The sequence below is a fragment of the Zootoca vivipara genome, chromosome 11 (genome assembly GCF_965207765.1).
Source record: "Zootoca vivipara chromosome 11, rZooViv2.hap1.1, whole genome shotgun sequence".
Classification (NCBI taxonomy): Eukaryota; Metazoa; Chordata; class Lepidosauria; order Squamata; family Lacertidae; genus Zootoca; species Zootoca vivipara.
This window is the reverse complement of record NC_142594.1, coordinates 57,400,016-57,509,155: the sequence shown is the minus strand read 5'-3', so window position 1 is coordinate 57,509,155 and position 109,140 is coordinate 57,400,016. Positions and strand designations below refer to the sequence as shown.

The 109,140-nt window shown below is 49.5% G+C and overlaps 7 protein-coding genes and 1 long non-coding RNA gene across 12 annotated transcripts in view; 3 read left to right on the top strand and 5 right to left on the bottom strand.

Moving 5' to 3' along the window:
• Positions 1–18,018, top strand: part of LOC118078786 (uncharacterized) — a 22,721-nt gene extending 4,703 nt beyond the window's left edge. The window contains exons 2-3 of the mRNA XM_088654249.1: positions 3,767–6,760; positions 17,663–18,018. Coding sequence (XP_088510375.1) covers positions 3,767–6,760; positions 17,663–17,670 — 3,002 coding nt within the window. The 3' untranslated portion in view covers positions 17,671–18,018. The remainder of the gene's footprint in view (positions 1–3,766; positions 6,761–17,662) is intronic.
• Positions 18,019–25,044: 7,026 nt separating this feature from the next.
• On the bottom strand, positions 25,045–30,289 carry LOC118092309 (GTPase IMAP family member 2-like). Its single transcript, XM_035130236.3, has 3 exons — positions 30,184–30,289; positions 27,916–27,940; positions 25,045–26,095 (listed from the first exon to the last, which is right to left on the bottom strand). The coding sequence occupies exons 2-3, from the start codon at positions 27,932–27,934 to the stop codon at positions 25,317–25,319; spliced, it is 798 nt and encodes a 265-aa protein (XP_034986127.1). The 5' UTR covers positions 27,935–27,940; positions 30,184–30,289; the 3' UTR covers positions 25,045–25,316.
• Positions 30,290–43,315: 13,026 nt separating this feature from the next.
• Positions 43,316–50,459, bottom strand: LOC118092319 (GTPase IMAP family member 9-like). The gene is made up of 3 exons (XM_035130253.3): positions 50,303–50,459; positions 47,238–47,303; positions 43,316–45,361 (listed from the first exon to the last, which is right to left on the bottom strand). Exons 2-3 carry the CDS (start codon positions 47,245–47,247, stop codon positions 44,700–44,702), a joined length of 672 nt encoding a protein of 223 aa, XP_034986144.3. The 5' UTR covers positions 47,248–47,303; positions 50,303–50,459; the 3' UTR covers positions 43,316–44,699.
• On the top strand, positions 48,029–58,594 carry LOC148684330 (uncharacterized). The gene is made up of 3 exons (XR_015946453.1): positions 48,029–48,123; positions 56,977–57,448; positions 58,289–58,594. It is a non-coding gene; the product is annotated as an uncharacterized LOC148684330 (long non-coding RNA).
• Positions 58,595–60,092: 1,498 nt separating this feature from the next.
• On the top strand, positions 60,093–67,048 carry LOC132592837 (GTPase IMAP family member 8-like). The gene is made up of 3 exons (XM_088654248.1): positions 60,093–60,105; positions 61,854–62,573; positions 63,943–67,048. Exons 1-3 carry the CDS (start codon positions 60,093–60,095, stop codon positions 64,596–64,598), a joined length of 1,389 nt encoding a protein of 462 aa, XP_088510374.1. The 3' UTR covers positions 64,599–67,048.
• Positions 67,049–69,775: 2,727 nt separating this feature from the next.
• Positions 69,776–76,898, bottom strand: LOC118092047 (uncharacterized). Of its 3 annotated transcripts, none has more exons than XM_060280519.2 (2): positions 76,751–76,898; positions 69,776–74,046 (listed from the first exon to the last, which is right to left on the bottom strand). In XM_060280519.2, the coding sequence occupies exons 1-2, from the start codon at positions 76,833–76,835 to the stop codon at positions 73,142–73,144; spliced, it is 990 nt and encodes a 329-aa protein (XP_060136502.1). In that variant the 5' UTR covers positions 76,836–76,898; the 3' UTR covers positions 69,776–73,141. The 3 variants fall into 3 exon arrangements, with proteins under 3 accessions (XP_060136502.1, XP_088510469.1, XP_088510470.1); XM_088654343.1 differs by lacking the exon at positions 76,751–76,898 and adding an exon at positions 76,613–76,740; XM_088654344.1 differs by lacking the exon at positions 76,751–76,898 and adding an exon at positions 75,801–75,979.
• Positions 76,899–86,582: 9,684 nt separating this feature from the next.
• ZNF775 (zinc finger protein 775) lies at positions 86,583–96,318 on the bottom strand. 2 transcript variants are annotated; one of them, XM_088653959.1, is made up of 4 exons: positions 96,156–96,318; positions 92,193–92,294; positions 91,664–91,841; positions 86,583–90,303 (listed from the first exon to the last, which is right to left on the bottom strand). In XM_088653959.1, exon 4 carries the CDS (start codon positions 90,128–90,130, stop codon positions 88,676–88,678), a length of 1,455 nt encoding a protein of 484 aa, XP_088510085.1. In that variant the 5' UTR covers positions 90,131–90,303; positions 91,664–91,841; positions 92,193–92,294; positions 96,156–96,318; the 3' UTR covers positions 86,583–88,675. The 2 variants fall into 2 exon arrangements, with proteins under 2 accessions (XP_088510085.1, XP_034986100.1); XM_035130209.3 differs by lacking the exon at positions 91,664–91,841.
• Positions 96,319–99,920: 3,602 nt separating this feature from the next.
• Positions 99,921–108,243, bottom strand: REPIN1 (replication initiator 1). Of its 2 annotated transcripts, XM_060280507.2 has the most exons (5): positions 108,022–108,151; positions 106,864–106,983; positions 106,358–106,484; positions 105,483–105,587; positions 99,921–103,469 (listed from the first exon to the last, which is right to left on the bottom strand). In XM_060280507.2, exons 3-5 carry the CDS (start codon positions 106,389–106,391, stop codon positions 101,986–101,988), a joined length of 1,623 nt encoding a protein of 540 aa, XP_060136490.1. In that variant the 5' UTR covers positions 106,392–106,484; positions 106,864–106,983; positions 108,022–108,151; the 3' UTR covers positions 99,921–101,985. The 2 variants fall into 2 exon arrangements, with proteins under 2 accessions (XP_060136490.1, XP_034985671.1); XM_035129780.3 differs by lacking the exon at positions 106,864–106,983 and having other exon boundaries at positions 108,022–108,243.
• Between the last annotated feature and the right edge of the window lie 897 nt (positions 108,244–109,140).

The window sequence follows — 109,140 nt, the reverse complement described above, 5'->3', positions numbered from 1 at the left end:
TGAGGGTGGGGGGTGGCAACCCGAAAGGCCTCAATTCTCTTCAGTCATTGGAGGGTAGAAATTGTGAGCCTCTGCACTATTTCTGCAGCACCAGCCAACCTTCTTTCTCTCTGCCCACCCCTCTCCACCCATGGCAGGATTTCCAAGGCTTTTCCTGTAAACCAGGTGCTGTTATAGTCACTGGCAGAATGACTTGGTCCAGCTATTTCTGTGCTGGCAGAAAGCTACTTTCGTTTTCAAGGCAGCTCAAATGTTGGCCTCCTAATCCCAATGGCTGCAGGAAAGGAGACGAGAAGGGGAGCACGGAAAGCAATCCAGAAATAGGCAAATACCTGAGGAGGAGAAGTCGCTGTCAGGTGGTGCTCAGGAAGCTGTTCCAAGTTGTTTCAAGCAGCCCTCCGTTCAGATACAGGCCAGGCTCAACTCCCATATTATTTGTGGGTTCTGGTATATTTTAAAAAGAGGAGCCAGACATTGCTGGCGCGTAATGTTGAAGTTCTATACTTTTTAATTTATTGCAATTTTTTATTTGGTTTGTTATTAAACTTTTCACACCACTTCTGGTCTGGATTGCGTGGCTCCCACAGAGCAGTCAGACCCGCTGCATTCTGGATCCTATTGTTCTAGGATTCAGCTCCGTACATAACATGGAGGCAGCCCGGAAGCTGCACCGGAGAGCCCCTGCACCACCTGAAGGTAGCCAGGCACTCCTCAGCTGAGCGGCCCAATCCTGCTCCTGCTCCTGCTCCTACTTGCATGCAAGCAGGAGTGGAGGCAGGGATCTCTCAGAAGTGGAGCAGGCTGGGGGGTGGGGTGACGACAGGGAACCAGGCAGAGGGCCTTCTCGGTGGTGGCACCCACCCTGTGGAATGCCCTTCCATCAGATGTCAAGGAAATAAACAACTACCTGACATTTAGAAGACAACTGAAGGCAGCCCTGTTTAGGGATGTTTAATGCATTTTTAATCTTTGTTGGAAGCCGCCCAGAGTGACTGGGAAAACCCAGCCAGATGGGTGGGGTACAAATATTATTATTATCATTATTATCATTATTGCTTGCTCGCTTGCCGCCCCGGCCCAGACTTCCCTCACTCAGTGCCAGGGCCGCCAGACCAGAGCTGGAGGAGAGGGTGGTTGCTGTTGTGGCAGCGGCAGAGGGACCCAAGTGCTGGCGGGCGGCAGGTACTTGCTCTCTTGGCGCCCGGCTCACCTTCCCTCACTGGGAAAACGGAAGTGTGGCACTCAAAACGGAAGTTATACTCAGAACAGAGCATGTTCGACTTCCGGAAAAAGTTCCCAAACTGGAACACTCATTTCCGGATTTGAAGTGTTCAGGTTCCAAGTAGTTCAATAGCTAAGCTGTTCGAAAAATGAAGTACCTTTGTATTTATTTTTCCCAATTTGAACCTTATTCATCCCCTCCCCAATGATGATTTTCTTGAGTCAAAATGAGAGTACCCCTAAGCATTTTTAAAAGAAAAAAGCACTGAGTTATACCATAAAATTATATCAATGGAAAGATAATTTAATGAAGAACGTAATGCAATAACTTTTATGAAGGATTATTTATTACAACAGCAGTCATAAAGAAGAAACGTGAAACACATAGGGAAAATAATGAGATATACAGGTTAAATTGCCGTGTTGGCACTTTGCGATAAATAAGTGGTTTTGGGTAGCAGTTGGAGCACTTGGTTTCTAAAAGGTTCTAAAAAGATAGTCAGATATTGCCTTCATTTTATGGATCAGTGGTCTGGTTAGACAGTAAAATTTGTGTTAAATTGCTGTTTTAGGGGTTGTTTTTCATCGTCTGGAACGGATTAATCCACTTTCCATTACTTTCAATGGGAAAGTTCGCTTCAGGTTAAGTACGGACTTCTAGAACCAATTAAGTACTTAACCTGAGGAACCACTGTACTTTTCATCTCTTCTGTTGAAAATAGGGATGTCCTAAGCCTAAGGGGAAGCGGAACATTCCGGGATCAAATCAGAAACCAGGATGGCTTCTCTAAATCTGAGTCTGTCCCTGAAAAATAGGGACACCGGGAGGGACTGGAATCCATTGTTAAGTGTTCCTGTACCAATAATTTTATTGGAGGCGAATTTTCCCTGGCGACAGACGATAGAACCACAAGACTGCGGTAAAATACTCAAAGAAGAGTTTTCTTACGGCTATATGAACAACAAGCCCAAAGCATGTGGATGTTCTCTTTCTGCAGGCAGTTGCAAACTGCAACTTCTTCGCTCTTTATACACATCACCAGCTGTGCCTAATTATCCTGGAAAACCACACCCAGAACTCATAGAAAACGTCCTTAAATTTATCTGCACCCTTTTCCTGTTTCATGACGAATGATACTTAACAAATTTAACAACTTTCTTTTTCTTTCTTTAAAATAATTTTTATTGCATTTTAAAAAATTACAGATAAACAGCAACAAAATACAAATCAACACAAAAACCAATACAAATAATACTCAATACAGAAAACACACACACATGAATACTTCTTCATTTCTTCTTTCTTTATATTCAGATGCTCTATGTTCATCTAAACATTGTTTGTATCCCTAATAAGCTACTTGACTTCCTCTGCCTTTTTACGGCTTCAACATTTCTCTTTAATTTTCCCTATACTCTATATTCCTTTATGCAATTCCTTTTTTCTTTGTATTTGTGAAATGTAATCTAGGGACAACCAAGTATTGCATTTGGAACCGTGTTTGATCAGGTATTTTCTAAAACAATCCCCTTCTTTTTTCATCCTTGTTCCTGAGTAATTTCTTATAGCTTCTGTCATTTTGACTAGCTCAAGATATTCATAGAATTGGAAGAATTCTTACAAGCCCACATTTTACCAGCTTCTTTACAAGAATATCATGGGGCACCTTGTCAAAGGCCTTGCTGAAATCAAGATAGGCTACATCCACAGCGTTCCCTTCATCTACCAGGCTTGTAATTCTGTCAAAAAATGAGATCAGATTAGTCTGACATGACTTATTTTTCAGAAATCCATGCTGACCTTTAGTGATCACAGAATTTCTTTCCATCCACTTCTCCAGCCGCTGTTCCCTTCCCCGGTATGTAGTTCGCAGGGAATTTAACAACTTTCACCACTGTAACTAAGCCAAGTTTTACTAACTGTGTTTTCTGTCTGCTGTATGGGAAAGCACATGAATCTGACCTTTGGAGAGTTTCTAAGTAAACTATTATGAACTTACCAAACATGTGGTCTATTTCAATGATGGAGGAAGAGGGGACTATTTTGGAATGAACTCGCAAGTGCGTATTTTAAAGGTCTGACAGCCTAAATCTCCACACTTTGCTTTGCTGCATATTTTGTGATTTTAAATCTGCTGGGGTTCTCTCACCCAAGTGTTTTGCCCCTGCCTTGGATCTTGGCCTCCAGGGAATTCTCCTTCTGTATACCCATTTTTATCCATGCCAGTCAACAACTAGCACCAGCTCTTCATGGCCTCAATCAGGAGATGTTCACAGCCCTAAATGGTGGTGACTGAATCTGGAAACTTATCCCTGTTGCTGAGCTAGTGCCCCATCCCCTTTCTGAGGCCTGTACAACAGACACTCAGGAAATGTTCACATTTGTTCCACTGTCATTTCTGGTCAAAGGTTTCCCCTGCCTTTTGCAAAGTTTTACAAAACTGCACAAACCTCTTTGGTTGGGGATGACAGTGGGACAAAATTCATGAGTGCAGACATTCTGGGCAATGATAGCTCTATTTTAACTCTTTGCTTCTCTGTTCAGCCTTAGGCATTAGGCTACTTGTGTTCTATATTTGTATGAGCATACTCAAGCCTTGCATATTTCTCGGCTTCATCCCAGGAATCACCCTTTGGGACCATGACTTGCTTCAGAAGGACTTGTGTATCAAACCACAACCCAAGGCTGAATATGAAATCATTGCATCTGACTCCATCGATGATAAGGCCTCCGCCCTCAATGTCTCAGCATCACTCAAGGCCAGTTTTTTGGGGGGGTTGGTTGAAGTGGGTGGATCAGGCAAATTCTTTCAAGACACCAAGCAGTCCAAGCAACAGGCCAGAGTCACTCTGCAGTACAAAGCTACCACCAAGTATTCACATCTGACCATGAGCCATTTGGGAATCCAAAATGTCTCTTACCCAGAAGTTTTTGAGCATGGCACAGCCACCCATGTTGTCACTGCCATCTTGTATGGAGCCCAGGCTTTCTTTGTGTTTGACCGAAATGTCTCTTCTTCCGAGTCCGTGCAAGACATACAAGGAAGCCTCAAAGTTATGATTAAGAAGACGGTCACTATTGAAGGCGAGGGAGCTATCCAAATGAACAACCAGGAACAAAACCGTGCCAATCAGTTCAACTGCAAGTTCTATGGAGATTTTTCTCTGGAGAGCAATCCGGTGACTTTTGAAGATGCCATGAAGGTCTACACTGCTCTGCCCAAAATGCTGGGTACCAATGGGGAGAAGGCTGTGCCTGTGAAAGTTTGGCTGTACCCACTGACCAAGCTGGACTCCAGAGCAGCTAAGATGGTGCGTGAGATCAGCTTAGGACTTGTCTATGATGCCCAAACTGTCTTGGAGAAACTGAATGAAATCAATATGCGATGCAATGATCTGACTATGAATCCTGCTGTTGAAAACTTCCCAGAATTAAAGAAGAAAATCAACAGATTCAGTGAACTGTGCAAGCAGCACAGGCAGACTTTCCAGAAACACCTGGCAGGAATCCTGCCTTTGATCCGGGGAGGGGGGAAAGAGGAAAGAGTTCTGGTGGACATCTTAACATCCATAAATCAATCACCCTTCAATAGCCAAAGACTCCATGAATTTTTGGACACCAAGGAACAAGAGATAAACATGGTCAAGTCTTACCTTGATATCCTGAGTGGGATAGAAACCATCTCCTCCCAGAATAAACTGGAAGAGGTAGTGCTTAACCACCAGAATGAATTTGTGGTCTCATTTACATTCACCTCTTTACACAATGAGGAACCATTTTTAACCAGTTTACAACACTTTCTTCAGGAAGGACCGACAGATCCTACAGGAGTCCAGAATGCACCGGAGGAGTGGAATGTTTGGTTTCAGGAGAAAGACAGACAGAGAAATGCTCGGAAAGCTGCCAAGTCCATTGCTGATTTTGCCCAAGTCAATAAATCAAATGGGAAGACCCGGTTCCTTGTGGCTTCTGTCTCAAATCAGGACAACCCAGGAGTTTCCATTTACCTCTATGAAGATGGGGAGCTGATCAGCAGCAACTTTGAGCTGCCCTCCAAACCTCTCCCTCCCCTGGTTGGCCGAATTGGACATGAGAGTGTGCAGCTGACATTTCAACCAGCTGAGTATGGGAGGGCTTCAATCTCCAGCTATCAGGTAGAATACAAGATTGCAGGAGAAGGAAACTGGGAGATGGTGAATACAGACAGCAGTCAGGAGACATTCCAAGTGAAAGGGTTGAGGCCAGACTCAGAATACCAGTTTCGATACACCGCTAGGAGCAAACCAGGACTTAGTGAGACTAGTGATGCGAGTGGATCTGTACAGACACTTCCTACCAGCCCTCCTGGGAAACTGAGAGTGATAGTCGCAGAGTCTTCCAAAATCAGTATTGTCTGGGAGAGCCCAAAGGTCATTGGAGCTGATATCAAGGAGTACAAAGTGGAGTACAGTGAAAAGGCTGGAGAGGCAAAAAGCAAGGACAAAAATGAATGGGCTGAAAAAAGAACAGGGAAGAAAACAGAGTTCTGTGAGATTGATGGTCTGAAGCCCCAGACACCCTACAGGGTCAGAGTCTCAGCCATGTGTGCCGGTGGGGCTGAGAGTGAGCCCAGCGAAGAGATTGAGGTTTCCACATCATTGGAAGGAGATGAGAAGAGAGTAGCTTGTAAATACCTCCAAGACAGCATCCGGGTGGAGGATGGGCCACCAGCAGTGTATGCTCTGCCCCTGGAGCGCATATCGGATGTCTCTGGATCCTGTCCAACATACCAGCTAGGGAAAGAGAACATGCAGACCCCCAACAAAGTGATTATGGTGATGGGGGCCACAGGGTCAGGGAAAACCACTCTCATCAATGGGATGATCAATTATGTCCTAGGTGTGCAATGGAGAGATGATTTCCGATTCAAACTTATTCATGAAAATACCAACAGAAGCCAAGCTCAAAGCCAAACATCAGAAGTGACAGCCTACGTCGTCCACTACCAAGAGGGTTTCCAAGTCCCCTTTTCCCTCACCATTATTGACACTCCAGGATTTGGAGACACAAGAGGAATAGAGCATGACAAGTTGATAACAAAGCAGATCCGGGAGTTTTTCTCCTCCCCAGGGGGCACTGATCATATAGATGCCATCTGTATTGTCGTCCAGGCCTCTTTTGCTCGTTTAACTCATGCCCAGAAATACGTCTTTGACTCTGTGCTCTCCATCTTTGGCAAAGATATAAAGGACAACATCCAAGTCCTGATCACATTTGCAGACGGACAGACCCCTCCTGTTCTCAAGGACATTAAGGAAGCCAATGTACCATGTGCTAAGGATGCCAAGGGCACCCCTGTGCACTTCAAATTCAACAATTCAGGACTGTTTGCCAACAATCCCGTGGAACCTGGAGGCAACTTCAATTTTGATGAAATGTTTTGGAAAATGGGCACCATGAGCATGAAGACCTTCTTTGATTCATCCCACACGCTAGAAACAAAGAGCTTAACATGGATGAAGGAACTGCCCAGGGAGGGAAAAGACCTTGAAGCTACAGGTAGGTAGCCGTGTTGGTTCCCCCCCCCCCGACCTTGAAGCTGTTATTGTAGAGATACAGAGCCCAGGAAGGTGAGGGGCCATGCGGACGCCCTCAGCAGGCTGCCACTACCAGTGACCGGACCCCGCCCAGCGTCCGTTATGAAAAGAACAGTTAAGTTCCTTTTACCTTTATCAGAGTGTTTTCAAGAAAGACAAAGTGACACAAATCTCATGAGAATACAACCCTTTATTGTTTAACAAATAATAAGAGCTCATCCATTCACTCATTCACTCCACTCATTCATACTAACCAGATAGTTGAACCTACTAAAAGAGATGGCCAGTCTCTTTTAAGAGTCAATGGTGTGGGTAAATGCCAGGATCTGTCCAGGTCTTCTTAGGCCCCTATGCCTGGGCAGGACGTCTGGAACACCTTCAGCATACACCCGGGAATCATGGACTCATAACTGGGCTTTATGAGCACCAAATCAGCAGTGAACAGCAGAAGCATTTGTAGAGGTTTCAAAACATTCCTCATTTATTTCTATTAACTACTGCATATTTACAGATCTGGCTTTGTGAGTGTTACAGCCTCTCACTTAGCCATCTTGTCTACAGAAGATATTAAACTGCACACAGCACACAGCAGAGAGCAGAGTCAGGAATGAAAAACAACAAAGTAACAATTCCTAACTGTTCCCTCCCAACAGCAGATATCACCAGATTTTCAGAATGGGAGGGGTGAAAATGCTCACAACCTCCCCCTTTTCATTCTGACCATTATGAAAATCTAGCACAAAAGCAATTTCTTTACATATATACCAAGTTGTTCCTTATTAACAGCTTTAGTCAAAGCATCAGCAGGTATTTCTTTCCCTGGCATATATGAGACTTTTACAACTCCTTTCTGAATGCATTCTCTGGCACGGTGCAATTTGATTAGCAAATGTTTTGTTCTTTGCTTGCACCCTTCTGAATGGATTAGTTCTATGCAGGCTTTGTTGTCCTGATAAACTTGAACTGGACAACAAATTTTTACTCTCATATCCTCACATAGTTGCAACAACCACTCTACATTCATGAGGGAAAAATTTAAAGCGTTGAGTTCTGCTTCACATGAACTCATGCTTATTGTTGCCTGTTTCTTACAAGACCAATCAAATAGGCACTGATTGTACAAATAACACACACCTGAGGTGCTCTTGCCATCAGTTGTATCACTACCAAAACTGGCATCGGCATAGATCTCAAGACCTCCAGATTTTTGGCTAGTAAGCTTCAACCTGTAATGCATAGTGCCTTTTAAATACCTAACTATGCGTTTCAGTGCCTTCCAGTCTTGCACTGTAGGTTGATTTACATATCTGCTGAGCAAATTTACGCTAACAGCAATGTCTGGTCTTGTGCACCTTGCTATAAAACTAAGTTTACCCAACACACTTCTGAACAATGTAGTGTCAGGAAAAACATTAGCATTAGTATCATGTTGGTACCCTGTGACCATGGGGGTGTCTACAGAATTGGCATCTGTCAGATTTAATTTTTCAATCACATCATTTATCTTACGTGATTGATGCAGCAAAACATCACCTTGCTTATTTCTCTCTACTTCCAGTGAGAGATAATTGCTGACTTCCCCTAGGTCTTTCATATCAAAATGCTTTTGCAGTTTTGCAAGAGTGGTTTTGTAAATATTTGCATCCTTCCAGAAAAACAAAATATCATCCACAAAACAAATGCAGTACAATTTGTGCTGGTTAGATTCTTTAACAAAAACACAAGAATCAGCCTTTCCTTGCTTGAAACCTAAGGAAAACAGCACTTCTGTCAGCTTAGTGTGCCAGCATCGAGCGCTTTGTTTTAGACCATACAGGGATTTTTTTAATTTACACACCATTCCCTTTTTTATCTGCACTCCGTCTGGCGGTGACATGTAAATACTCTCATTGAGAATTCCGTACAAAAACGCAGTATTTACGTCGTGATGAGATATGGTCATGCCCTCTTCTGCAGCAATTTTCATCAACAGCCTAACTGTCTCAAATTTGACTGTCGGTGAATATGTCTCATGATAGTCCTGATCAGGAACTTGAGAAAAACCACGTGCAACTAATCTGGCTTTATATCTGACCACTTTACCAGTCTGATCAGTCTTGGTTTTGTAAATCCACCTGCTGTCTACAAGTTTCATGCCTGGTTCTACTGGAACCAATTCCCACGTGTCATTTTGCTTTAGGGAATTCAATTCAGCTTTCATGGCGTTAAGCCAAGGTTCAGCATCTTTTTCAGGTAAATTTTGAACCTCTTTGTAGTTAGTTGGTTCAAAAACTGAGTTTGGGTTGCTAGTGGCAGCCATATCTGAAATAGCAGCTTTAGCAAATTCTTTAGAAAATCGTTTAGGTGCTTGTCCCTTGGTAGTTCTCTCAGATCTACGCAATACTCTGGGATCCTCTGGGTCTGGTTCCTCCTCCTTGGGAGAATGGTGACCTGTATCTGGCAAAGATTCTACCTCTAGATCAGTGTCAGACCCATCTGATTTCTTAAAAGAGGTCTTTTCATTCTGATCATCTGTATCAGTGTCAGAATCTGTGCTACCATCAGCATCAATTACAGGTTTTGCCTCTTTGTTAATTGGTTTCACCACCTCATCATCTGAAATGGGATGACATTGAAAAATGCCAACTTTGTCCCATTTTGGATTACAATCCATGCTTCTGGTCAGCCTAATTGTGTTTGTGTCTGTCATCAGCACACGATAAGAACCTTTTTCATAACCTAGAAAAATGCCATGTTGACCAGATTTGCTCAGTTTGTCACCTTGCAGAGTGTGCACCCAAACTTCAGAACCGAAAATTTTTAAATGTTTTACAAACGGTTTCCTTTTGAACAGCATTTCGTATGGGGTGCAATCAATGGCTGATTGATATCTGCGGTTGTAAATATAGGTGAAACACGATAGAGCTTCAGCCCAAAAAGGGGTTGGGTAGGCCTGAATCATGCAACAGAGTTTTAATTCCTTGTTGCAAGGTCTGGTTTACTCTTTCACATAAACCATTCTGCCATGGAGATCTGGGCGTGGCAGTCATGTGCTCTATGCCCTGTTCTGCAGTAAAGTTTTCAAACTGTTCTGAACAAAATTCTCCACCCCTGTCAGTGAAAAGACAACGTACATGCTCATCGTGAACATTCCTGAGCCATGCACAAAATTTTTGAAACTTAGAGAAGGCTTCAGACTTCTTTTGTAACATATAGACCCAAACATATCTAGAATAGGCATCTATCAGAACCAAAAAATAACATGAGTTTCCTCTAGAGAGCGCTAGAGGTCCAACCAAGTCTGCATGCACAATCTCATAAGGTTTCTTAACCTCCCTCCCAGATTTTGTACCTTTGGGAGCTTGCTTAATTTTGTTCTCTGCACATGAGACACATTTCATATGATAAGGACACTTTTGAACTTTCATGCCCTCAACCATATTTTGCATTTTACCTACTGCCTGGAAATGCAAATGACCAAACAAACGATGATAATCATGAATACAATGGTTATGCAATTTCTCATTCTTATCTACTGATATATTACAGCACGCCTTTTCAGTTTCTTTAGTTGCTCCAGCAGCTGTACCTGTAACAAAAGGCAATACATATAAACCATCAACACACTTAGCATAAAGAATGAGTTTGTTGTCTCGAAGAATTTCACACCGAGAGTTTGCAAACACCACTTTAAATCCTTGAGCGTCTAGCTGAGAAACACTCAAGAGATTATCCTGCAAATGAGGAGCATACATAACATTTTTAACTGTTGCATTAAGGCTCTGCAAAGAAACCGTTCCCTGAGCCAAACTTTTAATAGTCGTTCCATCCGCTTGATGAATTGCTCCTCCCTGTTTCTCAAGATGAAGAAAGAGATTTTTATCATTGGCCACGTGCCTTGTGGCTCCTGAGTCGACAACAAAAACAGAACGTGTGAGTTGATTAGAACTGCGTGAAATCAAAGCCTTTGATGCAGCTGGCCCTTGGGGTTTTCGGCCTCCTCCCCCTTTGCCTTTGAAGTTGCCCTTCTTCTTTGAAGAGTTTTTACACTGATTTTTAAAATGGCCGACCTCTCCGCAAGAAAAACAGCGGCGCATTTTAAGAGCTTTTGCAACACTTTCACTTTCCCCTGTTGAAGGCTTGTAGGCATTTCCAACAGCCTTGTCCCTGCTTTCTCTAGCAGTCTGTCTGCGATCCCACTCATTCAAGAGCACGCTAGACACATAATCTTCTGTTAGACGGTCATTGGGCAAAGACGACAATTGAGCAGCTACAGCATCATAAGATTCATCCAAACTGTTTATGATAAGCATTGCAAAAACAGCTTCTGAAATATTTAAGTCTCGCTGGACAAGATCCTGTCTGAGACGTTTTAATTGGGCTAGATGGCTGGGCAAATCACCATCTTTCTGCAATTCCAGCCTACACAGCTTTTTAAAGAAAAGCACACTGGATCCTGCATTTTGTCTTAGATGCATATCTCGAAGTTTATTCCAAACAGCCCGTGCAGTCTGCTGGTTCTCCAAGTTGACCAACAACTGGTCCTGGACACTCAGAATAATTGTCCCCCTGGCTCTCATGTCTGCCTCATGCCACGCTGGCCATCCATCATCATCCTCATTAGGGGGGTCATCTTCTATAATATGGTAAAGCTTTTCCCTTTGTAAAAGTGCTTTCATTTTGACCTGCCACGTAGGATAGGTCTCTGGTGTAAGGAGAGGAAAAGATAGAGACATCTGGCCAGAATGTGCAGAAGCCATGCCTATGTTTAGTTAACAGCAAGACACTTCCCTTCATGCACCCCAAATACTCTTGACTCTCTCAGCAACTTCTCTCCCCACTCAGCACAATTAACAGGCAAACTGGAAAAGCGTCTCTGCTGTCTTCCTGGCAGCCAGCAACATACCTTTCTGTAAATCAAACAGCAGCTTGAAAAACAGCTTCAGCTCACAGCTCAACTCCGATGTGCAGCATCAGATGGAAATGGATCAGAAACATCCAATTATCCAACCATCAATAGCCATCTGCAACCACCAGTCTGCTACCAGCAACCATCCGCCTGCTACCATATGTGGGTAAATGCCAGGATCTGTCCAGGTCTTCTTAGGCCCCTATGCCTGGGCAGGACGTCTGGAACACCTTCAGCATACACCCGGGAATCATGGACTCATAACTGGGCTTTATGAGCACCAAATCAGCAGTGAACAGCAGAAGCATTTGTAGAGGTTTCAAAACATTCCTCATTTATTTCTATTAACTACTGCATATTTACAGATCTGGCTTTGTGAGTGTTACAGCCTCTCACTTAGCCATCTTGTCTACAGAAGATATTAAACTGCACACAGCACACAGCAGAGAGCAGAGTCAGGAATGAAAAACAACAAAGTAACAATTCCTAACTGTTCCCTCCCAACAGCAGATATCACCAGATTTTCAGAATGGGAGGGGTGAAAATGCTCACAAATGGATGGCATCCTCCTGCAGGTAGGACAGGACGCAAAGTTCCCAAGGCCTTCCAGGTCCTTATATAGTCTCAGGTCCCCATATAGTTATATTGTCTTGTATTGAAGGGGGTTGGACTAAATGATAGCTGTCGCCATGCTGGTTCCTCAAATAGATATGAATAGTGATAGTTGAAAACAGTTTGGTTTCCATCATATTTTCATACTGTCTTTATGACCAGCATATTTCTTTCGACATGTCTTTTTAAAGAACAGTCATTTATCTCAATCATGTTCTCAATGTATCCCTTGGTTCACCCAGACATGTTGTCATATTGCTCATCCTGTCTTACACAGTCCAGTAACTGGTTCACTGTTCATCTATTCAATATTCAATAGTTTGATAATGGTTCGTTATCTCAGTCTATTTTCAGCCTTTGAAAGCTGTCTGTCCACAGTCAGGAGATAGCAGGCTTCCCAGGGCAAGCATAAGATTGGGCGGTGGGGAGAGAGACTGAAGCAGCAATGACTGGACGCTCTCTAACTTTGTGTTCTGACTTGCCCTCCCCATGGCAGCCCCATTGTGCTCTGCCCCACACCCCTGCCAGCAATTTTATGACTACCGCCTCCCACCACGCTCTATCCTAATTCAAAATGTACCCCCTGATCCAAAATGGTCAGTGGCCATTTGACCCAGCTTCCCATGAAAGAATGCTTTCCCATGTCAAGAATGCTTTGATGGTGTTTCCTGCTCGGCAGGGGGTTGGACTGGATGACCCTTGTGCTCTCTTCCAACTCTACGATTCTATGATTCTATGAAAGGTGGAAATAATAAATTTCTGCTTTCCAAAGCAAAATGAAACACAGCCAATCTCTGAAATCCTCGCTTTGTGGAATTTGTGACGCAGTTCTCCAGCCGGAGTTCACAAGAACACATATAATTGTGAAAAGGACATACAAAGATGCATTTTATTAGGAACAGTGTATTTGTTTATTTCAAGTGTCTTGCAAAAGTATGTATGTAATTTACAAAGGTTAGGAGAAATTGACACAAAAATACAGCTGAACTTTCATAATGGTTCAAAAATAAGAATAATGCATTTACACAGAGTTTAAGATGGGGAAAATGAAACACTGAGAGTACTGGATTGATGTATCCACTTCTATGAGGGCTTTAGGAAACTGCGGACAGTTATGTTATTATTTTCATAAAATTCCTTGAGGTCTCAATCGCAGAAAACCTCAAAGCACTTTACCAAAAGAATAAAACAACAGGATTGTGATTAATAACAATGAAAACAGCCACAAATTAAAACCAGCATTGTAAGTACAGTGGAACCTCGGTTTATGAACACCTCGGTTTATGAATTTTCGGTTTACGAACGCCGTGGACCCATCTGGAACGGATTAATTCACTTTCCATTACTTTCAATGGGAAAGTTTGCTTCAGTTTATGAACGCTTCAGTTTACGAATAGACTTCCGGAACCAATTACTTTTTTAAAAAAATGAATTTATTGAAGATTTTCCAACACACACATACAGAAATACAAAACATACAGATACACACACTTGCACAATACAAAAATACAAAAAAAAATACAAAAAAGCAAGAAAAAATGCAAAAAACACAAAAACAAAAACAAAACAAAAACATATCAAAAAACAATATCTAAATCTTAATCAACACCTTTTGGACTCCCTCAACCTCCCCCCCTTGGGTCCCTATTTGAATATTGTTTAGACAGTATTCATTGTAATTATGCCAATTTTACACATTTTCTCAAATCTCTATTCTTATTTCTAACCCCAAATCCTATACTTCTAATTCCCTTTCTTCATTATATAACTTTTTCCCTTCTGCCTATAATTTTTATTAACAACCAATCATCATTCTAATATTAATTCTTAAATCATAAATTGCTACAAACCATTATAACATTACTCCCCCTCCCCCCCAGGTCCAGATTTTCCAGAAGATTGTAGCGAAAGTCCATATAACATACCAGTGTCAGGCCATTTCAATCATCCATCTCTAACCACATTCAAAATGTATTAACCCACTCCCACCCTTTCCCACAGTTTCCACAAAAACCTTTCCTCCCACTTCTGCAGTTTCCCACCTATACCTTTCTGTCTACCTTCCCAGGGGACGCCCTGCCCTCCCTCTCTCACTAGGAGGACAGGAGCCCTCTCTGGTTCATCTTTGAGGAGATTTTGAGTCCAATCCTTTTTCTGTTCCACATCTCTCACTTGTGGAACATACTGCCATTCTTCTTCTTCTTCCTCTTCCTGTTGTGTCAATTCTTCCTGTATCATTAAATTGTTCAGTGTTGGTGCTTTCTTTATATCCTCCACATCCAATCTTTCAACTTCTGTATTAATTCTTCTTTCCATGCTGCTTTCTCTGTTCACCTCTGTTGATTGTTCATTGTAGTCCAGCGACGAAGCGCATTCCCGCAGTAAGTTGGTGTAAACATTCAGTCCTTTTTTTTATGTCACGCAGCTCTGCGAATATTCTTTGCCAAAATTGTTCTTTTCCAGCTGCTGGGTCTGAAGCCATCTTGTCTGTTCTATTCCCGTGGGAAACCCACCAGCCCCACTGCAGGAAATGGCGGAGGGTTTATTCCGAAACATTGTAATCCATTTTTGCCCGATCTGGTTACTTTGTCCTCAATCCAATCACTTGTATAAATTTGTAATTTCAAAACCTCAAAGTCAATCGCCGAGGCCTCCGGAGCCCTGGACCTGGCTTCAAAGGGCTCAAAGTCCAATTGTTAATAAATTAGTTGCTTCCTTCTCTTCCCGACAGGGGATCTGTTTACTGTATCACAGTCTCACAATTAGGAGAGGTCGACTTCCTTTTTTAACCTCATCCGTGGCCAAATCTTTCAAATTTTTAAACTCTTCTTATAATCTTTAACTCACGGTTTCCAAATTGATGTCATTTGTAACGAAAGAATCCACTGCGTTCCGCCGCCAGCACGAAGCTTCGCTGCTGCGAGGGTAACGATGGAGCTTAAGATGGCCCCCGCGACTACCACCCCGATCTTCCCGGGGCTCTCCTCGAGCTTTCCGGTGAGTAGGGGAGTCGGGATCTGGGCACTGCAAATCACTTCGTCCCCATAAAGTTCAATATGGGGCTCTTTTGGGCAGCCGCGGCGCTTTCGCGGCTTCCCCCCCCCTCGCAGAGCCGGGCTGTCTCAGAGCTTGAAACAGACCCCGCCGATCGGCGCTAGCAGTAGACCGGAAGTCTACTGGACCCATCTGGAACGGATTAATTCACTTTCCATTACTTTCAATGGGAAAGTTTGCTTCAGTTTATGAACGCTTCAGTTTATGAATAGACTTCCAGAACCAATTACACCCATGCTTCGGGTTAAGTACGCTTCAGGTTGAGTACTCCGCGGACCCATAAACTCCCTCGGTTTATGAACACCTCGGTTTACGAATTTTCGGTTTACGAACGCCGTGGACCCATCTGGAATGGATTAATCCACTTTCCATTACTTTCAATGGGAAAGTTCGCTTCAGTTTATGAACGCTTCAGTTTAAGTACTCCGTGGACCGTCTGGAACAGAGTAATCCACTTTCCATTACTTTTGATGGGAAAGTGCGCTTCAGTTTATGAACGCTTCAGTTTATGAACAGACTTCCGGAACCAATTGTGTTCATAAACCGAGGTAGCACTGTATGTGAGTAGCCTTGTTTAAACAAAAATGTTTTTCGCAGGTGGCAAAAAAAACTTAGCGAAGTTGCAGTGCCTGAGGTCAATAGGCAGGGAGTCTTCGTGCCGCCACACCGAAAGAACGATTTCTTATCAATGCAGAAGAGATATTAGGTGGCACCCGTAACTGGGCCCATTCTGCCAATCGAAGCCGTCCAGAGACCACATGTGGGGTCAGGCGATCTCAGGGCTAAACTGCTCCCAAACTGTCAAGGACTTAATATCTTGAGAGCAACTCCTTGAACTTGGCCTGGCAGCAAATCGGCAGCCAGGGTAGGTCTCTGAGCTCAGGCGTCATAATAATAATAATAATAATAATAATAATAATAATAATAATAATAATAATTTATTATTTATACCCCGCCCATCTGGCTGGGTTTCCCCAGCCACTCTGAGCGGCTTCCAACAGAAATATTAAAATACACTAATTTCTTAAAGATTAAAAGCTTCCCTAAACAGGGCTGCCTTCAGATGTCCTCTTAAAGTCTGGTAGTTATTTTTCTTTTTGACATCTGGTGGGAGGGCGTTCCACAGGGCGGGTGCCACTACCGAGAAGGCCCTCTGCCTGGTTCCCTGCAACTTGGCTTCTCGCAGAATGATGGGGGTGGAGATGCTCCTTCAGGTATACTGGACTGAGGCCATTTAGGGCTTTAAAGGTCAGCACCAACACTTTGAATTGTGCTCGGAAACGTACTGGGAGCCAATGCAGGTCTTTCAAGACCGGTGTTATGTGGTCTCGGCGGCTGCTCCCAGCCACCAGTCTAGCTGCTGCATTCTGGATTAATTGTAGTTTCCGGGTCACCTTCAAAGGTAGCCCCACGTAGAGCGCATTGCAGTAGTCCAAGCGGGATATAACTAGAGCATGCACCACTCTGGCTAGACAGTCCGCGGGCAGGTAGGGTCTCAGCCTGCGTACCAGATGGAGCTGATAAACAGTTGCCCTGGATACAGAATTAACCTGCGCCTCCATGGACAGCTGTGAGTCCAAAATTACTCCCAGGCTGCGCACCTGGTCCTTCAGGGGCACAGTTACCCCATTCAGGACCAGGGAGTCCCCCACACCCGCCCGCCTCCTGTCCCCCACAAACAGCACTTCTGTCTTGTCAGGATTCAACCTCAATCTGTTAGCCGCCATCCAACCTCCAACCGCCTCCAGGCACTCACACAGGACCTTCACCGCCTTCACTGGTTCTGATTTGAAAGAGAGGTAGAGCTGGGTATCATCCGCATACTGTTGGACACCCATCCCAAACCCCCTGAGGATCTCTCCAAGCTGCATATAGATGTTAAAAAGCATGGGGGAGAGGACAGAACCCTGAGGCACCCCACAAGTGAGAGCCCAGGGGTCTAAGCACTCATCCCCCACCACCACCACTTTATGAACACGGCCCAGGAGGAAAGAGCTACTTGCTGCTGTCAACAATGGTAGTATCCTGCACTCATTGCAACTTCCAGATTAGGCACAAGGGAAGCCCCACATATTTTAGAAAGAAGCGAAACACTATAAACTAGATTAGGCATCCCCAAACTTCGGCCCTCCAGATGTTTTGGACTACAATTCCCATCTTCCCCGACCTCTGGTCCTCTTAGCTAGGGATCATGGGGAGTTGTAGGCCAAAACATCTGGAGGGCCACAGTTTGGGGGTGCCTGAACTAGATGATATAAGAGCAGCCTTCAATTCTTTCCCCTTTCTCCCTCTTTCCCTTTTTCTCTGCAGGGCCCTGATCCATCCTCGGGAAGCATCTGCTGGAGATTTTCCATCAGCCTGGAAACCTCCTCCTTCTCTTCTCCAGCTGCCTTGTTATTCAAAGCAAAGTAGTAATTCCTACAATCCTTAACCAGTTTCAGGAGCGCCTCATTTTCGGACTTCTCCACATAGCCCTCCAAGGATTCACCTGTCAAATCCTCTTTGTGGGTGAACAAGACAACCATGCGCTTCCTGAAATTCTTCCCAAACACCTTCTTGACCTTTTTAGCAGTTTTCTTGTCTTCCAGAGTGAAACAGCCCACGGTGATCACAAAGACCAGAACATAAGGACTGGACTTGCAGGGTTTTTTGATCTCTCGCTTGTGTTTTGCGCGAGATTCTTTTTTGAGTTTTTTAATCTCTCGCTTGTGTTTTGCTTGTGTTTTGCGAGAGATTCTGAACTAGAGACAGTGGGCGGGTCAATCACAGAAAACTTCTGGCCCTCAAATTCCCCACTCTCCTTCTCAACCTTCTGAGTCGTTGGCTTTGCTGAAAAAGCTGAGTGAAATCTCTCCCGTCCGAGGAGGGTGTTCCCTGTGGCACTTTTTCCCACGCCAGCCTTGCCAAGAAGGACGATACACAGTTCCGATTCTTCCTTGTCCCCTGTGAATTAGAAAGATCACGTCAGAGAAGCGCTTTTCAACCTGTTCGAGCCCACAGCTCCCTTGACCAACCACCTTCTTTCATTGGATCCCCCGGGGTGGGGGAGTCCCCCATTCCTCCCTGTCCCTTTTCTTTCTTTTTAAATAATTTATAAAATAATTGTACATTTATGATTTGACATTCAAACATAGAATAGCACCCTGCGTCCCTGCCCCCATATTCTGCAGTGAGTGGCAGTTATTGGACAACCTGCGGGTGGTGGCCAATCCCCCCCAACCCTGGGGGGTTCGGCAGGAATAATTACCCCCATATTACCCCTGAATACCTGCACTACTGGGGTCCGGGGTCCTGGAAAAGGAGCCCAAACCCATGGCAGGAAACTGGAAGTGAAGCTTATTGGCTCTTGAGCAGGTGGGGGAGGTTTCCTGGGGGGAGAGGGAGAGAAAAAAAGGGGGAGGGGTGTTGGGGGTAGAAGGAAAGAGAAGCACAGAAGATACGCCTCACTTTCAGGGTTATTTTAAAATCCCTCCTTTTAGGGCGCACACACATCTAAGCACACACACCATCAACCTTCTTTCCTATTTCCTTGCATTCCTCACGCCCTCTGTGCAAAACTAAGGAAAGGTTAGTTACTGAAGCTGGAGAGGATTTTTGTTTTTTTGGTTTTTTTTAAGAAGATAAACATGCAGGAAGATAATGGACTGCAAGTTAATAAAAAGACAGCCCCCTGGCCCCCCCTGAACGTTCCTCAAATCACCCCAGGGTGCCACACAGGTTAATAACCACTGCATTAGATAGATAGATATAAAAGGTAAAAGGTAAAAAGGTATTAGCAGGCCCAAGAATTGCCACCAGGATCAAGTCCATTTCCAAATTGGCCCACGGTCAGTTACCCAATTAAGATTAAGAAAAACATTAAAGGAACTTTCCCCAAGAGGCCCAAATCTTTCCCGTTTGGGATACTGGATGGCAAAATCCCGAAGTGTAGGAGGCCTATAAGCCTGACTCCATTTGGCCAAAGCAGCGAAGTCACGTACAAAGAAATATCTTGCTGAAATGACAAAACCCATTGCTAAAACCGATTGCTAAACCACAGTGAATCGATTCCCAGCATGAGCTGACCACAACGCCGCGTAGGTAGAACATGAGCCAAGTCATGCAACGTGTCTGTGAGGAGGTTTTGCAAAAGAGGATATGGATAAGGGTATAAAAAGAGGCAGCAAACTCTGTGGAGGTGTGCCTGCTGTGAATACACGCAGCACCTTTTTGCACTGCCTGGCATTGCGAAAATAAAGCTTTTTCTCTAGAAAGCCCTGGTGTCTCTTGACTCCTTCTTCCTCCCGGGGCACGCTGCATGCAGACTGAATCTAAGGCTACAGAAGGAAGTCTCAGTGGTATTTATGTAGTGGCTACAGAGGCAAGGATTCATGGGTGTACCCAGCATGGGGCAGGGGGGTGCAGCTGCCCCCCCCCAGAAGACCAAACCGCGGGCCCGACTAGGGAAGCAAATACCCTGCACAGGCGCCCCACTTGTTGACACGGGAGGGGAGGGGGGAGGAAACGCTGCTGGTGCCGTGGCTCCTCGGCGGCGGCTCCTCCTCTCAGCCCGCCCTGCCTACATTTACACCAATTCCCGCCCACTAAAGCCTTCGCGCCTCCCAATGGAAAGCCCTGCCGGGCGGCAACCTATCCTGCCTAAGAGTTCTGCTGGGCTGGCAAGCGAAGGAGACGCGGCTCCCTGCATTGGTTGCAGCTGCTGCTGCGCTCTGCCTCCCGGTAGGCTGCACTGCGATCGTCGGCGCCGCGGGCTGGGAATCGCCCCCTTCCCCCCTCCGCACACCCCTACCCCCCCCCTGAGTTAGGAGTTGCTACTGAGACTCCTCCTGGGCCAGGAGAGGAAGTGCACCAACAGGAGCCAGTTCAGCTTCGGCGGGCAGAAGCCCGCAAAGGAGGAGTGGGGGGCGGCGCCCGAAGGCGGTAGTCGTGGCTGCTGCAAGGAAGCTGTGTGTGGGCGTTTGCGCCGGATTGCCGGCGGCAGGAGTAGCCCAGCGGCAGTGACCCTTCATCGCTGCCCCCCCACCCCCAGCAATAGGAAAGGAGCTGCCTTGGGGGGCGGCACAGCTCTCCGCTCCCCCTGCGTGCATTGCGTGCATTGCCCTCTCCGGGCATTGGCTGCTGTTTTCCTTCTTTGCAATGCGCCCCCCAGCCGCTCTCCCTTGCTGCCCCTGCCGAGAGAGGGGCGTTGAGGGCGGGGGAGCCACTGTCGCCGCCGTAGGGTCGCAGCTGGGGGGGGGGCTCGCTCGCCTGTGCTGCACCCCCCCTTCCCCATCTTTTGCTCCCTTGCGATAGGGAGGCGGCGGTGGCAGCTTCTTCCTCTTCTTTGAGGCTCTCAGCTTGGGGGGGGGGTCCCCAGTATCCTCCCAGGCCACGGGGGGATGGCCCCCCAGGACTAGCAGACCTCTGAGCTCCTTCCCCATCCCAGATATATAGGGTGGGAACTGGCAAGGCTTCAAGGGGACCTGGAGGAGGGAAAGAGGGGCCCAAAGGGGTTTTTCAGGGGGGTGGCTAGCCGTAAATGGATGGGAGTGGTGTTTTCAGAGCCCTGACACCGTGGTGTGACAGATCCCTCTGGTGCCCCCACCCCGCCCCGTTTCCCAGCATGGCGGGCGCAGCTCACTGCGCAGCTGCCGCCTGGAGGGCCGGAGCCCTGTGCAACCCAGCCTGGCCGTAGGGCCAGCCCTGGGCCAGGGGGTGCTGCGCGCCCCCTGTTGCGACGCCCCTGTGCGCGGCGGAGGCGGCCCCAGGCCCGCGCGCCTCCGGAAAGCAGCCTGAAGCCACTGAACAGAAATTCCTACATTGCAGGAGGTTGGACTGGATGACCCTCGGGGTCCCTTCCGACTCTCAGATTCTAGGATTCCTTTCATTTGGACTTGGCTTCCTGCCTTGGAGCCTTGTGTGTGTGTGTGTGTGTGTGTGTGTTGGGACTAGATGTGGGTTGTGTGTGCTTGCTTCCCTTCCCACTTTCTTAATCCTCCCTGCAAATGCTTGTGTGGTGTAGTGGTTAGAATGTTGGCCTAAGACCAGGGTTCAAATCCCTGAAGCTCACTGGGTGTGGCCTTGGGGGCCAGTCGCTGCCTCTCTGCCTAACCTACCTGACAGGGTTGTTGTGGGGATCAAATGAGGAAGGGGAGGACCAGGTGCGCTGCACTGAGCTCAATGGGGCAAAGGGGGGAGGGAACTGGGATCTAAATAAATAATAAAAAATTATGTGTCATATTTTCGGTAGCCTACCCAAAGGTCTCAGAGCAGGTCCATCCCTACACAACCCAGAATATGCCATAATTAATACTGTACTGAAGACACAATAAAATACCCAACTTGATCGAACAGAAGAGCATAGGAAGAGCCTGCTGGATGAGACCAATGGTCCATTTGGTCTAACATCATCTTCTCACAGTGGCTAAACAGATGCTCCAACGGGAAACCACAAGAAGAATCTGAGCACGGGAGCCCTCTCGCCTCCTGAGGTTTCAAAGAGCTTTGCTGATATAAAATATATTTCACCACTCTGAGAATAAAATAGCAGCGATTCCCTCCTACCAAAACCCGATGTAAGATATCTGGTTCCTGTCGGACCAGGGATAAGCATATGCGGCGCCGGGGTGCAAAGATCCCCCCCCCCGCGGTTGCCCAGTCCTAGGCATGCAGGAGGGCAGAGCCGACCGGCCACCTCAGCGTCTTGCTGGCCTGGTCGCCCCCGAACTTGCAGCACAGAGCCCCCCGCAGCAGAAGAGCCCGTTGCAGCGCTCCGACCGACGGGTGGGCTCTTCCCCGGACTCAACTCTTGGCACGCTATGTACACATTCTTGCAAACAATTTCCCCCAACACATTGCATGCATTTTTAAAAATTTTCTTTTTAGTAATATATGTATTTTATTTCACATACTGCCCTGCTTTTGCATTTTCATAAACGTTTGGCTGAAGACCTGCACCACAAAATTCAGAGAAGTGCAAATTATGAAGGCAGTCCTGTTTAGGGAAGTTTTTAATATTTGATGAATTATTGTATTTTAATCTTTTATTGTATTTTAATATTATGAAGGCAGCCCTGCTTAGGGAAGTTTTGTCATCTGTGGATTTTTCCTATTTCTGCTCTTCTCTGCCTGCTGCTCCTTCCTCCGCTCTCCCTGAAATCGTCCGGCTTGTGAGACGAACTTTTGCTCGGAGCTGAAAATGAAAGTTCACGGGGCAGAATCAATTCGGTTTCCTGAAGCAGAGCAGGGGACGTCCCCTGGCTGCCTGCGATAGCAGCAGGTTGGGTGGGAAAAGGCTTTGCAAGCAAATCCGGGGGGAGAGGGAGACTGCAAGTGCCGGCAGCCGAATCCTGTACATGCATTCTCCAAAACCACAGAGTCCACTGGGCTCGATTCAGGACACGTGGGCAGAGGAAAGAGAGCAGAGAGAGAGAGAAACGTTTCCCTTCCCTCTCTCATAAGAACTTGTGGACATTCCCATTTGCAAACTGCTCCCTAACCTGCAGGTTGGAGCAGAGCTGAGCTACTTCACAGAGAGTAACTGCTTTGCTGCTTCAGAACTGATAAGCCATTTCTTATCTCAAGTCTTGAAAAGAGACCTGCAGGAGAGGCTTGTCTCAGAAGAAAGCGGCCTTTTCTTCTCTTAAAAAGAGAGAGGAATATTTCTGTACTATATTTTATGTCTTAGAGCAGGCATCCCCAAACTGCAGCCCTCCAAATGTTTTGGCCTACAACTCCCATGATCCTTAGCTAACAGGACCAGTGGTCGGGGAAGATGGGAATTGTAGTCCAAAACATCTGGAGGGCTGAAGTTTGGGGGTGCCTGCCTTAGAGTTAGAATCTTAGAATTGTATAATAGTTCCCAGGATGATGCCAAGGATCATCTAGTCCAACCCACTGCAATGCAGGAATGCGGTTGTAGGATGGATGGCAGCTAACAGATTGAAGTTGAATCCTGACAATACAAAAGTACTGTTTTGGGGGGGACAGGGGGCTGGTGGGTGTGAGGGACTCCCTAATCCTGAATGAGGTAACTCTGCCCCTGAAGGACCAGGTGTGCAGCCTAGGAGTCATTTTGTACTCACAGCTGTCCATGGAGGCGCAGGTCAATTCTGTGTCCAGGACAGCTGTTTACCAGCTCTATCTGGCACACAGGATGAAACCCTACCTGTCTCACCAGAGTGGTGCATGCTCTACTTATCTCTTGCTTGGACTACTGCAATGCGCTCTATGTGGGGCTACCTTTGAAGGTGACCAGGAAACTACAACTAATCCATAATGCGGCAACTAGACACCGGTCTTGAAAGACCTACATTGTCTCCCAGTACGTTTCCGAGCACAATTCAGTGTTGGTGCTGACCTTGGAAGCCCTAAATGGTCTTGGCTCAGTAGACCTGAAGGAGCATCTCCACCCCCATCTTTCCGCCTGGACACTGAGGTCCAGCTCCGAGGGCCTTCTGGCGGTTTCCTCCCTGCAAGAAGCAATGCTACAGGGAACCAGGCAGAGGGCCTTCTTGGTAGTAGCACCCACCTTGTGGAACACCAGATGTCAAGGCAATAAGCAACTATCCTACTTTTAGAAGACAGCTGAAGGCAGCCCTGTTTAGGGAAGTTTTTAATGTTTAATGCTGTATTTTGTTTTTAATATTCATTTAGGAGCTGCCCAGAGTGGCTGGGGAAACCCAGCCAGGTTGGTGGGGTATAAATAAATTATTATTATTACTACTACTACTACTACTACTACTACTACCGGTTGCTGTATATTCCTATCAGTACCATGATTGTTTGTCATCAGGAGAATTTAGGGAGGGTAAATTGTGTGCAGGCAAAAGGGTTAAACACCAGCTTCTCTGTGTTCAGAACACACACCCTCCCCAAACCATTTTTCTTCCTCTTTTCAAAATTTCTTTATGGACACATCACACATTGTGTGGTAGACATCACACATTGAAAAAACGGTAAAAGCACATGACTTCCTTTGAGGAATCCTGGGAACTGTAGTTCACCTCTCACAGAGCAGCAATTCCCAGACACCCTTCACAAACTCCATTTCCCATAATTCTCTGTGGGAAATCATGCAGTTTAAATGGACCGTGTGCAGTCAGCCCCAATCACCTATTTGTCAAGTGGGAATAATTATGGTTGGCCACCCAGATCAAGATCCTTCCCATTAATTAACAAGTGGGGATTTTGATGTGCATTGGCTAGGGCTGGGCGATATCTAGTTTTCATCATTGCAATGTATCACCAGCTAAACATTGCAATACATTTATATATCACAAAGTCTGAAATAAGGATGGAGCTATATAGATGTGGACAGATATCTGGTTTTCAACATTGCCATATATCACCAGCTAAACACCATGATATACCGATATATCACAATGTCTGAAATATGGATGTGAAAAGGCCTTGGCCGGCTTCATGGTTTCCCCCAGATTGTGATTTCTGCATAGCACACACACGCACCATGATTTGCAATATATTGCCTGGTCAAATATTATGAAACTGATTATCACGATAAGGACTTCAAACCAGTTTTGGGCAATATATCGCCTAGCCCTAGTACTGGCTTTGATAAGGTTCGTATATGTGAGCTCATTTTCCTTGTTTGCATACGTGAAACAGTTTGATATGTGCTTTTATTGTTATGTTTGTCCTGTTCAATTGATTTGACGTGTGATTCAGAAATGGAATGAACTGATGCAATCCATCATTAATCAATCAAATCTTTATTATAGACCAGCATAAGTAAGGGTGGGCATAGCTGCCAAGTTTTCCCTTTTCTCGCGAGGAAGCCTATTCAGCATAAGGGAAAATCCCTTAAAAAAAGGGATAACTTGGCAGCTATGAGGGTGGGGTACAATCGTTTAGAATTTGTAAAACTTTTTGGAAAGCTAAAAAGTATTAAAACAGAAGGTATATCTAAAAGACTTTGTTTATTTGGTGATTCATTTGTTTTTGTCCTGACACCTGATAAGAAGCTTTAAAAATCCCCAGCTCTGCTAATGGGGAGAAATCGAGAGAGAAAGTAAAGCCCTGTACCAAACACACACAGGACGAGAAATATTGTTCTGTAGCTGAAACCCTTGCGAGCTTTCCCTTTCCCCTCTCCCTTGGCCCTTTTCCTGCCTCCTGCCATGTAATATCCAAGCGCTGCCTCCATGATGGGCGTCTCCAGGTATGGCCTTGCATTCCCCTGGACCATCTTCATGACCATCTCCATCAGCTCGGAGACCTGGTCATCTCGTTCTCCTATTGCCGCCCTGTTATCAAAAGCACAGAAGCGCCCCCCACATTCTTGGACCAGCTTCCGGAGAGCCTCATTCTCTGACTGCATCACGTAATCCTGCAAAGAGTTGCCTTCTAAGGCTTCTTTGCGGGTGAACAAGAGGATGGTGTGCTTCATGGCCTCCGTCCCAAACATGTCCCGGACTCGCTGGGCTGCCTCCTTGTCCTCCGCGGTGAAGCGGCCCACTTGGGTCACAAACACGAGCGCGTGAGGGCCAGGCTGAGAGAGGTCGAGGCAACGCTTGGTCTCCTGGTCCAGCCTTTCATCGCAAGCTCCTGTGCCCAAAATATCCGCTGTGTCAATCACGGACACGGCATAGCCTCTCCAAATGCAAGACGCCTTTTGGCAGGCCAAGGTGGTTGTCCTGGCCTGAAGTTTCGAATCAAAGAGCTTCTGGCCAAGAATGGTGTTTCCTGTGGCGCTTTTGCCGCCTCCAGTCTTGCCCACAAGGGCGATCCTCAGTTCTTGATTTCCTGCGGGTTTTGAAAGACAGCGAAGATCTGGTCAGCAAACATATCAGAGCAACCACTTCTAGTGGGATCCCTCTTAATGTGTGAGTGTTGAGAATTACCTGGTTTTCTGATCCTCACAGAGACTGAATGCATATGTAAAGCGTAAAGGTAAAGATAAAGGGACTCCTGACCATTAGGTCCAGTTGTGACTGACTCTGGGGTTGCAGCGCTCATCTCGCGTTATTGGCCAGCATGACAAAGCCACATCTGGGAAACGAGGGCAGCACACGGAAATGCCATTTACCTTCCCACCGGAGCGGTACCTATTTATCTACTTGCACTTTGACTTGCTTTCAAACTGCTAGGTGGGCAGGAGCTGGGACCGAGCAACGGGAGCTCACCCTGTCGCGGGGATTCGAACGGCCGACCTTCTGATCGGCAAGCCCTAGGCTCAGTGATCGGCAAGCCCTAGGCTCAGCTTATACATATGTATAAATAAAAGCAGAAGAAGAACAGGTTGGGAAATGTTTATTGAATATATGGGAAATAATTGTGTACACCTGATAGATTCAACAGTGTAAATAAGTTTTGATGGATGCAATAATGGAATACTGAATGGTTTAAAGGAAACATGGAAAGAGAAGGGAAATCATTGATATTTTCAGGATGTTAAAATTAGTATTTTAAATTGTAAAACAGAAGTGTGTGTGTTTGTTTGTGTGTTTATATAGCACCAACTCATGTAAAATATCACACAACGTGTGATTACAGTATTATTATTATTATTATTATTATTATTATTATACTGTCCCTCATCCACAGATCTCAGGGCACATAAAAACAACAATTATTAAAATGACTGGCTAACCAAGAAACTATAAATAGTTTGAGAGGACCATTGGTATAAACAGTTATGCAAGTATGTTTCATAATTCTGCACAGCAGCTTGTAACTGAGCATGAACCAAACAAGTTTGTTTCATAACAGGACAACTGTGAAGTAGAATTCGTTCCTCTGGGGGCATCTTGAACTTGAACTAGTTCCTTTTACAAATTAACTATCCAAGCTTTGGCCACTGCAGGCAAGGATGAGCTGAGCGAACCAGTGTCCTGATGCAGCCAAGGGCATCTTTCTAGGTTCTTGCAGATGTGCGTCAGGATGGCATCCCACCCAGGCACCTCCCACCTCCCAAAATCCGAGGAAGAGAAGAGTGGAAGGGTGGGCATCATGTCTGAGCTTCTGGTATCATCGGCCCAGTCCTGTGGAACTCCTTACCACTGGAGATTCAGCTGGTGCCGTCTGAGCCAACTTTTGAACACCTGCTGAACCGCCCTCCCATCAGATGTCAAGGTAATAAAAAAACCCTCAGACTTATAGAAGGCAACCCTGTTTAGGGAAGTTTTTAATGCTTGAAGTTTTATCGCTGTATTATTAATAATAATAGTATTCTGTTGGGAGCAGCCCAGAGTGGCTGGGGAAACCCAGCCAGATGGGCAGGGTAATAATAATAATAATAATAATAATAATAATAATAATAATAATGTCCTGACAGGCTTATGCAGGCAATTAAGAACACACCCTTCCACAATGGTTCATTGATGTCTGTTTTTAACTCTCTTTGTTGTGGTGCTTATTGTACTCTTTTATATTTTTTTGCTGAAAACCACTTTGATTTTTTTTTTAAAAAAAGTATTACATATTGGTGTAACAATAATTTTTGCAAATAAATAAAATAAATGTCGGTGGGGGTGCTGCGAAAAACTCTTGCAAAATATATTTAGAATAATCCACCCGACCCCAAGCAGTCCATTGGCCTCTGAGTCACTTGAACCCTTCCTTACCTCCTCTGGTCCTGCCCATCTTCCCCTGAAAAAAATGGCAAGAAATCAAGATGAGAGTCTCAGGCAGCCTTCCACCTGCAAAGCCAGCCCACCCACCCAGACACCCACCTCTAGTTCAGACATGTGGCAAATCAAGTGAGAAACAGCACATTTCAGTAATAAAAATGTCCAGAATATTTTGCAAGCAATGCGAAAGGAAATGCCCACTGGACTGTGCCCAAGCGCTCTGGCTCTTTTGTCAGGTGGCACATACGCAGGATTCAATGAAAAATGTTATTATTATTTATTTCAAATATTATTTTCACATATTGTGAACAGAAGAACAACCCTCCTCACCCTGAAGGGAGCACCTGGCAAACATCAGTTTAAACATCTAAGGCTTTATATGACTCTATTGGGAAGTTTTTAACATTTGATGTTTTATTATGTGTTTAGATCAGTGTTTCTCAACCTTTTTTGGGCCAAGGCACACTTGTTACATGAAAAAAATCACGCGGCACACCTGGAAGAAAGTTCCCCTCTGCCGCTCATTCCGGCGCCCCTAGAAGCAGCGGCTGCAGCTCCAGCGCGCTCGTCTCCGCTAGCCTGAAAGGGAGAGGGGCTTCGGAGGATCCACCACTTACGGAGCTTCCGGACGAACGGCGACAAGGACAGCTCCGTCGGAGGAGACGACGAGGCAGCGGAGCGCGCTGCCACCGCCGCCACCGCCCCACATTCAACCACCGCGCCGCAAGCGAGCGCGAACTTGCGAGAGGTGGGGTTGGGGAACAGAGCGGCGCTGGGCCATCTCGCGAGAGCAAGCGGCGAGAACAGTTGCCCGAAAGGAGCCCCTGGGAACTGTAGTCCTTTCTCTGGCTCCCTTTCCCTCAACGGCGTGCGGGGGTGGCGGAAGTGGAGCTTTCTCTCGTCAGCCAGGTTTGCGCTCTCGCGAGCCTTGAGCCGAGGCTTCCGGCTGGTGAGGGTTTGCCGTTGCCCGGGAAACAAGCCGCACGCCGCGGCACACCAGCCAGCGTCTCACGGCACAGTAGTGTGCCGCAGAACAGCGGTTGAGAAACGCTGGCTTAGATCTTTTGGAAGCTGCCCAGAGTAGCTGTGGAAACCCAGTCAGATGGGTGGGGTTCAAATAATAAAATTTATATTCTGGTAGAGCGTTTGCTTAATTTATTCATTTCATAAAAATATGCACTCCTTGATTGTAAAAAAAAAAGAACCTCAAAGCAGTTTGCAAAAACAAACAAACAACGCCATTAAGAAGAATTAATGATGACTTAAAAGCTGCGTTAAAAAGTTAAAATGACAAGAGCTAGGAACAGATTAAAAGTCTCATCAGCTTTCTAAGCATCTGAATAAGCTTGTCTAAAGAAGATTCACAGGCCTTCCAAGTGTCCCTATTTTCCAGGGACAGTCCCAGATTTAAAGCCACCTCGGTTTCAGATTTGATCCCAGAATGTCCCGCTTTTCCTTAGATTAATAGAATCATAGAATTGTAGAGTGGGAAGGGACCCCAAGAGTCATCTAGTCTAACCCCTTGGCAATACAGAAATATGCAGCTGTCCCATATGGGGATCGAACCTGCACCCCTGGCTCTAACCAATAGGGACATCCAGGTTCAGGATGCCCCTATTACCATCGGAGAAATGTTGGAGGCATGGAGTTATGGAACCCACGAGCCAAGGATAGAAGTAACTAGACAACCTATGGAAGACATCTGAAGGCAGCCCTGGATAGGGAAGCTGTTTAATGTTTGCTTCTGCTTTTATATACATGTTGGAAGCCACCCAGAGTGTCTGGGGCCACAAAGTCAGGTGTGTACAAGTAATAAAATTATTAATCATATTATGGAGCAGGACGGACCCTATTTTCATCAGGAAAATGTGGGAGGGTAAGGAATAATTTCAGCAAGCGCCAAAAAGACCACAGTGTCCAACCCCGCCTGCTCCTATTAAGAGAAGCCCCAGTTTGGCACCCTCTTAAGCCACAGTCGGTCGGTCAGCCTTTAAAGATCCTCTGCAAGGATCCTTCTTCCTTGCCTTTTCTTGCAACAGGCTAAACACAGCTGCTGCTGCCACCCTAGGAAGCTTTGATGCCATGAGCCCAGCCTAGTATGCCTGGACCTATTGAACGGAGCTCCTTCTGAGCGAGGAAGGTGCGCCCATGAGCGCAGAGAGGCTGCCAATGCCAAGGGCTGCAAGCGAGACAAGGGCGTCTCCCGGGTCCTCTTGCAACGAGATCCCTTTCTCCCTCCTCCTCTCCACCACTCTGCCTCACCTCCTCAGCTGCTTCTGCAGATCCTCCTTCGTCCCGCGTCGTCTTCCACGCCGTTTTGAATTTTCCTGCCGTGAACGGGAGCGAGCGAAGAGCTGCTTCTCCGAAGGGAAAATGAAAGTAGCAGCTGAATGAGGTTCTCTTCTGCTTGGAATGAGCAGGGCAAGAGTTCCCCCTAGTGGCTGCTTGGAGAACTAGCAGCTGGCTTGCGCGATGGGTGGCCGCGTGGGGCGCTGTTCAGCTTAGAGAAAAGGCAAGCGCAGCTTCCATCCTAAGCCTCTGCGGGGATCGCTCTCCTCCCGCGGAGGCTTGGGACTGGGGGAGGCAAGCTGTTTAGAAGAACATCACTTGCTTGGGAGGGAAAAGGAGAAAAGTGAATTGGGAGGGTTAAGCAAGACTTCATGACGGTGGGTCTCTGATAAAACGGTCATGAAAAGCAGAGCAAAAGGAAGGTGACAGCTGGCCAAGAATCCAGGAGTCCCTGAGCATCCACCCTTTGGCGTGCCTAGTTTTTTATGTTGCAAGCCTCCAGGCAGGACCTTGTGAGCTTCCTAATAATAACAATGAGAATAATAATGACAATAATTTATTATTTGTACCCCACCCATCTGGTTGGGTTTCCCAAGCCACTCTGGGCGGTTTCCAACAAAAATTAAAAATACATTAAAATGACACACATTAAAAACTTCCCTAAACAGGGCTGCCTTCAGATGTTTTTAAAATGTCAGGTAGTTGTTTATCTCTTTGACATCTGATGGGAGTGCCTTCCACAGGGCGGGTGCCACCACCGAGAAGGCCCTCTGCCTGGTTCCCTGGTGACCAGGTAGGTGGGTGTGATGCTTCCAGACCTAATCAAAGGTCCATTCATGCAGCCATCTTCCTCTTTGACTCTTTTTCGCCATTTGCCTCCTGGACTACCCATATGAGGTAAATCCACTCCTTCTACTTATTTGTAACTTCAAGCCTGATGCCTTCCTTCAGGGACCACACTGTGCTCTGATCATGAGTAAACTTCTTATTGTTACTTCTGAACAAGACTGTGGTGTCTTTATTCTTTGAGGAGGGAATCAAAGGGGTCTTGCCAGGAATAATAGAACTTATGAGATTCTCTCTCCCCCCCCCTCTTTTTTTTGGCTCACATCTGGAGACAGGCCCCCCAGGTGGCTACCTAGCCTACCTAGCCAGCCACATAGCTACAATATTTTGTAAATCCTCTTAAAAGTTTGTAAGAATTTGGTATATGCACTGGTGTTTTCTTGCAGAAAATGCTTTCCAGTTAATCTGTCACGCTTAAGTTGCAACCCTAAACCTATTTGCAAGTGAGCTAGCCCTGAATCGTTTCAGATTCCCTCGCCCCTCTTCTCAATCCCATGCCCACACACTACCTCTTTGGCAATCTCTGCCCTCACTTGGATACAGACCTGGACGGCCTTATGTGCTGCTTCTCTTGTCTGTTTTCCTGAATTTATGAGCATTAGGAGTCAAACATTTGATCTGCGTAGAAAGCGAAAGTAATTCTGCCATGGATTGAGTTTCGTCTGGCAGGGTCAGGCACAGCGGCTGCCAATGTCTGTCAGTGCTGGTAAACCAGCTGGTTTACAGGAAAAGCATTGGGAGGAAATGGGGGGGGCGAGGGGAGCAGAAATCTTGTCAATCTTGGGAATCAGAGGGGTTTAGGTGCTTTATTGCAATTCTTCCAGTCATAGGTCAACAGGTAGTTGTTTATCTCTTTGACATCTGATGGGAGGGCATTCCACAGGGCGGGTGCCACCACCAAGAAGGCCCTCTGCCTGGTTCCCTGCAACTTGGCTTCTTACAGCGAGGGAACCACTTTTAAAAAATGGCCTCGGTTAGCATAAACTGTGTCTTGCCTTCTAAGAAAACGGTTGTCTGTGGTAGGAACTCAATTGTGTTATTTGGGAGTTATTTTTTATGCATTTCCTAAACTCTGCCTTCTGTGCTAGAGCGGGATGTTTGGACTCAATGTTTGCATGACATTGCATTGTCAGAATTTTAAAAAGAAAAAGAAATAAGAAATATAATTTCTTGAATAATCTATTAAGCCCAAGAAATAAAGCAAATATTCAAGTCATCAATTCTGGCACGCGGGGGGCCACTTTATCTAAATTATATGAGTCAGTATTTGAACGATTGGTATTAATAATTGTATTATAAACTGGTATTGTTATAATGAGGCAGTTATTGGATTGTAATTGAAAACTGATAAAAAATAGTATTTTTTTAAAAGAAAGAAAGCATCATAATGTTACAGCAAGAGCGAGTGAGTGAATCTTTATTGCTAAAAGCTAAAAGCCATCACAATTGGTCATAATGCTTAGGATACAAATAATTGATTTAAAACTGAACAGCAGCAACAGCAAAGCAAACATACAAAATTCAAGAATCACACCTACATACTGGTAACTTAAGCATTCCACATCTCACACTCCCTTTTATGATACATGCCTTGGTGCAACTTACTTGCAGCCAAAGCAAATTTTGCTACATGTGCAGTAATAAATACGTTTTTGCCAGCCAGCAAAATGGAGATTTGCTCAAGGGGAGGTCGGTTGAAGAGAGAGAGCAAAGGATGTCTTTCTTAGGCAGCATCTCCTTCCTATGGTTTATGGTTATGTCTTTCTCATGTTCATTTTCTTTCATATTTGAGTAGGCTAACCGCACATCACTTTTGCAAATTTGAGCCAACGTGACAAGTAGGCTAATACATTCTGATAGAAATTGCTTAATTAAATCTAGTTCTTTAGTTACTGTATATATATATCATTTAGCGACTGCCTCCTTTAAACCCTGATGATCTTGAATAGGGGGCTTAACTTGACTATCCATATTAAGAGCAGCAGTTAAGTTGGTATTCGCGGAGAACTCATCTCGCTCCACGGCCTGTAGGTCTAAATGCTTATTTTTACTCATCTCTTACTCATCTTAGAACTTCTTTAGTAGATAAAGACGCATCACTTGCAGGTCCAGTGTTAGGTCCTGCCATGATTTTCACTTCGACTTGAACTTCTGCTTGAATAAGTTCAGCTGCAAGATTAGTTACTTTCTTGATCAAATGTTCTGCGTTTGTTCCAGGCGTAATCTACAGACCAATCCAAGGTGCTCACACAGAGAGAAGGCCCTTTGGGAGGGAATAAATCTGGAATCTTTGTCTGTCTCGTCCTCTGGGGCAGATCATACACTTGTATGAGTATCAGCTCAGTTAAGGGGCATGAAATATACTCGGAGTCAAGAGTGAATTTCATGCTCTTTATTCAGCTCATAGTCATCAAGGAGGAGAAGAGAAGACGAATGGCTCTTTTCCCCAAACCATCTGCTTATATACATTATTTACACAATGGGCCTTGTGTGATTGGCTACTTCAGGGCTACACCTGTGGGCCAATTATATTGTGGATTGACTTCTGCCTGCAGCCTGATTGGCTGCTCCTACAGGCCAATCAGGTAGCAGATTCACTTCTGCCAGCCGCCTGATTGGCTGCTCCAGCAGGCCAATCAGGTTGCGGATTCACTTCCACCTGGAGTTGGATTGGGTAGCTCCCGCTGATTCTGAATCCTATTGTTCTAGGATTCAGCTCAGTACATAACACCCCTCCCCTCTAAGTTCCAGTCCTGCCCGGGAAGTTGCATTCGTAGTCCCCAAGGTCTGCTGGCCGCCTCCGTGTGCATTGTGGCCTGGGGTGTTCCTTGGTCAGGGGTTCTGGTTCTGGCTCGTGTTCCGAGGCTGCTGGCTGTGCCAGGGCTGTCTGGTCTGGCGCCACTGAACCACTAGGTTGTAGCTCTGGTTCCGGTGTCCTTCCAGCCTCGGGGCGCCCCTCTGTGCCTACTGCTTCTGCTTCCCCTGCCCACCCCTCTCGCTCTACAGGCCTCACTGCCCTGCTGTCCCCTTGGGACCCCTCTGTCCCGCTCTCCTCCCGGGTTCCTCCTGGGAATCGTCGCCGTAGCTGGTCACAGTGGCGGCGCCAACATTGCCCCCCTTCCGTTAGTACCTCGTACGACACGGGACCGGTCACCTTGGTGACTGTGGCGGGTACCCATGCTGGGCCTGCCCCAAAATTCTTTGCATACACTGGGTCCTGGGCCACAAATGTCCGGGGGTTCCTGCCTTTCCCCACCACTACCTCATCCTGAGCTCTGTCGGGGTGAAGTCGGTCCAGTCTAGTTGCAAGGCGCCGGCCCATTAGTAATTCAGCTGGGCTCCGGCCCGTCGTTGTGCTTGGGGTGCTGTGCTGTGCTAGAAGAAATGCGGCAAGGCGGTATTCCCAGTCCCCTTGTGTCATGCGGCGGAGGCTGTCCTTGGTGGTCCGCACCATGCGCTCCGCTTGGCCATTGGTGGCAGGGTGGAATGGTGCTGAGCGGATGTGGCGGATGGCGTTCTGCGCTGTGAAGGTCTGGAACTCCTCTGACGTGAATGCGGTTCCATTGTCCGAGACGAGGGTGTCAGGGAGCCCGTGGGTCGCAAACAGCTTACGGAGTACCCGGATGGCTGCCGCCGTAGCAGTGGATGGTACCAGTGCAACCTCCAGCCATTTGGTGTAGGAATCCACCACTATGAAGAATGTTTTTCCCTGGAAGGGGCCAGCGAAGTCCACGTGCAAGCGTGACCATGGATGTCGGGCGGACTCCCAGGGCTGGACTGGGGCCCTTGGGGGATCCGGGCGGGATTCTTGGCAGGTCTGGCAGTGTTGGACCCAGGCCTCTATCTCTCTGTCAATCCCCGGCCACCACACATAACTCCTGGCAAGGGCCTTCATCCTCACTACCCCTGGGTGTGTCTCGTGTAGGGCTGTGAGGACCCTTTTGCGGAGGGGCTGGGGAACAACAACCCTGCTTCCCCATAACAGGCACCCCTTGTGGGCCGACAGTTCATGTTTGCGGTTTGTGTAGCCAGCGAATTCTGGCCCGGGGCTGCTGCTGGGCCATCCTCGCCACACCCAGTCCAGGACCCGGGAGATGACCCTATCTTTTGTGGAATGGTGCGCAACTTCTTGTGCCTGAATGGGTCGGTCGGGAAGCAGCTCCAGGGTCATAACCTCTTGCGCAGGCGCTGGGTCGGGGCCTGTTTCTGGTAGTGGTAGCCTGCTGAGGGCGTCTGCGTGGCCCATCGCCTTCCCAGGGCGGTGGATTAGTGCATACTGGTAGCCGGCAAGGAAAATTGACCACCTGAGGACACGTGGAGACAACACTTGGGGGGTCTGCTTCTCAGGGGCAAACAGGCCAAGCAACGGCTTGTGGTCAGTCACTATGGTAAAGGGCCGCCCGTACAAGAAATCATGGAATTTTTTTACGCCCTTCACGATTGCCAGACCCTCCTTGTCAATCTGTGAGTAGTTTCGTTCGGCTGCAGCAAGCGTCTGGGAGAAGTATGCCACCGGCACCTCTCTTCCATCCGGGAGTTGGTGTCCCAGGACAGCGCCGATGCCATAGGGAGAGGCGTCGCATGCCAGCACCACTGGCAGCCTCTCGTCGAAGTGTGCTAAGACCGAGTTCGAGACGAGCAAGTCCTTGACTGCCTGGAATGCGGCCCTTTGTCGCTGGCCCCACACCCAAGGGGCCCTTTTATCTAGGAGTCTGTGTAGGGGCTCCGCTACCGCTGCCTTATGGGGAAGGAAGGCATGGTAAAAGTTCAATAGTCCCAAGAATGACTGAAGTTCGGGCTTGCTCTTGGGCGCTGGGGCCTCACAAATGGCCCGTACCTTGTCACCGGTTGGATGGACCCCTTCTGCGTCCACCTTAAATCCCAGAAAGTCCACCTGCGGCACTCCCAGTAAACACTTTTCCCGCTTCACCTTGAGGCCCGCCGTCTGGAAACGGTGCAGGACGGAGCGGAGGCGGTCCTCAAATTCCTCTGGTGTGGGCCCGGCGATCAGTACATCATCGAAGAAGGGGGTGACGCCAGGAATCCCTTTAAGGAGAGAGTCCATTAGATTCTGGAATATGCCTGGTGCCACGCTAACGCCAAATTGCAGCCGCTTTACTCTGAATGCCCCTCTGTGCGTCACAATCGTCTGAGCCTCTGCTGTGGCTTCGTCCACAGGCAACTGTTGATACGCTTGGGCCAAGTCCAGTTTGCCAAAGATTTTTTGACCCAGCCAGGGTGGCGAGGACATGGCTGACCACTGGCACTGGGTATGCATGGGCCGTGAGAGCCTTGTTTATGGTGCATTTGTAGTCTGCACAGATGCGGACCGAACCGTTAGGCTTGACGGGTGTGACAATTGGAGTTTCCCAGGGGGCGTTGGGCACCGGCTCCAGCACTCCTTGCTCCACGAGCCGGTCCAATTCCTCGTCTATGCGGGGTTTCAGGGCGAACGGGACCCGGCGGGCCTTGTGCCTGATGGGTCGTACAGCGGGGTCTAGCTGTAGGGCAATGGGGGGTCCTGTATATCGTCCCAATGCCCCATCGAAAACCCCTGGAAACTCTTTGCATATGGCGTCCACGTCCACTTGTAAGCTAGTGCGGTTCACCCCGGTAACGGCTAGCCCCAGAGGTCCAAACCATGCCAGTCCCAGTAAGCTAACGTAGGGGCCCTTAACTACCAGCAAGTCCAATTGTTGCTTTCGCCCTCGATATTGCACCCTGAAGGTCCCCACCCCCATTGTAGGGACCTTACGTTTCTGGAAGTCCCGGAGGGTGAATGGGGCCGGCCTTAGTTTGGGACCCCCATTAGGGCACAGTTCCCTTAATGTTCGGGCCGAGATTATGGATAGAGTTGAACCCGTGTCCAGCTCCATGCGGCATGGGGCTCCCTCTATCTGTACCTCTATATAAATTTTCTCTGTGCTGGGATGGGGCAACTGGAATACCTGGTAGTCCGTGATCTCCGTCGAGTTGCCTTGGTGCATGGTGCCGTGTGACCTGGGGCTCCTGGGTCGGTCATCTGATGCTTGTCGACGGGTGAGTCGAGCCCGACACACCCGGGCGATGTGTCCCAATTTTCTGCACTGCCTGCACTCTGCGTTGCGGAAACGACAGGTCCTCCTCTCGTGGTTCTCCCCGCAGCTTGCACAGTTCCCTCCTTCTCGTCGAGGCTGCTGTGGTGTGTGTGCTGCTTGAGTGCGCCGCTGTACTCGGTGTACTTCCTCCCTGTCAGATTCGGATTCGTCGGTGAGGTCTTCGTGGTAGACCCTCGGTTGGGATGGCGGGGCCGGTCGTGCCTCTTGCGTTGACCTCTCGGCGGCTTCGGTTGCCAGGGCTTCCTCCAGAGCAATCTGGAACGTGAGGTCTTTTTTGGCGTAGAGGCGCCGTTGCAACATCTCGTCCCTCAGGCCACCGACGAGGTGGTCACGAAGCATGTTCTCCAATTCTGAGAAGTTGCATAACCGGGCGGCTTGGCGGAGGGAGGTCACAAACCCAGTTATGGTTTCCCCCGGGGCTTGCCGCTTTGCGTAGAAGGCATTTCGGCAAGCTACCACCGAGGGCTGTGGTGAGAAGTGCTCCTTCAGCCGTTCCATTATTGTTTTGTAAGAGACGGTAGCGACATCTCTAGGTGCAAGGAGAGCCCGGGCGATTTCAAACGTCTCCTCTCCACAGACGCTGAAGAATGTTGCCCTCTTCATGGCATCGTTGGTGACTTCTTTCGCTTGCAGGAGGAAGTTGAAACGGGTGGCGTACCCTTCCCAGTCTCCTGATGCTGGTTTGAATGGCGAGAAGCTGCTGTCGGTTGCCATTCTGGGTTCCTTGGGTCCTGGAGCTGAAGCCTGGATGCACGGTGCGATGCAGCGGTGCAGCAGGTGGCGGTGCTGCGGTGCAGTGCGTGGTGGCGGTCAGCTCAGCAGGATCCCACCTTCGTCGCCAGTGAAATATACTCGGAGTCAAGAGTGAATTTCATGCTCTTAATTCAGCTCATAGTCATCAAGGAGGAGAAGAGAAGACGAATGGCTCTTTTCCCCAAACCATCTGCTTATATACATTATTTACACAATGGGCCTTGCATGATTGGCTACTTCAGGGCTACACCTGTGGGCCAATTATATTGTGGATTGACTTCTGCCTGCAGCCTGATTGGCTGCTCCTATAATAATAATAATAATAATTTATTATTTATACCCCGCCCATCTGGCCGGGTTCCCCCAGCCACTCTGGGCGGCTTCCAAAAAAAACAGAAATTCTAAAATACAGAAATCCATCAAACATTAAAAGCTTCCCTAAACAGGGCTGCCTTGAGATGCCTTCTAAAGGTCTGGTAATTGTTCTCTTTGACCTCTAGTGGGAGGGCATTCCACAGGGTGGGTGCCACTACCGAGAAGGCCCTCTGCCTGGTTCCCTGTAACTTGGCTTCTCGTAATGAGGGAACCGCCAGAAGGCCCTCGGAGCTGGACCTCAGTGTCCGGGCAGAACGATGGGGGTGGAGACGCTCCTTCAGGTATACCGGACCGAGGCCGTTTAGGGCTTTAAAGGTCAACACCAACACTTTGAATTGTGCTCGGAAACGTACTGGGAGCCAATGTAGGTCTTTTAGGACCGGTGTTATGTGATCTCGGCGGCCGCTCCCAGTCACCAGTCTAGCTGCCGCATTCTGGATTAGTTGTAGTTTCCGGGTCACCTTCAAAGGTAGCCCCACGTAGAGCGCATTGCAGTAGTCCAAGCGAGAGATAACTAGAGCATGCACCACTCTGGAGAGACAGTCAGTGGGCAGGTAGGGACTCAGCCTGCGTACCAGATGGAGCTGATAAACAGCTGCCCTGGACACGGAGTTGACCTGTGCCTCCATGGACAGCTGTGAGTCTAAAATGACTCCCAGGCTGCGCACCTGGTCTTTCAGGGGCACAGTTACCCCATTCAGGACCAGGGAGTCCTCCACACCCGCCCGCCTCCTGTCCCCCACAAACAGTACTTCTGTCTTGTCAGGATTCAATCTCAATCTGTTAGCCGCCATCCATCCTCCAACCGCCTCCAAGCACTCACACAGGACCTTCACCGCCTTCACTGGTTCTGATTTAAAAGAGAGGTAGAGCTGGGTATCATCAGCATACTGATGGACACCCAGCCCAAACCCCCTGATGATCTCTCCCAGTGGCTGCATATAGATGTTAAAAAGCATGGGGGAGAGGACAGAACCCTGAGGCACCCCACAAGTGAGCGCCCAGGGGTCTGAACACTCATCCCCCACCACCACTTTCTGAACACGGCCCAGGAGGAAGGAGCGGAACCACTGCATGACAGTGCCCCCAGCTCCCAAGCCCTCTAGACGGTCCAGAAGGATGTTATGGTCGATGGTGTCAAAAGCCGCTGAGAGATCCAGCAGAACTAGGAAACAGCTCTTACCTTTGTCCCTAGCCCGCCGGAGATCATCGACCAGTGCGACCAAGGCAGTTTCAGTCCCATGATGAGGCCTGAATCCTGACTGGAAGGGATCCAAATGGTCCGCTTCTTCCAGGCGTGCCTGGAGTTGTTCCGCAACCACTCGCTCAATCACCTTGCCCAAGAATGGAAGATTTGAGACTGGGCGATAGTTGGCCATATTGGCCGGATCTAAAGATGGTTTTTTAAGAAGCGGTTTAATAACCGCCTCTTTCAGCGGGTCTGGGAAGGCTCCCTCATGGAGAGAAGCATTTACCAACCCGCGAAGCCCATCGCCCAGCCCTTCCTGGCTAGCTTTTATAAGCCAGGATGGGCAAGGATCAAGGAGACAGGTGGTTGGTTTCATTCGTCTAAGCAGCCTGTCCACATCCTCGGAGGTAACAGATTGAAATTGATCCCACAAAACTTGACTAGACAGGACTCTAGCACTCCCCCGCCCCGGCCCTGCTCCCACGGTGGAGTCTACCTCTTCCCGAATCTGAGCGACTTTATCTGCAAAAAACTTTGCAAAATCATTGCAGGAGATCATGTGGCCCGTACTGGGCCCGGATGGAGCAGGTGGTTCCGCTAAATTGCGAACCACCTGGAAGAGTCTCCTGCTGCTGTTTTCTGCAGATGCGATGGAGACGGTGAAGAAGGTCCTCTTCGCCGTCGCCATTGCCACTTGGTAGGCTCGAAGTTGAGCTCTAGCCCGTGTCCGGTCTGATTCAAAATGAGTTTTCCGCCACCGGCGCTCTAGCCGTCTCAACGACTGTTTCATTGCCCTCAGCGCCGGGGAAAACCACGGGGCTGTCCGGGCTCCATGCAATCTGAGAGGGCGCTTCGGAGCCAGACAGTCAATAGCGCTGGTTAACTCCGCATTCCAGCGGGCCACCAGGGAATCAGCTGAAAGGCCATCGACATGGGATAAAACATCCCCTACCACTCTTTGGAAGCCAATTGGATCCATTAAGTAGCGGGGGCGGACCATCCGAATCGGTCCCACCTCCCTGCAGAGGGAAAGGGTTGCGGAGAAGTCCAGTTGCACCAGAAAGTGATCTGACCATGGCACTTCTTTTGTTTCGCTTTTACTTAATGTCAGATCACCAACATCCATAGAGGTAAACACCAAGTCCAAGGCATGTCCGCGGCTATGAGTTGGGCCAGACTTATTCAGGGACAGCCCCATGGTGGCCATGCTTTCCACGAAGTCCCGAGCGGCTCCTTGTAAGGTCGTGTCGGCATGGATGTTAAAATCCCCTAAGACAACCAAGCTAGGTGTCTCCAGGAGCACATCCGACACGACCTGAAGCAGCTCGGGCAGGGAATCCTTGGTGCAGCGGGGAGGTCGGTACACCAAAAGGAATCCTGTACTGCCTCTATTGCCCAACTTCCAGAACATGCACTCAGAGAACTGGGTCTTCCCAATAGGACGCCTGGTGCAAACTAATGACTTCCTAAAAATCACTGCAACCCCCCCTCCCCGCCCAGATGGCCTGGGTTGCTGTGCATAAGAGAAATCTGGTGGGCAAGCAGCGCCAAGAACGGGCCCATCGGCTTCCTCCAACCAGGTCTCTGTCACACATGCCAGGTCAAATCCTCCATCCACAATCAGGTCGTGAATGGCGGTGGTCTTATTCATCATCGACCTGGCATTGCACAGCAGCACCTTCAGGTCATGTGGGTATCCCTTGCTGATTCCAATATCCGTCCGGTCAGGACCAGACCTGGAGGCAGGGATAGTCCTCAGACAACGACTAAGTCTGCCTCCTCGGTAATGACATGGTCTGGTCTTAGCGTAACTCCTCCTCCTACCCGTGACCACTGAGATCGGTTGTTCCAGTGCACACCCCCCTGTGGAATCTGCCCCAGCCATTTTGCTTGCTGGGACCCCCTCCCGGGCAGCCCTGACCCCTCCCCTTAAAAACAAAATAAAACCTCTGTAAAAAACAGCAAAGAACTCAACAAAAGAAGAACACAAAAAAGACAATAAAACAATAAAACCAAAAACAATAAAAATTACAAATACACTAAAATTTAACAGATTCCCACACCCAACTAAAAATCCCTCCCACCTACCACCCCAAACACAATAAAACAATAAAACCAAAAACAATAAAAATTACAAATACACTAAAATTTAACAGATTCCCACACCCAACTAAAAATCCCTCCCACCTACCACCCCAAAGAAGATAAAAACATTAAAAATTCTTTAAAAAGCATTTTAAAAAGGACTCTGTGCTGTTTCAAGTTCCCCTGGGCAGCACCAGCAGCAGAGCAGCGGCAGCAGTCCTTTATGAGGCCTTCCAGGCCCCGCCCTAGACCAGGTGGAAGGAGGCAGGGACAGGGCCTGTGGGCACTCACAGCAGGAGAGAGTCCTGGGCAGCACCAGCAGCAGAGCAGCGGCAGCAGTCCTTTATGAGGCCTTCCAGGCCCCGCCCTAAACCAGGTGGAGAGAGGTAGGGACAGGGCCTGTGGGCACTCACAGCAGGAGAGAGTCCTGGGCAGCACCAGCAGCAGAGCAGCGGCAGCAGTCCTTTATGAGGCCTTCCAGGCCCCGCCCTAGACCAGGTGGAAGGAGGCAGGGACAGGGCCTGTGGGCACTCACAGCAGGAGAGAGTCCTGGGCAGCACCAGCAGCAGAGCAGCGGCAGCAGTCCTTTATGAGGCCTTCCAGGCCCTGCCCTAGACCAGGTGGAAAGAGGCAGGGACAGGGCCTGTGGGCACTCACAGCAGGAGAGAGTCCTGGGCAGCACCAGCAGCAGAGCAGCGGCAGCAGTCCTTTATGAGGCCTTCCAGGCCCCGCCCTAAACCAGGTGGAGAGAGGTAGGGACAGGGCCTGTGGGCACTCACAGCAGGAGAGAGTCCTGGGCAGCACCAGCAGCAGAGCAGCGGCAGCAGTCCTTTATGAGGCCTTCCAGGCCCCGCCCTAGACCAGGTGGAAGGAGGCAGGGACAGGGCCTGTGGGCACTCACAGCAGGAGAGAGTCCTGGGCAGCACCAGCAGCAGAGCAGTGGCAGCAGTCCTTTATGAGGCCTTCCAGGCCCCGCCCTAGACCAGGTGGAAGGAGGCAGGGACAGGGCCTGTGGGCACTCACAGCAGGAGAGAGTCCTGGGCAGCACCAGCAGCAGAGCAGCGGCAGCAGTCCTTTATGAGGCCTTCCAGGCCCCGCCCTAGACCAGGTGGAAAGAGGCAGGGACAGGGCCTGTGGGCACTCACAGCAGGAGAGAGTCCTGGGCAGCACCAGCAGCAGAGCAGCGGCAGCAGTCCTTTATGAGGCCTTCCAGGCCCTGCCCTAGACCAGGTGGAAAGAGGCAGGGACAGGGCCTGTGGGCACTCACAGCAGGAGAGAGTCCTGGGCAGCACCAGCAGCAGAGCAGCGGCAGCAGTCCTTTATCCTACAGGCAGTCCTTTATCCTACAGTCCTACAGGCCAATCAGGTAGCAGATTCACTTCTGCCAGCCGCCTGATTGGCTGCTCCAGCAGGCCAATCAGGTTGCGGATTCACTTCCACCTGGAGTTGGATTGGGTAGCTCCCGCTGATTCTGAATCCTATTGTTCTAGGATTCAGCTCAGTACATAACAGGGCATATAGTGGGAGTCAATGCTTCTTGCCAATCTTATCAATAAGTGATACTATTTTATCTTATTGTTGGAGCTTTGTTTTGTTTTATAGTAAAAGTTTATGGCTCCAATTTTGCACACACACACACCCCTGTAATTTATAACTTCCCCCTTGATGTCAGGAATTGTTTTTGTAACTCCTCGTAACAACGCCACCAGTGAAGGAAAGCTGCAGTGGGCAAATGGGAAGAAATGAAGACAGAAACATCTTCTCTTTTTTAATCAACATATTTTTATTGAAGATTTATTGGTTTACAGAAGTATGTGCAGTGTCTCTTTTTTCAAGTTACATTTTCTACAGATCAGTTTCATTTGTTGAGATATTAGTGTTACATTAGGAAGAAAAAGGGGAAAGAGGGGGAGGGGGGAGTGTTGAGTGGGGGTGCGGTGGGGTGCCGAACTGCCGATGTGTCTATGTCACTGTATATACTCGAGTATAAGCCGACCCGAATATAAGCCAATGCACCTAATTTTACCTCGATTATAAGCCGAGGGTGGGAAATGCAGCAGCAACTGGTAAATTTCAAAAATAAAAAGAAATACTGTCCTATGCCTTTCCCAGCTGTTGGCGGCGGGGTGGGGGGGAGAAGCGGTGAGGAAGGATCCCTTCCTTGCCGCTTCTCCCTCCCCACTGCCTCACACAGAGCAGGCATAGGACGGGGGTTCGGAGAGTCGCAGCGCAGTGCTTCTCTGAACCCCCAGTCCTGTGCCTTTCTCTGCCGCTGAAAAATCCGGGATCGGCTGCGGCACAGCAGCGGAAGTCACGCTGCGGCCATTTTGGAACTGGGCAGAGCAGCAGCGGAAGTCGCTTCTACGCAGGCTCTGCCCATTTCCAAAATGGCCGCAGTGCCAGAAATTGCTTTTGCGCATGTCCAGAGACTCCAGACGTGCAGAAGGAGCCTCCCCGGGCCGGTAAGAATCCAGGGGATTTACAGGTTTTTTAAAAAAATCCGGGCTGCCAGCGGGAAACGGCTGGAAAAATGAGGGTTTCCCGTGGAATATGGGAGACTTGGCAGCTATGGCCTCACTCGAGTATAAGCCGAGGGCGGCTTTTTCAGCACATTTTTTGGGCTGAAAAAGTAGGATTATACTCAAGTATATACAGTACTTAATATATGTGGGGTTTTGTGTCAGTGTGTTGCTTGTGCAGGTTCTTTGCTGTTCACTTGTGTTCCTTTGGGGGTGAGAGAGGTTGGGGTTGCCCTAGGGTGTGGTTGTTCATTTGTGGTTGGCTGTGGTGAGCTTTGTTTTCATGTGTGAGTGGGACGGGTGGGTGTTTTGGATCAGGTAAGCCGTACTGATCCATATGCTGTTGGTAGATTTTTGTCATTGCCTTGTTGGGCTGTGTATGTGATAAAGGGGAGCCATACGCAGGTTTTTCCATCTTGAGGCAATTGAGGTTCAAAAAGATACAAAGAAGAAGGAGCAAGTAAGCCAAGCAAAGGGTGACTCCTACCACACTTGCAGGCTCGCCACAGACAAAACAGATGATAAGATAAAAAGCTCTCGATAAAAACCGCAGTTGCTTACAGTAATACAACCAGATAAAATGGAAAGAAACTATTTTAGAACAATTAGGACTTCAACAGGTGTTTAAAAAAGGAAAGACTTAAGCCAACTCCCCCAAGAGTTGTCCTTTTCGGATTTTTCCACAGTGTACAGATTTGTACTGCCATTGATTGCCACCATCTCATCAATCATCTCAATGAGCTTCTCCACCTGACTCTGCTTTTCTTTTCCACCAGCCACATTGTTAAAAGCAATGAATCGTCCTTTGGACATCTGAATCAGATCCTTCAGGTGCCCGTCAACACCTGTTAAGAACTTCTCTATAGTTGAACCCTCCATATCTAACTGATCTTTAAAGGTGAATAAAAGAATCAAATACTTCTTTCCTTCATCCTTGAAGAAGCTTTTCACTTTCCGAAATGTTTCCTGGTCCTCCGTTGTGATCTTGCCCGTTTTTACCACAACGACGATGGCGTGAAATCCAGGATAGACCATATTAACGCACTTCTTCAGCTCTTCTGGTGTGAAGCATTTATTACTTTTTGTATCAAAGAACCCAGGTGTGTCAACAACAGCAATTCTCCTGCCACCTACAATGGCATCTTTTCTTTTGGAGTCCTGGGTTGTTGAACCAGAATTACATGTGCTTGTAAATTCTTTAGTCCCCAGGATGGTGTTTCCTGTTGTGCTCTTCCCAGATCCTGTTTTTCCAATGAGCAGAATTCTCAATTCTTCGTCTGGTCTGGCTAAACAAGAGATAAAAAATGCCATGTCAGCAAAGTTCCTGAGACTAGCAAAAAAAAAAAGGCTTACAAATGTTTCATGGGTGTGCTACTTATTAGTTACCTACTATTTTTTTTTTTAACAAGAAAGGCGATTCTGACTAAGAAGAACTTTCTGATGCCAAGAGCTGCTCAACAGGGAAATGGAACAGGAAGTTTCAATTTATTATTTATACCCCGCCCATCTGGCTGGGTTTCCCCAACCACTCTGGGCGGCTTCCAGCAGGAACATTAAAACATTAAAATGCACTATGTGCCACGGGTGCTGTAGTTGTGATTCCTGTATTGCAGGGGATCAGACTAGATTAATAAACAACAACCTGACTTTTAGAAGACATCTGAAGGCAGCCCTGTTTAGGGAAGTTTTTAATGTTTGATATTTTATAATGTTTTTAATATTCCGTTGGAAGCCACCCAGAGTGGCTGCCCGCCCCCCCGGGCAAATGGGTGGGGTAGAAGTAATAAATTAATATTAAATTATTATTATTATTAGATGACCCTTGGGGTCCCTTCCAACTCTGCAACGCTGTGATTCTATTAAAGCTACAATGGAACCTCTGTTTTCAAACATCTCTGTTGACGTTTCAGAACTCGGACGCCGTAAACCCGGAAATAAATGCTTTGGTTTTCAAACACTTTTCGGAAGTCGAGCATGCTGCAAGGCTTCTGTTTTGAGTTTCCCTATTGTATTGAGGCTTCTGTATTGAGTTTTCAGTTTTCAAATGTTTTGGGACTCAAACGGTCTTCCGAAACTCATTTCGTTAAAAAACCGAGGTTCCACGGTACAAGGGGAATTTCCTACCCCTATTTCTCTTGCCAGTGTCGAGAAAATGTGTCGAGATGCATCCTTCCAGTGGGCACCCTGGCCACAGTTTCTACCCTCAGCATGATCCAAGGAGAAGACATGTTTGTGGCCACCTTGAAGCCAGAAGTAGCACTCCAGAGATTTGTGGTGGCCTTGCATGTCCTGCCCTCCTGGAATTGAGCCAAGACTTGCTGGAAGTTTCCCATTAACTTTTATTGAGAGAAAGCTTTGGCATTTCAGGCAATGCATATAGACAAGGAGCATTCTCTCGGGCGCTCACTGCTCCTTCCTAGGTGTCGCCCCCTCTGCTGTCTGCGTTTCTCACTCCTTCTTGATCAAGGGGATGCGAGTGGCATCTCCAAGATTTGCCCCTGTTCCTCCTCTGAGTGCACAGAGACGGTCTCCCTTCCATGCACATCCTTCTCCCCGGAAGAAACTGGCATGAGTGGTGGGGAAAGGGGACAATCTTGCTATGAGGAGTGCATGGATAAGAGTTCAAGGGGTGCTTGCCTCTTCCTCTCCTCATTGCTATTCTCTGACTCTCTCTGCACTACTGGAGACCTCTCTCTGGGATTGTCCCCTTCCCACAGACCCTCCAGTTTCTGATGTGATCCCAAAATGTCCCGCTTTGCCTTAGGACGTCCCTATTATCATCAAAGAAACGTAGGAGGGTCTGGAGTTATGTGACCCCCGAGCCAAGGAGATAAGTTACTATACAACCTTTAGAAGACATCTGAAGGCAGCCCAGTATAGGAAAGTTTTTAAATGTTTTATTATGTTTTTTATATGTGTTGGAAGCCGCCCAGAGTAGCTGGGGCAACCCATTCTGATGGGTGGGGTATAAATAATAAAATTGTTGTTGTTGTTGTTGTTGAATAGGATGTCCCTATTTTCATTGGAGAAATATTGGAGGTTCCCATTCTGCGTTTCCCCTGGGTTCATCCTTCTCCTGCCTCTGCCATCTTGAAGTCTTAAGCAAACCATGCAGCCTTTGTTTTACTACCTCATGATGGTCACTATCAGGAAAAGACTCACCTTTGGCCATGCTGCCTGTCGCAGAAAGACAAGTCACCACTCAGAGTTCACGGCAGTCCAGAAATCCTGCATTAAAAACACCAAAAGCCATTTGCAGAACTCATGGGGGACTCTCAGTGATGCAGAACTCAATTTCTCTCCAGGGACTCCCCTGCTACTGGAGTCCTTAGCCAAAAACGAAGTTTGGGTAATACGTAAATCAGTCCTCTCTGATACCTAAGACTGGAAGCTAAGAAACTTGGAGCAGGAAGCAACGTTCAAAGAACTAAAAGTTGCTGGCGTTCCACCTTGGCTCCAGTGAAAAAATGAACTCCTTGTGAGGGCTCTAAGTCCAAAAGGGAATCGTAGAAACTACAAGAACCAAAACTTAGAGCTCCTTCCATTCCTACTTGTTGTACAAGGCAAGAGCGTTTGCAGATAAGCTCAGTTCTGGGTAAACAGGGCTACAAATTAAACTCTAAACCAAATTTCACCTGAGAACGACCCTTCTACATTCTAGTCAGTTTCACAAGAAGATCAAATCAGTCAACCCAATCTAGTTACTGTATATTCCTGTGTATAAGACTACTTTTTAACCCAGGAAAATCTTCTCAAAAGTTGGGGATCGTCTTATACGCCGGGTCGTATTTCTTATACGGTGAGTATATCCCAAACTCTATATTTTAACTGGAAAATTTGGGGGTCGTATTATACGCCAGTCGTCTTATAAGCTGGAATATACGGTACTTTCCCTGTGGGGTCAGTAAACTTGACAGGCTGATTTTCGGCGTTTCTTAATTGTGCTATTTTACAACAGCAGAACAACAAACAGAGGAGGAGGAGGAGGAAGAAGAGGAAGAGGAGGAGGTGCCTGCAAATCAGAGCCAGAGGACTTACAACCTTACAGGTTTGCAGCCAGAACCCACACACCTGTACTTTAATGTCACACCGAAGAGGGAGCAAGCTTGTTTTCTATTGCTCCAGAGCGCAGGACCCAAACCAGTGGATTTGATTTACAAAAAGGGAGATTCTGACTAAGCCTTAGGACAGGGCCGTCTTAAGCATACCTGGCGCCCTGGCGCCGTGGTGCGACGGAGCCCTCTGGCGCCCCCCCACCCTGTTTCCCAGCGCGGTGGGCAGGCGCAGCGTGGCTGCCACCTGGAGGGCCAGCACCCTGCGCCACCCAGCCTGGCGGTTGGGCTGGCCCTGGGCCAGGGGGCGCTGCCCTCCCCCTGTTGCGACGGCCCTGCAGACAGCGAAGGCAGCCCCAGGCCTGCGCACCTCCGGAGAGCGGCCTGAAGCTGCTGAACAGCTGAGAGGTGCGTCTGGGGCGGCCTCCGCCGTGCCTCTCAGTGGGTGCAGCGGCGCCCCTGGTGACCTGGCACCCCGTGCCACCGGACCCGGGCCTAGAGATGGCCCTGCCTTAGGAGGAACTTTCTGAAGGCAAGAGCTGTTTGCTGCTGGAACAGCTCCCCTCAGAAGGAGGTCTTATCTCCTTCCTTGTAGGTTTTTAAACAGGCTGGGTGGCCTTCTGTCGTGGATTCTTTAGATGTGATTTCTGCGTTGTGCGTTTGGACTAGATGGTCCTATGGGAATGTTCAGGGTGTCAGGAGAGAATATATTGTTTATTAATATCCTTCCTAACTTGGCTAGCAAGTTTCTGACGCAGCATTCCCCTTCTGACGCAGCAGAGAAAGCTGGTTGCAAACTTGTGTGAGTTTCTTAAGACAACTAGCAATTCAGTCTGGCTTGTCCAGATTGAGATATGTTCTAATATTCCTGGTAAGACCCCTTTGAATCCCTCCTAAAAGAATAAAGACACCACAGTCTTATTCATAAGTAACAAAACCATAGTTTTACTTCTGATCAGGCCGAGCACAGTGTGATCCCTGAAGGCAGGCTTAAGGCTTAAAGTTACAAACATGTAGAAACAGGTTTACCCCATATGGGAGATGACCTGGGGAACTGCTGTGGCCGCCAGCAGTCCAGTCCAGGTGATGCAGGAAGCAGGCAGGACAAAAAGGGGAGGAAAGAGAAAGGGGCCAGCGTGACTTGGCCTTTTACCGGGTCTGGAAAGGTCACGCCCACCCACTAGTCCCAGGCAAGGAAGGGTGTTCCAGGCCAGGAGGAATAGGAAGTTTCAACTGGCTGGACCAAACATTCCCTTGCATGTCCACTCTAGCAAAACAAGGAATATTGAAATCAATGGGAAATGTTACGGATTGGTTACAATACCATCTGTCACATGAAATGTTTCAAGTAGATAGAAAGAATGGTTTTTCGGACCAAAGCTGACAATTCAAAAAAGAACTTCTACAAAACAAAGATAAACTTTTGTTTAAAATGTATAATCTGTTATTAGACTGGGAAACAAAAGACGAGTCCTTTCTGCTAGGGATAATTCAGACTGAAATTTCCAGGTGTCAGAAAAAGGTTATTTAGGTGTGCCACTACTGCAGCCCATGTTTTCTTAGCCCCAAAATGGAAAACAAGTGAGGTCCCAACCAAAGGAGAACGGCAACTTAAGTTGACAGAATAAGCACAACTTGCAGACTTAACATATAGAATAAGAGAACAAGAAGAAAATGTATTTAAAGAAGATTGGAAAATGTTTATTGAATATATGGAAAATAATTGTGTACAGCTGAAAATGCTGGCAGATAAATTAAACAGTGTAAATAAGTTTTGGTGGATGCAATAATGGAATACTGAATAGTTTTTGTAAAATATGCAGGGATTTATGATATGTAAAATGAACCATGGAAAGAGAAGAAGGGAAGTCATTGATATTTTAAGGATGTAAAATCAGTGTTTTCAATGGTAAAACAGAAAATTTAATTGAAATTATATAGAAACAAAAAGGGATGAATCTTTGGCATGTATTGTGCCCCCCTTTCCCCTTCCTTTTAGAGCATCACCCAGGAGAGCAGACTTTGCCTCCAACCACCAACCATCCCTACAATGCGGAAGGCGCATTGTGGCATTTGCAAAATATTTTCCCACCCCCCCAATCCCCCCATTTCCTCCTGCAGGAGGGACCCCCACCTCTGCTTAATTCCACCAGAACAGTGGGGTGTTTTCACTACCTTGACTTCTGCTGGGCAGTTTTCTCAGCCTGGAGGTCTTCCTGGTCTGGCTGTTTCTCTCTGACTCTCTCCGTCCCTCTCAGAGACAGTTCTGAATCTGACGCAGGTTTTGAGTGCACATTAATAGCCGAAAGTGGAAAGTGAAAGTATTTTATTCTCAGTTGATTCATGCAACTACACATCCATAAAAGGAGAACACAATAGCATCAAAAGAGACCGGCTGATGGATCAGGCAAAAGGGGTCTATCATAGACCAGCAGCCTGATGGCTCTGGAAACCACATGCCATGACAGGAAGCTCACAAGCAAGACGTAAGCTCAATGGCTTTCCCCATACTTGGTGTATTCAGAGGCACAGGAGGCAACCTTATACAGAGTCAGACCATGTGCCATAGATGCATTAATGCCCTTGATCGGGACACTAGACCAGTGGAGGAAGCCTAGAATAGCATTAGCCTTTTTTATTGCTGCATCACACTGTAGGCCCATGTTCAACTGGTGGTCTGCTAGGGAAGGAACTGATTGACCATCACCTCACAACAGAAGAAAGCCAGTTGCTACCAGGATGCCATTCCTTCCCAGATGCCAGACCACACCTGGAGTACTGTGTCCAGATCTGGGGGCCACAATTTAAGAAGGATCTTGACAAACTGGATTATGTGCAGAGGAGGGCGACCAAGATGATCAAGGGTCTGGAGAAAAAAAGCCTTAGGAGGATGTTGAATAAGACTGGGCCCAAGACAGAACCCTGTGGCACCCCACTAGTCACTACTCTCCAGGATGAGGAGGAGCCATTGATGGGTTCGGTCAGTCAGCCAGTTACAAATCCACTGAATGGTAGCAATGCCAAGCCCGCATTTTACCAGCTTCTTTACAAGAATATCATGGGGCACCTTGTCAAAGGCCTTGCTGAAATCAAGATAGGCTATATCCACAGCATCCCCTTCATCTACCAGGCTTGTAATTCTGTCAAAAAATGAGATCAGATTAGTTGATGAGGTTGGGGATGTTAAGCCTGGAAAAGAAGAGATTGAGTGGAGATATGAGAGCCATCTTCAAATATCTCTAGAGCTGTCACATGGAAGATGCACCAAGCTTGCATTCTCCTTCTCCAAAGGGTAGGACTCGAAGCAATGGCTTCACGTTACAAGAAAGGAGATTCTGGCTAAACATCAGGAAAAACTTTCTGACGGTAAAATCAGTTTGACAGTGGAACGGTCTCCCTCAGGAGGTGGTGGACTTTCCTGCTTTGGAGATTTATAAGCAGAGGTTGGGTGGGCACCTGTCATGGATGCTTTAGATGAGATTCTTGCATTGCAGGGGGTTGGACTAGACAATCCCTGGGTGCCCCTTCCAATTCTACCATTCTAGGATTCTGTGTGAACTGTAAAAAGGAGGCAGATAAACTCCTCACCCATAAGACTGTGCAATAGAGCTGATTCCCAGGCTGCAGATCCCAAAGAGCAAGCTCTCTCTCCACTCTTGGAACGTGGGCTGGTTGCTCCATGAGAAGAACTGGACAAAAATCTCCAGAAGGGCTCACCCACCCTTCCACTGCTTGCGGGGACACCCACGCTATTTGCAAAGCAAACAAACACAGAGGAGTTGAGAACTTGCATTGACTTGATAAACCTCAACTGGGTCCTGCTGCCCAACCACTACCTGTCGCCGGTAAACTGCAGAAGCTTCTCCCCCACCTTTTTTTTCTGGGTAGTTGTGCTGATTGTGCAGACTCAATTTCGCCTCTTAGTGTGTCCTGGGAAAGGATCCGGGGTCAACCCCACCTGTATGTGAGATATGCCTCCTCCTCAAGGGGTCCAGAGGGTGGCAACATGAGAACAGGGCCTTTTCTGCAATGGCTCCCCTTTTGTGGAATGCTCTCCCCAGGGAGGCTCGCCTGGCACCTTCATTAGGCATCTTTAGGTGCAAAGCAAAAACGCTCCTCTCCAACAAGGCCTTTGGTGGATTGACATCCAAAGCGCTTTTATATGTGTTGTGCAAGGGGGATTGTTGGTTTTTGTTCTTATTTATATTATGTATTTCATCATCATCATCATCATCATCATCATCAATGCCACCCTGATGAATATACTGTACCTGTATGCCAGAGACGTTTACAAACACACATTTGTTGCCTTCACAGCACATATGTTTCACTGAAGATACATGCATGTGAAATAATGTCTGTGCACAGCTGGAGTTAGCCACAGTCGGAGGCAGCGATGCTTCTGAATTCCAGCTGCTGGAAACTACAGGAGGGTAGAGTTGTTCTTGAGCTCAGCTCCTGCTTGCAGGCTTCCCTTGGGGGTATCTGGCTGCCCACTGTGAGAACAGGAGACTGGACTGGATAGCTCTGTTGGTTAGTGTGTGGTGCTGATAACGCCAAGGTTGCAGGTTCAGTCCCCGTATGGGACAACTGCATTGCAGGGGGTTGGACTAGATGATCCCTGGGGTCCCTTCCAGCTCTTCAGTTCTATGAGTCTGTGACTCAATGGGCCACAGGCCAGGTCCAGAAGGGCTCTTCATACATTCTTATGTTCTTACAGCATAAACAAAACATAAAATGTGGAAATCTTTGCTGAGCTGTTTTGCAAAGGGCAGAGAGATTAGTATCCTGTTTTGCATTGAAAAGCCACTCAAACAAAAGAAGGAAATGTCCAGCAAGAAAAACAACACACCCTTCTCCCCTGTTGGTTTCCAGACCTAGGCAGGCTGTTCTTTCTAACCATGTGAATTCTCAGAAATGGCCCATCACTTTCGCTTTCCCTCCCTCCAAAATAAAAAAAAACCCAGTTAAAAAACCCAGTTAAAAACCAGTTAAAACCGTTCAGGTCAAGGCCCTCCCCATAGAAGACGTTGAGGAGGTGCTCCTTGCCCTTGCTCTCTCCCAAAGCAGATCTCCCCAAAGGGAGCCTCTCAAGCTGCCAGTCCCCATGGGGTGGGCAGGGCAGGCTTCTCTCTGCCGGCCAAAGGTGGGGAAAGACTAGCTTCCTCAGGAGCAGGAGGGCCAGGTAGGCAGATCACCTTCTCTGCTGCTGCCACCTCTGAGAGCAGAGAGTCAGGCCCCCTTTAGTAGATTGATCGACCCCAGGAGAAGCCATGGGGGGTTCCTCAGCTCTGCTCTAACAAACCCCTAGGGGCACCACAATACTCTTTTATTCTTTCACTTTTCGGTAACTTCCATGTTGTGGATATGGCAGTGGCCAAGACTTTGAGGAGGGGGTTAAAATTTACAATTTAAGGAGCATGTTAGCTGCCTGAAGATTTACTGCTCTAACGAAAGCGCAGGCAGCAGGGCCGGCTCTAGGTGTAGCCCCAGTGGTGTGGGGCGCCAGGGCGCTGGGCTGGGGGGGCGCTGCGCGACAAAGCCACGCGGAAGCCGTACTGCATGCTGCAAGGGCGGGGGCGCCGGAGCGATCTCCGCGCCTCAGCGCCAGGGCGCCCGACCTGCTTGAGACAGCCCTGGCAGGCAGGATTCAAAATTCAAGATAAAAGCCACAGGAGAAGAATGATGTATATTGGTAAATGCTCCAGGCAAGTAAAATTTAGGATCAATGAACACCAATCCAGAATACGCAACGAAATCGTGGAAGCACCGCTGGTAGAACGCTACATGCAATGCAAACACACAGAAGATGACTTTTTGTTTTTTGTTATTTGGAAGCTACGTACCCCTAGATCGTTTCCATCGCCAGAATATACAGTAGATAAACTTTTGTTACAACGAGAGACTAAGTTCATTCACCTGTTTAGCACTATCTCTCCCTTAGTTCTAAACAACCATCAAGACTTTACTTCCTTTCTGTAATCTGCCTTATTCCTTACTGTATCTTTAAGAGAGATTTAGTACCACTGCCTCTTTAAACCTTTAAACTTTTGAGTTTGTATTAGAACACACATAGTTTCCTTCCTATATATATTAGGTAAAGGTAAATGTAAAGGGACCCCTGACCATTAGGTCCAGTCGTGACTGACTCTGGGGTTGCAGCCGGCGCTCATCTCGCGTTATTGGCCGAGGGAGCGGCGTACAGCTTCCAGGTCATGTGGCCAGCATGACAAAGCCGCTTCTGGTGAACCAGAGCAGCACACGGAAACGCTGTTTACCTTCCCGCCAGAACTTGCACTTTGAGGTGCTTTCGAACTGCTAGGTTGGCAGGAGCTGGGACCGAACAACAGGAGCTCACCCCGTCGCAGGGATTCGAACCGCCGACCTTCTGATCAGCAAGCCCTAGGCTCTGTGGTTTAACCCACAGCACCACCTGGGTCCCTATATATATTACAAACACACTTTGGTTATCTAATTTGAACTACATGTACAACTTGGTAAGAATATCTTTTCATTGTTATATTTGCCCAGATATGTTAAAGATTTTTTTAATATTGTGATATAGATATGCTTGTATTATAATTCAATGTTCTTAGAGCAGGCATCCCCAAACTTCAGCCCTCCAGATTGTTGGACTACAATTCCCATCATCCCTGACCACTGGTCCTGTTAGCTAGGGATCATGGGAGTTGTAGGCCAGAAATCTGGAGGGCAGCAGTTTGGGGATGCCTGGCTTAGAGGGTCTCTAATGAATGTATAGCAAAAACATTCTTATAGCAAAATCTTATAGCAAAGCTTCTTATAGCAAGCTTCTTATAGCAAAATTCCAGCTTAAACTGAAGAAAGTAGGAAAAACCACTGGGCCAGTAAGATACAATCTGAATCAAATCCCTTATGAATACACAGTGGAAGTGAGGAACAGGTTTAAGGATTTAGATTTGGTGGACAGAGTGCCTGAAGAACTATGGATGGAGGCTCGTAACATTATACAGGAGGCAGCAACGAAAACCATCCCAAGGAAAAGGAAATGCAAGAAGGCAAAATGGCTGTCCAACGAGGCCTTACAAATAGCGGAGGAGAGGAGGCAAGCAAAATGCAAGGGAGATAGGGAAAGATACAGGAAACTGAATGCAGATTTCCAAAAAACAGCAAGGAGAGATAAGAGGGTCTTCTTAAATGAGCAATGCAAAGAAATAGAGGAAAACAATAGAATGGGGAAAACCAGAGATCTGTTCAAGAAAATTGGAGATATGAAAGGAACATTTCGTACAAAAATTACCATAATCAAGCACAAAAGTGGTAAGGACCTAACAGAAGCAGAAGACATCAAGAAGAGGTGGCAAGAATACACAGAGGAATTATACCAGAAAGATATGGAGGTCTCGTACACCCCAGGTAGTGTGGTTGCTGACCTTGAGCCAGACATCTTGGAGAGTGAAGTCAAATGGGCCTTAGAAAGCACTGCTAATAACAAAGCCAGTGGAAGTGATGATATTCCAGCTGAACTATTTAAAATTTTAAAAGATGATGCTGTTAAGGTGCTACACCCAATATGCCAGCAAGTTTGGAAAACTCAGCAATGGCCAGAGGATTGGAGAAGATCAGTCTACATCCCAATTCCAAAGAAGGGCAGTGCCAAAGAATGCTCCAACTACCGCACAATTGCGCTCATTTCACACGCTAGCAAGGTTATGCTTAAAATTCTACAAGGCAGGCTTAGGCAGTATGTGGACCGAGAACTCCCAGAAGTGCAAGCTGGATTTCGAAAGGGCAGAGGAACCAGAGACCAAATAGCAAACATGCGCTGGATTATGGAGAAAGCTAGAGAGTTCCAGAAAAACGTCTACTTCTGCTTCATTGACTATGCAAAAGCCTTTGACTGTGTCGACCACAGCAAACTATGGCAAGTTCTTAAAGAAATGGGAGTGCCTGATCACCTCATCTGTCTCCTGAGAAATCTCTATGTGGGACAAGAAGCTACAGTTAGAATCCCAAGCAGGAATTAAGATTGCCGGAAGAAATATCAACAACCTCAGATATGCAGATGACACAACCTTGATGGCAGAAAGTGAGGAGGAATTAAAGAACCTTTTAATGAGGGTGAAAGAGGAGAGCGCAAAATATGGTCTGAAGCTCAACATCAAAAAAACCAAGATCATGGCCACTGGTCCCATCACCTCCTGGCAAATAGAAGGGGAAGAAATGGAGGCAGTGAGAGATTTTACTTTCTTGGGCTCCTTGATCACTGCAGATGGTGACAGCAGTCACGAAATTAAAAGACGCCTGCTTCTTGGGAGAAAAGCAATGACAAACCTAGACAGCATCTTAAAAAGCAGAGACATCACCTTGCCGACAAAGGTCCGTATAGTTAAAGCTATGGTTTTCCCAGTAGTGATGTATGGAAGTGAGAGCTGGACCATAAAGAAGGCTGATCGCCGAAGAATTGATGCTTTTGAATTATGGTGCTGGAGGAGACTCTTGAGAGTCCCATGGACTGCTAGAAGATCAAACCTATCAATTCTTAAGGAAATCAGCCCTGAGTGCTCCCTGGAAGGACAGATCGTGAAGCTGAGGCTCCAATACTTTGGCCACCTCATGAGAAGAGAAGAATCCTTGGAAAAGACTCTGATGTTGGGAAAGATTGAGGGCACTAGGAGAAGGGGACGACAGAGGACGAGATGGTTGGACAGTGTTCTCGAAGCTACGAACATGAGTTTGACCAAACTGTGGGAGGCAGTGGAAGACAGGAGTGTCTGGCGTGCTATGGTCCATGGGGTCACGAAGAGTCGGACACGACTAAACGACTAAACAACAACAACAACAATGAATGTATATTTGACTTATTGCAGCTGATGAAGAAGACTATTCGAAACAGGGCCCTGTCCTGGTATATATACTTCATCTGACGTATAAACCTTTATAAATAAATCCAATTACAGAAGAGACGTTTTGAAACCATTGTATCCTTTGAACTACTACCAAAGAAGATTGGCAGTTACAACTGACGGAATATGCCGAATAGGCAAATGTAACTATGAAAATTAGAGATCAAAAGAGGCTAATTTCAAGAAGGAGTGGAAACCCCTTGTTGAATATTTAAAGAATTATTGCAAACACTTAAAAATGCAGGTAGGATTTGGATGAAGAACAGCAGCTGAGAACTTGTTGGATTGCAGTGTGGAAAAGTTGAAGTGCAGAATATTTATAATATGCAGCAACTACCTGAGAAGAGGTGGCTCTTTTGCCATAGAGACAAATGGATGGGCCTTTTCCCACCTTACCTGGCTAGACCCCACATCATCCTAGGATGGAGAACAACAGGTGAGTGGGGGCTGTGTATGGGAGAGTCAGGTGTCAGAGTTCGGCTGATGCTGGAAGCAAGAGACACAGAGGTCTGTCTTGCTCTCTGTGCTGGACCCAAAACTGACTTAGGGCTTTCCTGGAAAGCTAGCGGGGAGGCAGGATCTGTTGGGGGGGCAGGTTATTGCTGTGAGCCCCCCCCCAAGACCCCATGGTCTCCATTGACCTTCATTCCTGGGCATTCCTGGAGTCTCTTCCCTCTCAGAAACGGGGATGCACAAATCCTTCGAATCTTCGAATCACACTGCCCAAAATACTGAATGTTCCCCACGTATAATGAATAGACTGAACATGATTTCTGGAAAGGTTTTCACCTCTAGAGGTGGAAAGCAGGTAGCAGACCTGCAGCATGATTTTGCATGAGTGATGAAAGGGAGAGGATCTCCCACCCCTTTCCTTGCCCACCTGCAACACAACAGCCCTGCAGTGTTGCCCGTGGGTTTCATTCTCCGGGGGGTTGCTGCTTTCAGGTCAGATGCAGAGGGACCTGGGATGCACCAAAGCAATTACTTTAAAAAATAAATGAATCCCCTAGCCTGTGAAGCCTGCACTTTTGGGTCCAACGGGCACCCAAAGTGCTGGGGAGAACAGGGTTGGCTTCCGGCTTCTCCTGGGCTGTTCTTGGTTTTCATAACAACAGAGAATCTGCAAGGGCCTTCAACTGGGTGCCTGGATTACAGCAGCCTGCGAGGGCGTAGAGACAGCTGCCTGCAGATGTGGGCAGTGCAGTGCAATGACAGGGAGGGAACTAGATTCAAGGCTGCTCTTGGAAGTGAAACTAGAAAGCATTTCTCTCCGCAGAGTTCACAGCCCAGAGAGAGAGAGACGCTGGAGAAAGATTCCCTTAGCAGAGATGGCCAAATGGTAAGAAGGTGTTTAATTCCTTTTCATAAACTTTGCTATGGGAGGGTGGATTTATTTCAGGGGACACTGAAAATACCCGACTAAAATAACAAAAAATATACAGATGGAATTACAAGGAGCAGACTTGCACTTCTGGAGCCCGACTGAGTGGTTTGAAGCCACAGCAACCTTCTGCTCCCTGCTGACCTCCTCCTCCAGGGCCAAGCCAGTTTAGTACTCTGCTGTGAAGCAACTGAGCAAAACACAAGGGGAGCTGCAACAAAATGCTGCAGGACACTGTTTGCTTATGTCCTTGACTTCCTTGACTTCCTCCAAGGGGCTCGGGGGGGGGGGGTGTACTTGGTTCTTCTGGGCTGGAGAGACTGAACTCCAAATCTCTTTTTGTAGATCAGTTGTTCCCAAAATGGGTGGGGCTATTTAGGGGGCACTAAGAGGGAAAGGGAGGAAGCGGGGGGGGGGAGGTGCAAATGACTGACTTTGAAAAGCTGCTGTCACTGGACACCCATTTTGCTGAATTAGTTAAGCTAAATAGTTTTAACTGGATTTTAAACAAATGTGCAATTATTTCTTACTCTTTTGAATGCCATTGTGTTGTTTCCTTCCTTAGTGGGCCATGCAAACGACTATTGTGAATTATGCTTTGGGCAGAATAGGGCAGAGGGCCCTGGGGGTGGGTTTACAGAACCAAGTGGAGGGGGGCCAAAGACTGTTATAGGTGTAAAAGGGCATGGCAAGGGGGCCATCCTGCAGCCTTAAGAACATAAGAAGAGCCTGCAGGATCAGGCCAGTGACCCATCGAGTCCCACATTCTGTCCTCACAGTGCTAACCGGGTGCCCCAAAGCGAAGCCCTCAAGCAGGATCTGAGCACAAGAGCCCTCTCAAGCCTGAAGCCCTTCAGAAAAAAAATAGAATCATAGACTCATAGAGTTGGAAGGGACCCCAAGGGTCATCTAGTCCACCCCCTGCAATGCAGGAATCTTTTGTCCAATGTGGGGCTCGAACCCACAACCCTGAGATTAAGAGGCTCATGCTCTACCGACTGAGCTACAACTGTCATTACAGGCAGAAACCATGTTAGGAATTGCTACATATGCCACAATCACTTTGTATGCATATTGTAAGAGGATCATGAAACGTAACATGACATTTCCCTATAAGATGCAGAAGGATATACTTTGCAAACAAACATGTTCTGTACACAACTGCTTATTTCCCTGGTGAAACATTAAATTCTCTAACATCTTACGGTGTGAAAGGCAAGGCCCCTCATTCATTCTTTCTTCTCTTCTCTAATTCTAGGTTTACAGGATTCTCTTTGCCCTCTTGGAGCAACTCTGGTAAGTTTTTCCTCAAGAGTTAACTCAAGAGTTCCAGAAGGTCATATGGAAAGTGTGGGGTTCCCTAGGGAGGGGTCACTACAAGGCAAGGGGCAGCAGCCGGGGCGCTAGAAGAGCAAATGACTATCAGACTCTGAAGAGTTGGGATTGCGGGATCAAGTTCACCCATTTCACTGAATTAATTAAATAGTATTAATTGGATTTTGTGCAAATGTGCAATTGATTATTACCGTTTTGAATTTTGTTGTGTTATTATCTTCCTATGTGTGCCATGCAAACCGCTATTCTGAATAATGCTTTTGATAAGGTAGAGTAGGGAGCACTGGGAATGAGATTGTGGACCCAAGGAAGCGATGGCTGTAAAAGGTTTGGGAGCCACTGATCTATTATTGCATTAAGCAGGATGCAGGATTCAGGTAGGTAGGTAGCTGTGTTGGTCTGACGCAGTTGAAATAAAAAATAAATAAATGTCCAGTAGCACCTTAGAGACCAACTAAGTTTGTTCTGGATATAAGCTTCCGTGTGCATGCACACTTCAATATTTGATGTTGTCGCCTTTTTATTAATATTCTGTTGGAAGCCACCCAGAGTGACGGGAAACCCAGCCAGATGGGTGGGGTATGAATAACAAATTATAATAATAATATTATCATTATTAACACCGCCCACACTTTTAGACTTCTAGTTTAAAGAGGCCACCCTTACAGTGCCTTCACACTGCCTCTCAGCTATGCATTTTTTATTTTCATTCTTGCAAAACAGATTTACTCCTTCCATCTCTGCTTACAAAATAAACATAGGGGGTCCCCAGCCTAGGACCCCTCCTTCAAAACCACAGGCAAAACAACCCATGCAAACCCCCAAAATCAATAACATGCAGGGAGAGGCGGTTGGCCCTGTTGCTTTCTGCTCTGAATGTATCCAAAACAAACTTTGTTGCACCCTCTAATCCAGGGGTCAGCAACCTTTTTCAGCCATGGGCCAGTCCACCGTCCCTCAGACCGTGTGGTGGGCCAGACAATATTTTGAAAAATAAAATGAACGAATTCCTATGCCCCACAAATAATCCAGAGAGGCATTTTAAATAAAAGGACACATTCTGTTGTTGATGTTTAGTCGTTTAGTCGTGTCTGACTCTTCGTGACCCCATGGACCATAGCACGCCAGGCACTCCTGTCTTGCACTGCCTCCCGCAGTTTGGTCAAACTCATGTTCGTAGCTTCGAGAACACTGTCCAACCATCTTGTCCTCTGTCGTCCCCTTCTCCTAGTGCCCTCAATCTTTCCCAACATCAGGGTCTTTTCCAAGGATTCTTCTCTTCTCATGAGGTGGCCAAAGTATTGGAGCCTCAGCTTCACGATCTGTCCTTCCAGGGAGCACTCAGGGCTGATTTCCTTAAGAATGGATAGCTTTGATCTTCTTGCAGTCCATGGGACTCTCAAGAGTCTCCTCCAGCACCATAATTCAAAAGCATCAATTCTTCGGCGATCAGCCTTCTTTATGGTCCAGCTCTCACTTCCATACATCACTACTGGGAAAACCATAGCTTTAACTATACGGACCTTTGTCGGCAAGGTGATGTCTCTGCTTTTTAAGATGCTGTCTAGGTTTGTCATTGCTTTTCTCCCAAGAAGCAGGCGTCTTTTAATTTCGTGACTGCTGTCACCATCTGCAGTGATCAAGGAGCCCAAGAAAGTAAAATCTCTCACTGCCTCCATTTCTTCCCCTTCTATTTGCCAGGAGGTGATGGGACCAGTGGCCATGATCTTGGTTTTTTTGATGTTGAGCTTCAGACCATATTTTGCGCTCTCCTCTTTCACCCTCATTAAAAGGTTCTTTAATTCCTCCTCGCTTTCTGCCATCAAGGTTGTGTCATCTGCATATCTGAGGTTGTTGATATTTCTTCCGGCAATCTTAATTCCGGCTTGGGATTCATCTAGTCCAGCCTTTCGCATGATGAATTCTGCATATAAGTTAAATAAGCAGGGAGACAATATACAACCTTGTCGTACTCCTTTCCCAATTTTGAGGACACATTCTACTCATGTAGAAACATGCTGATTCCCAGACCATCCGCGGGCCGGATTGAGAAGGCGATTGGGCCGCATCCGGCCCGCAGGCCTTAGATTGCCTACCCCTGCTCTAATATCTGAATTTTCCTCAGCAGCATCAAAGCCTGAGATTCCGGAGGACATCCATGAGGTGCAGATTGTCCTCGTGGGGAAACCAGGAGCAGGAAAAAGTGCAACGGGAAACACGATTCTCGGAGAGGAGACATTTGAGGTTGGCACTGTGACGAGATCCTGCCAGTTAGGAATCAGGGACTGGGAGGGAAGGCGGCTAGTCCTCATTGACACACCTGCTAATTTTGACCTTGGGAACGGCAAAGCCAAAGATTCCCCTGACTCCCAGCACTGCCTCCGTCTATCCAGACCAGGACCGCACGCTTTGTTGCTGGTCACGCACCACTATGACAATGCAGACTATAAGGCAATAGAGTGGGTTCAGGAGATATTTGGCTGCGAAGCCATGAAGTACACAATTGTCGTGCTCACTGGGGGGAAACTGGACAGCGCAGCTTGGGAGGAACATATTTCCCGCCCAGAATACCAGCGCAATTTCCAGTGGTGCTCGGTCGACAACGACAACCAAAACGAGAGGGAGATGCAGGCTGAGAAACTGCTCTCCTTGGTGAAGGACATGGTGGAGCAGAACAAGGAGAAGCCCTTCTGCAGGCCTGAAATGGTTGGGAGTCCTACCTTGATCCCAAATGAAAAGGACCTTTCTGTGTGCCCACCAGAAGAAGAGAGGCCACAGGAGGCCATGGAGATTCCAGGAACTGAGGGGTCCGGAGTGGGGGGAGGAGAGAGCCCCCCTGTTCAAAGTAAGCACTCGTGGCAAAGTTTCTTTCCGGGTTCAGCTGCGTTGAGCCCTGCTGTATGGGTGTAAAGTTTTTGGTTTTTGTTTTTTTAAATAGCAAATTTACTTCCCATACAATGGCTGCTTTCCAAATCTACCTCTTATGCCAGCCCACTTCCTCGTTTCTCTCCTTTTTGGCAATATATAAGCGCACACTCGATGTGCAAAACACTTTTGAACCCTTGGAAACAGGACTGCAAGGGGGTGATAGGGAAAAGTCTGTGATAATCATGTTCTGTCTCAGAGTGACATCTAGCAGCCCTGGAGGGAACTGCAAGGAATGACAATGAGCAGTGTTTTGAAATTAGTAGTACCGTAGTAGTAAAGTTAAAGGGACCCCTGACCATTAGGTCCAGTCGCAGATGACTCTGGGGTTGCGGCGCTCATCTTGCGTTATTGGCCGAGGGAGCCAGCATTTGTCCGCAGACAGCTTCCGGGTCATGTGGCCAGCATGACTAAGCCGCTTCTGGCGAACCAGAGCAGAGCACGGAAGCGCCGTTTACCTTCCCGCTGTATTGGTACCTATTTATCTACTTGCACTTTGAGGTGCTTTCAAACTGCTAGGTGGGCAGGAGCTGTGACCGAACAACGGGAGCTCACCCCGTTGCGGGGATTCGAACCGCCAACCTTCTGATCGGCAAGCCCTAGGCTCTGTGGTTTAACCCACAGCGCCGCCCATGTCCCACAGTGCCACCCACGTCGCCAGCCACTCTCGCCAGCTTATAGCACATAAACAACTGTAAAGCCTTAGACATTAAAGGCACAGGCTGGAGAGAGCAACAGACACCAGCATCAGGTTTGTTTCCAGGCACAGTTTAAATTCCTGGCTTTGGGCTTTGGGTTTGGGCCACTGCTCTCTTGGTTCTGTAAACTCATTCCCCGTGCCTCCTTCCCCAACCCACTAAAAACAAAATTCAGAATAGCGGTTTGCACCACCTACTAAGGAAGAGAATAATGCAATGAAATTCAAAACAGCAAGAATGAATTGCACGGTTCAAAATCCGATTCCTGCATTCAGTCAATCAGTCAGTCTCTTTATTACGGTCCATGACCAATACTCAAACAGAATCTTTGCCCAAATATACGGTATAAAATAGTACCATACACAACAAAAGAGAGAACTTTAACATTTAAATTACTAGCAACTGTGTCGTGCTGTAATAAAGAGATAGACTGAGCTTTCTGCATCCCATTCTGCAGTTAACTGCTTGGGCAGTTCAGGAAATTCAGGTGGCAAAAGTGAGACCTTACAAGGGCTCTAATCAGTGCAAAATTTAAGTGCTGATCCCCATGAGAAGCTTTAGGACTCCTCAGTTTTGTTCTTCTCTTTACAGCGACATTAACAGATGCAGCTGATCCCGTTTCAGCAGAGCAAAAGGAACCTGAGCTTTGCATCGTCATTGTCGGAAAGTCCGGGGTTGGCAAAAGCGCGACCGGGAACACCATCCTTGGGGGAAAGAGGTTTGACTCCAGGCTTGAAATGACCCCAGTTACAAAGTCTTGCCAGTTAGGAATAAGAGAGTGGAACGGGAAGAGGGTAGTTGTCATTGACACGCCTGCGATTTTTGACTCTGATGGACCCAAAAATTCTACTGAGATTGAGCACTGCCTACGTCTCTCCAAGCCCCGTCCCCATGCTCTGGTTCTGGTCGTCCCAGTGGGCCGATTCACAGAGGAAGACCACCAGGTGGTTCAGCGGGTGAGGAAGACATTCAACAGTAGCAACCAATGCATGGTGGTTGTCTTCAGCCACAAAGAAAGGTTGCGGAATGAAAGATTGGAAGATTACATATCTTCCACGGACAACAAAAACTTTCAGAAACTGAGGGATCAGTGTGACGGACGGTTTTCAGTCAACAACAATGAAACAGGAGACAAACTTGCAACCCAAGCCGAGGAATTGCTCTCCATGATTGAGAAGAAGATGGCAGAGAAGAATCAAGGCCATCCTAGGATGACATCAAACAAAGTTGCTGAGGCAAACGCATGAAGAACGCAGCAGCGCATGCTCCGGTTATCTCCCGCTTGGACTACTGCCATGCGCTCTACGTGGGGCTCCCTTTGAAGGTGACTCAGAAACGACAACTAATCCGGCAGAATGCGGCAGCCAGAATGGTGACTGGGGACATTTCAGATGCTCCAATAAATGAAGAACACAGCGGCCAGGGTTTTCACTTGGAAAGAGCATCACTATCCAAGAGTACCTATCCAAGTCTGAACCCTTTTCAAAGCGCTGGGGTTTACCTTTAAGAACTTGGGGCTCAAAGGCACGGAGAAGGTCATCCAAGGTCATCCAAGGAGGTCCTTCTTCTCTTTATGCCTTCCCTGCTAAGAACATGAGAAGAGCCCTGCAGGATCAGGTCCAGCAGCCTCTTCCCAGATGCGCCCAAATGAAGTCCACAAACACATGGGCTTTGCCTCAATAACTGGGGGCAGCAATGTCTCTGAATCCTAGTTGCTGGAAGCCACGGGAGGGCAAGAGGGCTCATGTGCTCAGATCCTGCTTGCTGGTTCCCTACAGGCCAGAGGGTTTCAACCTTTCTGAGTCCACGGCTCCCTTGACCAACTACCTTTCCTTCTGTGGCACCCCTGTGGGGCTCAGGAGCCCACTTATGCCACCCCGTGCCTGCAGAGCTGGCAGCCTCTCACCCTTTTTTGAACACCCTCCCTTGTGGAGTGTTCCCTCAGCCTCCTCTCCTCTTCCCTCTCCTTGGGAGTCCTCTGGGCGGCCACTGCTGCCGCCCCTGGTCTCTGAGCTGCCCCCCCTCGCCCCAAAGAGAGGTCCCTCCTCACCCTGCCCCACAGGGGCCCGGGACTTGTCTGTCCATTCCCAACAGCAAGGGCTGGAGGACTGGCTGGCTGGGCTCCCTCACCCACTTGCTTGCTTTCTCCGAGGTCGCCTCTGCTCCTGGCAACCAGCACCCCCTGGCCAGCCCCAGAGGCACCTTTCGCTTGGGGAGCTTGTAGCCAGGGCTGCTGCAACAAACAGCCACACAAGCCTTTGGGAGGCAGAGACAAGAGAGGGCATTTGAGAAGGGAGGGAAGGAAAGAGGGACAGAGGCCAGTGTTGCCAGCGGCACCCCTGACCCTCCTTCAAGGCACCCCAGGGTGCCACGGCACACTGGCTGAAAACCCCTGGCCAAGGCAATTGGTTGCCCATTGTGAGAATGGAATGCTGGACTTACAGCCATATCCCATGATGGACTTGCAGCTTAACAGGATAGGCCCCTCCATCCATCCTGCTTGCCTTGTTGTTGTTGTTGTTGTTGTTGTTGTTGTTGTTGTTGTTGTTGTTGTTGTTGTTTACTCTTCATGACCCCATGGACCAGAGCACGCCAGGCACTCCTGTCTTCCACTGCCTCCCGCAGTTTGGTCAAACTCATGTTCGTAGCTTCGAGAACACTGTCCAACCATCTCCTCCTCTGTCATCTCCTTCTCCTAGTGCCCTCAATCTTTCCCAGCATCAGGGTCTTTTCCAGGGAGTCTTCTCTTCTCATGAGGTGGCCAAAGTATTGGAGCCTCAGCTTCACGATCTGTCCTTCCAGTGAGCACTCAGGGCTGATTTCCTTCAGAATGGATAGCTTTGATCTTCTTGCAGTCCATGGGACTCTCAAGAGCAGGCACCCCCAAACTTCGGCCCTCCAGATATTTTGGACTACAATTCCCATCTTCCCTGACCACTGGTCCTGTTAGCTAAGGATCATGGGAGTTGTAGGCCAAAACATCTGGAGGGCCGCAGTTTGGGGATGCCTGCTCAAGAGTCTCCTCCAGCACCATAATTCAAAAGCATCAATTATTCGGCAACCAGCCTTCTTTATGGTCCAGCTCTCACTTCCATACATCACTACTGGGAAAACCATAGCTTTAACTATACGGACCTTTGTCAGCAAGGTGATGTCTCGGCTTTTTAAGATGCTGTCTAGGTTTGTCATTGCTTTTCTCCCAAGAAGCAGGCGTCTTTTAATTTCGTGACTGCTGTAACCATCTGCAGTGATCAAGGAGCCCAAGAAAGTAAAATCTCTCACTGCCTCCTGCTTGCCTTATCTTCCCTTTATTTACCTTCTCTCTGTTACCACCATCCTGTCAATCTGCGGAGTAAAAACTTACCAAACGATACAGATCTTTTCTGTGAGTGAAGAGAGCCTGCCAGAGAGTTTGTGACCTTCTGAGAAGCAGCTGGCTTCCTCTGCTTCTGTTATCTCTTCTGCAAGGTCATGCTGACTGCAAGAGTCAGGCCAGGAAGAGCCTGGGTTTCACTTTCCACTTTCTCTTTCTATCGCTTTGTTCTGTTCTGTATATAGTGTTAAGGGTTTATGCTTGTTATAAGTTCTTGCAAGTTCTTCGTTTAAGCCAAGCCTGCTGCAACTGGAATTTTATGGACTCTCCCAATCCTGAATGTGTTGGATTTGTGACCATTCTGCTCATTTGCCTTCAGGAACAGTAAAGCTCTTCTGGATGAAATATTGCCTCTGGTCTCTATTTTTGGGAACTCTGCTACGTGTTTAAGTTTCTCTTCCTCTGGCAACATTTGACACATCCTCCTCCTGCGTTTGCTAAAAGGAGACACCCAGGCAGAGTTTTCTTTCTCAGGGTCTCCAAGTACCACTACTAAGGGGGCCATGCAGGACATATTCTGGCAATGGCCTATCCAGCAGCCATGACACTTACACCAATAAAACCGTTTTGATCCACAGAAATATGAGCTTAAGATTCGGATACCAGTGGGGTGTAGGATCAGGGTGTTGTTAGAGGAGACCCACGACCCCGTTCCCCTCACAGGGACTGACTGCTGAGACCTCCTGCAAATTGTACCTCTGTGAGGGGAACATGGGCCTCCTAACTCCTCTCGGCACCCTTAACATGCTACAGTCCCCAATCCTGGCTTCCCGAAAAAAGTTGCCAAGTTGACCAGACCCCTTCGCAGAGGTACAATTCCCGGAGAGGTTGAACAGCAAGTCGCCTTTCCCCGGGAACTCTGAGAGCTATAGCTCTGCGAGGGGCTCCAGGGCTTCGCAGCACCCTTAACAAACTACAGCTCCCAGAATTGTTTGGAGAAAGCCGTGACAATTAAAGTGGTATCATAGCACTTTAAGTCTATGGTGTGAATAGAGCCTTGTCGCAGCATATTGTTGGACAAACTCACACAGGTTTCCTGGGCTGGAATTCCCGTAGTCCCCTGGGAAGAGGGATTTGTTAAAACCACTCTGGGAGAAGAGAAGAGGAGGAGTTTGGATCTGATATCCCGCTTTATCACTACCTGAAGGAGTCTCAAAGCAGCTAACATTCTCCTTTCCCTTCCTCCCCCACAACAAACACTCTGTGAGGTGAGTGAGGCTGAGAGACTTCAAAGAAGTGTGACTAGCCCAAGGTCACCCAGCAGCTGCATGTGGAGGAGCGGAGATGCGAACCTGGTTCCCCAGATTATGAGTCTATTGCTCTTAACCACCACACCACACTAGCTCACTATATTGTCCTCACTGGGATGACAATATAAGGACCGCCTTGCATCTCTCAGTACCCATAACAAATTATACAGAATACTTTGCAGGAGGGGGGGGGAGCCATGACTGTTCAGTGGCCCTGTAGCGCTTTAAACCCACACTGCTAGACTCATGACTGGGAGCAGCAGAAACCATATAACACTGGTCCTGAAAAACTTACATTGGCTCCCAGTACGTTTCCAACCACAATTCAAAGTGTTGGTGCTGACCTTGAAAGCCCTAAACAGCCTTGGCCCAGTGGACCTGAAGGAGCGTCTCCACCCCATCGTCCAGCCTGGACACTGAGATCCAGCACTGAGGGCCTTATGGCGGTTCCCTCCCTGTGAGAAGTGAGGTTACAGGGAACCAGGCAGAGGGCCTTCTTGGTGGTGGCGCCTGCCCTGTGGAACACCTTCCCATCAGATGTCAAGGAAATGAACAACTCTCTGACTTTTATAAGACATCTGAAGGCAGCCCTGTTTAGGGAAGTTTTTTATGTTTGATGTTTTATTCTGTTTTTAATCTGTTGGGAGCTGCCCAGAGTGGCTGGGGAAACCCAGTCAGATGGATGAGGTACAAGTACTGTAATATAATTAATAATAATAATTTAATATTACTTGTTGTTTAGTTGTGTCCGACTCTTCGTGACCCCATGGACCATAGCACGCCAGACACTCCTGTCTTGCACTGCCTCCCGCAGTTTGGTCAGACTCATGTTGGTAGCTTCGAGAACACTGTCCAACCATCTCGTCCTCTGTCATCCCCTTCTCCTAATGCCCTCCATCTTTCCCAACATCAGGGTCTTTTCCAGGGAGTCTTCTCTTCTCATGAGGTGGCCAAAGTATTGGAGCCTCAGCTTCACAATCTGTCCTTCCAATGAGCACTCAGGGCTGAGCACTCATCCAGTGCTTTACTAGCTGCACTGGCTCCTGGTGGAGTACAGGATCAGGTTTAAGGTGCTGGTTTTGACTTTTAAAGCCCTATGCGGCTTGGGACCCCCGTACCTACGGGACCGCCTCTCCTGGTATGCCCCGCGTGGATCTTAAGGTCCACAAACAATATTCTGGAGATCCCGAGCCATGGGGTGGCTAGATTGGCCTCTACTAGGGCCGGGGCCTTTTCAGTACTGGCCCCAACCCGGTGGAACGCTCTTTCACAGGAGACCAGGGCCCTGCAGCATTTGTCATCTTTCCTCAGGGCCTGCAAGACAGAGCTGCCTGGCCTTTGGGTTGGACTTAGTCTGACCCCTGTGTTTTCCTCCCTCATGGCTTGGATTTATGTACTACTTAAAATCAGGCTGCATTTTAAACTTAAATTTTAATACTGTATTTTAATCTGTATTTTAATCAATTGCTTTTTATGTTTCATTGTAATTTTATTGGTGTGAGCCGCCCTGAGCCCGGTTCTGACTGGGGAGGGCGGGGTATAAATAAAATTTATTATTATTATTATTATTATTATTATTATTATTATTATTATTTCCTTCAGAATGGATAGGTTTGATCTTCTTGCAGTCCATGGGACTCCCAGGAGTCTCCTGCAGCACCATAATTCAAATATTCCTACTACCAATATTATGGCATGGATGTGGCCTCAGTTGGGAAAGACGACAACCAACCCCCAGCCGGTGAAGAGTCGGGGATCCTTCTGCTCATTTAAGAGAAATCACCACAGCAAGGAGCCGAAGGAAAGGCAAACTTAATTTTATTCAACCAAGAAAGAGGATCAAGCAGTTGGGGGAATAAGGTGCATCATCCAAGCACTAGAGTTTTGCATCAAGCGTCTTCCGTCGAGAGGCAGCTCTTGGCTCTCACTGGCGGGCCAGAACCACCCCAGGGGAGTCGATCCACGTTGCCTTGAGGGGCAGAGAGGTCTTGCTCTGCGCAAACCTCTGCTTTCCAGCCACCATTAATGCTGCGCACGACCCATCTAAGTGGTCGTCATCTGGGTGTCTGGAGAGGGCGCAGAAGGAGGGGGGGATATTTCCAGGGGACCCAGAAGGCAAAGCTGCAAAGGTTCAAAGTGGCATTTTTCTACAGAGGATGCTGAGGGGTCAGGGGGTAGGGTCTCTCTCTCTCTCTCTCTCTCTCTCTCTCTCTCTCTTACACACACACACACACACACACACACACACACCGGATTCAACATTTCTCTTAAAGTTTCAACCTGAGTGACTATCTCCCAGGACTGTCTTCACCCAGTAATTTTTTAGGGTTGGGGAGAAAAACCAGAAGCCAACTTCCACCCCTGCATTCTTCTCCAGACAGGACAACACTTTCAAAATTGACCTAGGTTAGAAATTGCTCATTTTCACAGCACATTAAAATGGGTCCTTCTTTTGCCAGGGAGCTTTTGCAAAACCACATTGCCCTGCCAGTTTTGAAAAGGCCACATCAACAAAATCAAAACAAAAAAACCACTTTTCAACGTTGCCGTTTGCCTATTAGAGAAAGAAGAGGCACCCCACAGATTGTTGTACGTGAATAACCAGTATAACCGCCAGGCGTTTCTCGTGATGGGACCATCTTGGGAGGCCGGTCACGTGAAATTCCCAAGCGTGTCTTTGCAGAGGGAAGGCGGCCTCCTTGCCCCATCCATCTTCTGAGCCAGCAAAGAAAACCTTCAGCAATGTGGTAACACTCCTGAGCTGTTTTGGACTACAACACCCATGGTGCTGTGCTGGCTGGGGGCTGATGGGAGTTGTAGTCCAAAAAAAAAACCTCAGAGGGCACCAGGTTGCTGAAGGCTGTGCTGAATGGAGACCCCTGACCACCCATAATGGATCACAAGATCCATTTGACAACCACCACCTTTTTTGCAGTTGTAGAAAAACAGCAAAAAAAGTGGTTTACTAAGGAGCTAGTGAGTTAATTTGGACACAAAATGTTCCCTGGTGGATATGTGGACAAGCTCACCTGTTTACCAGGACCCACCCCTGAAATAGGTTCTCATCTCACACATCAATTAGGGAACCCTTTTTAACCTGTTCTGGCCACCCAGCAAAGGACACTGATCAATACCATATCCATTCTGCATCAGGCACACATGGGAAACCCCTGAGGTCCCAACAGGTCCCAACACCAGGAAGGCCCTGCCCATCCCATCCTCATCCAATACTTCTCATTCAGCCAGACCAGGAATGTGCCCAATGGCTTGGCACAGCCATTGCCAACCTGGTGCCCTCCAGGTGTGTTGGGAGTACAAATCCCATCACCTACCTGTCGGCAGAGCCCACCACATTTGCAGGACACCAGGTCGCTGAAGTCTGGTGCAGCGCTTTGGAGCGAAACTTTGGATCGGGTAACATACCATGTGAAGATCTCCACAGAGGTACATAACACTTTCTTTTCTTTTCTTTCCGAATGCTGCTGCGGCGTGCAACTTCCACAAAGATCTCCGCCCATTGTGCGCACTTTGAAACAGGAGTGCTTAAAAACGCTTGAAACATACGTTAACATGTTGAAGGCTCAAGTTAAGCCTTGTGTAACAGAGAAACTGAAACCCCTGGACCGTAGCAGAAGCAGCGGAGTCCGTTCCAGGGAGGGAACGACAGAGCTCAGTAGCATGACCCTTTTGCAGCTGCTGGATACTAACCTGGTGAGGGGAGATCAGCTGCAGAAGCCCCCTCCCAACAGGGTTTAAGGATGAGAGACCCCCCCCCACACGCACACAACTCAAAAGCATGCAGCAGGTGTATTTCTCGATCAGATCTTCGGAGCTCACTTTTGCCAGCCTCGCACAACCCAGATGTCTTTGACTCCCCGCAACCCTAGCTGTGTGATGCTAGGATTGCGGGGGCTACATCTGGGCTGGCTGGGGCCGAGGAGAGGCCGAGAGCCCCAAAACATGTGGAGGACCCAGCCTCGGTGAAGGCCACTCTAGTGTTTTATGGGAGTTTCTCTCCCAGCTCAAAACCATCCCCAAAATTCTGGGCACCTAAGTGGTTTCAGAACATTCAACTTTTACAATCACTTCTTTTCCCCACATTAAGCTATCCAAAAAGGTCCTTCCATGGCCTAAACTCCCACATGGTCTTTTCCTTCTGTGGATCTGGAAATCAGGCTCTGGAACCCAGAATCTCAGAAGAGAATGTTGCCACAGCTCTTCAGAATTCCTCTCTCCTCCGAAGACGTTTTCCAGCAACAACCGGCAAACACATCATCTGCCCTCTTTTATGGGTTCTCTAGCAAATGTGTGGGTTCTCCGGTACATAGTGCAATCACTCCACCTTCCTCCAATGTGTCTAGCAAGATGCAGTTGTCAGCAGGAGATTCTCCCCTGAGCTGCAGGTTCAAATCCACAGGAAGACGACGCACGGCGGGCCAAAATCCTCCGCAATCAAATACAACCTTTGTGTACCCCAGTTCTGTTCCCCCGGCAACCCCCGAGTTTGTGTTGATTATCTTTGGCAACAATTTTGACACCCCGTCCCCGTCCCCCAAACCAGATGACTCTGCTGCAGGAGCAAAAGAACAGGGAAGGCTGTAGCTGGACATGCTGCGTGGATCTTAGGGGAGGGCAGGAATTAACCACCCAACGGGGTTTGGGGGAAAATAAACCTGGGAGTCCGTACTTGTAAAACGGGAAGCAGAACGTAAACGCTGGGAAATCCCAGAGCGGAGGTAACGGTGCGCTGGTGCAATGGCTCAGAACGGAAACTTAAAGAGGAGCACAACGTCGCTGCCCAAAACAGAAACCAAACGATGGCACGGCGTGAGAAAAATCCCACCTATGAAAGTTCAGGGCACACCCAAGCTTGAAATGCGGCTGATGTGTAGCAAATGGGCTTTTGCTTCAGAAAGGAGGGGTCCCCAAGGAATGTTTCAAGGCTGATGGGATGCCAAGTTCTTGGAGCGGTTATGGTCCATATTCCTGGCAGGGCAATCGCTGCTCTGCTAGGAGGCCCTCGATCTCCCCTTCCCAGACCTTATCCCCAAGTCCCTCCGCGCTCCCATTTCCCAGACAGGTGCTTCCGCTTCCAGGACCTTCCTCTTCTTCCTCCGACCCCCCCCCCCCCGCCCTGACGCGGCCCATTGGAGGGGCAGCCCCCCCCTCAGCCGAGCGCCTCCTGCCCCAGGTGGCTCCTCCGGTGCGCTGCCAGGTTCCCCTTCTGCACAAAGTTCTTCCCGCAGGTCAGGCACTGGAAGGGGGCGTCTCCCGCGTGGAGCCTCCGGCCGGGGCTCGCGGGGGCCTCCTTGGGGCGCCTCCGACCCTCCTCGCCCTGCAGCGGCGGCCTCTCGGCCTGGTGGCGGGTCCTGCGGTGTCCGGCCAGGCTGCTCCGGCGGCCAAAGGCCTCGCCGCACTCCTGGCAGGGGAAGGCCGCCCCGTTCTGGCGGGGCTTCTGCTGGTGCTTCACCCGCAGCGGCCTCTGCACATCGCCCTCCTCGCTCGGCACGCGGGGCCTCCCCCGGGTGTGCATCCGCGGCGGGGAGGGCGCCCCCGGCTTCTCCTGGGCAGGGGGGCCGCAGCTGCCTTTCTGGCGGTGGGCGAGGAGCAGCCGCTGTTCCCGGAAGGTCTTCCCGCAGACGGGGCAGGACGGGGACCCTTCTCCGCCGCCGCCGTGCACTCTCTGGTGGGTCAGGAGGTTTTGCTTGAGGCTGAAACGCTTGCCACAAACCCCACAGCCGAAGGGCTTCTCCCCAGTGTGGATCCTCTGGTGGATGATGAGGTTGTGCTTGAGGGTGAAGCCACGCCCGCACTCGGGGCACACAAAGGCCCGCTCGCCCGCGTGCTGCTGCTTCTGGTGGCGCAAGAGGCTCAGCGGGTGCGGGAAGCTCTCGCCACACGCTGCGCACTTGTGCTCTTCCTCCTCCACCTGGCTGTGGATGACCAGGGCGTTCTCGTCCCCGGAGCCCTCCTCCCAGGCGGGGAACGGGAAGGGGTTGTCACCCCCGGGTGGGGAAGCCTGGTGGCCCCGGACGGGCGGCTCCTTGTCTCCCTCCATGGGGCCCTCGCTTCCTGGAGGGGGAGGGAAGAGAGAGGGAAAGCACAAGGAAGTTATTTCATTTTACTTTTATATTTCATCTCGCTTTTAATCTGCACGCCACCTTTCTCTAGTGCAGTGCTACCTCGGTTCTCGAGCGCCTCCGTTGTCGTACGTTTTGGTTCTCAAATGCCAAAAATCCGGAAGTAAATTTTCAAATGTTTTTCGGAACCCAAACGTGCAACGTGGCTTCCACTGAGTGCAAGAAGCTTGGTTTTCAAGCGTTTCAGAAGCTTTTGGAATGGATTCCGTTCGAGAACCGAGGTACCGCTGTACTACACAAGGCGGTTCACAAGCTACAGAAACAGCCTTACAACAATCTGACCCAATACGAAAAATGTCATAATAAAAAACATAACTTTAAAATAAACAGCTTATGTCCAATAAAGTAATATTCAATAATCCATTAGAGTAGAATAGCACACAATAAACTTAAACACCAGCAAATAATATTTAAACAGAAATTCACTCTTAACGATTACAATAATTCCGAAGCTGTAATCAATAAAAACACCAGCAAGTCTCAGTGCATAAAATAACACAACACAAATCGAGAAGCAAAGACACACAAAATTGTGGGTTTTTTTAAAAAACATCCGTGATCTTCCCAGCTGCTTCTGCTGTCCCTAAAGTCATGGCCTGGAAAAGGCTCCCAGGGCTAGAGGGTGGGAGCAAAGAGGTGGAAAAAAACCATTGCCTGATGAAGAGCAGAAAGTCTCTCTCCCCTCACCATATGATATTTACTGATGTTTTAAAAGTATGAGAAAAGGTACCAGGAAAAGAACAACTATAATAATGCTGGCATCAAGGCAGTTATGAAACATGAGCACAACAGAATAGTTCCATAGAATGGTGGAGCTGGAAGGGGCACCTAAAGGGTCATCCAGCTCAACCCCCTGAAATGCAGGAATCCCAGCTGAAGATTCCCTGTCAGACAGCCAACTTCTGTTTCAAAAGCTCCAATGAATCATAGAATGGTAGATTCAGGCAGGTAGCCATGTTGGTCTGACGGTGTCGAAATAAATTTAAAAATCGTCCAGTATTCTTCTATTTTGGAGCTCCAGTCCAAAATTGCCAAAAGGGACCGGCAGCTGACAAAATCTCTCCAGGTGTGGTCAGGCGTCGAGACACACACAGGCCCACACCAGCCTGCATTTTCCCAGCTCACCAAAAACCTGGATTTGGGGGGCAAAGTAAACAGGATAATGTGAAACGCAGACGAGGCCACTTGCAGGATGTCTGGCTAGGACCTAGCCTCCGAACACACACACATTCCAAAAGACTCAGAGAGCTGCTGCCAGTCAGAGCAAGCAACACTGAGCCGGTGAGACCCACGTGGTCTGACTCAGCACAAGGCATCAGCTTCCTAAATCCCAGCAGCTGCACCTTCAAGGGACCCCCTGCCCCCACCCCACCCCCAGGCACCCAAGGCTTGGGTCAACGCTCCTTTTCCCCAGGCGGAAGGCAGACCTCGCAGGGAGGGCGCTGCAGGAAAAACTGCGCCAAAAGCCTGAGGGCTTTTGTTGAGCCAGCTCTGAATCAGACAGCGCCAAAGCTCCCTCCTTAAAAGAAATAATGATTTTACACACACACACACACACACACACACACACACACACACGGATCTGCCCAGACAAGACTCCTCAAGCTTTCACACAACCTGCCTTTCTCCCTCTTTCCCAAGGAGGGGGATAAGAGTGCGATGACGTCATCCAAATCACAGCCTCACCTTAACTCCGGGAGGGGGGGAGAAGAAACTGCAAGTCCCAGAATGCAACTGGGCAGCTCTACCTGTGCGGCTGGATTTGCAGGCAGGCCTCCGTGGGGCCTGCAGTCTTGGGGGCTTTTTTGTTTTGTTTTGTTTTTGCAAAGGCTGTGGAAGATTCCTGCCGGCCTTGAGCCTTCTCCAAGGCTTCAGGATCCCGCCGGAAAGAGCGGATCCTGCTTGCGAGTTGCAGATGCAATACCAAATATATATATATTTGTTTCTTGCACGGTGTGCATTTGGGCATACATATATATATGTATGTATGTATGCCCAAATGCACACCGTGCAAGAAACAAATCCGCCCCGCGGGTTCTGATTGATTGATTGATTGGCAAAATCAGGGGGGATTGGGGATCCCTCGCCGGCGCGTCCAACGCGGAGCAACAGGGCCAAGGTCACGCGGGGAGCCGGTGGCAGAGGCGCCCGCTGCCGTCCTCCGCGCGAGGCTGGAGACTGGGCGGAGGCCGGAGCGCCCGCGGGGCCGGATTGCAGCGAGCCGAGGGCCGCGGGGGGAAGGGGGAGGAAGCTTCGCCGGCCGGCCACGTGCGCCCGGAGAGGAGTCAGCCCGGGCCCGAAAGGAAGAAAGGGAGGAGGAGGAGGAGGGGAGGCAGGCTGGGAAGAGGAAGACTGGAGGGGGGGGGTCCTCTGCTTCTATCCAACACCCCCCCCCCCAATAAAAAAATAGCCTTGCTCCGGATCGCCTTCCCCACGCACGCTCCGTTCACACGGCAGCTGCGGGGGGGGCACCCCCTCCCACCCTAGCAGTGCCTCACCGTGCCCGGGCTGCTGCTGCTGCTGCTCCGCTTTGCACGAGGCACTGCAGGCAGGATCCGGCCCGCAGGGTTGGCGGAGGGGAGGGGAGGGCCGGCGCTGCCTCCCTTCCTCGCCTTTTATTTGCTGCAACAACGTACCTTTTGCAGCAGCGGCGGCGGCAGCTCCGCGCTCCTCCTCAGCTTCGCCCAGCAACGGCGCCGCGCGAGGTTTGTTGCAAGACATCCCAGGCAGGCAGGCAGGCAGGCAGGCAGGCAGGCAGGCAGGCAGCAACAGCAGCAGCAACCGCAACCGCAGCCTCGGGGAGGTTCCACTATCCACTTCCTGCAGCTGCAGGAGAAGCCGCGGCGACGGTGGCGGCTCCTGGCAAGAGCTCTCTGCCCTCCCCGCGCCGCTTTCCTCTGCTGCGCTGCGCCGAGAGGAGCGCGCCGAGATGCCTGACCTCGCCGAGCCAATATAGCTCAGTGGGGGCCACACTGACCGGCAGCAGCAGCAGCGGCTCGCCAAGGGTTGGGCTGTTAGCTCTGCCCAGCCAGTCCTCTAAATATTCTAGTCTTCATGATCCCGAATAAAGGGCTGAGCTATTAACGTAGGGAAAAGGCTTTGCATCAAGTCAGACCACTGACCTATCCGATCAGGAGATGCTGAGGTTTGAACCTTCTGCTTGCAAGGCTCTACAACTGAGTGACGGCCCAATAGCGCGCCCCCCCCCCGGAACTGGGGGTGTCCTCAATGCCACACACAAGACCACAGGATTGTAGCGTTGGGAGGGGCACTCCAGAGGTCTATCCCCCACCCACCCACCCTGCCCCAGTGACCTATTAAGATTTTGTAGGATAAAGCAATCTGCGAGCCAGAAGCAGGCAATCGAGAGCGAGGCAGTGTGGAGTAAGGGTTAGAGTGTCGGGCTAGGATGTGGCAGAGACCAGGGTTCAAATCCCCAGCTGGCCATGAAGCTCACTGGGTGGCCTTGGGTTACGGCCGCTGCCTCTCCAATGAAACGTGTGTTTGGTTTAAGGCTTTTGATCCCAGCAGAGACCTTCCTGTGTGTGACTAGGCAGAGAGTTTTGTCCTTGACAAGGGGGAGCAGGAGCAGATTTGGCACACCGCCCCCCTCCCTGCCATCTGCAGGCCCTGCCACGGTATGGTGCTGATCCGGAGCCTTGGCTCTTGGGCAAGTGGCCTTGGCAAGTTGGAGAAGGCCTGGGCCGCCTCTCTCAGGGTGATGCAAGAAGCAGAGGAGAAATCTTCCCAGCAGCATTTCGCCAATCAGCCTCGCTCCTTCTCCAGACAGACAAAATAAAGTCTTTGTCTGTCTGTTCATTGCATTTATTTCCCACTGTTCCCTCCCTGGAGCTTGGAGTTGCTTATCTGCTCCCCCCTCCTCCTCCTTTAATTCCCACGAAGACACGCTGAGGCCGGTGGTGGGGCTGAGAGAAGGGCAGAGACTGCCCCCCCCCAAGGTCACCACTGAGTGGCTGGGTGGCCATCTGTCATGGGTGCTTTAGCTGAGATTCCTGCATTGCAGGGGGCTGGACTAGATGACCCCTGGGATCCCTTCCAAGTCTAGAATTCTTTGATTTGCAGGAGGGGGGATTAGGCTGAATGGGGTGTTAGGGGAGGGGTCATACCTCTGGGTCATGCTCCTTCTGGGATAGTTTGTTCCCCTTTGGTCCCTAAGCTTCACTCCCACCTGTGGTTCCCAAATGCTGCCGGCATGAGACAGCGGCCACATCACGGGAAGGGCTTCAACTGGCCAGCTAGACCAGGTGAGGGGAGCCAATGACTCTCAAACCCTCAGTGAGTTGGGGGCTTTCCCTGTGTGCGAAGACAGACTCCGGCGGATGGCGTGTGCGAGACCAAGAGTGGGTTCAACATTCAAGCAGGCGGTTTCTGCACTTGTTGTAGAGGGAAGGGAGCCCAACTAGGAGAAGGAGAAACCTCTGTTGCCTTGTGGGACATCTCTGGAAGAAGAAAGGGCTCAGGAATAAACCCTACACAATTCCAGAGTGGAGTCCCTAAGACGGTTGCATGGTGCCTTGTACGCCTCCTGGGGCCAAACATCTTGCTCTGTTTTCCTTTGGACCCCATCAGCGAGGCTGAGAGGGGGGAGCCCAGGACCTCCAGGCACACTGCCCAGGCTTGCACCCCTGAGAGGTCACCTCCAGGCTGCTAATGCAGCAATCTGACTTCACCCCTGAAGGCGCGCTCCATTGACAACAGACAACATACAAATGCCAAATGCTTCCCCTTCTAATTCCTGCAACCAGCATGGATCCAATTGCTGAGATAGCCAGGCCAGCCTGCTGATGGCCTGCTAAGTAGGAGCCCTTAAGGAAACAAAGGTTATGCTTAAAATTCTACAAGGCAGGCTTAGGCAGTATGTGGACCGAGAACTCCCAGAAGTGCAAGCTGGATTTCGAAAGGGCAGAGGAACCAGAGACCAAATAGCAAACATGCGCTGGATTATGGAGAAAGCTAGAGAGTTCCAGAAAAACGTCTACTTCTGCTTCATTGACTATGCAAAAGCCTTTGACTGTGTCGACCACAGCAAACTATGGCAAGTTCTCTGTCTCCTGAGAAATCTCTATGTGGGACAAGAAGCTACAGTTAGAACTGGATATGGAACAACTGATTGGTTCAAAATTGGGAAAGGATTACGACAAGGTTGTATATTGTCTCCCTGCTTATTTAACTTATATGCAGAATTCATCATGCGAAAGGCTGGACTAGATGAATCCCAAGCAGGAATTAAGATTGCCGGAAGAAATATCAACAACTTCAGATATGCAGATGACACAACCTTGATGGCAGAAAGTGAGGAGGAATTAAAGAACCTTTTAATGAGGGTGAAAGAGGAGAGCGCAAAATATGGTCTGAAGCTGAACATCAAAAAAACCAAGATCATGGCCACTGGTCCCATCACCTCCTGGCAAATAGAAGGGGAAGAAATGGAGGCAGTGAGAGATTTTACTTTCTTGGGCTCCTTGATCACTGCAGATGGTGACAGCAGTCACGAAATTAAAAGACGCCTGCTTCTTGGGAGAAAAGCAATGACAAACCTAGACAGCATCTTAAAAAGCAGAGACATCACCTTGCCGACAAAGGTCCGTATAGTTAAAGCTATGGTTTTTCCAGTAGTGATGTATGGAAGTGAGAGCTGGACCATAAAGAAGGCTGATCGCCGAAGAATTGATGCTTTTGAATTATGGTGCTGGAGGAGACTCTTGAGAGTCCCATGGACTGCTAGAAGATCAAACCTATCAATTCTTAAGGAAATCAGCCCGGAGTGCTCCCTGGAAGGACAGATCGTGAAGCTGAGGCTCCAATACTTTGGCCACCTCATGAGAAGAGAAGAATCCTTGGAAAAGACCCTGATGTTGGGAAAGATTGAGGGCACTAGGAGAAGGGGACGACAGAGGACAAGATGGTTGGACAGTGTTCTCGAAGCTACGAACATGAGTTTGACCAAACTACGGGAGGCAGTGGAAGACAGGAGTGCCTGGCGTGCTATGGTCCATGGGGTCACGAAGAGTCGGACACAACTAAACGACTAAACAACAACAACAACAAGGAAACAAAGGGTGTAGCTCTGTGCCAGAGGGCAAACAGATGGGCTCCCTTCCTGGTTAGTTAGAAAGACAAAAGGGAAGAGTTGAGAGTTGAACGGTGAGCTAGAAGCTGGAGGCAAAAGCTGCAGGCCGGAAAGGCAGAGAAAAAGCCATGCTTGATTTCTGCTTGGATCCAAGGCTTTGGCCATGGGAGAAGCAAGGCCTTCTTGGGGTGTTAATGCTGTCATAGAATCATAGAATCGTAGAGTCGGAAGAGACCACAAGGGCCATCCAGTCCAACCCCCTGCCAAGCAGGAAACACCACCAAAGCATTCTTGACATATGCCTGTCAAGCCTCTGCTTAAAGACCTCCAAAGAAGGAGACTCCACCACACTCCTTGGTAGCAAATTCCACTGCCGAACATCTCTTACTGTAAGGAAGTTCTTTCTAATGTTTAGGTGGAATCTTCTTTCTTGTAGTTTGAATCCATTGCTCCGTGTCCGCTTCTCTGGAGCAGCAGAAAACAACCTTTCTCCCTCCTCTATATGACATCCTTTTATATATTTGAACATGGCTATCATATCACCCCTTAACCTTCTCTTCGCCGGGCTAAACATACCCAGGTCCCTAAGCCGTTCCTCATAAGGCATCGTTTCCAGGCCCTTGACCATTTTGGTTGCCCTCTTCTGGACACGTTCCAGCTTGTCAGTATCCTTCTTGAACTGTGGTGCCCAGAACTGGACACAGTACTTCAGGTGAGGTCTGACCAGAGCAGAATACAGTGGTACTATTACTTCCCTTGATCTAGACGCTATACTATTGATGCAGCCCATAATTGCATTGGCTTTTTTAGCTGCTGCATCACACTGCTGACTCATGTCAAGTTTGTGGTCTACCAAGACTCCTAGATCCTTTCCACATGTAGTGCTCTCAAGCCAGGTGTCACCCATCCTGTATTTGTGCCTTTCATTTTTTTTTTTGCCCAAGTGTAGTACTTTACATTTCTCCCTGTTAAAATTCATCTAGTTTGCTTTGGCCCAGTTGTCTGATCTGTTGAGGTCATTTTGAAGTGTGATCCTGTCCTCTGGGGTATTAGCCACCCCTCCCAATTTGGTGTCATCTGCAAACTTGCTCAGGATGCCCTCAAGCCCATCATCCAAGTCATTGATAAAGATGTTGAATAAGACTGGGCCCAAGACAGAACCCTGTGGCACCCCACTAGTCACTACTCTCCAGGATGAAGAGGAGCCATTGATGAGCACCCTTTGGGTTCGCTCAGTCAGCCAGTTACAAATCCACTGAATGGTAGCATTGTCTAGCCCGCATTTTACCAGCTTCTTTACAAGAATATACCGTGTTTCTCATATTATAAGACACGTCTTATATTTATTTTTTCCTCAAAAAAACACACTATGGCTTATTTTCAAGGGATGTCTTATTTTTTTCCTCCTCCTCCTGCCATGGCCGGCATTGCTGCTGTGCCTATCACTATGTCTTATTTTCGGGGTATGGCTTATATTCCTTGAATGCTTAAAAATCCTGCTATGGCTTATTTTATGGGTATGTTTTAAAATATGAGAAACAGGGTAATGGGGCACCTTGCTGTGAACCCCTTCATCGTAAGCTCAGCTTGTGTGTATATGTATACTATAGATCTTGGGAACACCACAGTCTCCCCTATCCCTCATTCCCAAAAGGAAACAAAACCCCCGGCGGAGCGCTGGGAACCCCTTGGAATCTTGCACCATTCAGAGATTGGTGTGTAAGGAGAGCCTGCAGGATCAAGCTCCACCATCCTGTTCTCACAGTGGCCAACCCGCGAACAGAATTCGAGCACAAGAGCAACACTCTCCCCTTCCAGTGGTTTCCAGCAACTGAGATTCAGAAGCATTGCTGCCTTCGACCATGGAAGCAGGATAGAGAGCCATCGTAGCTAGTAGCCATCAACAGCCCTCTCCTCCTCCATGAATTTGCCTAATCCTGTGGGAGGGAGTTCCGCAGTTTATCTATGCACCAGCCTCACTGGGCTTCATGCGTTGGTCCAAGCCCTTTTCCGCACTGCTCAGGTTGGCAGCCAACGCTGCACTGATGTGAGTTCCCAAGAGACCGGCTGCCGATATTTCGCAAGGTTTTCTTAATCCCCCACTAATTGGGATTCTCAGGGAGGCAGCGTTTGCCAACCTGTTGCCCTTCAGCAGTTTTGGGATACGGTTCCCGAACGCCCCAGCCGTGGGAAAGAGGAAGGCAAAGGAAGCGTTGCCTGAGCCTGCCCGGCCTTGTGGCAACTGGAGATCTGGGCTAGAAACACTTTTGCGGGCGAAAATAAAAGGTGGAGATTAAAAATGTGCAGGAAAGGGCAAGCCAAAGGATTAAGGCGCAACTCCCCAATGAAGAAAGGCTGGAACATTTGGGGAGTTTTTAAAATGAGGCACCCAGTGGAGAAAGCGAGAAAAGGTTTCTCTCCCTTTCTCCATAGCTGCCAAGTTCTCCCTTTTTTTAAGGGAAATCCCCTTATGCTGAATAGGCTTCCTCATGAGAAAAGGGAAAACTTGGCAGCTATGCCTTTCTCATTGCACTAGAATGAGAATGACATCCAGTGGAGCTGAATGGAAGATTCTGGAGAGGATAAAATAATAATAATAATAATAATAATAATAATAATAATAATAATAATAATAATAATAATTTACAATTCCCAACTTTCCCGACCACTGGTCCTGTTAGCTAGGGATCATGGGAGATGTAGGCCAAAACATCTGGAGGGCCGCAGTTTGGGGATGCCTGATTAAAAGCTTCCCTAAACAGAATTGCAGTTGGAAGGGACCCCTATGGTCATCTAGACCACCCCCTGCACTGCAGAAATAAAACGACTTCTTTTGTTGCAGCAGACCGATAAAGATCCACAGCTTGGCCTTGCTTCCTGGGGAGCCTCCTTTTGTACCTCTGACCACGATTGGACTTCAAGGGGCCTACCCAGGGTCGAAGCTGAGATCTGCCGATGCTCCTTCACTCAGCCACAGCCCTGCTCCTAAAGTCACCCTAGGTCAGGAGGGAGCCGGCAGGGTCTTCCCTGGCACCCATTGCCTGTGCCCCTGCAGTGAGGCTCACTCCCACACAGAGAAACAGTGCTGTCCCAGGATCTTACCCTCCAGCACATAAAGAACATGAGACTTGACCCCGATAGCTTTGTTGGTTGGAGCGCGGCGGTGCTGATAAGGCCAAGGTTGCAGGTCCAGTCCCCTAATGGGGCAGCTGCATATTCCTGCCTTGCAGCGGGTTGGACTAGATGACCCTGGGGGTCCCTTCCAACCCTACGATTCTAAGAAGAACCTCTTGGATCAGTGGCCCAACTAGTCCAGCATCCTCTTCTCACAGTGGCAGACCAGATGCTCATTCTGAGAAATCTGTAAACAGGATGTGAGCACCAGAGCATCTCTCCCCACCTGGGGCTTCCAGAAACTGGTATCCAGAAGCGTTTGCTGCCTCCGTGTGTGGAGGGCCCAGCAGAGCCGTCCTTCTGGCCTGGTTACTACCTGGAGGGCTATTTGTCCACCTCCAGGACTCCCTCCCATGCTGGGAATCCCACATAGCAAAGAGGAAACCCACCTGTGACTTCCTGTTCCACCTGAGGATCTGACGCCCCACCAGGTGATGCCTCCTGCTGCTCACCTTCCTCCATTTCGTGGGGCCTGGATCCCTCATCCGCTGGGACCCAGGGACTGCAGCAACAGCTCTCAGGCAGAGCCAGCTTGCTGCTTGCAAACCGATTTACGCTCAGAATTTGTAACTTGCCTTCCAGGCCAGAGCAAACGCCCAGGGCTCTTCGCACAGATTTATAAAGCTGCTGCAAATGCAGGACTTATTAAAATATGCAATGGATGCCATCCATTGGCATAGGCAATGCGGGTTTTGAAAGACTGTGTTTGTCCTGCCTTGACATTTTTTATATATACAGTGGTACCTCTACTTACGAATTTAATGTGTTCTGAACGCACATTCGTAAGTCGAAAAAAATTGTAAGTCGAAGCAACCCTATCTAAAAATTCATAAGCAGAAAAAATCCTATCTAAACAGCATCCAAGATGGCGGACAGAGCTCTGTTCGTAAGTAGAAACATTTGTAAGTCGAGTCATTCGTAAGTAGAGGTACCACTGTATATAAAAAACCTCTTTTTGTCTTACATGGGCATAGGCAAACTCGGCCCTCCAGCTGTTTTGGGACTACAACTCCCATCATCCCTAGTGGTCAGGGATGATGGGAATTGTAGTCCAAAAAAACAGCTGGAGACCCACCTTTGGGAAACCCCGATCGAGTCTTATTTACGTGGATCCTAAATGGCAGTCCTACCTCTGGCCTCCCCAGCTGCTCTCTGGCGTCAGCGGGCAGAAGATGCCCCACCCTTACAGATCTGGTCCAGATCATGGCCAGGCGCCATTAATAGAGAAGACGGGAGAATGGGGCATGCCTGGCAGCAGCCCCAATACCATGCCTGCAGGCCTGCCTTTGGACCTGCCATTTTGTGGGGAGAATAGTCTGTAAAGGCTTCGGCCTAGTATGTAAACGGCAGCCGAGGTGCTGTTGAGAGGAAAAGTTCTATAGGTGTAGTACCAGTGTAGTCACCGCTAGAGGGCGATGGTTTGCAACCTGGTTTTTCCCCAGCATGCACCTTTGGCTGAGTGGTGCGTTCTGGAACAGGGTTTTTTTGGGTTTCACCTGGCGGAGGTGTGGCATCTGTCTTTGAAAACTTTCTAAGGTCCTTCAGACATTCGCATGGGACGTTGTGTCCGAATTTGAACACAATCGGTCAAGCGATTATCTGACTGGGTTTCCCCTGCCACTCTGGGCAGCTCCCAACAGAATATTATTATTATTATTATTAACTAGTGGTTTTCAGCCCGTTTAATAACGGGCGCTAGAACATCCTGGGGTTCAGAGAAGCGCTTGTGCAGCGCTTCTCCGAACCCTGGGACCCGTCCTTGCTGTCGGCGGCAGGGGGACAGGAACGGAGGAGGAGAAAGCGCTGCCTTCTCCTCCGTTCCTCTCCCGCAGCCGCCGACAGGAAGCAGACATCCCAGGGTTAGGAGAAGCGCTTGTGCAGCGCTTCTCCGAACCCTGGGACCCGTCCTTGCTGTCGGCGGCAGGGGGACAGGAACGGAGGAGGAGAAAGCGCTGCCTTCTCCTCCGTTCCTCTCCCGCAGCCGCCGACAGGAAGCAGACATCCCAGGGTTAGGAGAAGCGCTTGTGCAGCGCTTCTCCGAACCCTGGGACCCGTCCTTGCTGTCGGCGGCAGGGGGACAGGAAAAGAGGAGGAGAAAGCGCTGCTTTCTCCTCATCCGTTCCTCTCTCGCAGCCGCCGACAGGAAGCAGACGTCTCTGCCGCTTTCCCGGTGTCTCCAGCCCGAGTCCTGGCGCCGCTGCCTGGCCCGAAGGAGCCTCCGCCGGGGCGAAGGCAAGCGAGGCGCTGAGTTGCGGCTCTCTTTCCCCGGCGCCGCTTCCTGCCTTTGCCCCCGGCCCGAGAGGCGGCAGTTCCTGGCGGCTGCTTGCCGTCATGTCCCACCAGACCGGCATCCAAGGTACTGAGCCCCTTGGTCTGCTGGTCGTAGGGGGGGGGAAGGGGGCTAAAGCAGCCTCCTCCTCCTCCTCGCTCTTTAGCGCAAGCACACTGAGGCGCTTGTCCGGCCGGGAGCGGCAGTTGGCAGAGGGGGGGGGAGAGCGTGTGTGCGTGTGTGTACGTCGTCTCTGCTGTCCAATCCCTGTGTCCCTGGGGCCCATGCGCAGTACCCCAGGGACACACGGGACAACTGGACGCAGGGACATCTTGGAGATTATTATATAGGATAATAATAATAATAATAATAAATTATTAATTGTTATATTATAAATTATAATATAATAATTATAACTCATAATATACTGTATTAATAATTATAAATTATTAATTTATTATTATTAATAAAGTGATAAATCATCAAACATTAACATCTTCCATAAACCCTAAACAGGGCTGCCTTCAGATGTTTAAAATGTGCTGCACATTCCCTGCTCCCCAAAGCCTTGGGGCCTCCAGTCGCCGCTGAACTACAACTCCCAACAGCCTTGGCAAGCAGAAGGGGCGGAATCATGGAATTGCAGAGTTGGAAGGGGCACCCAAGGGGCATCTAGTCCAACCCTCTGCAACACAGCATCGCTGCTAAACGATGACGGGAGGTGTAATGTGGCACACCCGCAAACAGCGGGGAAGCAAGATCACCTCCGCCCTATGCTCAGGTTGTATATGTGTGTAAATAAAACCATATATCCTAAAGACATCACCGTCTTGGCTGACCTTCCAAGGAAACTGAACCTTGGGCCTGGAACCCCGGGGGTCTCTCAGCTCTCAGAGATCGGGGTGGGAAGTAAAAGCAGCAAGAGAAACAGAGGCACATTTCACAGATGTTTTAATGAAACCTCCACCCCACCAAGGAAAGGCCCTGCTCTCAAGTGACCGATCGTCTCCCTGCGATAAATGCACTTGAGGCATAATGAAGGGGTTATGTCAGAACGAGCAGGAGTGGATCTGCCCTTTGGAAGAAGGCCTGTCCTCTCCGTGGGTCTGAAATGAGCACGTTGTTAAGATTTCTTTCCAATCCTTAGAAATTTAACGCTCGATGGGCACCGAAGAATCTGTTCCAAGGTTCGGGAGAAACCTTGCTTCTTTCCGGAAGGGGGTCTCCGCGGGGTCGGCGATGAGAGGATCCGGGCAAAGTTTGGAGCCTTTTAGAAACTAGGAGCGTCAGGTCATGAGCTAACTCCAAACTTCTGCTGGATGCGGAAAGGATGCAAGAGGCGAGTTTTAAAAAGAAACTTTTAACAGCCTTGCCGTCTTTCCCAGCTTGGTTCCCCACTAAATGCTTTGGACTACAACTCCCATCATGCTGCGCTGGCTGGGGGGCTGATGGGAGTTGTAGTCCAAAATACCTCGGAGGGCACCAGGTTGCTGAAGGCTGTGCTACACTGGATGTAGCCCAGCCATAATGGATCACAACACATTCGACCACCACCTTATTTTCGCAGTTGCAGAGAAACGGCCAATAAAAGGTTACCCAGCCCCTGGTGAGTAGGGTTGCCAGACTCAATAGAGGACAGGACTTCTGTGCCTTTAATTGCCCTGCTCTCTTTTGAGTCTGGAAACCTTAAAGAGAAACCAGCAGATACAAGATCTCAAAGCAGCTGTTTTATTACAGAAAAATTTCAGAAACAGACTGGAAAGAGAAGTTGCTGAATTGCAACTCATTAGCAAGCTTAAAACTATGGAGCCACCTGGAATGAACAGAGACATAGGATTCTTATCTCATTATACATGATCTAGCTTTCCTTAGCACCTCAGCCCTTGGTCCCCCGCCCCAAGACCAATTGAACAGTCGTTAACAGTCATCAACAGGTTTACCACTCCTATCAGCCCATCACCCATTCCCATCACCCCCACCCCCACCCTCTGAATATACATAAGGGTCTAGTTACTTCTGTTTCAGTGTATCTGATGAAGTGTGCATGCACACGAAAGCTCATACCAAAATAAAAAACTTAGTTGGTCTTTAAGGTGCTACTGAAGGAATTTTTTTATTTTGTTTCGACTCAGACCAACACGGCTACCTACCTGTAACTAAAGGGTCTGCTGGTTTCTCTTTAAGGTTTCCAGACTCAAAAGAGAGCAGGGCAATTAAAGGCACAGAAGTCCTGTCCTCTATCGAGTCTGGCAACCCTACTGGTGAGCTATATTCAATATGGTTGGTCACATGTGGTGCCCCGGTGCCTGCTCTGAGATGGCTCTCCCCTCCATACTTCAGATAAGTTCAGGGATATGTGGACAAGCTCACCAGGAAATGAGCTCACATCTCACACGTCAGCCAGGAAACTTATTTTGACCTGTTCTGACCACCCAGCCAAGAACACTGAGCAATACCATATCCGTTCTGCATCAGGCACACAGGGAAACCCCTGAGGTCCCATCAGGTCCCAACACCAGGAAGGCCATGCCCATCCCCTCCTCATACAACGCTTTCCCTTTGCGCCAACCACGAATGATCGCCCTCCAGATGTGTGGGAATGCAACTCCCATTAACTGGCCCAGCTCAACACACCTGGAAGCTGATGGGAGTTGTAGTCCAAATCTTCCGGACGACGCCCAGGCTGGTTAATGTTGTGACTACTATTTGGGAGCCCTTACGCAAAGGACATGCGGTTGACCTAAGTCTGGGGTGGCGAAACTTGCAAAAAAGCAGCAGCTCAGTCCATGTTGTTGCCCTTTACCAAGACTTGGCACAGCATCAGCTCAGCAGATCCCGCAGCAAGATCCCACTCTCGCGAACCACAAACGCAAAGGAGAAGATTACAGTTGAGCAGGACAGACAGACAGACAGACAGACAGACAGACGGACACACATGCATACAAACAGACACACACGCACACTCTTTGTCCTGGCCCACAAGAAAGGCAAGTTTTGGCAACGATCCCCCCCGAGCCAAGGTGGTCCCTATCGCGCCTCCACCTTCAGAACAGGTGCCGGCCCTTGTGCTGAGCCCTTCCTGTGCACCTGCTGGTGCTTGGCCAGGTGGTGCTTTTGGACGAAGCGCTTCCCGCACTCGGCGCAGGGGTAGGGCTTCTCCCCCGTGTGGTAGCGCTGGTGCCTGACCAGGTTGGGTTTCTGGCTGAAGCGCTTCCCGCACTCGCCACACTGGTAAGGCCTCTCGCCGGTGTGGATCCGGCGGTGAATGGTGAGCGCCGACCACGACACGAAGCCTTTCCCACACTCGTTGCAGATGTACTGCTTCTGCTCCGGGGCGGGGGGCTTGGGGAGCTCGGGCTTCCAGAAGACCCCCTTCTTCGTCTGCGAGAGAGCCAGCGGCCGAGTCCCCGGCTCCACGATCAGGACCGGCTGCCCGACTTCGCCCTGCGGGCCAGAGACCTCAGCAGGGCGGAAAAGGCCCTGCCCGCCGGCCACCAGCGATTCCACCACCGCCTCCAAGCTCTCTGGGTGTCCCAGAGCAAAGCGCCCCCTGCTCCCCTCCACCAGGGCCTCAGGTGCCGTGTGGCCGGCCCTCTGGTGCCCCGTGAGGCTCCCCTTGGTGGGGAAGGTCTGCCCACAGGCTTGGCACCGAAAGCCCTTCTCCGCCGCGTGGGTCCGCTGGTGTTTGAGCAGGTGCTGCTTCTGGGTGAAACCTTTTCCGCACTCGGCGCAGGCGTGCGGCCTCTCGCCGCTGTGGTAGCGGAGGTGGCGCAGGAGGTTGGGCTTCTGGGTGAAGCTCTTCCCGCACTGGGCACACGGAAAGGGCTTCTCGCCCGTGTGGATGCGCTGGTGGATGCTGAGCGACGACCACCAGGTGAAGCCTTTGCCGCACTCGCTGCAGATGAACTTCTTCACCCCCCGCCGCCGCCCCTTGGGTCGCGCCGCCGCCCAGCTCAGGCCGGCCCGCGCCTCCTCCCGCTGCCTTGCCACTGTCTCCCGGTAGGCCTCCTTCAGCTCCTGGAAAACCAGCCGGCGCTGGCGGGCGTGGACCCGGCGGTGGAGACCCAGCACGGCTTTGTTGCTGAAGCTCCGCTGGCACTCGGGGCAGGCGTGGGGGCTCGGCCGCACCCGAAAGTGGCTCCGCTGGTGCTTGGCGAGGTGCTGCTTCTGGCGGAAGCGGCGCTCGCACTTGGCGCACTGGAAGGGCCGCTCCCCGGTGTGGTTGCGCAGGTGGCACAACAGGTGGGGCCTCTGGCTGAAGCACCTCCCGCACGCCTGGCACCCAAAGGGCTTCTCGCTGGTGTGGGTGCGCTTGTGGGTGTTCAGCGACGACCGCCAGGCAAAGCCCTCCTCAACTCGGACGACGTTGCGCAGCTCTTCACCCACCAAGTCTTCCCTTCCTGCGCCATTGGTGCGCAAGCCCCTGCTTCCTCCGGAGATGGGGTCGTCGTCTTCTTCCTCCTCCTCCTCCGCTGGGGGCATCTTCTGGTTCCTCCCTGCCAGTCTGTGCCATCGAGGGAAACTCCTTCTCCGGCCAGCGCACTGGAAAGGGGCGCCTTTCGCTGCCCGCTTCCTGTCGGTGTTTCCGTTTGGCTTCTTGGCCTCTTCTTCTGGACAACTTCCCTCTTCGGTATATCTGGTCGTGCGGAGGACTTCTGGAGGACAAAAGGGAAATAACAGAGCCAGAGGTTGGCGGTTGTCGTTTCGAAGGAATAAAAATGCTACTTCACACATGGCAAACCGAGTTGATGGACTATGCTGAAATGGCAAAGTTAACTGGAAAACTCAGGAACCAAGTGGACAAGAACTTTAAAAAATGAATAGGAAAAGATTATAATTTACTTAATTGTAAGCTCATACCAACGACAAACTTAGTTGGTCTCTAAGGTGCTACTGGAAGGAATTTTTTTTATTTTGTTTTGGCCCCTCAAAAATGCTCAACAACTTTTGTATCCAGATTAAAGCTCCCCAATATTCAGTCAGTCAATCACCGCTCGATCGCAAGATGAAACCACAAAGCAATTTGCAGAAAGGAGGTTTAGAATCAGCATAAATGTGGCAACGCGATAACTGTTTCTTGTGCTTGATTTTACATTTGACCTTGCCTGAGCTAAACTGCTTCATTCTTTCCTTCGACTTGAAATCTACAAATCTAATTTATCTAGCCTTGGTCACGGAGGAGGAGGAGGAGGCCCACAGACCCCAAACAACTTACACTGGAACCCCCCCCCCCAAAAAAAAGTCCACCTGCAATTTGAATTCCATGGGCCTTTATATAATTTCGGCCAAGTCAAGATATTACTTTGCAATGGGAAGGTGATACAACAATCCCCTGCCGTTCTGACATCAAGTTGCAGGAATTTCATTCAGGGGAGTGTTTTTTTCTCCAGAGGCTACTGTGATTTATTAGAGATGCCCCCCCCCCCATATTAGATGTTGCAGTAATCTAGGCTGGAGGTTACTAACACAGGGACCTCCGCGGTCGGGTTGCCTCTGTTCAGGGTTGTCATGGTTGGGGAACCAGACAGAGCTGGTAAAAGTTACTCCTAGTCACAGAGGATACATAACAACAACAACAACAACAACAACAGCAACAACAACAGCAACAGCAACAACAACTTATTACTTATACCCCGCCCATCTGGTTGGGTTTCCCCAGCCACTCTGGGCAGCTTCCAACAAAATATTAAAAGTACAATAAAACATCAATCCTTAAAAACTTCCCTAAACAGGGCTGCCTTCAGATGTCTTCTAAAAGTCAGAGTTCATTATTTCCTTGACATCTGGTGGGAGGGCATTCCACAGGGTGGGTGCCACCACCGAGAAGGCTCCCTGCCTGGTTCCCTGTAAATTCACTTCTTGCAACGAGGGAACCGCCAGAAGGCCCTCGGAGCTGGACTTCAGCGTCCGGGCTGAACAATGGGGGTGGAGATGCTTCTTTGGGTATACTGGACCGAGGCCGTTTAGGGCTTTAAAGGTCAGCACCAACACTTTGAATTGTGGTCGGAAACATACTGGGAGTCAATGTAGATCTTTCAAGACCGGTGTTATGTGGTCTCGGCGGCCGCTCCCAGTCACCAGTCTGGCTGCCACATTCTGGATTAGTTGTAGTTTCCAGGTCACTTTCAAAGGTAGCCCCACATAGAGCGCATTGCAGTAGTCCAAGTGGGAGATAACCAGAGCATGCACCACCCTGGGGAGACAATGCACAGACAGGGAGGGTCTCATCCTGCGTACCAGGTGGAGCTGATAGACAGCTGCCCTGGATACAGAACTGACCTGGGCCTCCATGGACAGCTGTGAGTCCAAAATGACTCCCAGGCTGCGCACCTGGTCCTTCAGGGGCACAGTTACCCCATTCAGGACCAGGAAGTCCCCACACCCTCCCGTGCCCTGTCCCCCCCAAACAGTACTTGGGTTTCTAGAGACAGAGGTCTCCCAGGAGAACCCCCAAGCTCTGCACTTGCTCCTTCAGAGGGAGCGTGACCCCAATTAAAATGGGTAACTCATGGGAGCTCCCCACATCTCGGAGGACACCACAAACCTGAGCTGACGTCCCAGGATGCTTCGTTTTCTCCAGAATCTCTCTTCCGCAGGAGGCCACCAACCTCTCTCCTCTCCTCCATCCTTCCCAGCTCTGGGAAGCCTGGAAAACGCAGGAACAGCCATTAATTTGGGAGGAAGAGGCACCCCACCGTCTCTTGCGCAGTCGGGGGAAGCAATCGCAGAACATCATAAGCCAAGGAGGATTTCAAGGGAGAGCAGCCAGCAACCGTCCTCCCCCAGGAGGCAGGAGGTCCAGGACGCTGGGCTTTGAAATCTAGAACGCCACAAAGAACCAACCAGAATGGCAAAGTACGATGAGGAAGAGGGCGTTGAATATGGGCCTGTTCATTGGACAGACCACATCAGCTCTCATAACAAATTGTTTCCCGTGAACTTGTCCAATCCTCTTTTAAAGCTATCCCAGTTGGTGGCCACCATTGCCTCCTGTGGCAGGGAGTTCCGCAGTTTAACTCTGCACTGCATGAAGAAATCCTTTCTTTAATCTGTTCTGAATCTCTTCTGAAGAGAAGGTTAAGGGGTGATATGATAGCCATGTTGAAATATATAAAAGGATGTCATATAGAGGAGAGAGAAAGGTTGTTTTCTGCTGCTCCAGGGAAGTGGCCACGGAGCAATGGATTCAAACTACAAGAAAGAAGATTCCACCTAAACATTAGGAAGAACTTCCTGACAGTAAGAGCTGTTCGGCAGTGGAATTTGCTGCCAAGGAGTGTGGTGGAGTCTCCTTCTTTGGAGGTCTTTAAGCAGAGGCTTGGCAGGCATATGTCAAGAATGCTTTGATGGTGTTTCCTGCTCGGCAGGGGGTTGGACTGGATGGCCATTGTGGTCTCTTCCAACTCTACGATTCTATGAATCTTCCAACATTCAGCTCCATTCTATGTCCACGAGTTCTAGTGTTATGAGAGAGGGAGAACAACTTTTCTCTCTTTTTTAGTTTTTTATTTATACTTTTCAAATGTATACATTTCATTAGTTTTACAATCAATTTGACATTTCAAAAATTGACTTCCTTCCCCCTCTTTTTTCTCTATCCCCTTTCTCCTTGCCAGGAGTAATTTTACAAACTTCTAGTATGTCGACTCTTACTCACCTTTTCCCTAAACTCAAACCAAACACCGCACCCTTTCCTCATCGGAGAGTCGCTCCATCCCCTCTATCTACTGTATCTATTTGCCCTTTCCCAACTCTATAACATCATTTTTGAGGCGAGGCAACCAGAACCGTTACCCAGGGCTCCCAATGCAGCCACACCATAGATATGTTTAACAGCATTATGAAATGGGCAGTTTTACTTTCAATTCCTTTCCTTGCAATCCTAATGTGAAAAGTCAACAGGAGTCTCTCGATTACCCAAAGATTGAATACATTGCCTGATTTCAACACCCCAGTAATGGTAGAATAAGATATGGAAAATTGCATTACATGAAAAACTGACCTGGTGGTATACAAAGGAAACCTCTTTTGTCTCTGTTTGGTGGGATTTTATTGAAGGAAGGAAGGAAGGAAGGAAGGAAGGAAGGAAGGAAGGAAGGAAAATGCATTTTCTCTTCCACAAATCTCTCAAGAAATTTGGAACAAGTAACATCAAATTGGTTGAATTTCTTTTCTTGATGTAATATAGAGCCCTTTTCTTCTTGGTGCTCTTTATGTCTCTAAAGATCGCTTTTTAAGTTTTGTGTTTTTATGTTAGGTGTGCCCCACATCTTGTTCTCTGACATTTCCCCTTACCTGCCTGCATCTCATCGCAATTATCCAGATAACCAGCTTTATAATTTTGTCTTGTGAATGTAACATCCCATGATGGCCCTGGCTTGGTTTTCATGTGTTTATCCCATAAAGTTCTATTTTGTTACTTGGGTTACATTGATAAATTATTATTATTATTATTATTATTAAAAAATTAAAGGTACAGCAAGCACCTCTGGCCAGGAATCATAGTTGGAGAGACCCTTTATGGATCTTAGTGCACAATGCTGGCACAACGACAGCCATTTCTGTGTCTCTGCACCCTCCACCTCTGCAAGTGACCAAGGCAGCAAGATAAACTAAAATAAAATCTGGCCAGCTGTCAAGCACAACAGGTGCACGTCCCCCCACCATGGAGAAAGCTCCACCTGTTCGAGTCCCCCTTGCTCTGCAGCTGTCTGATGTCACATCACCTCTGTTTAGGGAGGGGGAACGGCAACCCCCGTGAGGTACCTCTATGACCACAGGCAAAATATGCATCATATAATCATAGAGTTGGAAGGGACCCCGAGGGTCCTCTAGTCCAACCCCCTGCAAGGCAGGAATCTCAGCTAAAGCATCCATGCCAGACGGCCGTCCAACCTCTCTGCTTAAAGACCTCCAGGGAGAGTCCACCACCTTCCAAGGGAGACCGTTCCACGGTTGAACAGCTCTGCCTGTCAGAAAGCTTTTCGGTAAGTTTAGTTTCAATCTCCTTTCTTGTAACCTGAAGCCACGGGTTCGAGTCCTACCCTCTGGAGCAGGAGAAAAGAAGCTTGCTCCATTTTCCATGCCACAGCCCTTCAGATATTGGAAGGTGGCTCTCGTCTCTCCTCTCTGCCTCCTCTTCCAAGATAAACATGCCCAGCTCCTTCAAACGTTTCTCTTAAGTCATCTCTTCTGCACACCTTCCAGCTTGTCCAAATCTCTTGGCTGTCAACTTTCGGATTTGAAAATAAGGGATCAGCAGCAGTCTAACCTGTCCCGGGGACAGTCTATGGCACGCATCCCCAAACTGCGGCCCTCCAGATGTTTTGGCCTACAACTCCTATGATCCCTAGCTAACAGGACCAGTGGTCAGGGATGATGGGAATTGTAGTCCAAAACATCTGGAGGGCCGAAGTTTGGGGGTGCCTGGTCTACGGTATATCTAACAATCCAGGATAGCAGCGGGAAACAGCGCTGGAATAAGGGAATTTCCAGCAAAAAAAGGGAAGGTTGACAGCTATGCAAATCATCCTTAGAACTGTGGTGCCGAGAACTAGACACAGGACTCCAGGTGGGGCTGGCCAAGGCAGAAGAGAGCAGGGATGTGACTTTTCTTAATCTGGACACAAGACTTCATTCCCATATAGACTCCTGCTCCTTGTGGGGCAGCCAAAAGGAGCGAAACTTTTTTTCTCCACCCCTGTGGAGAAGAAACAAAGGGAAGCAATGGCTTGACCAGCTGAATTTACAGCTGTCAGAGCAACTGAAGACCTGGGCCAGAAAAGTTGACAGTGCTAGGAAGAGGAGACCTCCACCGTTTCCCAGCTCTAAGAACAATCTGCTGGGGGGGGGGCTTTTTTCTTTGGGGTAGATACACAGCATCCCGCATGAAGCTCTGGCGCTGCTGCCAGCCAGTGCAGACAATACTGAGCTCGGCGGAGGAATGATACGGCTCTGCATAAGGCTGCTTCCTATATTCTTATTAGGGAAGGGGTGTGGGTTGGTGGTAGCAATTGCTTAGCATGCAGAAGGTCCTGAGTTCGAATCCCCAATAGAATGTCCAGGTTGGGGTGGGTGTGTGAAGACTCCCCTGCCTGAAATGCTGCCGGTCGGAGGAGACGGCCCTGAGCTAGGTGGACCCATACGGTCTGACTCGGGAGGCTGCCAGCTGGGCACGACCTCCTCCTCCTCCTGCACAGGCAGGCAGCCCACACTCACCGCTGCCAGGTGAAGCCCGGAGAGGGTGCCCCTCCTGGATCTGGCAGCTGCTGCGAATCTGCAAATGCCAAAACCAAAGGAAATTGCCGGAGGACCCAGGAGCCCAAGGCCGAGACTAAGCACCCGCTTGGCTCGGCTGCGCGCCTGGGCAGGGCAGGCTCCCTCCATGCAGCCAGCAAAAGGCTCCGGGGGCTTTCTGCTTGGATTCCCCCCAACAGATCCCGAGATCCTGCTGGGATCCGGTGGATCTGCAGCGCTAAGCATGCCAAATCCCCCCAAGTGCTCCTACCTGGTGATTTTGGCTCTGCAAGCCAATCCCCACCTTCTGCAACCAGCTGGCTCCTCTGTTTGCACTGGCCAAAGAGAATGCAATGCCACCTTAAGCAGCTCCGGTGCAATGATTGGCCGCGGCGCCTGCCAATCTCATCCCCGGGGCGGGGCGGGACCGCGGTGGAAAGACTTCGCGCAGACGGCAGAAGCGAGAGCAGGAGAGAAAGGACGCCGGCGCGCAGGGAGCACGGGGAGGCGCCTGCGATTGGCTGCGTCGCACAGCCGAACCGGCGCCATTGGAGAAAGGGAGAGCCAATAGGAAGGTGGCTGGTGCACCTCGCTCCTCCCCCTCCTCCGCAGGTCAAGGCTTAACCCCTGAGCGTCCAGCGGAAAGTGAAACAGAATACTGTACAGTTGAAGGAGCAGAATCGCGAAAAGGAGTACGACCTATACTGTATATATATTGTTTTAAGGTGATGGATTGTTTCCTCTGTTGCGTTGTTCCCCGCGGATTGTTGTTTTTGAAATAACTATTTAAAATAGAATTGTGAAGTTGGCACCCCCAAGGGTCATCTAGTCTGACCCGCTGCAATGCTGGAATCACAACTAAGGAATCCCTGACAGGCGCCCCCCAACCTCTGTTTAGAAACCCCCAAATTGCTGTCTGCATGCCTCCATGCTTGAACCTTGGGGCTCCAGGTGTTGTGGGACTGAAATCCCCCATCGTCCCCAGCCAGCATGACCAATGGTCAGAGCAATGGGAGTTTTACTCCAACCACATCTGGGGACTCAAGGCTGGAGAGCAATTGTGTCTGCACTGGCCGGCAGCAGCTCTCCAGGGTTCGGGCAGGACTCTTTCCCAGGGATTGGACCTGGGACCTTCTGCCTTGCAAACAGATGCTCTCTGCCCTCAACTATGGCCCTTCTTGCCTCTGCCATGAACTCAAACTCACAAGGCCTTGGGAGAGGTCACCTTTTCTCAGCTTGCAGCTCCCATCTGCCAAGAGGGCATTTTTGCATTCTCGTTTTGCATTTTCTTGATGTGAACTGTCCGGGGATCTTCAGATGAAGGGCAGTATACAAATCAAATAATTAACTTAATGACGACGGTGGTAATAATTATGTCTGGATGGACCACCTGCAAGTAGTCCGGGCCGATTTCTGTTGAAGAAATGCAGGCTGCCCCTGAAATACACAACATCGGTGCTAAGTATTCTCACGATCAGCATTCTTCAGCAGGAAGGCAACTGTGGGCTTTGTAAGAACGCTGGCATTAATGCGAAGGATATTTATCGTACAGTGGTACCTTGGTTGTCAAACGCCTTGGCACCCAAACAACTTGGAACCCAAACACTGCAAACCCGGAAGTAAGTGTTCCAGTTTGTGAACTTTTTTTGGAAGCCGAACATGCTCCTTTTTGAGTGTTATGCTTTCGATTTGAGTGTTACGCTGAGGTCTGTTTGATTTTGCTATTTATATTGCAGTTTTGTTTTTGTGACTGTGTGAAACCCAGTTCAACTACTGATTGATTGTGTGGCTGCAGTACATTGTTTATTGCTTTCATTTTATGAATCAACTAGCTGGCCCTGCCACGCGTTGCTGTGGCCTGGTCTGTGAAATGGGCCCCCAGAGTCCCCCTTCAAATCCCCCTGCAGGCCCTACTGTGGCTTAGTCTGTGAAATGGGCCCTCAGGGGGGATTTGTGATTGTGAGAGGATAAGGATAGGAGGATGGTGAGAGGATTATGAGGATGATTGAGGGAGTGTGAGAGGGAAAGGATGGATATATGTGAGTGGTGGATCTTGTGGTGGAGGCGGGGTTTGTGGGTGTGGTGTAGATTTCACAGGAAGGGAGGGGGTGTACTGTGGGAGGAAATCCACTTGAGGGCGCTGTTTTACTTTGTTGAAAAACAGGTTTGTACCTGCGCAGGTATGAGATGTGAGGCAACCGAGGTTCTGCAAACACTCAGGAAGTGGCATGGATCGTTGTGTCCAAATTTCAGGGGGATCGGTCAAGCGGCTACCGAGAAAAGTGGAGCCCACACTTTCACCATTTTTACATTTTTTTATATATAGATGGTCTCTTTAAAGAGCAAATATCATGTTAAACTGCTGTTTTAGGGGTTGTTTTTAAAATAAGGTTACCAGACGAACCCGTTTCCTGGGGACAGTCCCCGGATTTACCAATCAGTCCCCTGGCAAAATCCATTGAAGTTGAAAAGTCTCCCCAGATTCATTGAAAAAAAAAATCTTATTTTAAAAGTCTGGAACGGATTAATCTGTTTCACATTACTTTCTATGGGAAAGCGTGCCTTGGTTTTGGAATGCTTTGGTTTAGGAACGGATTTCTGGAACGGACTAAGTTTGAGAACCAAGGTACCACTGTATTGGGAAGAAGGCTGCCTGCACATAGACTTTTAGCGCCACCGTACAGATAAACGTGACCCACGGGAGTGATCCAGATTATTGGGAATCTGTATGCAAAATGCTGTGTAAGCCGGAAGCTCACATCCCCTCATTGCTGTATTTCCTCCTGTTAAAACATTTGACCATGCTGGAAGGAGCTGATGGGAATTGCAGTCCATTGCACCTGCAAGTCCCCCGTCCCCCCGAGGTGACTTTAATTCAACTGGTTTTGGGGGGGAAGCGAGAGGCCAAGTGGCCACAGTCGACAGAAAAAAGAAAACAATGCCCGACCTGAAGAATATGGAGCAGATGATTCAGCAGGGGAAACACAGCCCAGAATAAGTAAGGAGGTAGTACAAGAATACTTGGCTAGTTTAGATGTATTCAAGTCTCCAGGGCCAGATGAACTACATCCAAGAGTATTAAAAGAACTGGCAGAGGTGATTTCAGAACCACTGGCAATAATCTTTGAGAATTCCTGGAGAACAGGCGAAGTTCCAGCAGACTGGAGGAGGGCAAATGTTGTCCCTATTTTCAAAAAGGGGAAAAGAGAGGACCCAAACAATTACCGCCCAGTCAGCTTGACATCAATACTGTACCAGGAAAGATTCTAGAGCAGATCATTGAGCAAACTGTCTGTGAGCACCTAGAAAGGAACACTGTGATCAGTAAAAGTCAGCATGGGTTTCTAAAAAATAAGTCATGTCAGACTAATCTGATCTGATCTCATTTTTTGACAGAATTACAAGCCTAGTAGATGAAGCGAATGCTGTGGACTGGCTGACTGACCGAACCCAAAGGGTGCTTGCTCATGATTGGCTCCTTCTCATCCTGGAGAGAAGTGACTAGTGGGGTGCCACAGGGTTTTGTCTTCCCAGTTTTCTTTATCAATGACTTAGATGATGGACTTGAGGGCATCCTGAGCAAGTTTGCAGATGACACCAAATTGGGAGGGGTGGCTAACACCCCAGAGGACAGAATCACACTTCAAAATGACCTTAACAGATTAGACAACTGGGCCAAAACAAACAAGATGAATTTTAACAAGGAGAAATGTAAAGTACTACACTTGGGCAAAAAAAAAATATGAAAGGCACAAATACAGGATGGGAGACACCTGGCTTGAGAGCAGTACATGTGAAAAGGATCTAGGAGTCTTGGTAGACCACAAACTTGACATGAGTCAGCAGTGTGAATTTGCTACCAAGGAGTGTGGTGGAGTCTCCTTCTTTGGAGGTCTTTAAGCAGAGGCTTGACAGGCATATGTCAAGAATGCTTTGATGGTGTTTCCTGCTTGGCAGGGGGTTGGACTGGATGGCCCTTGTGGTCTCTTCCAGCTCTATGATTCTATGATTCTATGACACACTGCAAGGAGCTGTGTTTTTAAAATTAACATCTACCGCTTTATTTGTTTTAAAAGAGTATACAATAGGAAACCGGTTGAAAATGAAATTGGCTTGTGTCTAAAACAGGGCATCTAGAAAGGGCAGTGTTATTACCTTGCATTATTTTCTTAAAGTTAGCATGAGGAGTTTAGGATGTGGTCTCCTTGTCCACAAGTCTTCACACGCACACACAAACGGCCCAATCCCATAGCCGGCCCTGGTTATAAATAACGCCAAATTAAGCAAATAGATGCAGAGAAGCTTCCCCCCCCCTTGCTCCGCTTGCATGCGGTGCTGCAGAAGCCGAAGGTGAAAAGTTGAAGGAGGCTTTGAGGACAGAGGTAGGAGAACAGGACTTGGAAGGCAGGCGAGAGACACAGGTCACCATGCAAGGCCGGCCGGCAGCTCCTCCTCGCCGTGGATTTTGAACCTCGTGGAGAGACGACTCGCACATCTTCGGATCGTGTCTCGCCAGCAATGAGGACTAGCCACCTGCTTATTTTCTATTTTTAAAAAATTAAGCTGCAATCCTAAAAGGGGAAAAAAACAAACCAAAAGAAATCTTGCCTGCTTCTGCGGGGAATTTTCCCCAAAGTCACGACAAGACAGGCCTGCTTCTAATTATTTTAAAAATCTATCATGCTGTGTCAGTTGTGGGTGAGAATCCTTTTTCTTGCTCTCTCGCTCTCTGTCCACAGGCACATCCCTGCCCCAAATTCTGCCAAGGCCCATTCACTGAAACCGTCCGTCTGCAAAGAAGCAGCAAAGGTCCAGAGCTTTTATTTTATTTTTAGAGCTAAAGCTGGCTTCTGTTGGCTGCAGGGCTTCTGCGGTCCCTCGACTCTCGTAGTTCATCTGCGGAACTCCCTCCCACAGGAGACGGCGATGGTCACCAACCTAGATGGCTTTAAAAGGGGATTAGACAATTTCTTGGAGGAGGAGAGAGCTGGGGACGGCTTCTAGCCAGGGTGGCTCCACTGCTGGAGCCCTCGGCAGCCCCCTTCTCCTCCGTGAATCTGTCCCCAAGCATTTGGTGGCCGTCGCTGCCAGAAACTGCAGGAGGGGAGAGGGCTTATTGTGGAGGTCTATTATGACAGTGGAACCTCCATGCCCAGGGGCAGTCTACCTCTGCATAACCAGATCATGGCGGACAACAATTGGAGAAAATTGCTGCCCCGTTCCTGCTTGCTGGGCTAGATGGGCCATTGGCCTGATCCAGTAGGCTCTTCTTATCTTCTAATTTTCCTAATTCTTCTGCTCTCGATCTCAGTCTGCTCGCTGCCCCTGCTGAAGACACAAAGCAAAGGAAGCGCCCCCGCCCACCCAATTCGGACTCAGCCCACGGGACCACAGAGCCGAGCGCTGCCCCTCCCCCAAGGGTATGATCCATTTCAGTGGAGATATCGGGGACTGAGGCTGCAAATCCTGTGCCCCACCTCTGAGCTGTGGACCCCTGTTTCCTTTTAAGCCACACGCTCCATGCTCCGTCAAAAAGAAGAGTGTGTTGCCAAACACGTGCAGAGTGAATTTTCTTGGCAGCCTCTCCAGGACAGCAGGAAAATACTCCCGGGAGGCCGGAGGCCTGGCGACTCTCTTTCCGGAAACGGGAGTCTGGGGTCCCTCCTGCCTTGTTTGATTTCTCAGGACGGGGCGAAGTTTGCCAAAGCAAAATTCTGAGGTTAAGGCAGGGCGGGGGCAGCGAGAGGAGAGGACCTCTTTCGGGTGGGAAATCTGCAGACTCCCCAAGGGACGGGAGGGCACCGCAGCCTTTGCCCAGTTCACGCGGCCGCAGGGAAACGTGGTTGTGCCATAGACCTGCAGCGTCGGAAGGGACACCCCAGAGGTCATCCAGCCAAACCCCGCTGCAATTCAGGAACCACACCAAATGGAAACATGGGTGCAGTGTAGAACCGTAGCGTCGGAAGGGACACCCCAGAAGTCATCCAGCCCAACCCCGCTGCGACGCAGGAACGGCACCAAACGATTCCCAGGCAGGCAGGGAGGGCGGAGGGCCAAGAGGCAGAGGCCACCCCAGCTATGGAGGAGCAGGCCTCCGAGGCCTAGTTTGGGGGCGGCGGCGGCGGCTGGATCTGCCTCACCACGTACCCCTGTCGGAGGCTGACACCCGTCTCTCCGGGGGCAGCCACATTCCTGTGGCTCCTCTGGTGGGCGCGCATGTTGGAGCCCTGGCTGAAGACCCTGGGGCAGAGCGGGCAGGCGTAGGGCTTCTCCCCCGTGTGCAGGCGCTCGTGCGACACCAGGTTGGACTTTTGGGAGAAGCGCTTGGGGCAGCGGCTGCAGGCGTAGGGCTTCTCCCCCGTGTGGATGCGGATGTGTGCCACCAGGTAGGGCTTGCAGCGGAACTGTTTGGCGCACACAGGGCACACGAAGGGGCGCTCGGCTGCCGGGGGAGGCGGCGGCAGGAGGCCGGGCAGCGGCGGCAGAGGAGTGTCGCCCTGAGCGCAGGCCAGGCGGGCATCGGTCGGCACCGGGGGCGGCGGCGGCAGCGGCATGGGCCGCCGGAAGGCGTCCAGCCCAAGGGGGTCAGCCGCGGCGCGCGGGTTCTGGAAGGCGTCTCCGCCGTCGAAGGCATCCAGCGGGTGGCTGGGCGGCAGCGGCTCCCTCGTGTGGATCTTCTGGTGGGAGATGAGGTTGGGCTTGTGGCGGAAGCTCTTGCCGCACTGGGCGCACACGTAGGGCTTCTCCCCGGTGTGGATGTGCTGGTGCGACGCCAAGTAGGCCTTGCTGCCGAAGGATTTGCCGCACTCCTGGCACTGGTAGCGGCGCTCGCCCGTGTGCACCTGCCGGTGCGCCAGCAGGTTGGGCTTGTGGCGGAAGCTCTTGCCGCACTGGGCGCAGGCGTAAGGGCGGTCGCCCGACAGCTGCGCCAGGGCGCCCGCTTTGGGCACGGAGCCGGCGATGCCCTCGGCCGCCATGTGCGCCATCTGGTGTGTCACCAGCTCCTCCCAGCCGTGGAAGCTCCAGCCGCACTGGTCGCAGATGAACTCTCCGTTGCCGGGCAGGCCGGGCGCCTGGTGGCCGGGCAAGGGCTGGGGGCCGTAGCCCAGTGACCAGGGGTTGAAGCCGTGCGTCAGAGGAGACTGCTGGTGCAGAGCCATCTCCGGCCAGAAGGGCAGGGTGCCCTCGCCCTGGCTGCAAGGGAAAGGGCTGGGGCTGGCACCCGGCTGGCCTTCCTGGGGGACGGCGAGCTCCGGCGCCTGGGGGGCCCTTCCCGCGCTCTGGGGGCCCGGCCGGGGCCACTTGCGGACGTGCAGGCGCCGGTGGGCGGTCAGTGCCAGGCGGCCCAGGAAACGGCGTTGGCACTTGGGGCACTTGAAAGGCTTCTCCCGCTTGGGGGTCGTCTTCGGCCGGTCTGCAGGGGCCCGGCCGGCCCCTGAGGGCCCCCGAGCGGCCTGCGACGCCCCTCTCTTGGGGCCCTTCTTGGCGGGCCGAGGGCAGGGGGTCTTTGCCGAGTCTGCAGCAGGTTCCACGGAGGCCACTGGGGTGTCGGGCGGCTTTTGGGGCTGCGTCTCAATCACGTCAGCTGCAGGAAGGAAACAGAAGAGAGGGGAAATGTGGGCTTTCATCTGGCCACCTCCGAGGGGGACACTTAACATCGTTCCATTTCCTGGTCTTTTCTAAAAGCAGAAGGCAGGTCCCTATTTTCCAGGGATAGTCCTGGATTTCTGATTTGATCCCGGAATGTCCCGCTTTGCCTTAGGACGTCCCTATTTTCACTGAAGAAATGTTGGAAGGGATGGAGTTATTACCAGACCTTTAGACGGCATCTCAAGGCAGCCCTGTTTAGGGAAGCTTTTAATGTTTGATTTCTGTATTTTAATGTTTTGTTGGAAGCCACCCAGAGTGGCTGGGGGAACCCGGCCAGATGGGCGGGGTATAAATAATGAATTATTATTATTATTATTATTATTATTATTATTATTATTATTATCCCACCCGCAAGCCAAGGAGATAAGGAAGTATACAGCTTTTAGAAGACATTTTAAGGTACCCCTGTACAGGGAAGTTTTTAAATGTTTAATGTTTCACTATGTTTTTATATGTGTTGGAAGCCGCCCAGAGCGGTAATAACACTGCGCAACTCAGCCAGATGGGCGGGGTACAAATAATGAAATTGTTGTTGTTGTTGAGCAGGACATCCTTATGTTGAGAAGGAATGTTGGAGGGGAGCTCTTTACCTGGATCAGGCCCAAAGGGACCCATGCCCTGGAAGCCACAGGCATGGGTGTAGCTAGGATTTTTGTTATAATAATAATAATAATAATAATAATTTATAATAATAATAATTTATTATCTATACCCCGCCCAGCTGGCTGGGTTTCCCCAGCCACTCTGGGCGGCTCCCAACAGAATGAAAAGCACAATAAAACCTCAAACATTAAAACTTTCCCTAAACAGGGCTGCCTTCAGATATCTTCTAAAAGTTAGACATCTGACGGGAGGGCGTTCCACAGAGCAGACAAGCCTCAGCCTGGTTGGGGGGGGGGAGCAGAAGCTCAGTTTGCTATGTATTTTTATTGATTTTTATTGATTGGGGGGGCTACGCCCAGGGGGAGCAGTGCAGCAATAAAACTGCCAGCACATTTGCAAAGCTAAGCAGGCTCTGGTCTGGTTTCAAATTGGATGGGGTTCCTTGTGCTGAGATGGCTGCTTTGCAGGACTAGAGAGCCATCAGTCTCTCTTCCAAATCGACAGTTCTATTATTCTATGAGATGCTCAAGACAGATAAAAGAAAGCCCTTCCTCACACAGCGCAGCGTTAATCTGCGGAACTCGCTGCCACAGGATGCAGGGATGGTTGGCTTTAAAAGCGGATGAGACAAATTCATGGAGGACAATAAAGCCATCGATGGCTCTTAGCCAGGATGCTTTCTGTTCTGCCTCCACATCTGGGGGAGAGCGGCTCCTGAGTTCCAATCCTGCTGGTTCCCCCGCAGGCATCTGGTTGGGCACTGCGAGAACAGGAGACTGGACTAGGTGGGCCATTGGCCTGATCCTGCAGGCTCCTCTTATGTTCTTAAACTCACAAACCGGGCCTGAGAGGAAAAGCAAGACACTCCCCCCCCCCCACTTGTGAATCGCAGCCGCCGTTATTCAGGAAGCAATATTTGGCCACTGGGGCTACTAGGAGACATTGATCGCCCTCTCCCCCATGAATTCACCCCACCCTCTTTTAAAACCACCCAAGGGGGTGCCGTCACTACATCTTGTGGGGAGTGAATTTCACATTTTAGCTATGCACTGAAAGTAGGAAAACAAAGTCCTTTCTTTTGCCCTGAGTCTTGCAACGTTCAGCTTCCGCTGCCGTCCCAAGTATAGCTACTACTGCAGATAACTCTTCTCTGTCCCCTTTATTCATGCTGTGCATAAGTTTACACATCTCTCTCAGGTCCTTGGCCTTCTTAGAATTCTTAGTGCTGTGGAGTTGGAAGGGACCCCGAGGGTCATCTAGTCCAACCCCCTGGAATGCAAGAATCTTTTTGCCCAGCGTGGGGCTCGAACCCACGATCCTGAGATTAAGAGTCTCGTGCTCTTACCTGGGGAGTCGGCGTTTACCGCAGAGGGTGGGGGGTCTGTAGCAGGGTGGGGCGCCTCTCCCCGTGCCAGCCGGGAGAGCAGTTCAGGGATAGAGAGCAGGCATTCTGCAAAGGACAGTAGCAAGAGGCAGGGGGTTAGTTGGGGGGGTAGAACAACACAAAAGAGCCCCCCCCCCGGGGTCCAACATCCTGTTTCCACAATGGCCAAACAGATACCCAAGAGCAGGACCTGAGGGCAGCAATGTTCTCCCAACTGTTGTTCCCCATTATCTGGTTATTCAGAGGTAGACTGCTCCTGGATAGGGAGGTTCTGCTATTGTAATAGACCTACTGGTCAGAAGAGCCCTAATGGTTCAGCCGACTATGAAGGCAGAGCACAGCCGTCCTGGCTGGTAGCCCTCCATCGCCCTCTCTTTACCCCTCTTCTGTTGCGTTTTCCTCACCTTTTCTCTAAACTAGAAAGTCAGGCCCATTGGCCCATCTAGCACAGTACTGTCTGCACTGGCTTGCAGCAGCTCCTCTGGGCTTTCAGGCAAGGAGCCTTCCCAGCCCTAACTGGGGAGGGGATGGAAGCTGGGGCCTTCTGAGCTGCAGCCCTTCCTACTGAAACCAGCAAGGTTCTAGTCCTCATGTCTCTGAATCCCTGACCCTAGGCCACCCAACCTCTGCTTACAAACCCCCAACGAAGGAGAGCCTGCCGCCCATCCCTGGGAGTCTGTTCCCCGGTCGAACAGCTCTTTCTGTCCGGACGTCATAGAATTGGAAGGGACCCCCAGGGGTCATCTAGTCCAACCCCCCCTTTGCAAAGCAGGAATCGCCACGTCTAAGGTCGGTAGTTGGCGCCCACCCAGTCACAGTATACACGTCGACTTTACCCAGCGAGGAGACCAGCTCGTAATTCTCTGCCATTACGTCTTGGTATAGCTCCTTCTGCCATTCTGCCAGCTGTGCCCACTCCTCGCGCGAGAAATAGACCGCCACGTCCTCAAAGGCCACGGGCACCTGCAACGAGGAGAAGCCCCCTCTCTCAGCACCGCAGGATCCGTCCCTGTTTCGGGAAGACCGCCGGAGGGGCTGCCACCAACCCTGGCCAGCCGAATCCCATCCTGGAGGAAGGACCACGCATTCCGGGGGCCGCAGAGGCCACCGATTGTGGCCCCTTCTCGCCCAAGGACAGCCTGCCCGTGAACCGGGTTTCCTAGCCCTGCCTGGGGACGGAGTCTGGGATGTTCTGCATGCAGGGCAACTGTCCTGCCACAGAGCACGGAGACAGGCCCTTGGGGCATCATCTAAGCTTGGCGCTGCCTCGGGGCTCTCTCTCTGTCCCCCTCTCTTTTATTCCTGGGGTTTTGGGCAAGGGGGTGGGCATTTCCAGTCCTACCTGGCGATGCCATCGGGGAGTGAGCCTTCTGCATAGAAAGCGCAGCTCTGCCACAGAGCCCGGTCCCCGTCACCGCGACAGGTGTGTGGCACTCAAGTGGCCCGCCGGGACCGCCTCGACCTTGTGAACAAACAAAAGGTTCTGTGGTCGTTGCAGGGAGGGGGGACACCTGTCACTCACAGGGCCATGGTGAGGAGACGGGGGGGGGGGGGGCTTCAGAAGCCTTTCCCAATATTTCTCTGCTTTTTTCCCAGCTGATCCGCCCCCGTGGGAGCCCTTTCTCAGACGATCAACAATAATATTCAAGCCGAACCGGCACTGGGCTTTGGGGAATTAACTCTGACCTTTTTGGGGGGAGGGAGAGGGGGCTAGTTTCTGATATTTGGGGGGTGGGGGAAAAATATGCCAGGGGGACCCCTCCACCTCTTTTTTTCCAGCTGCCCTGGCCTGCCTGCAGGTTAGGGCACCGTCAAGCACCCGATTCCTTTGAAGATGGTGGCATGGCTGGGTGGGTTGCCTTTACCCAGAAATGAAACCCGTGGTTTGGATGGGAGTAAGAAATTAAGGGGGGGGGGTCTCCCCTTCTGAAGGGCCCCCTGGGGTCTCATTTCATCCCAACGCCCCTCGCTGCTGCTGCTGCTTCTAACGCAGATCCATCCATCACCCCTTGAGTTTGACGGGGAGATCGGGGTCCCATAGGGGCTGCCTTTGCACCCCTCTGCGGAGCCCCTTAAATCTGGGGCAGAGCCGCGCAGGTGGGGTGGGGTGGGGGTCATTTTAAGCTCTGCTGCTGCTGTTGCTGCCAAAACGCATTGAGACGGGCACTGCCCGGGGGGGCGGTTTCCTCCGTATGAAAAGCAGGAAGTCTGGGGTGGGGGTAAGGTGGGGGGTTCCCCCCCTTGCGTGCCTTTTAAGAAACCCCAAAGCAGCATTGAATAGCTGCGGGTGGGGTGGGGGTGGGGGGCTGGCAGCGGCTCAAGAGGCTGTAATTTGATCTTCTCCCCGCAGGAGGAGACGGATCCGGATTCTGCACCCCAACCCCAACCCCTGAGCCCCTTTTTGCAGGAGGGGGGGTGGGTGGGAGAGAGAGATCAGGCTGCCAGTCGGAAGAAAACAGGATGCTGGAGGTCTCTCTCTCTCTCTCTCTGCAGGGCCTACCTGAGCCAGGCTCCCTCCGGCCATCCTCCAGAGCTCCCTTTGCAGCAAGCAGCCGGGGTGGCAGGGGCAGGAGAGGGGGCAGCTTCTCCCCCTCCAAACCCCCCACCCCACCCAGCTGTCAGAGGCCGCGATCCGCCCTCCCTGGGCCGCAGGAGAGGCCAGCTGTTGTGCTCTCCTCGCCCTGGTCTCGCTCTCCTTCCTCCTCCTCCTCCTCCTCCTCCTCCTCTGCCCTCCGCCTGTCAGCTTTGCCGGCTGCTCTTTTGTTAGCCTTTGAAGATTTACGCTCCGGCGCTGCACCCTGGGAAGTGTAGTTCCTCCGCAAGCAGGAGAGGGCAGACTCTGCTGCTGCTGCTGCGAAATCCCAGGGATGGTTGGTGAGCGTGGCTCAGCTGTCTCCCCAGAGGCCCGCCTGCGCGCCTGGTGCGCAGGGAAAACCTCCTGCGCCTCGCCTTCTTCGACTTGCTCAGCTCAGCCAGAGAAATCTCGCAGCCTTTGCTGTTCTTGCAGACGACTTCGCATCAAGAACTTATAGGAGGCGCCTCCTGGATCAGGCCAGCAACGGCCCATATCTGGTCCAGCATAGATCTGCCCAGAGTTGGAAATCCGCAAGCAGGATTCGAACACAAGGGCAGCGCTCTCCTTCTGGGGTTTCGTGCAGAAGGATCGCTTCTGAACAAAATGAAAAATTTCCTCCCAGTAGCACCTTAGAGGCCAACGAAGTTTGTCATTGGTGTGAGCCTTTCGTGTGTATGCACACTTCTTCGGACACACTGAAACTAGAACTCGGACTGTGGAGTCACAGCACAGCCATCCTGGCTAGAAACCATCTACAGTCCGCTCCTCTTCCATGAATTTCAGACCCTCCAAGGGTCCCTTTTTTACAGGGACAGCCCCGGAATTACAGAAGCCGCCCCAGTTTCTGATTTGATCTCAGAATGTCCCATTTTCCCTTAGGGCGTCCCTATTTTCATCAGAGAAATGTTGGAGGGTAATAATAATAATAATAATAATAATAATAATAATAATAATAATAATAATTTATTTCTACCCTGCCCATCTGGCTGGGTTTCCCCAGCCACTCTGGGGGGCTTCGAACAAAAGATTAAAAATACATTAAAA

Coding starts and splice junctions, on each gene's coding strand:
- REPIN1 (XM_035129780.3), bottom strand. CDS start 108,045: ATGGCCGGAGGGAGCCTGGCTCAG. Junction 106,485..108,021: donor CCGGAGGGAGCCTGGCTCAG/GTAGGCCCTGCA, acceptor TCCTCGTTGCAG/GTGCCCGTGGCCTTTGAGGA. Junction 103,470..105,482: donor GGTAAACGCCGACTCCCCAG/GTAAGAGCACGA, acceptor TCCTTCCTGCAG/CTGACGTGATTGAGACGCAG.
- LOC132592837 (XM_088654248.1), top strand. Junction 62,574..63,942: donor AGAGAGCCCCCCTGTTCAAA/GTAAGCACTCGT, acceptor TTCTCTTTACAG/CGACATTAACAGATGCAGCT.
- LOC118092047 (XM_060280519.2), bottom strand. CDS start 76,835: ATGTCTTGCAACAAACCTCGCGCGGCGCCGTTGCTGGGCGAAGCTGAG. Junction 74,047..76,750: donor CGCCGCCGCTGCTGCAAAAG/GTACGTTGTTGC, acceptor CTCCCCCTCCAG/GAAGCGAGGGCCCCATGGAG.
- ZNF775 (XM_035130209.3), bottom strand. CDS start 92,274: ATGGAGGAGAGGAGAGAGGTTGGTGGCCTCCTGCGGAAGAGAGATTCT. Junction 90,304..92,192: donor ATCCTGGGACGTCAGCTCAG/GTTTGTGGTGTC, acceptor TTTGTCCTCCAG/AAGTCCTCCGCACGACCAGA.